At 36.1% G+C, this 121,961-nt stretch overlaps 1 protein-coding gene across 1 annotated transcript; it reads right to left on the bottom strand.

The window, feature by feature from the left end:
• Window positions 1-278: 278 nt before the first annotated feature.
• Window positions 279-66,746, bottom strand: LOC131032407 (pantothenate kinase CAB1). The gene is made up of 13 exons (XM_057963372.2): window positions 66,442-66,746; window positions 64,816-65,584; window positions 55,959-56,040; window positions 55,770-55,847; window positions 33,369-33,433; window positions 30,896-31,167; window positions 30,666-30,751; window positions 19,014-19,055; window positions 17,988-18,061; window positions 17,723-17,781; window positions 2,706-2,873; window positions 2,551-2,607; window positions 279-793 (listed from the first exon to the last, which is right to left on the bottom strand). The coding sequence occupies exons 2-13, from the start codon at window positions 65,423-65,425 to the stop codon at window positions 695-697; spliced, it is 1,692 nt and encodes a 563-aa protein (XP_057819355.1). The 5' UTR covers window positions 65,426-65,584; window positions 66,442-66,746; the 3' UTR covers window positions 279-694.
• Window positions 66,747-121,961: the final 55,215 nt, after the last annotated feature.

Genomic DNA, 121,961 nt, shown 5'->3' with positions numbered 1-121,961 from the left:
TTGTATTAGTCAATGAAGACCATATATATAGAGGTCCTTTTGAGGTTAGGGTACAACGAATTTAAAGACATTTCTATTGATTCATACAGAACAAATAACACTTCTTCATGGCCAACAAACATGAAAGTTATAGTCAGTTGTATGCATGATTTCCATTTCATAAGCCAAAAGATGTCTTACCTTTATCCTCTTAATAAACAACAAATGCAACACTACAGAATTTAAGAAAAAAAAAATCAGCACTTGGAACGTTTTATTCTAAAACCCAAACGAAGCAGTTGTTCCCATGTGTTGCTTATGGGGTAATTATTTCTATTATATCAGATATAATTTCAGCGACAATTATACTTCAAGGAATTTCCCTGTTTGATTAAAAGCCTCTTCCAGCTTGGGCATGGGCATCCCAAAGTCGTTTATTTACACACCATTAATATGTACTGCTAAGTGTCCACCTCTAGAGGCTGGAGATAATGGAGAGATTATATACACAAATTACCAAGTAATTACTGCCACTCTTGTCCATCTCTAGAAACTGGAGATAAAGAAATAAATATATACAGAAGTACCTAGGGTTGACATCAACGCATAAGAAGAATTATGCTGTCCTATTAAGCAATTCCTTTTTAATCATTAGTAATTTGGTTTGCCATTCCCGTAACAATATATCAATACATTATTGCCAGAACTAAAATAATTATGCTAGTAAGATAGCATCTTCCTTTGAAGTTGGGTCCAAGGCATATAGCATTGCCCCAACTGCTCCAGCATGCCCTTCATGCCTCAAGAATATTGCCTGAATTGAACGTATCTGTCAGTTGCTTCCAATTTAACTTAGAGGTTTCTCAATGAACTAAACAGAAAAAGAAATAAATAATCCTTGCACATGAGATATGTTGAAATAGGATATAGAAAATGAGGCTTCTGTGATGAATATTAAAATGAAAAAATTGTATCAAGAAAAAAAAAAGACCAAAAAATGGAGCATCTATTGGAAACTAAGGCATAGAACATTATGATTTGAAACATTGAAAGACATCCTATCAGATCATAAATTTTCTTCTTGCCCCACAAATGATTTTTGAATCTGCTAATTATGAAATCATGAAGATCTAAAATGGCCTTAAGGAATAAAGATTGCCCATAAAATATGGTTTGGTCACTAGATGAAAATTTTTCTAGTATGTCTTTTGCTTAATTATTTCTCTTCAAAACATAGAATATAAAAAATGACCAATCAAATTGTCCAACATGCTACGTCTTTGCTCCTTATGACTTCACTCTTTGGACTCAATTAAATTGTTCTTCTTTTCTGTATTAAACCCCTAACCCTAAGGTTCTTGCCAAGATGCAAATAAGGTGATCAGTTTATCAAAGAGTAAGGGTTAAATGATGCAACCTAAGATAAAACTTGGTTACAATCCTTTAATATATATTTTGTGTGTTGCTTACAATACCATTAACCCAGTAACATATATTATGTAATAGTCCTTTAGTAGGGGTTTTAGCTGTTACAGGATCACAATAGACTTAATAGAAATTTATAACAATGGACTGTGCACAATACTAAAAATAATAAGGCTTAAAATAATTTTTTCTTGATTTATAATGAATGTGGGTGGTTGGCCTTCTATTCTAAACTGATGCCTAATCTTGCAATGTAGAGTCTAACCTAAAGGAAATGATCCACACAACTCCACACTCCAAATATTTAGTAGACTTTGAAGGAAGCATGATGAGCATACAGGGAGCAATGCAGGTCAGACTTAAATTTTTGACAAAGTAAAAACCCACTTAAATTATCTCAGATCGCTTACAAAAAATGTAGGTTTACACAAAATCACTGTAACATATGGGCAAACAGTACTAAATCTGCAAATTGTTAGCATACATGGCTGGGCTCTAATAGGTTCCTTGGGTTACTGTTTTCAGTTCACATTATTTTGGGCCGACCATAACACCCATTGCATTGTCCACCATTTTGACTATACCTATGGGATCGTCCATTACCAAAACAAGTTTTCACAATAGATTTATTAGTCTTTGGATGTGTGGGTTAACGTTTAAGCCCTTATCCTAACCAACTCAAAATAAATCTTTTTGATGATTAAAGTGGAACTAAACCTCTTTGGACTGAATTTTCAAGAATATTAGACTTGGATACAGACCATAGAATGGGACATAAGACACTTCATAAATTTAAACAATTTTGACTCAGGTTAAGACAAACAGAACGATAATTTCAAATGACTGAATAAATGATTTATTCTGCAAGGACAATTCTTGGATAACTAAAAAATGAAGCTCTAGATAAAAATACAATTATAGAAATTATAGGATCATGGATTACCTTCTTGCAAATAGACAGACCTTTGAACATTACAATATAATGCTTACTTTCATAGGATTCGAAAATATGCTTTAAGTATTTAGTTATATGTGTCCCTGATGTACTATATATCTCATTCTATTCCAAGAAAAGAACACAGTTTCTAGGACAGCAATAAAAAAATCTAAATTTAATCTTTTCTAAATTAGATTCTTTTATCTCACCTTAATCAGGCCTTTGGACCAAAATTGCATGGCAACTGATAATAGCTTTGTTGCTACCTGCCAATAAATATGCATTAAGTTCATTGGCAAGAGAGATGCTTTAAAAATCAGAGATTCTTAAAAAATTTGAACTCAAAGATGAAAGGATATCTTACTTTATTGCCACGTAAAAAACTGCCTGTAAACAAAACATGGTCAACACCTGATGCACGAGCATGCAACATTGCAATTGAGCCAATGTTATTTGTTATCATTAGTAAAACTGCTTTTGCCAGATGCTCAGGTGTCTTCACTGCTGCATCCCTTTTAGCTGGCTCAACGAGCTGTATTACAGAAAAAAAATGAGCAGATTAAAACATAAATTGTAAGGTTCACTATCTGAAATTGCCAGTTAATGATCATCACAAGAATCTAAAACTTGCCTGCCATAATATTGTAACATCCTTGATTAATTTATTAAATTATATTATAATTACACTTTTTTAATTCTTGTTGTTAGGTTGTAAAAATGTATTTAGTTATTATTTTTATATTTTTTTTGTAGCCATGTACCCAAACTTAGTTTTATTTGCTTATAATATCTTTATACTATGGAAATGCCCTTAAATACAAAAAAAAGTAGTTTTTGATTATTTTTCTTCAATTTTTTTACATTTTTTGTAGATCCGATTTTTTGCCGATTTTTTCCCAATTTTTTCAAAAAATCTTATACTTTTGGTTTGTGGATTAATTCCCCAAACGATTAATGCTTCTTTGATTTAAAGTATAACTAATTAGGGGGCATTACACTGAGTCTGATGATGCCCTATGGGAAAGGGATTCTTAAAAAATCTGTTAAAAAGCAGTGTGAAATTTAAGTATTTTAGAATGACTCATAGTTATAGAGACAGCAGATTCCAGTTCAGCTAGGCCATATGTAATTTTGTGCCCTAGATTAGTAATCAGATTTATGTCCTTTAATTATGCCCTAGTTTGTTAATCAGATTTGTAACATTTTAGTAAATCATAATTCTGTAAACTCAGAAATGAAGGAAGTAAACAAGAGACAAACACAAATACCCTGGGAAAACCTCCAAGGAGGAAAAACCCAGCATTAAAGACCCACAGGTCAGATTATATATTCTCCCTTAATATCACAAGTACAATACTTAGCTTCCTTGTCAGATCTGATCCCTTCTTGTATGACAGATCTGCACTTCTAAGCTCTTCAAGTCTGCACCAAAGATTGCCTTTGTCCTCTTGGACAAGTTCACATGAGTCTAGACAAGTTCGCAAAAGTTCGCACTCTCCTAGTGTAACTTCGCACTTTTCATGCAGAGCTGATTCGCTGAATGCTTGATTTAATTGTCTTTGCAAGATATCTTTATTTATATGTGTCTTAGCCTTTATTGATGCAAGTTGGCCTCCTTTCCTTTTGGCGCCAATATAGTTATTGTGGCGTGGGGTTTTACGATGGCGTGCAAGCATAGGGCTGGGCTTAATCTTGGGGGCACGTTACCCTTTAGGATAGGGCCCAGTCCTAAATGGGTTCGGATGTTGCCTTAAGGCAATCTGAACCCATATATTGACCTAGTTACAAACAACACTCCCTCTTAACTAGGTAAGAAGAGAATACATAATCTGAACCTTTAGAGTTCCATCTAGCACACAAGCATAGAATTACATCTTCCACCTAGCACACAAGCATAGGATGGTTCTAGCACACAAGCATAGAAAGTGTAATACACAAGTGGGTCTTTACATAATTACAATTATCCATCTAACACACAAGCATAGATTGGACACAATTCATTCTTGCACACAAGCAAAGAATGATTCAAAGTGCTGCAAATAGAGTCACTGAAATTGGAGCTCCCTCTCAATCAGGGTTCCGTTTTCCACAATACCAAGTCTGTCTGTAAAGTATTCGAGCTTCACTCTGGATAAAGGTTTGGTAAGGATGTCCGCAATCTGTTCATCCGTGCTAATGTACTTTAGATGAATGGCGCCTCTTTGCACCATGTCCCAAATCAACACTCCCTCTTAACTAGGGAGAAAAATAATCTTACAACCAAGTTACGTGATTAGTGCCCAACCCTAAGTAATACATTCAATGTTCAATTTGTAATCCGAACTTAGCTATCAACTTCAATACTCCTTAGAGAGGATCACAATAAGTAGCTTGTAATAACATCACATAATAATAGCCCATAGTATCCATCTTGCATTCCTTGTAGAGGATGAATCCAAACTTTAACATGCACGCCTGCAAGTCATGAATTCATACATAAGTATATTCATGCACATCATGGACTCTTTCCATGATATCCATCATTCATTGCCTGCTAAGGATGAAGGAGAACTTTCAATTTTAATCTTCTCTCAGAGAAGATTGCAACACCATTTTTATTTCCATTTTGCACATAAGTATCCTCCTTAATCTTCTCCCAGAGAAGAATGCAATACCTTTACCTCAATCTTCTCCTAGAGAAGAATGTAACATCATAATCTTCCATCTTGCACACATGCATACAATGGAACTACATAATATAATCTTCCATCTCGCACACAAGCATAGACTGGATCCACCTTACATTGCCTGCAGAGGGTGGAGAGGATCTTTTCTACCATCTTACATTGCCCGCAGAGGATGGTTAACAATTACTCTTCTCCCTGAGAAGATTACAATACCATCTTACATTGCCCGTAGAGGGGGGTTTGATAGAACACAATGTATCACTGAGGTTGAGACTCCCTCTCAACCAAGGCGGTGTTCTTCACAGCTCCAAGTCTATCTCAAACTTCAAGAGACTTGGTGAGAACATTTGCAACACAGGATTGACCTGCCATAAAACACTGAATTGTCAGATATTTATATACAATTTTGATAATAAATCAAAACAACTTTAACAAGAATCTTGAGAAGCCACACTGCTTCTCTTGAGGCAACACTTGCAACAATGAATTAGCTTCAGCAATATTCAATGCAACTGAGGACCATTCACTGTAGGCCCAATGGATCATAGAGTATCCAAGTTGAAGGAAATGCTTGAACTGTCTTATCTGTAGCATTTCTTGTTCAATCAGAACCTGAGATAATCTTCTAAGGTGATTACAACTTCAACTCACAATCATCTGTGCTTTGAAAAGTATTTCGGGGCATGCTTAGCAACAATCATGCTTAGCCTTGTTCATGAAGCACTCGCCAATCAACTGCCTGTCTTCAGATGAATCTGCAAAATCAGATTTAGCTATAGACATCCTCAACTTCTTCAAGTTAGTTTCCATATAAGTTTACGATCTATCATTCTAAGTCTCAAGATATCAAGAGTATAATTGACTTAGAATAATTTCGTTCGATCCTCGACATAATTCTAACTTATATCCAATGTTTAGACTGTTGACATCAGTTAGAGTACACTCATCCATATATGAAATCAGAATTATCATTTCAAATACTTTAGAGAAAAATGTTAGACCTTTACAAAACCCTAGGCTTGTCAAATGATTGTCAATTCTTTCATACCAAGTAATCATTATAGGACTCCCTCTTAATCCTTAACATTTGACAATCAAATATAAGAATCAATAAAGAAAGCACTCATCATATAAATCTGAAGATACTAAATTTTCATTTCCCTTATTTTCACTTTCTGTGAAAGGTCCCTATGACGTACCTTTAGTCATCTTTTCAGTAAGGAGATGAGCTGAAGGTTTGTATAGGATTTCATACCTATTTCAAGCTCCCTCTGAAACTTGAATCAAATATTAACTTGAAGAGAACAATCAAATTAAAATCAAATATAATTAATCATAAAAGAAAGCTTATCTCTTTCATTGGCTGGTAATCCTCCAGCATCCTTAAGCTATTCAAGCCCAAGAATCTTTGAAGGCTGAGAGGCCAACCTTACCCTTCACCTTTGACCCTGAGAGTTAAATGAGAGGCTGATGTACAAAGTAGTCAACATCTGAATAGCCATGCCTGAAAGGAACCTTATATACTGATTAGAAGAACAAATGTCAGTTTCAAGCAAACGATGTACATAACCAAGTTATTTGAACAAGTGAAATTGATAAACCTTAGTGACTCAATCACAATATATAGTTGACCACATACATATGATTGATAAATATCAAATGGAACGGAATCTTCATACTTAGCTGAACAAGATCCTAATTATATTCAGCTTTGATGGAAGTAGAATAAACTAACAAGTGAAGTGCTTACCTCAACCTGTAGTAACCTCAATGCTAATCACACGAGGAAACCACTGTCTTATTGAATCATTCATCTTTCACTCTTCCTACATATGCTATTTACTGCAGCACATACTAACCTCTACTATGTAGGACAGAGCATCAAAGCATCATCATAACCAATTAACAATGATATGTTGTTCTTATAAGTGTATAAACGAATTGATATATCATTGTCTAGAGAAGCCCTATGTATACATAGATCCAATCATCCAGCAAAGAGACATACCTTGCCAGGGTGATGGAATGATCACAGCCAATCGGAAGAGGTACTTTTTGTGCCATCAAGTAACACAAAACAACAACAATGGGACAAGGGAAGATTGGCATTTCATGCCTAGCAACAACACCTAGGTCCAATAATAGAGTGTTGCATGACTAGTAGCAAAATAAATCTACCATTCAATAAAAAAAACTTCAAACATCATTAATATTGGATCAGATCACATCAAGGGTTAAGAATCATGAAATATATATCAATCTAGGGTTTAGACCAAAATACTTGACACAAAGAAATTTAAGTAATTACAAAACCTAGAAAATATGCAAACCCTCGATAATACTCTTGATGTGATAGAAAATAAGTTATAACATCCTTAGCTTTTAGATAAGACCCCAACTAGGGTTATAACAGCAAGGCACACCGATGCAAATGCTCAAGAGAAGTGAACCCTTCTTGAGAGCAGGGGAATGAAGACACTTATTTGATTGAATCCTTCATACCTTTGATGTGGACCCGTCAATGTCCTTATTCTTCAATCTGATTCCCAAACATTTAGTATGTCATTCCCCTCAAAGGGTACAAACTTTCCAAGAGGCAAAATTGAGTGCCCCATCAAGTCTATCCTCTATCTTCAACCCTGCCATTATCTTAATCTGAAAAATGAACAACAACCAAAAGTGAAAGCTTACTGAAATCTGAATGTTAGTATAACCTTAGCTCTGATACCATGTAATTTTGTGCCCTAGATTAGTAATCAGATTTATGTCCTTTAATTATGCCCTAGTTTGTTAATCAGATTTGTAACAGTTTAGTAAATCATAATTCAGTAAACTCAGAAACGAAGGAAGTAAACAAGAGACAAACACAAATACCCTGGGAAAACCTCCAAGGAGGAAAAACCCAGCATTAAAGACCCACAGGTCAGATTATATAGTCTCCCTTAATATCACAAGTACAATACTTAGCTTCCTTGTCAGATCTGATCCCTTTTTGTATGACAGATCTGCACTTCTAAGCTCTTCAAGTCTGCACCAAAGATTGCCTTTGTCCTCTTGGACAAGTTCGCACAAGTTCGCACCCTCCTAGTGTAACTTCGCACTTTTCATGCAGAGCTGATTCGCTGAATGCTTGATTTAATTGTCTTTGCAAGATATCTTTATTTATATGTGTCTTAGCCTTTATTGATGCAAGTCGGCCTCCTTTCCTTTTGGCGCCAATATAGTTATTGTGGCGTGGGGTTTTAGGATGGCGTGCAAGCATAGGGCTGGGCTTAATCTTGGGGGCACGTTACCCTTTAGGATAGGGCCTAGTCCTAAATGGGTTCGGATGTTGCCTTAAGGCAACATCCGAACCCATATATTGACCTTGTTACAAACAACACCATATAAGGCAACATCCAAACCCATATATTGACCTTGTTACAAACAACACCATAAGCCTTCAAAGTTCAAATTATTGTTTGAAAGCAGATTTATTCCTGCTCATTTCAAAGGCTGCAGGGTCATTGCTGACTTACAAGCTTTTTGAATCAAATATAGTGAAAGCCAATACTTCTCAAGAGTTGGTCAAAATCTGGTAGCCAAGGTTCAAAAGCCATGATCCATTTGCAAATCAGGAATTTTGGAAATAAAAGAACTATATGTAGAATATGAAGGCATTACAAAAATCTAGTAAAAGAATAATTTGCTAATGAAAATACCAAGAGAGAATAGTAGAGATATGACAAAAATTATTCAGAACTTTAATTCAGGATTGATTTTAGATTAGAAATAATGGCAACTATTAGAAAAAGAAAAAAATTATCCACCTCTGTTAGCCTCGGATTTGTCATTGATGTATACAGTATTCATCTGTCACAAAGAAGCATACACAGATTTCTTTTTTAGACACATTTGATGATAATAACAGTTACAAGTATATCAAGAAATGATGGCGATTTTACCTTTATTCTGATTACATTCTGAATATGATCATCTCAGCACAATACTGGGTTGAATACATTCTGAATATGTTTGTCTCTGTAAAGAACTGGGTTGGATGCTCACGTCAAACTGTCTCTATCAGATTGGACATATGTTTTTGTTTATTTTGGTGATTGAAATTGGTTCAAATTACAGCAATATGATCTTTTATGGAGCTTCAAGTTGATCTCCAGATTAATATTTGTTTTCATCATCCACATATATCGAATTATATAGATATAACTTCTAGTGGAATAGTTAGAACCAGTGGTAACTGTCATTGGTTACATTGTTTTAATAACAAACATTAAAAATAATCAATTTCTAGTTGGTTCGATGGTTTCTAAGTTGTTTTAATTGTTAGTTTGTTAACTAAAACAGTTACAAACCAATTCTTAACCATACAACGGAAGCATGGTCCTTTTTAAGTTCGAGTTTAGCAAATGAAGAGTGTTGAGTTTTTGAAAGAATATTGTTCAAAAGGATTCGCAGAAATCTAAAGGAATGTGACTGTGTTAGTAGTGCGAATGGGATATACAGTCATCAAGGTCATGGACTGCCAATGTTTTCTGTGTTTATACAAAACACAGTGAGTACCATACAAAGGCTGTGATCAGAGTCGTGGATTGTCAGATTACACAGTAAATAACCATTCTAAACTGCAACAAGGTATCATTTTCTCATGTAATAAAGATATTATCCAGATGTTCAGGTTACTATATCTTTGAACAGTTTTATCTAAAGAGTAATATACAGATTTGTATTCAGATGTTTGTGTTTCTCTTCTGGAAGTGCAGATATTGCTCTCTCATTCACACATGAAAATGCAGTTTGTCTAATGTCTGTTCCAAGTTGAATTACAGGCAGAGAAACATCTGAAGTTAAGCACTGTGACAAACAGATCTGTACAAATATATTGATCACAGAATGCTATTCATGCTTGAAGCCTTCTAAACAATCAGAAAGTCAGAAGTTAAGAAGTTTGATAGAATGTTCATATTATTACGAAGTAATTGATAAATATTTGGTTAATATTAACAGAGATCAATAGATCTTTATATACAAGAAGAAAGACGATGTTTCCTTAGGAAACGATCGTGAAGAATAGAAACATTCTAGTCCAGCTAACAGCTAAGTAAGTATTTACAAAATATAACAGTAGATAACCATTAACAATAAATAGAAACTATCTATTATCGTAATACCCTCCCTTAATGGTTAATCTATCCACTACACCAAGCTGTCCTCTGAATTTGACAAACTTATCTGGACCAAGTGGCTTGGTGAGAATGTCAGCAGTCTGATCCGCTGTAGGAACATACTGCAAGTCTATGATCCTGTCTTCAACCAGCTGCCATATGTAATGAGAATGAACATCTACATGCTTGGTTCGTTCATGGAAGACTGGATTCTGTGCTAATTTGATAACGCCATCGTTATCGACAAACAAGGTGGTCGGTCCTGCTGGTGACATCTGCATATCCCCAAGCATCCGACAAAGCCAGATAGCTTCACAACCTGCCTTAACTGCCCCTCTGTATTCGGCCTCTGTAGAGGAGAGAGAAACAACTTGCTGCTTCTTACTGGTCCATGTGACGACACCGGATCCTAAACTAAACACATATCCACAAGTTGACTTTTTATCGTCAACAGAGCCGGCCCAATCTGAATCTGTGAATCCATGGAGTCTAGGATCAGAACTCTGAGAGTAGAGAATTCCATAATCAGTAGTGCCCTTCACATAACGAAGCACACACTTTGCGGCTATCCAATGATCAGCCTTGGGAGCTGTCATAAAGCGTGAAATGTAGCTGACTGCGAAGCTAATATTAGGTCTAGTAGCAGAGAGGTAGATGAGACTACCTACTAGTTGCCTGTATGTAGTATCATCAACGGGAGGAGAATCAAACTGGGCTGATAACTTCAGACCTTTCTCCATAGGTGTAGATGCAGTCTTGCAATCTTGCATACAAAACTTGTCTAACAGAGCCCTAGCATATTTAGATTGAGAAATGAATATACCAGAAGGCTGCTGCCAAACCTCAACACCTAGGCAATAATGCATGAGCCCAAGGTTAATCATGTGAAAAGACTAGCATAAACTCTGTTTGATTCCCTGAATCAAAGATGTCGAACTGCTGGTGATGATCAAATCATCCACATAAATGACCAAAAGGATGATATCACTGTCAGTAGTTTTGATGTACAAGTTTGAGTCTGAAGAACTCCTCTTAAAGCTTTGATCACTGAGGTACTTATCAATTTTCATGTACCATGCCCTAGGGGCCTGCTTCAAACCATAGAGAGCTTTCACCAGTTTGAGAACCCGGTGTTCTTTACCTGCAACCTTGAAACATGGAGGTTGCGTCATGTAGACCTCTTCTTATAGGTCACCATTCAGGAAATCACTCTTGACGTCCATCTGATGGACCTTCCAGTCAAACTGTGCTGCCATGGCTAGGACTAATCTAATAGTGCTCATCTTGGTTGTAGGAGCAAAGGTCTCCTCATAATCAATGCCTTGACGTTGAGAAAAGCCCTTTGCAACTAAGCGAGCTTTGTACTTATCCAAAGTACCATCAGACTTGTATTTGATTTTGTAGACCCATTTGCAGCCAATGGGTTTCTTCCCTAGTGGAAGATCAGAAAGTTCCCAGGTGTGATTCTTCAACAGGCTTTGGTGTTCAGATTGCATAGCCTGTTCCCACTCTGGAATACCTTTGGCCTTGGAGTATGTCTGAGGTTCAAACACACTGTGAATGTTGGCCATGAGAGCAAAATTAACTGTCCCTGCAGGTTTGCTCATTTTCCGAGCAGTTCTCCCATCGATGAGTTCATCATCCCGAAGATCAGCAAGTGTCTTGGCCCACCATTTAGGCCGGAGAGGAGAAGGACCAACATTAGCATCAGGAGATGCTCTATGATCAGGTTCCTCATCAGAAGAATCCGGATCAAAATCAGGTGAAGCATCTGCAAATCTGGGTGATCCTACAGGAGAAGCCGGAGGTGTATGTACAGGAATCACCGAGATAACTGGAGCTACTGGAGGTGCAGGAGCCCTCCCATTAGGTGGACCTAATGGAAGTCTAACTCCCAAATCATGAGCCTTCATAGGCTGGTCTGCTGAATCAGGAACAGGAGAGACAGGCATGAAGGGTCCTCACTGCTCATCAAAGACTACATCATGACTATACAGGGGACGAGATGTCTCAATGTCGATCAAGCGGTAGGCTTTGTGAAGACTACTGTATCCAGTAAGCATAAGTTTCTGGCTCTTGGCATCCAACTTGGTGCGTGAAGCATCAAGGATCCAAACATAAGCAAGGGAACCGACCTTCAGATGACTGATTTTGGGCTTGCACCTTGACCAGACTTCTTTCGGAGTCTTGCCTTTGACCGCCACAGTGGGTGACCGGTTCAAAAGGTAGACTGCAGTGTTAACTGCTTCTGCCCAAAACTGCTTCAAAACATGTCTGTGGTTGAGCATGGATCTAGCCATCTCAGTGATTGTTCTGTTCCGACATTCAACTACACTGTTCTGTTGGGGTGTGGTTGATTGGCGCTTAATGCCCATGAATATCACAGAAGCTAGAGAATTCATTAGAACAAAATTCCCCCCCATTATTTGATCTAAGAGCAATAATAGATTTCCCATACTCTTTTTCAAATAGAGGTTTAAACTTCTGAAATACAGTAAACGCTTCTGATTTCTTTGCAAGAAAATAGACCCACACTTTTCTACTGAAATCATAAACAAACAACAGAAAATACTTGGACCCAAGAACAAAAGGAGTAGCCATAGGGCTGCAGATATCAACATGAACAAGCTGAAGTACCTGAGAAGCTCGCCATGAATTGCCACTTTTGAAGGGTGTGTGATGTTGCTTCCCAGCCTGGCATGCATCACAAACTCCAAGCTGCTGAGTTTGAATCTCTGGCAATCCGAGGACAAGCGCGTCCCAAGCAAGCTAAGCAAGATAGCGCACATTTAAGTGCCCATATCGCTAATGCCAAAGTGTACTGAGAGAAGACTGTCGAGCAGCCATAGCGAGGTCTTGAGAAACACCAGAATCTGCAAGTCTAAAAAGACCATGATCCTCAAGACCAACTACAACAACTGACTGAGTCTCGCGATCAGTGATGGTGCACTGATGTGAACTGAAGGTGACATCCAACTATGGAGAGTGTCGTAGCATCTGACTGACTGAGAGTAGATTGAGTTCCATGCCGATGTGGAAGACATCGAGGAAAATGAGATTCCTCCCAGCAGACTGAATCTGAATGTTGCCTTTGCCGACAACCGTGTATTCTTCCCCGCCACCAAATATAACAGAATCTGAATAAGGCTAGGCTAGTAGTCAGTGAACCAGTCTCGACGGTGGGTGAAATGACGAGAGGCACCTGAATCAATATACCAGGCAGACGTTTGACATGATCTGCGGGTCTTTTAGCCATGAAGGCGTAAAAGGCAGATTCTGTCTTCTGAGTGTACTCTGCACTGTTCGCTTTAGGCTGCGAACTAGATTGCTTAGCTTGGGCAGCTAAGTGCTTCCGACATTCAACCTTCATGTGACCATACTTGTGGCAGTAGTTGCATTGAATGTTCTTTTTCTTGGAGCCTTCTGATGCATGAGTAGAGGGTTTCTGCTGAGAAGACTGCTGAGAATGAGACTTGCCCTTTTCCTTGTGAAAAGAATTAGCAGCAAAGGCTTGTTCTGTGGAGGTGGAGCTGGAACTGCTACCGAACTGCTGTGTCCACCGATCTTGCTGAAGCAGAAGTGTGCAGAGATTTGTGAACTTCAGATCAACACCAGTAGAAGTGATGTTGAGAGTTTCGATAAAATGCGCGTAGGACTTGGGTAAACTTTTAAGGGTAATTACCACAATGTCCTCTTCCTCCATCTTGCGTCCAATGGCAAGCGACTGATCACGGATTTCCTGAATCCTATTCAGGTGATCCTGGAGCGATTTCCGCCCATCCAGGACAATAGAAAACAGAGTGTTCTTGAGAAAGAAGGCCTTGCTTTTATCAGAAGTCTCATGTAGGGAAATGAGATGTGCCCATATCTCAGCAGCTGTTTTGCCGGATGGAATCTGAGGGAGCTGATCATCAACTACGGATAATTTGAGAAGCATCACTGCCTCCCGATTATGTTGGTCATATGCAACTTGATCAGGACCAGCTGTAGTCGGACGCTGAGTAGTACCCAGAACCACCTGATCGCTGCCGCGATATTCGAAGATGGTTAGCATCCGCTGCTTCCACGTGCTATAGTTCAAACCATTGAACTTCTGATTTCCCTCGAGCAGAATATTCGTCAGAGATGCCATGGCACGAATTTCTGTGAAAAACTGAGAAGGCACGTACTTTGAGGCAAAATGTCGGAGGACCTAGAAAAAATGAAGAGGCACCCAAATGAGAGCTTGAAAAACCCAGAAAGAATATGTTGTCGGAATCTAGGTCCGCTGGCTCGAAAATCAAGGCACCCAAAAAAACGGATGATAGCCCAGTTGAGCTCTTGAAAAACCCACCACGAATCTGTGCTTAGAAAAAAATTTCGACTGAATCTAGAGGGTCAAAACCCTAGCCGAAAGTCAGAAAACACAGGTTTGACCAAGTTGCAGGTTGCAGAAAAAATGGCAGGTCTGTACTGCGCCGAAAAACCTCGCCAGACAGACGCAAACAGGAAGAATCCTGTTACATGGGATGAACACAGTCCTTAACAACCTCGAAAAATAGAAGATTTTTTCAAAACCAAGAGGCCCGAAAAATCTCAGAAAAGAATTCACAAATTCTTTATTCAGGCTCTGATACCATATTACGAAGTAATTGGTAAATATTTGCTTAATATTAACAGAGATCAATAGATCTTTATATACAAGAAGAAAGACGATGTTTCCTTAGGAAACGATCGTGAAATATAGAAACATTCTATTCTAGCTAACAGCTAACTAAGTATTTACAGAATATAACAGTAGATAACCATTAAGAATAAATAGAAACTATCTATTATCGTAATACATATAACATCTATACTGTTGAAAATTTCAGAGATTATCATTTTGTAATCTGCAATTATGTTGAAGTAGATTTTCTGTTTTGTATTGGGTGGTTGATGCCACAAAAATTTGAAATTGTTGCTCTTATTCTGAAAGATTTGGTGGGTTGGTGCCCTCAAAGAATTGTAATCAGTTTACTTGTGAAGGCCGGATTGGGACAGTAGATCCTAGCGGCATTTCTCACCGTGCTTTTCCCACATTGGGTTTCCACATAAAATCTTGTGTGTTGTGCTCTTGATGTTGCATTTTTTTCAGTTTCTGCTATTGCATCGTTCAAATCTTTCATTTTCAGATTAACGTTTGGTAAAATCTTAAAGGAGTTAGAAGTATTAAGTTTTATTTTGTACTACGTACTACTGATTCACCCCTCCCCCCCCCCTCTCAGTAATACTTCTGTGTTCTACACTCATGGTGCTGAAGATATATAATCTTTTCCCATTAAATCTTTCAGCAACTAAAGTAATTTTGAAATAGGTGCAAATTGCAATCAAGTATTACCAAGGTCAAGCTAGACAGTAATGAGTAAAGTATATAGGTGAAAAAGGTAAAGATAACGTTTTTGGTCATCACTAAGAAAACACCAATCTGGTATACGTGACCCTCTTGTCAAAGCTCATGAGGGGATTGTTTTTTTGTTTACCTTTTATATTGTTTAACAAGACGTACGTACCCAACCCTCATCCAAATACAAAAATGTGCCTCCTCTATGGTGTATACAGGTCTTCACCATAAAGCTCACCTAGTTTGTACACCTAATAAAGCATGGACATGAAATACAACTACAAAATACACATTTACCATTCTTCTAAGATTGTATGTCTTTCAAAGCCTTCATAATCTATGGACTATATTTCAACAATGCTGTTTACTAGATGGTACATATTATGATAGGATTCGGAGTCTAGGCACTCTTTTTGGAGGTCATATAGATTACTTTAGCACTATAAACTACATCTTACCAACATTCTTCAAATATGATAAACTGTATAGTGAATAATTTTAATTACAAAATCATTCACATTTGCTTTTGGAGGGGCCTGGTTATGAAAATATTGGAGAAAGGCCTTATGTAGGTTGCCAGTATCAAATACCAGGATTCACAATACAGGCAAGCTTGCTTCTTATAACTATCACCACATCTATATGGATCAAAACGTTTCCAGATTTACTCTTGTTTTCTCTTCTATATAAAAAGAGAATTGGAGCTGCATTTGTGCAAAGTTGACCTATGAATGGATATCATGCTCTGTCCAAGAAGTCGAAAATATTTGTGTTGTTATGCCATAAGAAATTAAAAGTCTATTTAGTTGTAGGCTTGTAGAACATTCTCTATTTCATTTAGCTTCTGGTCTCGGATCAACAGGGTCTGCTTAGGTAAGCCACGGGAACTGGAATTGCTTTAAAAAGATCCACTGGTGCTGGTTCACTAGCGTCATCAGCTAGCTCTGCAACGGATATCATGCTCTGTCCAAGAAGTCGAAAATATTTGTGTTGTTATGCCATAAGAAATTAAAAGTCTATTTAGTTGTAGGCTTGTAGAACATTCTCTATTTCCATTTTTTCATTTAATTGTAGGGCTGCCAAATTAAATGTTAGAATCAGAATCAAAATCAATGTTTGTTCTTTGGTTACAAGAAAGAATTCATTTTAGTGTGATCCGAAATGTTGATGCAAAAACTAACACAATCAAATCCAGAAGCTATCTTCATCTATCTTAATATTGTTTGAAGTTGAACTATAGTTCAAAAACTTGGACTTGGTTTAAAGTTAAAACCTAGAAGCCCAAAATTTGACTAAAACTTGAAGAAAATAAAAAACTTGGCACATAAAATAAATTACGTAAAGACATAAAATAAAATTAAATAACACATGAGAAGCGTGAGGAATCAATTTAGAGATCGCTTAAGTTTATTTTTATCATATCAGTATTACATGGAATCCGGATTGATCTTGGTATTTAATAAGGAAGAAAATGTTGTTCTTGTTATTTCAAGCCAGATTTAGGGAAATACATGCTGCTTTTGCTTCTGGTGTATGTCATTTTTCAAGACTTTATCACTGTTAACTAACCATTGATAAATCTTTCCAATCATCTGACAATGAATTCATGCTGTTGAGATCTGAATTGTTGAAGACAAAATTGATAAAAAAAAATAAGCGTTTTATAGAGGGTTTTTGGTTTTTTCTGCAGTGCCTTAGTTCTATCGGACTTGTTGGACCCAAGCAAATCTTGGCAGAGACTTGCTGAATAACTCACAAAATACTCGAGTTTCTGCAGCAGTCTCATCTTGTGAGTTACTTGTCTGCTGTGAGAATTTGTGAGTATTCACTGAGTTTTAAAACAATGATTTTTAGATGGTTCAGATTTAAGCTCATTGAATCATTATTAATAATGTGGTACTTGTTAGAATTGATGAAAAACGCTCGAATCATTTTCCTTATCCCATTTAATGTTATTTGTTCCAATCCTTGTGAAGAAAACACAGATACAAGTAAATGCAGACCACTGATTATACATGCATGAGTGGGAAAGGGAGAAAAGCATGAGGAGGCAGAGGGAAAGAAAAGTAGAGAACCGAAGAGAGAGAGGGAGACAATGGTTGAGAGAGAGAAAGAGAGAAGATTGTTCCCAAATGAGCTTGCCATTTTCATTGCTTCTAAAGAGGGAGAGGAAGAGAGAAGAGAGACAAACCTTCCCAAATGAGCTTGCCACTGTTGTTGCTGCTAGACCCATCTCCATATAGTCACCACCTAGATATTTATACCACATACATTTCTAATCATCAACAAATATACACTTTACAATCAGATTTATTCATTATCCCCATATATAAATCTAATTACATACCGTAGGACACCTTGCAAATCACTAATATCTAAGAGGGCACACATGGAGTAAATAAAATATATTATTATACTAATCCTTGACAAGAAGCATACAGGAATATCCAACCAACCGTATATATCTCCCACAAGCATATCAATTTGTGTTGAGTCTCCTCTCACAGCTAGATTAACAGCTTCTTCAAAGCTGTAAACCAAGGAAAATTTCAATTTATTAAAAGAATTCCCAGATTTCTAATTATGATAATTTAAGAAAAAATATTATAATAAAAATTAACATTCCAAACTCATTTCTTCAACTGTATAGAAATGAGAAAGGGATGCAAAAGACAGCGTTTGGGCCTATAAGCCAATTACCAGAAACCTTAGAAATCATATGTTGAAAAGTTCAATTCCATCTGACTAGTGCCAATGTTGTTATGCTTAAACCAAAAAATAAAGAATCTTAATAAGACTGACATTGAGATGAAGTTAAACTGCATTGGACAATATGCATGAAGCAGATTGCAATTCCTTTAATTTCTTGATGGCAAGTTTATTCAGGAAAATCTAGTGATTCAAAACCTTCAGCAAAAGTTCATGGTCAAAGGTCAAGCCTCAACGATCTTGATGTGCTTTTGCAGAGGATTTAGCACTATTTGAAATACACAATCGTGCAACATTATTGACACTTAGTTTCAACTAGCTGGCATTGCTGGTAAGTTTAGAAGTACACCAGTAGCTATAGTTTCAAATTTTCAATTATTTAAAACAAATCACTCACTCACTCATGTGCATGCACATCCTATCCAATTTATGCTGTGGATAAAATGCCTTGACAAATTTTTGGTATACTAACTATTTGTAATTTATGAAGCATGCAAAATTAGATCCTAAAACAACCTTCTGAAAGTATTTTTCAATGCAAGTGTTCTTACCTAGACAAATCCATATGCTATCTGTAATGAGCTGAGAAAAAATCATACATGATAATCTACTATTGATGACCAACACAACATTCACCACCGATCTTTAATTTCAAACTTTAAATTGCTAATTATTCACACAACCATCTTAGTCTCTTGTGAGTGCTTGGTTGCAATTTTCCTTTATAAGAAATTAAATAGAAGCCAAACATTGCATTACATGAAAGAACTAACCTGTTGCAACCTGTTAATGCTGATGTAAGCCCCAAAAATGTGCTGCATAAAAAACAAATGAGAGGACATATACTGAGTAAAACCTCACCAATATACCGAATTTAAGATATACAAGTGTGCTGTATAGAAAACAAAAGAAACTAATAAAAATGTATTACAGCCTTCATATGTATGAAAAGTGACCTTAGGTATATCTTCATCCTTAATTTGGATTTGAGGGTAGGTATAACATAGACTCAACTTACTAATGAAAACAACTCTATGTCATTCAGCCAATAGATCATTTGTACCAAGTGAAATAAACATATCTTTGACAGTAATATTGTTTAACTTCAGATAGCAGGGACACATGGTGCAGATGAGGATTGGGTACCCAATGAAGGGCAGCCAATCCTGCAGCCTCCTAACACAACAGCAACTCCTTAATGTATAACGGAAACAATGACAGCAAATAGCAACTTTATGTATCAACCCAGCATTGACATTACAATTCATTATAGGCAACAACCCAAGAAACTCGTCATTGCAAAATCTCAGAAAATTATAACTATCAAGTTATCAACCCCACAGGTGCGTACCCATGTTAGAACAAGAAAGTACAAAGCATTAACTTGGAAATTATTCCAACCTCCTCTCCTTTTGACTATTCAGAAAAGATTGACCATTTCATTCTAGACTTCAGTTTCTGTTTTCATTCTCTCTTTCTAACAGCCCCTTTCTCCTCTTACTGTCTCCTGATTTTATGTCACACTAATAGAGGCATACAATCTAAGCCAGGATCACATAACATTATCTTATCGCCCCTTTTGTATCAACCATCCTGACTATATATCTGCTGCTACTTAGATATTCCATATAATTTAGTGATGATGGATCTTCGTTGGGAGGCAATGCTAACGGTGGTGCTTCTACCTTTCACAATGGCCATAAATCTATTTGGAGGAGGATGAAATGGCAGGATGCTCACAAAAAATGAGTGAATGAGGAAAAAAGGGTTTTTTGGGCGTGGGGGACTGTTGGAGAGGGGGTTTCAAAGGTGCAGATTCACCCTCTTCTTAGGGTAATGCTGTGGTTACAGGCCAATAGTGAGTTTTGATGCTGAGACCTCTAATGAAGTGAAGGAGAACGAACTATATTTTGCTGAGATGGGTTTGATTGGGGAGGCTTCAAGGTTTTTGGCCAAGTCTGCTAGAGTTACATAAATGGATTACTGAGTGTTGGAGCCCCATTTTAGAGGGGGATGTCCAGATTGTGGTTTCTTTGTGGTGGTGTTTGATAACGAGAAGGACAGGAAGAGAATCCTTTGTGAGTATCTTTGGAGCTGGGAGAAGCACATACTCTTCTTGAAACCTTGGCACCCAGTATTCAACCCTGCCACAGAGTCATTCGATAAAATCCCTGTATAGATAGGTAAGACTACCAAACTTGCTGTTACAATTCTAGTTTGAATCTTGTTTTAAAGCTATAGGTAAATACTTTAGGGAAATTTTGGGAGTAGATGAGGATTCTCTAGAGTATTTGCATACTACCTATACATGCATCTTAGTAGAGATGGATATGTCAAAAGCTCCTCCTGTGGATTTATCTTTGAATTTAGTGAAGGGGATTTGTGTGCAGTTGGTGGATTACGAAAGTATCCCCTTTATATGCAGAAGATGCTATCAAACTGTGCATTTGGCTACTAAATGTGTCAAGCAGAAACAAAATGGAAAGGCTACCTGGTGGAGGGAGGTTTCCCCCCATCATTATTCGGCGGACAAGGAAGAAACTATCATTCTGAAGGAGGGCAACGGTAAGAGAACTGATAAAGTTTTCAAGGAAAAGATGGGCATGGAGGTTGCTAGCAAGGAAGCTGATATAAAAGCGAAGGGTATGCAGAGTTCAGTCTCCTCAACTTCAAAAGTTTTAGAGGAGTTGGTGACAAAGAACAAGGACAATACACAAGCGGATTGTAGCTCTACGATCAGTATAGATAGTAGCCATGTTGGTTCACAGTGTGTGGTGGAGGGTAATGGGGTTCCATCTGGTGATACCGTCACAGTGACTCAGGAAGTTATAGAGCAGGGAGAAGGGTGGATTGAGGTGCAAGGGAAGAGGAACAAAAGAGCATTGAAGGAGTGTCTGCTTAATTGTTTGATTTGCTATCAGGACATGAATGGAATTAAACGGAAGACTTGATTTATTGACCTATTGATGGGTTTTTGCACTTTGGTGCCTTGTTGTTTGGGGAGGAGGCTCCTTGGTTGTAGCCCCACTTGGTTTGGGCCAAGCTTAAAACCCGTTCTCAATAAATTAAAAACTACTTTACTGATAAAAAAACCAAAAAAAACCTACATGCTAGATTTTAGCAATTAAAATGAATTAAAATCTTGGAAAAAATGAAAAAATGAAAAAATACTAACCTGCCCTTGAAATTCTTCGAATCTGCCCTTCAAATTTGCTTTCAAAATCCTTGCCAAATGTATGCAAGAATGCTGTGTAAGGAAGTGAGAGGGTTATGTTGGTTTTTATAGGCGAAAAAACTACAAATTTTGTGTTTATTTGCACTTCCCATGTCTCTGCCGTTCCAACGTGTTTCTTTCCATGGACTCGACAAGTTTTTTGGAAAAACTTACCAAAAACTTGGCAAAAAAAAAAAACTGAGTTTTTTGGTGAGTTCCTTGCCAAGAAAAAGAAAAGTGGTGAGTATTCACCACTTTGCCTTGCTAGAGGGTATGTGGGTCCCACGACATCCACTTCAAGGACATTAATCTTCTTGATCCAAAAAGGGAAATAGAGTGCATGGGCCCCAACAAAAGAGCCAATCGGTAAGCCAATATAATACTAAAAGTGAGGAATATTGCCCAGACAACAAAGAAACAAAGGGGCGTAGACACCAACAGATGAAATGAAATGCCCAAGCAAGAAGAATACATAATTTGTCCTTATGTCCGGCCCATTTTTTGTGGACTCCATTTATCAGCAAGGTCTAAGCAAGAGACAACTGCTTCAAAGGAGGGTGTAAGTCCCAACAACCATATTGTAATGTGAAGTTTGAATTTCCATAGGAACTGAAACAAACAAGTCAATATGTGGACCCCATAAGGTCTCCAACAGAAAAACAAAAATACAATTGCAATAAACAATCCAATAAGACTTGCAATACACATAGCAAGATCATACAAAACACCAGAATTGGGACAGCCATGTTTTTGGGTGAGCAGGATTGCATGAGTCCTAGAAGCTTTTGCATCAAATGTGCCAAATGTGCTTTTTGTGCACCATGATCACAAGTGAGGATCAAGCATTTTAATTGCTCAAATGATCCCAACACCAAGCATCTCATTAACCATGTGTTCAACCTCACACTTTTGCTCATATGGCTAGTGTAGGGTCAAATCCTAGGTGGTTGGATTCCTAGAATCAATTGAATGGCATGATTGGGAATGCCTTGAAAAATCCTAAATGTTTGTTTATAACTCCATGCAGATTTGAAATATGAGATGTTGATTAAAGTTATGCATCTGCGAAGAATAATTGCGCAACAACTAGGAAAACTAATCATGTGAAATCACTATTCTTGAAGTCCCTCAAGCTTTTATTCTGTCTTTTTAATTGAAATCACATGAGAAGCTCAAAAAAGTTAATTTCCATAGTGCCTAGTGTTTTCAACAAATAAACACCTAACATGACACCATCTCCATACATAGGAATATTAAATGTATTGCTAATCAACAAATAATTTTCCATCATGAGCAGCTGAGACATTTCACTGACTCGTGGTTGATAAATTTGAGTGCTGCCTTCTACATCTTTGTATATTATTAACCTTTGAGTTTGCCCCTAACAAGGCATGGCAAAATTCAAAAGGTGAGTGGGTTGTCCATGCCTTGTTCTGCTATGGTGTTTGTAAAGCCAAATCGTTCGTGATGATTGTGGTCTAAACCTTCCTGTAAGTTTCCCTCCTAAAATTGTTTCAAAGACCACAAAGATCTTCTTGTGACTATGGAGACCCTCTTCTGGCTCCATTGTGACCCTTTTTTTTAACAGCCATGGTATCACCTAACTTTCCTAAAAATTTGCCGCACCACGGTCTGATGCCATGTGGGGCTGTAGCAAAGTACTACTTTACAACAGATTGAATGAGCAATTATATTTGTTAATGCATGATAGCTTCGGTAAGATAAATGATTGAATGAGAGATAAATGAAGTCTCTCATTCAATCATTTATCCTATCGATAAACTATTAGGAAAAACTTCAAGCTATTTCATTTGATGATCATTCTTCATTTGTATATGTTCAATCTACTTAGTTCGATCAATGTTCAAACTATCGATAATCATATCATAGCATAGTATGCCAATTAATATCGGTTTGCATTATAATTGTGATCACCGATTATTATCGGGCTAACCAAGTATCCCAATTTATATCGGTTGATTTATTGACAGTAAACTAATGATGGTTATCGGGATTAACCGATTGCTTTCGGGTGGCAAAGCATACACCGCTTGGTATCACTTAAGCGATCACCAATTAGTATTGGTTAACAAGTTACGTAGACACCGATTGGTGTTAAATAACAAGTTACGTAGACACCGATTGGTGTCAAATGATAAGTTACGTAGACCCCGATTTGTATCGGGCTGTTGATTAATTTATACACCAATTGGTAATTATAAGTCAAAGGGTGCGATCAAGTAATGTCTTGATTGGTCATGTCTAAAAGACATGACCGGTCAAGGCATTGCTTGATCCTCCCCTCTTGCATATATATGTATCAATCGATATTTGTGAGAAGGACATCGAAATCAATAAATGCTCCTCTCACCTGCCATAGAAAAGAAGATAATCAGATTTATCATATAAATAGATAATACATAGATCAAGAAAATATAAACTAGAATATATCTTGCATATTGAATTGAGAATTGAACATCATTTACATGGTATTAGAGCTATAGTTAAATCGAACCTGAGGCTGTTCAATTTTGTGGAAAATTCAAAACAAGCATATATTCAACATCACAATTCTTCTAGTGGCTAGCGCTATCAGATTTGAAGATAGACTCGGAGGAGTTGATGACTTCTCAGCATGGAAGTTCAGAATTCAGATGATTCTAAAAGAAAATAAAGTCGAATCATTTGTAAAAACTGAAACTATAGAACCTGAGACTGAACCTGACAAAACAACTTGGAGAGAGGGAAATGAAAAGGCCATCAAAATCATAGTTGATGGGGTGAGAAATAATATTATGCCCATCATAAGGAAACATGAAACAGCCTACAACATGTTCAAAGCACTTGAAGATGCATTTGAGATATCTAATGGCAGTAGAACCTTGGCTTTAAAAAGAGAAATAAATCACATAGCCATGATCAAAGGAGAATCAGTCAATGCCCACTTCATGCGAATATCAGCCCTAGGGGATGAACTAGCAACCCTTGGATATGAGATCCAAAGCAAAGAATTAACACTCATTGCTCTAGATGGGTTGCCTAGCATATGGGAAACATTCGTCCAAGGCATCAGTGCAAGGGATGAATTTCCAAAATTCGATAAGCTAAAGGCTGACTATCTCCAAGAGGAATCAAGGCAAAATAAGAAAGGGATCAAGCAAAAGAATATAGATGAAGATCTCCAAGTTCTAAATACAAACTCAAACAAGAAAAGCAAGCAGAAACAATTTAGAAAGAGAAAGGGTCGTCACGGCAAGAACACCTTCAAGAAGGACCTTTCTCAGATTCAATGTTACAGATGTGACAAATTTGGGCACTATGTTGCCAAATGTCCAGAAAGAGCTAAGCAACAAGCCACATTTGCCAAAATAGGAAAATCTAAAAGGGAAGAGGACCTCGAGAAGTATGTACTCTATTCAACACTCACAAACCAAGCATCAAACAAAGTTAACTCCTAGGTGATCGACAGTGGCTCATCCAGACACATTACAGGATTCAGAGAAGTGCTAGACTCCATGAAAGAGGCGAATGATGAGGAAGTAACTATCGGAGATGACTCTACACATCCAGTCAAAGGAGTTGGAACCTGCACCATCAAACTAAAGTCAGGTGTATCATTACAACTTAAAGGAGTACTATATGTTCCAGGCATCAAGAGAAACCTAGTCTCAATATCAGCACTGGAGGACAATGGATACAGAGTGACCTTCATGGACAACAAAGTGTTGGCTTGGCCAAAGAATTCATCCATCAAGAAAGCTAAAACTATTGGTCAAAGACAAGGCTACTTGTATGAGCTATGCACAGAGCCCAACTTAGTCCTAATCCATGAAACTACAGATGCTAATGAAGTCTGGCATAGAAGACTAGGCCACCTGAATTTTAGAGCTTTATCATCAATGGGAGACCTTGTCACAGGTCTACCTAAGTTAAAGCAATATCATTCAGGGGCATGCAAAGGATGTGCCCTAGGTAAAAATACTAAGGGTGCTTTTCAAAATAGTACTAGGAAAACAAGTAAAATTTTAGAGTTAGTTCATTCTGATGTATGTGGACCCATGTCCGTACCTTCTTTGGGGGGATTTTTGTATTATGTAATATTTGTTGATGACTACTCTAGGAAAACTTGGATCTACTTTCTAAAATGTAAAGAATCAGAAGAGATCCTTAATAGGTTTAAAGAATTCAAATCACTAACAAAGAACTACTCAGGAAATAAAATTAAAACCCTAAGAACTGATAATGGGGGGGAATACACATCATAATTATTTAAAGAGTTTTGTAAAAATTCAGGGATTAAGAGGAAGTTAACAATACTTTATAATCCTCAACAAAATGGGGTAGCTGAGAGGAAAAATAGGACAATCGTTGAAGCTGCCAAAGCTATGATTCTTGATCAGAATCTAAATGTCAATCTTTGGGCAGAAGCAACTAGCACTGCTGTATATATTCAAAACAGATGTCCTCACTCCCATCTTGAAGATAAGACCCTTGAGGAAGTCTTTACTAAATCAAAACCAGATATCAGCCACCTTAGGATATTTGGATGCCCTGTCTATATTCATTTACCTAGGGAGAAAAGATTAAAATTAGAGCCTTCTGGAAAAAGGGGAATCCTTGTAGGATATAGTGAAACCTCCAAAGCCTACAAGATCTATATACCTGGTCAAAAGAATATTGAACTAAGTAGGGATGTGATTTTTGAAGAAGACTTAGCCTTCAAAAGAGCCCAAAGCTCACTAGAGCCTGAAGTCTATATCCCTACCCCTAGCATAGATGAAGATCCTATTCCTGAGCTTTAGAGGGAGAATCCTGAGGAAACTATAGGTGAAACTCAAAATCCACCCAGAGAAAACCTCAAGAAAAGACCACTATGGGCCACCAAGACTGTAGCAAAAGCTTAGAAGTTTGTTGCTCCTTCAGGAACCTTCAAGGAAAGCAAAAGGCCTAATAAATTCACTAGCTATGTTGCCCTTATGAATGATCTCTCTAAAGCCGAACCAAACAATGTATCAGATGCACTTGAACATCAAGTATGGAAGGATGCCATGTCTGAAGAGTATCAGTCCATTATGAAAAATGATGTTTGGGAGATTGTTCCTAGGCCAACTAAGAAATCTGTTGTTTCATTTAAATGGCTTTTCAAGATCAAACATGCTGTAGACGACAGTATTGAAAAACACAAGGCCAGATTTGTAGCTAGAGGGTTCTCACAAAGGGAAGGAATCGATTATGAAGAAACTTTTGCACCTGTTGCCAGGTATACATCAGTAGGAGTTGTATTAGCCATTGCAGCAGCAAAAGGGTGGAAGGTACACCAGATGGATGTTAAGACAACATTTCTAAATGGTGAGATCTCAGAAGAAGTCTACTTAGAGCAACCTGAAGGGTTTGAAATTCATGATGCAGAGTCTCATGTGTGTAGTCTCAAGAAAGCTCTCTATGGGCTTAAACAGGCTCCCAGGGCTTGGTATGAAAGAATTGACACCTATCTCTCAGGACTAGGCTTCTCCAAGAATGATGCAGATCTTAATCTCTACTACAAAAGGAATAAAGGTGATATGCTAATATTGATTTTATATGTTGATGACTTATTAATCACAGGAAATGATCACCTTATAGATCAATGCAAAAAAGATCCATCCAAAGAATTTGATATGAAGGACTTGGGACTCCTTCATTACTTCCTAGGATTGGAAGTATGGCAAAATTCTGACAACATTATACTAAACCAAGGAAAGTATACCTTGGAAATTTTGAAGAGATTCGGAATGCTAAACTGTAGGCCCATGACCTCTCCTATGGAAACCAATTTACATAAACTTAAAGAAGCAGCAGCAGAGTCACAACCCACTGACCCTACTCAATACAGACAGATGATTGGGTCCCTGATGTACCTGGTAAATACAAGGCCAGATATCTATTATGCAGTTAATGCTCTAAGTTAGTTTATGTGTGAACCTAAGGAGATACACCTGGTTGCAGTAAAACACATTATGAGATACCTACAAGGTACCCTAAACCTTGGTCTCAAATATGAGAAAGTTGATATAGACCTACATGGATTTACAGATTCAGATTGGGCTGGAAGTGTGACTGACAAAAAAAGCACTTCAGGGTGTTGCTTTAGCCTAGGTTTAGCTATGATATCTTGGATCAGCAGGAAGTAGTCTTTTGTAGCTCAAAGCTCCACAGAGGCCGAATACATTGCAGCTTCTATGGCTGCCCGAAAGGCAGTATGGCTTAGGAAGTTGCTTGTGGGGTTGTTTGGAGAGCCTATGAAACCCACTATTATACATTGTGACAATCAGAGCTGCATAAAACTTTCAGTAAATCCAGCGTTCCATGACAGATCCAAGCATATTGAGATTCCATACCACTATGTGCGAGATATGGTAGACAGGAATGTGATCCAATTAGAATATGTTTGTACAGGAGATCAAACTGCAGATATTCTGACCAAACCTCTTTCCAGAGTGAAGGTTGATCACTTCAGAAAAGGTTTAGGTATGATAGAAAGGTAATTTGCTTTGTAATCTGTGTTTGCATATCAATAAGATGTTTAATGTGTAAACTTCTTTGTCATGATAGGACATTTTGGATTTTATCCCCTGGGTTCATATCTAAGAGGTGACGATCTCTCAAGATAATTAACACTTGTATGTAGACATTATAAGGTGACGATCTTATGATGTCCAAACTAGTTATCATGTTGGATCTCTGGTGTGTCATGGATGTGCCATGATTGTGTTGTGGTAAAACATTTGTATAAGGTGTTAGTGCACATACCAAAACTTGGATAAGATGAGAATTTAATCTTTCTCATATGATTATCCTGAAGTATTGCGTGTTTAGGCAATACTGATATCACATGCTTAGGTGATATCCTGTCATCACAAGATTGACGTGATGGACATTTGTATCACATGTTTAGGTGATACTTCATATCATGTGATTAGGTGATATGATTTTCTAGAGAGTCAGATTGTGTAAAGAATACTAACCATCATTTGAATTGTGATGCTTGATATATTGTTTGCATTTATCTTACCTAGCTAAGAGGGAGTGTTAATGCATAATAGCTTTGGTAAGATAAATGATTGAATGAGAGATGAATGAAGTCTCTCATTCAATCATTTATCCTATCGATAAACTATTAGGAAAAACTTCAAGCTATTTCATTTGATGATCATTCTTCATTTGTATATGTTCAATCTACTTAGTTCGATCAATGTTCAAACTATCGATAATCATATCATAGTATAGTATACCGATTAATATCGGTTTGCATTATAACTGTGATCACCGATTATTATTGGGCTAACCAAGTATCCCAATTTATATCGGTTGGTTTATTGACAGTAAACTAATGATGGTTATCGGGATTAACCGATTGCTTTCGGGTGGCAAAGCATACACCGCTTGGTATCACTTAAGCGATCACCAATTAGTATTGGTTAACAAGTTACGTAGACACCGATTGGTGTCAAATGATAAGTTACATAGACACCGATTGGTGTCAAATGATAAGTTACGTAGACCCCGATTTGTATTGGGTTGTTGATTAATGTATACACCAATTGGTAATTATAAGTCAAAGGGTGCAATCAAGTAATGTCTTGATCGGTCATGTCTAAAAGACATGACTGGTCAAGGCATTGCTTGATCCTCCCCTCTTGCATATATATATCAATCGATATTTGTGAGAAGGACATCGAAATCAATAAATGCTCCTCTCACCTGCCATACAAAAGAAGATAATCAGATTTATTGTATAAATAGATAATACATAGATCAAGAAAATATAAACTAGAATATATCTTGCATATTGAATTGAGAATTGAACATCGTTTACAATATTTTGATGGGGCAACCATGGCATCACCTAAGTTTCCAAAAAATGCATGGTACCATTATGTAATGCCCTGTAGGGCTGTAGCAAAATATTGCTTTACAATAGATTAACACTATTTTGAGGGGTCAATTTCAAATCCTAAAGCCAAATATAAATTAATGTCCAAATAAATATCAAACCCCTAATTATAGCTCTATTAGGTTAAACAATCCGATAACCTTTAATCAGACTGACTACTAACCTTTAATGAGGCTGACTACTAGAAACATGAACTTCTAAACTATGCCAAATAGTTATATGCATGCACCACATAGGTTCCCCCATCTCATCTATAAATATGACATGTGCACAAATAGGATCATAACAAATGCCTTCATCTCCCTTGTTGAAGCTGATTATGCAACATGATTTTCCTTAAGAAAGAGTCTCCAGAACAGTAGTAAGACACCTAATTTTTAGCTAGTGCTTATCACTATGAATACCAACACATTATTTTTTGTTGGATATCAACCTGTGGGTTTTATCCTCTGAATTTGCACTAGCTAGAGGACTATAGGAAGACCTGCTATGCCTAGCAAAGTCATCTAGAGCAACCCAAAGACCCATGTGAAGCTCCTCAAGACCATGCTCCTCATTTTGAGCTCAGGGCACAATCACGATATAATTTGCTATAATCTCTTTGAACTTTGACTTACCTAGCATGAGGGCTAAGGAAGGATGGCCTATAAAAATCTATCTGATGAAGTAACAAATGGTTTCCTTAATCCATATAATTATGTTCCATCCCATTTTCTCAAAGCATCTCAATAGCTTTTCATAAAAGTAACTTTACCATGTGGACTGAATTGAAAAAAAAAAACTATTACAATAATTATCTGTTCTAGAGTACTGGTAGAATGAAAAGTGGAAATATTAGTTTAACATAAGCCTTTTGAATTTCCTGGAGCTTGAAATATTAGATATTTAAGAATGAAACTAAATTAGAACATGTGGAAAATGGACATGCATATCATTTTCATTGTTGACAAACTTGAGGAATTAACAAAAGCTTCTTGTCCGCCACAACCTTTTGAATAGAAAATGGAACTACAACAATTTAAGATTGATAGGAATTGAACTTGGTGGATATATTCCAGAGAAAATTAAATTTATTGATGGAGTCTATCTTGGTTAACCTTGAACGAGCTCTTAAGTATTTTTATTTTTGGTGGTCAGACATGCTTTACTGGCTAGGATTATGATGTCATACTAGACTTTTGATTATTGATAAAGCTTTTCTCAGTCCCTAAGAAATGACAGAAAAGACGTAAATTTAAATGCTGTTCATTTAGAATTCAATTATGAAGAGAAAACCACCTTCCACCAAGGCTTGTGCCACCAACACGCTGAAACTTGTCTGGAGAATCCACTCTCAAAATGCTAACACCAGACCCAATATTTACCTGCCATTTCAATTAAATTAAGAACAAGGTTGGTAACAAATTGATAGATACGTACAAAGATATGATGTGAAATACAAAATAAACAGTTCTCAAAGATTTTCCAGTTCATCTACATAACTATTCCAGCAAGAAAATTTTGTCTACCACAAGATAGGGGTACAAGTTCTGGCTCCCATCTAACAATACACTGTTGCCATCTCTTTCAGGATGAGGGCTTTCTGAGACTGCTGTAGTCCTTAGCTTCTCTCCATCATCACTCTTTTCAATGGCATCCTCATTGGAATGAAGTTTCATACTATTCTCGTCCCCACCATGTTGTCTTCCTTTCTCCCTAAGACGACAATCATTGTCATCATCATCACTGCTATTTTCATGTGACTTCCAAGGACGTTGTATATGCCCTGCTTTATATGAACCTGCAGCACATTTTGACTATTATATTTCTTGTTAAATATTATGCCCAAACTTTAAATATTTCCTGGTTTTACCAGGGTAACTCAGGTTAATGGAGAAATTTTGGAAACAAAAGCAATTTGAAGAATTTGTCACAATAATATTGAAGTCAGCTTCAATGTGTAAAATTGATATGTTATTTTAGGGAAATGTTATGCTTGATCCTATGTCTTTTCATCACATTGACATATCATTCAGATTACTCGAAATGCAGTTCCTCTAACCCATGAGAATCTAATCTTATATCACTGTTAAGAAACCATTTGAATTCCTCATTATCTAATTAATGCTTTGGTCTGAAGTGTTCATGAGCACTGGTAGTTTAGTGCAGTCTTTGTTGCAATGGTTACATTTTATGTGTTATAACATATGGTGTGCAATAATTTAAGTACTAAATAAAGGTTTATAGGATATTTTTTATTACAAACCCTTATCATGCATAAATACACTAAGGATAGTAAGGGGTATTAGCTGGGTTTGTGTGAATTCTAACTTGTCATTTAGCAGTTCATTGCGGAGGCCACCAATAGTCATGTATTTGTACTTGTTATAAGTGATATAATAGACCAAAGTGCTCATGGGAATCGCTAGTTTAGTGCAGCCTTGGTTATACAATAATATAACAGGTACATCCAATATATTCTGTTCCTCAGGTCATGAATGTATATAATTGTAAATACACATCCTTAATGCATATAAATTCTTGAAATATCACGAGGGTCATTAGCCTTAGTTTTTGTACATAGTAATATGTGCTTTGGCATGCCTCACAGAAGCTTCCAGTCATCATAGATTTGTATTCAGTATATGTGATAGAGTTGCCACCATCTATCAGTTTCTATAATGCCTTCTCTCTACTAAGTGGATGCAATGCACTTCAATATTCATTTCCCTACCATACTATTCTTTGAAGGCAATCTTTGCTCTTAGATTATTACATGTTTTCACATACTTCTTATTTCCTATTGCATAAATTTCACATCTATTTCTGGCAACAAAAGATTTGTGGTTATTTAGGATGATGTCTATCCAAAGCACATTTGAGTATCATTTCTTCTCTTAGGCCAATTTAGCCCCATCTAGCTTTCCATTCTGAGTTCCTTCCTTACATATTGAATGGTACCATCATTCTCTTGGATACCTTTGATATTGGGGTCCACATAGCTCTGATTCTCCACTGGTAGATCAGAGATTGTTCTAGGTAGCTTTGGATAAAGGTAAATTCTGGATAGGATCCGAGGAATACCAATACTTGATGCATGGTCAATAATGAGGCTAGAGGAAGGAGGGTAATCACTCCTTAACTCAGGTATGAAGAATAAGCGTGTGTAGTTTAACTGAGTTTGGGTTCACATGAGTAGCCTATGCCAGAGGATAGAAATAGGGCATCCAAATTAAATTAAATAACTTATTTCAAACATTTATGCTAATTAATGAATCATAGTATTCAGACTTTGACGTGGGAAAAAATTGACAAGCTGCTTTTTGATTTAGACTCGTAGAAAAACTTAGTCAAAAGTTGTAAATTTAAAAATAACTTTAATGTGTTTTGAAAAAAATAAAGTTGATTTTCTAATTTTTTCAGACTTGGCAAAGTCGATGAATTGAGGCTGCAGACTTGCTGAGCCTGAATCAAACGAGGGTTTGCAAGTCCTCACAAAGACTTTCCAAGTCTCAACACACTTAAACTTTTCCACAAGGGAAAGTAGGCTGTAACATTGTAGAATCAACTTCACTATACCTTTTCTCTTAGATTATTAATAAAGTTGAAACTAAATGCTACGCTGTAAACTCTCTTGCAAGAGCTCCAAGATGTAACATTAGTTTAAATGCTTATCATTTTCATTCAATCCACTATAAATAAATTTGTTTTGTTACTTCTATTCTTGCGCAAATTTCCATTGATTTTCATTGTCATTGATGGAAAAAAACAGAAGTCTCTTTCTATTGCCATTCCACTTGAAACAAGCATATGCAAACTTAAAACATATCCGTTGATGAACAATTGACTATGCACAATGATTTTTCAACTATAATTAAGCACTACATAGAGTATCCTTCCCAAGACTATGCATACTTGTGTGTACATTCTTTTTACCATGACATTGAGAAAAAGGTTACATGCTTGCCAAAAGCTAGGTGATCAAAATACGGAACAAAATACCTATAGGATGCTCAAAGCTTTCATGTTGAGCATTCCTGACCAAAAAGTCGATACCTCGCACCAAGCTGCCAAGTAAATAAGAAAATTGGAGTTAGAAAAAAAAATAGAAACCAGTGAAATAGCTTATAGCAATAACCAGAACTAGTAAACACTTTATACCAATCTTCAAATCACAATACAAGAAATTAATCATTGCTGATGGGCCTTTGAGTCGTGTTCCAACATTCTATGTTCAAAAATGAAAAAAGTTTCAAGAATCTGGCAACTACAAATGATCATCCTACTCTTATTTCACTTACAAGCCACATAAAGCTGCCACAACAAAAGTGAAACATTTCAGAAGTTTTTGTCACAGCCAAAAAATATATTATAATTAAATTAAAAATGTATCGTCATAAGGGATATTAACTTACAAAACTTCAAAGCATGGCATAAAGTAAGAAGCGATTAGTTGAAGGTGCAAGCAAAGTACAATGCCTGTTGAAAAGATTGATTCTAAGACTTTAAACAACACAATTAAAATAAGAACTACATAAAATTGGAACAACAGCCATACAAAAGTCTATTAGGAGATCCATCATTCTTTCACAAAATCTTGTATGCATAATTTACAGAGTGCGTCCCCGGGTTTTTTTTCAGGCGTCCTGTAATGTCCCTCTTTGGTCAACTAGGAAAGCCGGAACAATTACCCAATTCCTACTTCTTACTTTGTCGAATAGTTGACAAGAAAACCAAGAAAAGTTGTTTCACCAAATATCAGTTGCTATTTCTGCTATAAATATATGTACCTATGCAATATTGATATGGAATGTTTAGCAATGCCTGATATATATATATATACTTATTAAATATGCTATGAATGCTTGTGCAATCGATAGGTATTGGTTTTAGCAATTTGATTGCTTTGTCTAATTAATCAATCTGAAATATGCAGTGTATTGATATCACTTATCAATACAAATATCAATATCTTGCAACTAGAATAATGACTGCTATATCTGATTAATACTTTAAGAGTCTGCAATGCCTTCAATTATCACTTATAGCGATAGTATTGCTGTGTCGATCTGATCTTGATGAATGTGCAATATGCTGGCTGTCTGATTTACAATCTTGATAATTCTGCCACTGTTGCCGAGAGGCAATGTGCTCAAAGAGCGGATCTAATACTGGATATGTATAAAAGAAGAAATGTTCGATGATCCCATTTTGATCTTCCTCTTATACCCTGCTAGATAGTAGGGATGCACCTCTTGAATTATTAAAGGACATATCCCTTCCCAATTACATCTCTTTAGAAGTACCACAACACAAACAAATTGCATCTCTTCTTACATTTGGTCAAACTTAACTAATCACACCTTTCCATATTGCTAACGTAATCATCTCAAAACCATCGATTAGTCTTCTCACTAATCAGTGTCCTCATGAATTGATCACCGTCATTGACTATCGTTACCACTGATATTCTTCTCATAACAAGCGCTGACTATAGTATTATTCATCCTTAGTAGTCATTGATATTTATTTATTAATGCTGGCATTGATAACGTTTGATGAGAAATCAACATAATGATGTCAATCATTCTTGTATATGTCATCTTCAAGTATGCTTGCTCACTTCAAACTTAATTTGCTTCCGATTATCATTGATGTATAATTGATCAGGCCTGAGTAGTATCACACCAATCCTCAAACATAATAAATCTGGTCTTAGCGACAAGCCTCTTGTCATGGAGTATCGATTAGTTGATCGGAAGCATCCTTTATTGATTATGTAATTGATAGTGTTAAGTGACTGGTATTGATATCTTTCCATGCTTTTGCCGTTCATCCTTCATTCAATGTCTTACAATAAAGATCTCTTGATTCATTTTGCAACTTTGTCTCTTTTAGAGACTTCACAAAATTGAAGAAGTACTAATGATGTAAGGTCAAAGTTGGGGATAACTTTGTCTATAAGCAATTTGACTTTGACTCTCAATTTAACACAAATTTGGCATAAGAATTCTGCTAGTTCTTATATGTTAAGGTTATATAATGTATATGTGCATGCTTTATCGATGTTTTCATATGAATATTTTAAATTCCCCAATATATTTTAATTTACCCTATGTTCATGTAGCCATCCCCTGCCGCCCTCGTCTCAAAAATTCAGGGTAACATAGATAATTTATTATGGCCTCAAAAGGGTCAACTCAACCCATTAAGAACTTATATGCAGCATTCCTTGAGTAAACAACTCTCTTTGCAACCCAGGACTTCAATAATGCCTGCCTTCCAACCTCAAAAGAAAAATCAATTGGATAGACCTTGGACAACTCCTCCTTTTGGGAATAGTAAGTTGAACATGGATGGTGTCTTAAGGGGCAATCTGGGACAGGTTAGTATAAGGCATTGGTAAATATTCAAATAAATATTTAGCCTTCTTCTTTGCTGAAAAATTGGGACATACAACCAATAATCTAACAGAGATCAAAGCTGTTTATGAAGGAATATAAGAGCCTTTCAAAATTGGGTGGCAAAAACTACAAATCAGAGTAGCTGGATACTCCTTTGCTGGGTGTGCGTATCTCTGTATCCATATCGGATACGAATACGATAAGAGCATGGATACACATCAGATACCATACCCACACGTGTCCAAAGATCCTTGATTTTTCAACCATGTCGGATATTGTGCGATATGAAATTTTCTATTAAAAAAATTGACGTAAATCTTCCTAAACTCAAGTTAAAAAAACTTCAATCATACAAAAAAATTTTGGCACAAACAAAACCTACACTAAATGAGGAAGACAAATGAAATATTTTTCTATTTCAGCGACCCATTTTTTGGGTTATCTTCCAATGCAACTCTACTATTTTTTGCAAATTGTAAATTGTTAAATCAACTTATAATTATGTATGTAGCAATTATCTGTCTATATTGCTTTTAAAGCAATAAAATCTGCTCTAATAACTTAGAAAAAATTGTGTTAAAAATATGTGCATGTGTTTTTTATGAATGTCATTTCAACCATATCCATATTGGGGGTCTTCAAAAATGGCCATATCTGTATCCAATACCGTATCGGTATCTATTTCCATGCAACTTTGCTACAAATTAAATCTGACCCAAAGGTAATCATTAGCCTTTTATCTGATCCTAAGGGATTCCATAGCAAAACTTGGCAAATAGAAAGAGAGTTGGGGAAGATTCAAAGCTTGCAAGACAAGTTCCAGGAGTTTCAATTCAGCCATGGTCCCAGAACTCAATAAAGTAGAGGATAGGCTAGCAAATTGGGCTCTTGACAACTCTAGCCTTCTTTGTTATGGATTGCTCCCTCAGTGGTGGTTGACTAAGCCTTAAAAGGACCTGCAAAAGTTTCTAGGTTCTGATTTATCCCAATGAATTCTACTATGTATCATGCTCTCTATGTTGCCCAGGCTTGAAATATTAAATTTAGGCTTGATATAGTCATGTATGATAGTTTGATTTCCATCTAAGATGACGAGGCTCTTTTTTTCTATTAAAAAAAATGATGAGTGACACTTCTTTTATATAGGTGATTTATATTTTGCATATTAGCAAGTCGTCCTAGGATTCATCCATAGCCAATAATTTGAATTTATAGACATTAAGCAATTTGGGCCCTCTAAAACTCACACTTGGAAAAAATTGCAACTTCTAAGGTAGGTTGGCCTAAGAAATAATTTGCAATAGATATATATTTTTGATGTTAGGGAAAGTATAATGCACTCTAGATTAGAATCAGAATCAAGCAACCCCATTGTTAGCATCAACAGTATCTTCAATAATAAGTCTGATCCAATAACACAAGAAATCCATTGGTAATTCTAATTAACTTGTCTTGTAATGAAATCCAATATCCCAACAGATTCCATTAGACATCATTATATTCAAGCATCTAAAAACAGTCATTTTGGAATTTTAACAAGCAGCCCAAGGAGTATCAAAGTTCATAGATTGAGGATGCCTTCCAACAAGTACTTTGAGGTAGGGAAGTTTGACGTGCTAATAGAATATGCTAGTACATTGAAGCATGTTATGGTTGGATTCCAAAAGGAATGCTAACCAAGTGAAAAAACTACAAAATTCTGATCCTAAAAAGATATTCACTATTGGATTTTTGTTGGGAATTGACTTCAGGAAGGACCATAACTCGATATTAGAGTAAGAAGACTTCAAAACTTTGACTCCATAAAATATTATATTGAAGTATGTCAAGGTTTTTAACTTCAAAAGGAACGCCAACCAAGCATTGGTGAAAAGGTAACTCTTGGGAGATCACATTGATTCCTTCTATCCTTCTCTTACTAGTGTAGTTATTTCATTTTCTCTCCTTTGGAGAGGAGTTTTTAAATTTTTCCCATGTGGTTTTCTCCTTTTCTTCGGTTATAAGAGATTTCATTTGTTGGTGCATGGGTACCTGTTGATGTGTTTTTCATGCACATGCGAACACAGAATAAAATACCAAGGTATCTTATCCTCTCTTGAACAAAGCTTCCCCGACTGCTGAAGATCTCGCTGAAGGATCAATCGGAGCAACTCCAAGGTTCTGATATGTAGGGTCTCTACGTGTGGATAAGCTTCTTGCGATATGATGTGATTTTGCTGGAATCACAAGGGGACTTACATTCGATGACCTGAGTGTTTGATTTGCTTTGGATATCACTGGAATGTGGAATTTCACTGGTCCTTGATTTTAAAAAGAAAAAAAGGATAAGGGTTGGAGAAGGATCTAATTCTAACACTAAGAATGTAGGAGCAATGGATGACCTTTGATGAAATTCTAACTAAGTCTTGCTTTGACATGCTAGGATCATCTCCACAAGGTTAGTGCGATCTTCTAAGGATGACTTTATGATGTTCAGATCACCGCTACAAGCATAGACACCGTCAGGTTGATGCATATCAATGAAGAAGCGATAATTGAAGTTAAGCTTAAGCTGAATGATTCCAGTTGACTACGCAAGGCAAGTCTGCAATCAACAAACCGCTAGTAGTATGGATATACAAATTTCACTGTTGACCATACAAATTTCTTCCATTCATCTAATAATGTTGGTTGAAAATTTTGTACACTTGGGGAAATATACAAAATTGTGGTTTCAACCACAGCACACGAGTAAAACTCTCCTAATTAAGGGAAGGCTCCCCCTATCTAACTACAATTTTAACAATAAAATAGGATGGGACAGCAATCTTTCTTCTTTTTTTCAAGAAAGACAATACCCTTTTCTCTTCACAGAAAAGGATAGCGATTGAATATAAACAGCAGTAACCAATTTCAGATGAAACAAGAGAAAGGAAATGAAGTTTCCTGAAAGCTCAAAGATTTCCATCACTTCCTTCGGGACGAGATAGCAATATCAAGCTCAAAGACTTGATTATATGAAGTCCTATCTACCCTTTTCTACACTAATGATATAAGGGACAAGTTATGACAGCTCAAAGACTGAAAATATCTTGTTCTTTTCTTCTTTAAAACAATAAGAAGTAGTGTAAGCTCAAAGACACAACTATTTCCCACAAAATCTACTCCTAAATTCTCTTAAGAACAAGTAAAAGCACAAAGACTTGCAGCTTCTCTCAACAAAATATTTATTCTAATCTATATTAAACTCAACTACTTGCAGCACAAAGGCTGCAAATCAGATGTGATTAAGCTCTCAAAGAAACACTTGCAAAGAAGGAAATATGGAACACCAACTCAAGGATGTAGCACAAAGACTCAAAGCTTGAGTAATTTTCTTCTATTCCTTCAATCTTTCAGTTTACACATAAAAGCTCAAAGACTTCTTGGCTGCAAATTTGACAGAGTTTTAGCTTGCTTTCAAAAAGATATCCATTACAATAGACCCCCTCAAGTATTTATAGGAGAGGAGTCATGAGAAAAAGGTGGGAGGATCCCAACTAACTTGATAAATTCTCTCAACCACCTAGACTTATTCAATAACTAAGTTTGACTTATTCCAACTACAGTCCTAATTGAACACAACTTGTAGTTGCTTTACATGTAATTACAAAAGTGCAAGTAATGTGTTAACTTGCATTTTACAAAAAACACTTTTACATGTAACTTGTCAAAACAAAATTACAAATGCATAACCAAAACTATTCCATGTGTCTAAAGACACGACTCTAACTGCATCATCCTTTGTCTGTGATGATCTTCATGTCGCTTCAGGATGCTAGAACTTGAAGTATTTTGGATTGGTAAAGACATCTTGAACCGGAACGGGAACTTGCATCCTCATCTTCTTGCTTGGGGTAGTACAAGAGGGAAAGGACTGCCTTCCTCTTTTCATGTCATGACCATCTTTGTCTTGAAAGCATTTTATGCTCTCAACCATAAATTGTTTTTGTATCTCTTCTTTGTATCATCCTCCAATCTTGAAATCTTCTTGCAAAATAAGGCCCATGCCTTAATCCATTGATTTGGTAGATCGTGTGTGCAAACCGGACTGACAAGGGAAGAGATAAATTGATGCAAAAATGGGCTCACAAGTGAAGTTCGGGTTTTGGAAGTCGCATTACATGTGTGGGAAAAACAAGAGAATTAACTTGTAAGTGTGGGAACAAACATGCAACTTCATATGTGTAATGGGTAACTACAAGTTTGCACTTGTAATTGGACCTTTAAAACTCATTTACAAGTGTTTTTTGAGTGCATTTTGGACCAATTTCGGGTTCTGGATGGCTGACCGCAGGTAGACTTTAAATGGGGAAAATGAATGAAGGTGTGATATGAGTGGATGAAATGTACGGATGATGGAAATGAATATGAAAAGATTTTGGGAAGATCATCTTCAAGAAAATGGGAAGAACTTTCAACATGCAACCCGGTTCTAAAAACCTGATTTTGAAAGAATGGGTATTTTTCATCTTTGCAACTTCATATTTAAACAAAAGATGGTTAAATCTTTTATCCGTAAGGGAAGAACAATGATTTTCATCCAACTTGTAATCAGGATTTAAAATCTCGAATAGAAGTAAAGAGGGAAAATGGGGAAGAACGACGCAATTCACAAATTGCTATCAAAGGGGAAAATCTCTCTCACAAAAACCGATTTTTGGGGAAGAACCAACCATTTACAAATTTACAACTAGAAAGGAGAAACAAGAAAACAAGAAAACAAGAAAAATGAAACAAGAAGAAAATAAATCTTACCTTGCTCCAATCTGAAAATGCCTCCAAAAGATGATCAATCTTTGAAATAAAGAAGAATATCTCTTAAAAAGAAATTAACTGTATTCCAAACCCTAGCCACGTTTTTGAAAAAATGCCCAAAACTGAAAAACGTGGCAGCAAATGCATGAGAAATGGCATGGAAAATGGTCAAGACTCTTTCTAACCTCAACGCCTTAGCATACCAAGCCAAAACGATTCATAACATTGCTGATTCGTGGCATTCCAAATGGCAAAAAAACATGGCTGCTGTTATAAAGCTAAAAACCAGCAATCTTAACCTCCATGTGGCGTGAAAGGTGTTTGAAAATGCATGGAAATAGGAAGGAATCCAAAACGCCTTCTATCTCCCAAAAAATCTCCACAAAAATTTGCTAAAAATCCTCAAAAAAAACGTTTTTCCTTGCAATTCAGGTTTTTTGGAACAAATAGCAAGTTTAAAACACATGAAACAATGAAAATCAGGTTTTTTGGAGAATATAACAAGTTTAAAATTTCACTTTTTCAACATGTTAGGCAAAATCGGGATTTTTTGACCAAATAGCAAGTTTAAAATGTCAAAAATGCACTTTATAAGCAAAATCGGGTTTTTGGAAACAAAGTGCAAGTTTTAAATTGTCACTTTTTCACTTACTAGGCAAATTCGGGTTTTAAAAATGCAATTACAAGTTTAAAATCCTCAAAAATCACTTGTAAAGGGGAAATAAAACCCCTACAACAAGTTTTAAATCACTTGCACATATGTAATAGGGGTTCAAAATCCCCTTTACATGTAAAAACCATTAAAGTAGGGGTTTTTGGAAAGAATTACAAGTTTACTTGTAACTTAACCAAAAAATCCCTATTTTAACTAAAAAAGACCAAAAAACAATAAAAACAATAAAAGGGAAATTTAAAACAAATTACAAGTAACATCTTTTAATAAAGTGCACATGTAATAAGCTAAAAATTCCCCCACAAAGACCAAAACAATGAATATCATTAAAACTTGCAGTTCAAGAAAAATTCTCCACCTGCAGTTGGGATTTTAAAATCCGATTGAAGGAAAGACATAGCAAACGAACCCAGAATTTGACGAAATTCGAAACGTAGTTCGTGGATGGACTAAGGATTAAGCCAGTCCAAGGATTAGTCGAAACTCTGCCTCGAGAAGCGTGTCATAGAGTAAATTTTTAAAAAAAATTTCACAAAAATTTCAAGTAATGGTCCCTTCATTTTTGAAAACAAAAATGAGGACAACAAATAACATGAAATCAAATTTGAGAAGTATAGAGACCATGCAAATTGTCGAATTGACACATAGAATTCACCATTCCTTCAATGAAGTTTACATGTCTTTTGCAACAATCTCTTGGCAACAATCTTTGCCTTCTCTTTCTACTCTACTCTAAAATGCTATCTACTATTGAGCTACTAATTATTGACTATCTCTCTTTTGCTAACTCCTAACTATTCTCTGACTATTAACTATTAACCTTTACAAATGAGGAGCCAAGGCTTTATATGGAGAGCCCTTTATAAACAGACGGCTCTGATTGACTTAGAATAAATGGCTAGGATTAAAGGATAGAAACCCTAATTAGGGTTTGTTATAACAAACTTCTTTAGCCAATGAGAAAATTACATTCCAGGAGTGAGGATCAATAGGAAGCAGGGGTAGGTACACCAAAGTTTGTGCCGCCTCCGATGAGTCAGGTACATTGAATCTGGACATGCTGAGGTGGACCAATCCGACTGGAGGAGCTGTGGTTGGGATGCCACCTTGTCTGATGTCTGTGTCTTGGTTGATACTCCTCTGTCCTTGATGTGATGAATGATGTACCTCCTTTACTCCCATGTGCTTGGTGAGGCTTCCTTACTGTCAAGTCTTCTTTCTCTGGTAGCATACCTCGCCTTGAAGTGTTGGTAAGGTCATTCTTCTATGTCATCATTTGGGTTCTTAGTGTGTCGAAGTGAAGGTTTTGGAGATAGCTTGCAATTCCTTGAACACTTGAAATCTCCCAATGCTTTCTCGAACACTTGAAGTCTTCTTCCATGCATTTGGAATGTCCTTGATGATGATGGGCTTAGAATAGGTCGTCCTTGTCTTGGCCTGATTTTCTTTCACTTGCAACACAAACCAAAAGATGATCAAGTACACATGATATATTTATCCCGTTCATAGCATTTCTTACCTTAAATTATTAACAAGGCATCGAGATAGAATTTGCCTTAGAATCCTTCCCAGGGACAGGCCCTATAAGAATTTCGCTCAGGACCCTTTGGAAGGGTCGGGAGCGAATTTTGACAAAGTTGCTCAATCAAACCTCATTCTCAACATTACCTCACCAAGATCAAGTCATTAACCTCCAAAATTGCCATGGAATAGGTTTTGCTCAAGGACCTAGGCAAAATATTAGACCACTTAGGAATTTCGCTCTGGACCCTTTGGAAGGGTCAGGAGCGAAATTTGCATTCTTGGCTCAAATTCTTCTCACTTTGTGACCATACTCGCTCAGAGGCATGTCTAAGGATGCCCTCAATCTCAACCAATACCAAGCTTGATGCAAAATTGGAGCAAAATGGAGTTTTTAAGGATTTCGCTCTGGACCCTGGAAGGGTCAGGAGCGAAATTCCTGAATTAGGCTCAAATTCTATCATTTCTTCACTCTTTCAACTCCAAACCACCTCAAAAGGCAAGGACATGTCACTCCACACCTATCTATGCCATAAAAACCAAGGCTTTGACCATCTCCAAGGGAAAATAGGTGTCCTTCAAGAATTTCGCTCTGGACCCTTGGGAAGGGTCAGGAGCAAAATTCTAGTCTTAGCTCAATTCCTTCACGTTTGGTGATCATAAGCAACTCAAAGCCATGCCTAAGGACATCTTCAATCTTGATCCACACTTGGCTAGACATAAAATTGAGAGGAAAAGGTAGATTTTAGGAATTTCGTTCTGGACCCTTTGGAAGGGTCAGGAGCGAAATTCAAGATTAAGGCTTGATTCTTCATTCCCTTCGCACTCATTCACTTCCTAAGGCAAAACATGTTGATTTACTTCCAAATACTCCCAAGGAACTAAGATCTTGGTCCAAACAAGGAAGAAATGGGTGTGTTCTTGGAATTTCGCTCTGGACTCTTTGGAAGGATCAGGAGCGAACTTCTTGACTAAGGTTGATTTCACACTCCATTACTTCTCTTTGCCTTCAAGCTTGATCAAACTCACTTCTCACAATAATCAAATCCATCTGCCATCCTTTTAGCTCAAAACAAGGTCATTTTCATCATTTTAGGCAAGGTAGGGGGTCAAACTGAGGATTTCGCTCTAGACCTAGGCCAAGGATAGGACCTATAGGGAATTTCGCTCTGGACCCTTTGGAAGGGTCAGGAGTGAAATTCTCCTTTTGGGTTGATTTCTACCACTTCATCACCTCAAACCTCTTCTCAAAGGCAAATATGCATCAAAGCCTCCTCAACCATGCCTCAAAAATCCAAAACTTGGCCATATCAAAGAGCAAAATAGAGGAAAAGTGAATTTCGCTCTGGACCCTTTGGAAGGGTCAGGAGCAAAATTCTCATTTTAGGCTCATTTCCACACTTTTCCTCCCTTCTTTGGCTTGGATATAACTTATTAGGCTTCTCCTGATCATCCTCCAGTCCAAGTTAGCATTCACTTCAAGGTTTCGTGAAGAAAAAAGGGTCTCATATGAATTTCGCTCTGGACCCTTTGGAAGGGTCAAGAGCGAAATTCCTCCTTATGCTCAAATCCTGACTTCATTTTCATATTTCTTCACTCCAAATAAGTATTTTGCCCTCAATAATGCCTGGGAATGAGTTAGTTCTAAGTTTGGATCAAAGTAGAATGTCCTATAGAGGAATTTGCTCTGGACCCTTTGGAAAGGTCAGGAGCGAAATAGAAATTCGCTTTGGACCCTTTGGAAGGGTCGGGAGCGAAATTTGATATTTTGGTCTCTCTGTCAGGATTCGTATATGGAATATAACATTTAAGTATAAGATCTTATACTTTAAGTTATATTCCATATATACTCTCAGGATGTTTGAGAGTGGTTTCGGACCTCCAGGAGTTATAATGCAAAATCTAGTTTTTGGAGGATTCTTCAATTTTCCAGACTTAGTCAAATTTCAGGATCAGGATGACATTCCAGACTTAGCCAAATTTCAAGACATTTGAAGATCAGGATGACATTCCAGACTTCATCACTCACCAATTTGACCTAACTCAGACCTTCAAAGATGATATTCACTGACCAAGCTTCATTGACCTCCTGAAACTCAAACAAGACACTATTAGCAACAAGAGCAAAACTAGGCCTAAGGGAGACTTTCAAAGAAACCCTAACCTGGAGCACCTGCTAACTCCCCCTGGCTCAAGCAGAGCCTGCCATCCTAGTGATCCCCCTGGCGCACTCAAAATGCAAAGGTTAACAGACAAAACCCTAAAAACCTAGAAAGCAAACCCCAGAAAGCAAAAAAAGTAGGGGTCCCCATTTGCAATGGGGCGATGTGTGAATACGTCACAACAGTACCTCATCAAGCCTTGTAGTCGGGACCCATCCATGCATCCATCATTAGGTTTTTAGCTTTTCCCTAAGTTAATCTCAAGGGGGGTTGACAAGGCATAAATTTGTCTAAGTACAGAAACATTTCATGCCTAAATACCTCTTAAGAAAGGACCAATGTTAGGGTCTTGGGGATGCAAATGAAGGCAAGCCAAAAAGACAAACCCCAAAAGCTTGATAGATTGATCACATCAACATAACCTCACCAGGATTGATAACATCAACATGACGTCACAAGAGAAAACCACCAAGGAGAACTCCGACACCTTGAAAAATACAAGATATAGGATAAGGTTTATCAAGAATTAGAGGTCAAATGGCTTGACAAGCCGATAGACATCTAGGTACATGGAGTTTTTGGGATGCAAATGAAAGCATACCAAGATAATGAACCTCGAAAATTTGATGAACCGATGATAACATGATGATGCCATCAGAGAAAAACAATTCCTAGCTCCAACAAGGGCATAGATGAAAAACCCGGGATGAAGAAACACAAATGCAAACACAAAGGAAATAGTAAAAAACACACGTGAATGAAAAAAAAATACAACAAAGTGAAATAAAAATGCACCAAAACGAGACAAAACAAATAGATAGGAAAACGAAAAGCAAAACCAAAGAAAGAAAACCAAGGAAAGGGAAAACTCTACCTAGTTAAAATGAAGGGCACGACACATGAGTCCAGAACTTTGCGAAATACACCAAACAAACAAATGCATGCAAGCATTCACGAACTCACAAAACTTTGACCTAGATCACAAACACTTGCTAAGGGGGTTTCTAAATCACCAAAGCACATGAGCATATATCAAAAGAAAAAGATAAAATGAAAGAAAATAAAACAGAAATAAAAAGGGGAAAGATGTGGAGCTAGAGGGATAGGTCAAGATCACGTCACAAATTGACATCAGAGTTTCAAAGATATGAATGCAAGCATGCAGGGATGAACAACTATGAAAGTCTGACAAGGCATATCGAGGTTTTGAGGGTACCTTAGAAGATATGCCTGAACAACCAACACTAAAAGTTTGACAAAAGACAACATACTCAACATGCCAAGGAAAAAACAAAAAAAAAGGAAGGTAAAAAACAAGAAAGGAAGAAACAAGCAAGTGTGATAACTACCCTAGATTTTTTTTGAAAGTATTGCAACTAGAAATGAAATTATGATGCAATATCAATTTCACATTTTGATCACCCAATTCCCCAAATAGGCAAGGTGAGAGCACGCAATGAAAGGATCTACAAATCAAATTAAGTTGCAGCAGCTCAAAGTAAAACTCTAGGTGGCAAGCCAGCCAATACCACTTATTCAGTGGAGTGCATATGCACTACTGAAAGAAATAAACATCCACTTATTCAGTGAAGTGCATATGCACTACTGAAATAAATAAACATCCACTTATTCAGTGTGAATTACAGGGGCACTTTCACTTATTCACTGGGAAAACTTAATACAAAGAACCACTTACTTAGTGGGGTGACTAACAACCAAATCATCCACTTATTCAGTGGGACAATCAAAGGAAAAAACTCTTCCACTTAATCAATGGTGAGTGATTAAACTATTGCCACTTGTTTAGTGGGTAAGTACATCAGCAATAAACTACAACAAACTCACTGGTGGTACTAACATCCAGTTTTATGATTTACAATGCATAGAGAACGTAAATCTCTAGCTATATAACCGTCTGAAGAATTACAAAGTTAGATTCATTGCAATATAAACACTGAATAACTGCTGATTAAAGTGCTGGTATAAAAAGTCTGCTATAACTCATCCCAATAGTGCCAATAACAAAAACAAAGTCACCCAACTTTGAAACAACAATAGTATACCGTAATGAATGATGAGGTACACTGGTGCAGGTCTATTGACACTTGTTTGCTGCTGTACTAGTGATAAATCAGACTGGAATCATTGCTGATGAAGTTCTGGAAACTCTGGAAATATGAACACTCATACACCCAACACTCCAACAATGACATAAACTGATATACCTTCACCAAACAGCTCCAAACCACTATTTTCAGTCATGTCCGGGTTTGTCAAGTCACTGGATTAGCAAGTACAAGAAGCCCAAAAAGCTATACGGACCCCTTGAGAACAAGCCATCTTCAAAAGTTCAACCAATATCATATGCAACTAACTTCCAGAGGTCTAGGCACTCCCATCTAGCAAGGAAATCACCCAAAAAGGGCAGCACTTGAATAAAATAACTCTCATGCCCCATTACAAGAATTATCAGCATATGGTACAACCATGTCTTCCTCCGATCTTTCAACACTATCAATTGTATGGCCTGAAATGATAGAAAATGGCAACCCAATCAGCAAACTAAGAGGAATCAAACTTAAATAATATACCTCACAAACAACCAGCAAAGAATGGTACAGCCTGGCATAAAAACGTCTTCAAATCGCCAAAAACATCTTCAGCAATCACAACTCAAACCAAATCAGAAATCTGCAACATCAAAACATTCCAAAGTCTTCATATCTGCTACCCAAAATTGGAACTTTGATTTGAAGCACAATGGTGATCTCTGTATGAAATGATGTAGCTTGCTAGGGGGGCTTTTGACCTTGAAACTAGCAACTCCAAGAGGGTTTTCATTCTCAAGAAGTTTTTGAAGAACTCAGGTTCATTCTAGCAGCATAACGATATCATTCACCAATCTAACTCACAAAAGACCCCACGTCCTCCTTATATAGCTTTTCGGAAGAAAATGTTCAGTTTTAAAATATAATAATTTCTTTTTTCCCTCATAAGACCTTTTAGAAGAATTAATATTATTTTTCATGTGCAAAGTCCCCCAAGCCTAGGCACCCAACTTAAAACACTTCTTAATACTTTTTCAACAAGCTATTACACTAAGTTGTCCTTTTAATATTTTCAAAATTTGACATCTTAGGTGAATTAATTAAATAATAACTCAATAGCTAACCCAAGTTGTAGAAAGCACTGAAACAACATAGAAACCAAACTCTAATCATACAAAAATGATATTGAAGAATTGGGATAATGATTAGAGGTAACTAGGTGACTTACTAAAAATAGACTACTCGTCCAAGCAGCTTGGAGAGCTCCCAAAAGGTCGAAAAATCACTTCTGAAAGTGTCATGATGATCCACATTACCAACTTAGCTCATTGTTGGATATAACAACTCTAAAATACTAAATCTGTGCTCTCCAATAACTTTGGAGTTCTCCCAATCACACCAATTAGCCCCAAAAGAACTTGGAAACTAGGCTAATTGTTCGCAAATCATTTTAGCTAAAAATGGGGACATTACAATAAGAGGACATAAAGGAGACATAGAAGAAGAAGAACAAAAAAGGGGGGCAATCACCTTTGCCTTGAGCAAAAATGGGTCATGTTGTGTATAAGGCACAACAAATGACAACCAAACAAAGAAAATGCTCTTGAGCATTTTATCACCATGAAACGCCAAAGGATTGAGTCTCCAAGGAATACCCAGTCACAACCACTACCAAGGGACCAAGCTTACCAAAAGATGAAGGCATTATGAAGCATAAGTCATATAGAGTATGGAAATCCCATGGTGTGTGCAATTGATTCATTCCCTCAAAGTTAAAATTAGATCAAAATCTGGTGAGATCCACAATTAGATACATAATTTAGCTACATTCTTCCAACCATCAGGGGTTTGTGTAATAAAACCCCTAATTTTTTTGAAAATTTGACAATTGAAATGAAATGCAATGAAATGTCCTTATCACTTTTTGATCACCCGATTCCCAAGATGGGCAAGGTGTGTGCATATAGTGTATAGAACCACACAAAGTTACAAACCATCTAGAATGCAAAAACTTGAACCTTTCAACCTTTCAAAACACTTTTGTATTATTGGGTTGGTGCCCATCTGTTTGAGATTAATAAGAGCTTTTTAATGCCATGGTTTTTTTACTTCAACCTTTCAAAACACTTTTAATTCTAGCTGATTGAAACTGCTCAGAAGTATATTATCGAACACTCTTCTACAACCTGAAACAAAATTTCTTCAATGACCGAGATGACAATGCTCAGAAGAATATCATTGTCTTGTCCATTATTTCTCAGAAACTATTCAGAAAGATCACTCCACACACTACATCGTAGAACTGCACATATCCGTTCAGCACCCCCAAAAAAATTCCAGAATCACACTCGTAGTTAATTCTTCTTGCATATGCCCCTTCTCTTTATTTAAAAAAAACATCCAAAAAATATTTTCACGACTACTATCTTTTTTCGATAAGGAAAATTCCTCCCATCTAGCATACCCAGCATACACAAGAAAAATTATAATAGCTCCTCTACGCACAAGCACTACTCTCCTCTTGCCGTTACGTATCAAAAAGGAAAAAATGACCAAAACGATATTATTGGAAGCCCCTTGTGAATTAGAAAAAAAACACTCTCGAAAAGAAGACGGAAATCTTTTGAAACGGCACCAAACACCACTACCTCTTTCTTCAAAAAGAATGTAGCAAAAATAGCACAATACACAGCAAGATAAAATCAATTCATAAAAAACTTTCATCGGTTTTGAATATGCCAAAAATAATATCCACTCAAAGTCATATGCTCTCCTATTTAAAAAAAAAAAAAACTCCTCCACTTTTTACGCCATACACATCCCCTGTTGAGTATTCACCGCCAGCCATAATTCATAGCTTGAAAATAAAAACTTGTGCCTTAAACTTCTGACCACGTCTGAAAAAGACGTTACCAGGATAGCACGACTTTCTTCCATCGCAGCACTTCATAAAGTAAATACGCATCAGTTTTAAAGAACACAAAAAAACGGCAGCTCAAAACTTTATATGTCATGCTCCCCCAAAATATCATGGTATTTGTATCCCTTTTAAAAATAAGACAAAAAATACGGCGCCATATCACTTGGCATCCACTCAAGCACGATTTTAGCTTTGTACACCCACATTCAAACAAGATTCCAATTCTGACTTCAAAGGTCGTGAAAATTAATAGCAGCGACATCCTTCTCATTAAAAAAAAATTCAACACAAGCCGTTACCAAAAAGAAGGAAGGCAATTGATCAAAAGATAGCCACTATCAAAAGTATACGTATCAATAGTCCCTTTGACAATTCAAAGCTGACATGGCAAGAAGTCTAACTTAGCAGCTAACAGATAGACAAGTAGGCACACACACTGCTGATGCAGATACACACCCTGCTCAACCAGACACCCAGGCAGCTCTAGCAAGCATACAAGCACATCAAGCAGGTATCCAAGCAGCTCAAGCTGCTCAACCAAGTAGACAAGTAGATAGCTCAACCAAGAAGGCAAGCAGCTCAATTAAACCTCAAATAAACCTTGACATCAATAACAAAAATTCCAACACTATGTTCTACCAAAAAACTTGTTTTTCAAGAGTGCTGGTGGCGACAGTCAGAGTGGGAGATTGATGATCAGATCACAGAACAATCAAACTAGAGATTCCAAAGTCAAAAGGAGGAACTGCCAAAACAATGACAAGATCAACCTTGTAGGTCTTGACTACAAACTAGTGGTTGCCTTTGTGGCAGTGCCAATTGATCAACAAACTTGTATTTATAAGTAATCAAACATATGAAATTGATTCACACATTTGACATTGTCAGTCTAGCCCAAAAGGGTGGTGGTTCTGCCCTATGCATCAGCATCTTTGTTCCATGGTGTTCCCAAAACAAAGATTGTAGGGGATGACAACATTAAAATTATATCTAAGTTGCCAATTTGGGTATGAGAACTAGAACCCGGTACGATGATATGACAAACTTTTTTCCCTTGGGTATATATATATATAGTCAATAAATAGAATGTTTAAATACCTCGTAGTATCACATTCATAATTTGCAAAAATGATGATACTCAAGTCTCAAAATGTCATTAAAATTTCAAATTACAATGGCTATTTAATATTCATATTTTTTTCATCAAAAGCATCAAGGTGAACATTTGGTTCAACTTCATTTGAACTATAATGCATTGGATTGTCATTCCCACTAGTTGTGTCAAGAAGTTTTTTCATCTATAGAGACCTAGGCAAGCTGTGCAACTGTAGCATCTAAATCAGCACACTGAGGGGTTAGATCCCAATTCTTTGTCACACCTTCATTGTATTCAAATTTCTTATGTGAAAAGAAACAAATGTTGGAGTGTATATTGACCAAATATTCTACTTTTTTTGCACCCAAACGGTTGCGTTTGACCGAGTGGATGGAGTATGTACTCCAATTATGCTCAGCTGAAGAAGAACTTGCAACCTGTTGAGTTTGCATACAACATTGAGTATTTAATCTTATAATTCAAGAATCAAAACTTAAAAGTTAAAACATAAATTATAAAATAAAAGTATTTTAATAAAATATATAGCATGCTAGCATCAAATGAAAAATGAAAAGGATAAAAAATACAAAAATACATGCTTGGGAGAGGATTTTAATTGCAAGAGGCTTCAAGAAAATGGAGCCTTGACCATGTATATATCACCACTCATTAGCACTTTTTCTATATTTGTCTAGAAGAGAAAAAACAAAATGAATTTTTTAAGCTATGGATTGGCGAAACTTGCTCAAGACAATACTTTGGAGTTCTTCATGTTGTTTGTAACTAGGTAAGATGGGTTCGGATTGCCTTAAGGCAACATCCGAACCCATATAGGACTGGGTCCTATCCTAAAGGGGTAACGTGCCCCCAAGTTAAGGTTAGGCCCTATAACCTTCACGCAACCCTAAAATGCACCACGCCTCAATAAATAAATTGGCGCCAAAAGGAGGAAGGCCGATTTGGATTTAACAAAGGTTAAAGACTCATATAAATAAAGTCAACTTGCAAATACAATCAATAACTTCACATCATAAGCATTTAGCGAATCAGCTCTGCATGAAAAGTGCGAATTTACACTAGGAGGGTGCGAACTTGTGCGAACTTGTCCAAGAGGACAAAGGCAATCTTTGGTGCAGACTTGAAGAGCTTAGAAGTGCAGATCTGTCATACAAGAAGGGATCAGATCTGACAAGGAAGCTAAGTATTGTACTTGTGATATTAAGGGAGAATATATAATCTGACCTGTGGGTCTTTAATGTTGGGTTTTTCCTCCTTGGAGGTTTTCCCATGGTATTTGTGTTTGTCTCTTGTTTACTTCCTTCATTTCTGAGTTTACTGAATTATGATTTACTAAAATGTTACAAATCTGATTAACAAACTAGGGCATAATTGAAGGACATAAATCTGATTACTAATCTAGGGCACAAAATTACACTTCATCTATATATATCTTTCTAAATGCAACCTTATAGCCAGCAGCAATCTCCCCATCTCTCTATGGTACCACCCTCCTCAGCAGTGAAAGTACTTCATTGCTATAATCTTTGGTGACAAAGCAAATACTAAGAGATGTAAGGGGGTGGTCATGTTGTTCCAACAGCCAACAATAATTTTTTGCACAATTTTGAAAAAATGTTTTGTTGGGTCATGTTTCTTGGCCTCTATTATTGCTCTTATTTTCTCCACTATGATGTCCATGCCATCATAAATTTCACCCAAACATGGGTGATCAGTATCAGCATACCTAATCATGCTCATGATGGGCTCATTCCACCACTCATCATCTAGGATCAATGCTTTTACTTTTTGGTCTCTTTTTGTGCTTGACTGTCTCCATACACTCCACAAGTTGTTCATGACCATAGAACTCAAGGCTTCTCGCACCTTCACAAGTTGTCTTAAGATGATTTTGTGAGATGTAAATTGCATTTCAGCAACCCAACAAGGTATAAAAAAATACACCTCACATATCAATAATGAAAAAAATAAAATAAAAAATATTAAAAAATAAAATTTAAATTACCTTCAACAACTCCAGCTTGGAGAAGGTCCCAAATATGGCTTGTGACATATGATGATTAGTCGCAAACATTTGAATCTCCTTGACCTTTGTGTAGACTTGTTTCACCCATTCAATTGTATGCCAATCTTTTGCAATATTAAATTGAATGAGTGGACTGCACATGCTGTCACAAAAATGTGACTATATGTAGCCTCCACTATAGATCCAACTTCCCTACAATTTGTAACATTGTCCGTTATGACTTAGACAACATTTTCAAGCCCCACCATTTCAATGGATTCTACGAGGATATTGGCAATGAAACTTGCATTTTTTACTTGCCCCTCACAATCCACTGCCTTCAAAAACATCACCCCTTTAGGAGACATTGCTATAACATTGATCAATGGTCTATTTTAGCAATCTTTTCATCCATTAGAAATGATGGACACACTTGTTTGGGGCCATGTATCCTTGGTCACTCTCAATGATGTCTTTAGTGAAGCTTTCTCCTTCACCAATAAGGTGGTTTGCATCGAAGGCCATTGCCATAAATGCGAGCCATGCTCTGATCCGCAACCTCTCTAATTTCATGAAGGCCTTGTCCAATGGGCCTCTTTTCTTTGAAATTGAAACATTCTCTTCTTCAAAAGATGGTGGGATTGACATGAATGGATGTGGGCCAACTAGTTGTGTGAAGCCACTAGGGGGTTTCTACGAGCTTTTATTGGCAAGAGGATGTGAAAGACCCTTTGATCTATTACATCTCATGTTGACATCCTCTTGTTCTTTAATATAAGCCAATATTAGATCCTTTGGCAACCCTTTTTTTTAGCCCTAGACAAGCTTTTATTCCTTGTAAAGAGATGGCGCAAAAGTGAGCTTTCACTTGAAAATATGAGCTCATATACTCTTTTTGACAATGGTTACACCGCCAAATAGAACTCCCCCCATCAAGAATTTGTCGAATCATTGTTGTATGTCGCCAAAGAGGCGACATTGCATCAAATTTAAAAGGACTCTTCATTTTGGGCAACCAAACTAGAAGTTCAAGCCATTTCGTATTAACCTAAAATGAAAAACACTACAAATTTACACTACAATTGAAATTTTAAAAAGAAAACAGCATTATAACCACTTATTATGCATAAAAAGTTCAAAACTTGAAAAAAAGAAAGATTCACTCACCTTTGATGGCAAAATCTTCATTTTCCAACGATTCCTAAGCTTTTGGTGTGCAACTTACTCCTCCGTAGCTTTCACCTTCGAAAAAAATGAACCAACCTTCAAAACCCCAACAATGGCAACTTGGAGGAAAAAAAATGGGTTTCTCGATGCTTTGTGTTTGTGAAATGGCTTCCCAACACCAAATAGATGAATTTAGGGCATCTTGCTTCTTTGGGGGGTATGTAGGAATTCATTTTTTTTGTTTAAAAAGACACTTTACTAGCATCCCAAGTCGTGGCTACACTTAGGTTCACCTAGGTATGCCTTGAGTACCCCACAATGAACTTGGGCACCTGGGCAGTACCTTGGAGTAACTCATGGCCGTACCAATATTGGACCGGTACCCTTGGCAATCCAAGACCAGCACCGGATCCTCAAGCAAGGAACCTAGTAACCATGTGGATATTCAAATTTTACAAGTTTAGTTCTACATGACATCAGGATTTAAGTGTAGACATTCAAATAATGCATCAAATTTGAGATTCAATGTCCATGTTCATTAATTCAATTATAGCAGCAATACAAATAAAAATGTCATTGTTTTCGTTACAACAAAAGGGCCCAAGGCTACTAAATAACAAAATGTACCAAAAAAAAAAAATTGTGGGTCCCCATGTGCTCTTCATTTCATTGTTTTTAAAACCTAGAAAATTTTGTGGGTGTTAGACATCTCCAACATGATTGAGGGATGCCACAAAGTTCCCCCAAGACATAAGTCCTCCAAAATGGAACATGCCCCCAAAAATCTTGGGACCCTGCTGTCCCTATGTACATGAACACCTTAAGGGACATGGATGCAAGATTTGGGGTACAACCGTACAAGTCCCCATGTAAAGAAATTCTTATTTAATTTCAGCAACAATCCACATTGTATTGCCTCTAATCTACATTTTAATTCACTAACATTTGAAGTACAAGTAGTGAAAGCAGTTTACCTTGCAGAATTATATTAAATTTCAAACAAGAAACTTGGGAAATTACAGATTAGTGGGATATGGAAACGTGTAAAAGGGGTGCCTACAAGTAACCCCAAAATCCTAGGAAAGATTATTGAAAAGGAAAATAGCATAGGAATAGGAATGGACAAGGAAAGGAGAACAAGGGTAATAACAGAAAAGTGGAACATGGATAATGGAAGAAACATTGTTTCAAGGAAAACGTATATAGAAGAAAGTGCCATTAAAATTTAAAACTAATACACAGTGCCAAATTTTGTCCAAATAGCAAATGTGTACTTGTTGGATGTACTAATAATACAGATCTTACCGCCAAGATGGCATCTATTTAGAGTGTTAAGAGCATCAGCTAACTACAACGTCACATAGCTGACATTATGGTAATAGGTTTTTTCTTCAAATGCTCAACCTTTACTTGCAACATAGACATTACGTCAAGCATGGTAACACGAATATCAAGCATGTTGTAAACTAGTAGCTTTGATTGTTTTGTTATGAGTTGTGCATTTTTTTGTCAGAATATAATTTTGCAAAAGGTCAATTACAAACACTAGTAATGCTGTTAATGATTTGCTGTGTATCTTCCTTAAACTGAAACCAGAAGGTGCTTTAAAATACCTCTTTAACTCATCATAATGCTGAAGGCACAAACCAGCAATGTCAAAAAATCTGTCAAAGAATTTTCGAGCTCCACCCCTAGAAATAAAGTCATACATTAACAATTAATAAATGCTATTGCTCCACAGAACAACCACTAAAAAGATCAAGATCATTGGAACACGGTTTTTATATAGAATAGCAAATTACCCAGTTGCTCCAATAGCTCGGCCTTGACCAACAAGAGAGTGTTCTTGTGTAAGTCTCAAAAATTCCTCTATTCTCCAGGTCTCTGACAAGAACAATATCAAGAAATTGTCAATAAGCACTGTATACAAGATATCTAAAATTCTTTACCCTCATTTACACCCTCCACAACTGCAGTAAACTATTCTCCTAAAGAATTCTGGCACCAATTAAGATGGTGCAAATGTGCTTCTTTGACATATAAATAGAAAAGGAAAAATCATGCATATTGCGTCAATCTATTCAACAGCCATTTTTGTTAGTTTATCTTTAAGAATATTAGTTTTTAATCCCTCAAGAGCAAAATTCTTCCAAAAAATCTTGCTCGTGTAACAATTTATATTGAGTTGTCTACACTAGAACCAAATAGATTATGCCTCAGAGGCTTTATGTGATTTACATGATCCATAAACAGAGAGGTATCCCTCATATGCTATTGTCAACTATGGATATTGCTAGAGCAAACCTTGGAACAACCTCCAAAACACTGTTCTACCACTAACAAATGGTTAATCAAACAATGTTTCTTGTTCAATCAGACTTGCAACATAGAAATGACAGCATAACATAGTAAACAAGATGCCATGAAAACCCATACACAGTAAAACACAAGGCCTTATAGGTGGAGAAACCCTCAAACAAGAAGAAAACTCTAGTGCGATTGAGTTAAACTATTCATGTCACTATGTCTCAGTTTTTACAAGTGATACAATGCGTCGAAGGTATACACAAAGCTCAACAATGGTTTAAACCAGTTCCGAACACCTGTATTCAGTGTCAATAGTTCCAAAACCTTGCTCCTCTATATCATAGCCATGGAAAAATGAACAAAATGAAGGTTATAATGAGGTTTGCACACACTCTCATGCTTCCCACAAAGAACAACAATTACAAAAAGACTATATCTTTCCAATAACTTCCCACACTCGAAGAATATAAGAACAAATGCCAAGAAGAGGATTTGAAACACTTAAATCCTTCATATACCATGCACTGCCTGCATTTTTGTGAAATCGCTGCTTCCGCCAGACTAGCGATTACACACTTGTTATGGTAGATGGCATTTTGCTGCCTATACAAACTGGCAAATTTACTAAAATAAGATTTCTAGGTCATTTTGAGGTTTGCACTTTGTTTCAATGACTACTAGGAACATTTCATGCCATCCCAAATAGTCTCCTGACTTCATTCTAGTTTATACTTCAACAACTTGACTTGATGTTTCAAATCGCACCTCCTATATTAGGAGGCTTTTGTCCAAAAAATCTATAGGAATTCAACGAATAAGGATTGATGAACCCTTCATCTTGCAAAGATGACATCTTGTTTGCACTGCAAGACAAACATCATCCAAAACTTGATAAATTTTTGTCTCCATCTAACCTAGTGCACCTGCTGTCCTCCTTCCCATTGCTCTTTTTGAGAGTGTACCCACTTTATATCTCCAACCTCAGCATTTTTTCAAAGAACAACCCTTCCATTTGAACACATCCGCCTGAAGGACTTGCAAATGTGACCTTGGACTTTCCAACAAAAGGATGCAAAATAAACAGCTTCCCATTCAAGCTAAAGCCTATATCGATTCCTCATCCTATAATAGACATCTCTCATAGAAATATGACCTCCCAAAGATGATGTCACAAATATCCAATGAAATGAAATCTACACACACTACTTCCCTAAGGCAATCGTCCCTTATGGGAAGGTGGCAAGAGTTGTGACTCTTCACCCTCTCTTTGAGGGTTATATATATAGCAGCACCTCATTAGGAGAAAGGCATCGAAGGAGATCAGTTCTTGGATAAGCAATCTGTATTTCAGAATACAGAAAACTTGTGTTCTAGCTAGTGTTGCAGTATCCATTGTGAAGACAATCTCTTATGTATTTTGGTATAGTTAATGATGAGAAATGCTAATCAATCTAGATTCTAAATTTATTTATTAAATCTACTTATTCTCCTACAAACAATCATGTACAGGTTAGTAAGGAAACACAAGTAGGGAGGTGTTGATGTGTTTTTCATGCACATACGAACACAGAATAAAATACCAAGGTATCTTATCCTCTCTTGAACAAAGTTTCCCCGAATGCTGAAGATTTCGCCTAAGGATCATTCGAGAAGACTCCAAGGTTCTTATATGTAGGGTCTTTACGTGTGGATAAGCTCTTGTGGTATGATGTGATTTTGCTGGAATCACAAGGGGACTTACATTCGACTACCTGAGCATTTAATCTGCTGGAACTTGGATCCTATCTACTGGCTGGAAGATAAAGAAATATCAAAAGATACAGGGTTTCGAGAATCTAATCTAAGGCCTAGAATGCAAGAAGATGGATGAACGACTAGATGGAGTCCTACTGGGCTGGGTCTCACCATCAGATTGAACAATCCAACACCAACTCAGTGCAATCTTCTAAGGGAATTTTGAAGATGTTCAAATTGTTACACCATCAGACACTAATCACCATTCAAGTTAATGCATGAGCAATAGACGTGTAATGACTCGAGTTTAAGCTTATTTTATGCCAGTTGACCACACAGGGCGCCCTTACAATCAACAAGAGGCTAGTGGTTTAGACTAGGCGGATTCCACGTGAGTGCATTCAGTAACTTCCTTCATTCAATCTAATTAACCATCATCTAAAATGAAGATTCAACAAGAGACCATGCATATTGCAAAGAAACGACACATTTCACCATAACTTCAATGAAAATGGAGTTCATTTACAATCAAGGCAACAATTTCTTGCCTTCTCTTCCTAATCTAGTCTAACTTCTATTCTATTCACTATTAATCATTAGCTATTCTAACCTCTATGAACTAACTATTAACCTTTACAAATGAAGAGCCAGAGATACAAAGAGTTCTTTACATTTCAATGGCTCAGATTGATTTACAATCAATGGCTAGGATTACATGATGAAAACCCTAATTAGGGTTTGTTACAACAAACTGCCTTAGCCAATGAGAAAATTACATTTCATGAGTATGGACCAATAGGAAACCAGGGTAGGTGCCTCGAAGTTTGCGCCATCACTAGTGAGTGGGGTTCATTGAATCTGAACATGTTGATGTGGACCTTTCTGACTGGAGGAACAATGACTGGGATGCCACCTTGTCTGGCACTTGCTTAATCAAGGAATGTCATATCTCTTGATATTCAATATGATGATGATGAGAAGCTAACTTTGATTAACTCTTCTGAAACTATCTGCTTCTTCAACGTACCCTTGCACTGGATGAATGGTGTTTCTTTTCCTTGACTTTCTTGTGTTTGATGAAGCCTCCTTCTTGATTTCGCATTATAGTGATAGGAAGTCATGGTCAAGTCACCTTCTCTAGTAGCTCACTTCGCCTTGAAGTGCTTGTAAGATCCTTCCTTTTGACATCCTGTGGTTTCTCCATGTGGTAGAATGAGATCCTTGAGGATAGCTTGGTCTATTACATGCAACTCTTTGAACACTTGGAGTCCTCCAACTTGGAAGCACTTTGATTCCTCCTCCATGCATTCGAAGTGTCTTTAATGATCATGAAACTTGAATAGGTCCTCCTTGTCTGTTCTTCCTTCTAGCCCGGTCTTCTTGATCTACAAAGAAAACAAAAGATGATTAAGTATACATAATATATTCCTTCTAACATAGCATTTCTTACCTTAAATCATCAACAAGAAGGCATTAGGATTAATTTCGCTTTAGACCCTCTGGAAGGATAGGCCCTATACTGAAATTCGCTCTGGATCCTCTCCAAGGACAGGCCCTATAATGAGATTTTCGCTCTGGATCCTCTCCAAGGACAGGACCTATAAAACTTCATTTCTCATCCTTTTCTCATCAAAAACAAGTCTTTTGCCTCCAAAAATGCTTAAGAATAGGTTTCGCTCAAGGGCTAGGCAAACCAAAAGACCTCCTAAGAATTTCACTCAGGAGCGAAATTGGCATTTTTGGACAAATTCTTCACACTTTGAGACCACAATTCACTCAAATGCATGCCTAGGGATGCCTCTAAGTTCAATCAACCTCCATCAACGTTAGGCTTGATACAAAATTGAGAGCAAAAGGATGTTTCAAGAGAATTCGCTTTGGACCTTTTGGAAGGGTCAGGAGCTTAAGTGAAATTCGCTCTGGACCCTTTGGAAGGGTCAGGAGCGAAATTTGCCATTTAGTCTTAATTCCATCATTTCCTTTGCTCCAATCCACCTTGCAAGGCAAGTATACATCAATCTTCCCCCTCAACTACGCCATAGGGATAACGTTCTTGGTCTCAAACAAGGAACAAATAGAGGTTTTAGGAAATTTCGCTCTCGACCCTTTCGAAGGGTCAGGAATGAAATTCTTCCTTAGGCTCAATTCACACTTCTTTTCTCCTTTCTTTGCCTTGAATTTAACTTGTCAAACCTCCTTCTATCACCATCAAGTCAACTTGCCATCAATTTAGCTTAAAATAAGGTTCTTTTAGTGCATTAGGTGAAATTGGGGAGTCCTTCTAGGAATTTCGCTTTGGACCCTTTGGAAGGGTCAGGAGCGAAATTTGCATTGTAGGCTCAAATCACATTCAATTTGCCTTGGATTTGATTTTTCCACCCTTACCTTATCATACTCAAGCCAAGTTACTCTCAAAGTGGTGTCTACTCAATGTTTTTGGTGAGGAAATAAGCTATCCTAAGGATTCGCTCTAGACCCTTTGGAAGGGTCAGGAGCTTAGAAATTTTTTGCTTTGGACACTTTGGAAGGGTCAGGAGAGAAATTAATGTTTTAGGCTCAAATTTATCATTATTGACTTCATTTTCAACCTTTCCTCATCAAAAACAAGTGTTTTGCCTTCAAAAATGCTTGGGAATGAGTTAGTTCAAAGGCTTGAGCAAGATATAATGCTTCATGGAGAAATTCGCTTTGGACCCTTTGGAAGGGTCAGGAGCGAAATTGCTCTTTTTGGCTCAATTCTCATCCTTTTTCACTTAGCTTTCCTTTAGACTTGATCTTTGATCCTTTTCTCAGCCATGCAGACCACCATTCAATGTTTCTAGTGAGGAATTAGGTCATTTAGGGAATTTCGCTCAAGACCCTTTGGAAGGGTCAGGAGCTTGGATAAAATTCGCTCAAATTGGCCTAATTGCTCAAATTCTTAACGTTTAGTGACCATGACCTACTCAAATGCATGTCTAAGGGCACCTCTAAGTTGAATCAACCTCAATTAATGCTATGGAACCTAAGCTTGATGCAAATTAGGGAGATCCAAGGAAATTCGCTCTGGACCCTTTGGAAGGGTCAGGAGCGAAATTGGGGAATTATCCTTAAATATCACTCAAACATTCATACTTTACCCTTACTCACATTGTCTTGGCTTTAGATCATGCTAACAAATCACCCTAAAGAAGTGCCTAGCTCAAAATGTTGAATGAAAAGTGCATCTTAACAATTTCGCTTAAGTACCTTTGGAAGGACGGGACCTATCTAGGAATTTCGCTCTAGACCCTTTGGAAGGGTCAAGAGCGAAATTTGCTTTTTTGCACAAATTCTTCACTTTTCCTCATTTCACTTGGTTTAGCTCATTTCCAAAGGCATGTATAAGTCCATTTTTCATTCACTCAAGGCGTGGAATCAAGGATTTTAACCTATGCTAGAAGCAGGAGAGGTTTTTAGAGAAATTTGCTCTCGACCCTTTGGAAGGGTTAGGAGCGAAATTCATGTTTTAAGCCCAATTTCTTCATTTTCCCCTCAACTTTGCTCTTAGACTTGGCTTTTGGGTCCTTCCTTCATCTTAATCAAGTCCATTTTCCTTCAAGGTGATGTCAACTCAATTCTTTTGATGACAAATTAGGCCTTTCTAAGGATTTCGCTTTGGACCCTTTGGAAGGGTTAGGAGCGAAATTTCCTAAAATGCTTAAATTCTTGACCTTTCTCCAAATTTTCAAGTCTAGACTTGATCATTAGGCATTTTCCAAGGATAAATAGGTCAGTTTCACATCAATCAAATGCCTAGAACTTCATCATTCATCAACTGGACCAATCTCAAACCCTCAAAGGGAAAATCCTTGATGATACTCACTCACAAACCTTCATTCACTTCCTTAACTCAAAGACATAGGTCTCAAAAGGCAAGACTCCTAGCAGGATATAAGGACTTCCTCAAACTCAATCAAGACTTAACCTAGAAACAAGAGCAAAGCCTGACCTAGAGAAGGCTTTCAAAGAGACCCTGACCTGGACCACCTACTGACCCACCTCAACTCAAGCAGACCCCCCTATCCCAATGATCTCTCTAGCAACTCTCTAATGCAAAGGCTAAAAGCCAAGACCAGACAACTAAGCAAAGAAAACTAACCCCAGAAAGCAAAAAGTAGGGGTCCCCATTTGCAATAGGGCGATGTGTGAATACGTCACAACATGAGGGAAGAGACAGGTTCCCCTTCTAAGTAGGCCACCCCATATTGGATTGACAAAAAACTTGTGGGCCAAGGGATGTTATATCACGTCCTTAGGCTTAGTTGCGGCGAATGTTCTGGGCATCCTATTGTGCTTTCCTCTCCAATCTCTACAATGGTTGGTTGCTAGAAGTGAACTAAAGAATAGAAGCAATCATCTATTGGTTAGTAAGGAGACACGAGTAAGGAGGGCAGAGACAGGCTCCCCTTCTAAGCAGGCCACCCCATGTTGGATGGATGAGAGCTCCTGCCACTTGTGGGCCAAGGGGTGTTATATCACATCCTTGGGCTTAGTTGTAGCGAATGTTCTAGGCACCCTATTGTGCTCTCCTCTTCAACCCCTACTATGGTTGATTATTGGAAATAAACCTATAAATTAGATCCACATATGAGACGTTACTTAATTTAATTGCTTATTTACTTTAAAGGTTCAATAGCTATCATATGTTTTCATTATAGAATACTATTTGTAAACAAATTCTGTTGCGGCCTTGTTACTTCGGGCAAAAATCAGGTATACCCCAATTAGGGGACATTACAATTCAAGAGTCGGAAATTGATAGAGATAGAACTTAATTTCTCTATATATGATAATAAAATGTTGGTATTCATGCATGCACTAGCTAAATTCAGATAATATCTAGTTTGTGAACAATTTGCAGTTCAAACTTCATACAAATCAAGCAAATTGAGATTTTTCTTATCACGGTGTACATTCAATGACAACAACAAAAATGCTTGAGCAAATTGCAGGCCTGTGATTTTGACATTGAATATGTCAAGAGAAAGAACAACAGGGTCACAGATGCACTCACCAAGAGACCTGAACTATTAACCAATTCTTTAGTGAAATTTGATTGTAAGGAAGAGTTGTTGGTTGAGTACACCAAATATCCACTAGCTATAGAGCTGATTGAGGGTACTATTGCTGCTTCAGATAGGAATGAGAGGTATGAGGTAAAGCATGGTATTGTCTTGTACAAGGACAAAAAAATTGTGCTGCCAAGATCCAAGCTGAAACAAAAATTTATACCAACGTTTCCATAATTCTCCACTTGTTGGTCACACTGGACTTTTCAAAACTTATAAGCATGTTTGGAGTAGTTATGCTTGGAAGGGCCTAAAGAGGGGCATATTGCAACATGCACAAGAGTGTGAAATGGGTCAAAAGATGAAACATGGAATCACATACCGGGCAGATTTGCTTCAGCCCCTTCCCATTGCCCCAAAAAATGGGAATCCATGTCAATGGACTTCATTAGAAGCTTCTTTCAAGTGTCTGGGGGGGATTGTATCTTTGTAGTTGATCGTTTGACAAAGTTTGCACACTTCATCTCCATTGCCAGTGAGTTCACAGCTCCATAGGTAGCAGAAATCTTCATCAAGGAGATCTTTTGTTTTCATGGACTAGCCCATACTCTAGTCAACCATAAGGATGCACATTTCATTAGTGTCTTTTGGCAAGAGTTATTCAAACTGATAGGGATATAGTTGACACTTAGCACCAATTATCATCTCCAAACCAACAACCAGACAGAGATAATGAACAAATGGGTTGAGTGATGCGGTGGTTGTATTGAGTTATCCCCTTTTAAGGAATTGTAGGGATATGATGCTCCAACTTTCACTAAACTAATACTTCCAAAGACACAAGCACCTGCAGCAGGAGACTTCATTGATCAAAGTAGAGAGGTTTGATAGGTCCATGCGATCCGCTTCAGCATGCCCAAAATCAGCAAAAATTTATGCTGTTAGGCATCAAACAGAAAGACATTGTGAAGTAGAAGACATGGTTTTGCTTCAAATGCAATTGTATGGGAAGTCTTCTTTTAAAAAGGGTGGAACTAAAAAACTCAAAGACCCCTTCTACAGTCCTTACAAAATAGTTCAACATATTTGTGCAGTGGCTCATGAGTTGGAGCTTCCTCCTAACAGCCAGATCCACCATATTTTTTGTTTCCTTTTTGAAAAAGAGTAGTGGGACAGGTAAATAATACCTTTAAAGGATCCTCCACAGATAATCTGGACCTTCATTAGCTTGCAATCACATATTCTTACAAGCACATGTTATTATATCTTGAAGGTTGGCTTCCTCGCTAGTTTTCTATGTTTCTTCGGAATCTAGAGATACAGATCAGCATAATTTTCAATAATAAATCTTGAAGAGTGTTGAAAACACACGTATTTCATTTAAGCATCAAATTATGAGTAATTAAACTCATCTTTCATGTCATTTCTATGAAAAATAATAGTAAGTTATACAATTTAATATGGTAACCATTAAACAAGAGACAAAAATATGTTGATTCTACTCTTCAGAAATTATCTGGACTCATAATAGACAACAAAGCTTGGTAAGACAGAAAAGAAATCATTAGCAGGCAACACGAAAACTCACCAAAACATTTGAAATGAAGAGTTCCACGAGCTGGCAAATCAACAGGCACATGGCTGGATAGCCATATCTTGCGAACATTACTTTCTGGATGGCTAATGGAACGTTCCCCTTCCTTTGGAAATTCTCCATTCGCTGTAGCTAAAGAAGTCCTAATACCATCAATATTGATACATCCTTGCATTCCACCCTCAGAGTTACTATGTTGATCTGAATTTCTCAGCTGGTCCGGTAATTTGCCTGAACCAGACATCATTTCAAAATGCACACTATTCTGTATATCAGTTTCTGCAATAGGTTCAGCACCAGAAACAACAATTTTCTTGTGGATCCCCGCACCTTTACATGATACTGGCTCTAAATGTTCGTCTTCAGATGGTCTAGCAGGCTCAAAATAGACAACTTTGCATAGTGTCCCACCTATATCCATACCAAAGCGTGCCATAGATGATGCACCCACCAATATATCAAACTCTATGGAACTTTCAGGGTTCAAAGGATTTGTTTCAACAGAAACAGGAGATTTGAATCCATTCTTTAGCGTGTTACAAGGCATAGAATCAGGTCTAGGCACTGACAGTACCTGGGGCTGCCTTACTCTTGTATTGCTCATCTTCACAATGTATTCAGCAATAGAAGAGCAAGCCTTTCTATAAATTATGTTCTCAAATTAGCTGATGGGTTGTCTAAATCAATTATTATCTTCACAAAATCAGTGTAGATGATGAAATGTCATATCAAATCCAGGACAAATGGGTTTAAGACTCCAAGGCTGTGCAAGACAAATATCCACAAACAAGTGCATCAGTTTTTTAAATGATCGATGGTAACCTGAATATCATATAATTCATGGAAAATGAGCACGTCACAATCTCTGAGCACAGAGGATGTAGCAAATTATTGAACACCATACAAAATTTTGTATCTGACCAAATATGCAACACTTATTCATAACTAACCCAACCCAATTCGATGATTGACTTATACCAAATTCCCGAACTAACACTGTGAATGTCAGGACTCGATACACCATTTGACTAGAATTTTAATTTTTAATTTCTCTTGTTTGATCAAGAAATCCATCAGAGAAGTGTCATGCTATCAACTAGAAAACTACACAACGGAGAGTGTGACCAGAAAATTGTTCTCAGGCCTGGGCAACAATTGCAGGCTGACCAAAATGAAAATGCCTGTGATGCCTACAACCCAAATGGGCGCTTGGCCGCACAAAGCTTATAATAACTCTACACGTACGGAAAGTATTCAGAAGACTAAATGGGCATTTTTAAAACGAAAAATTAAGGAAGAAAAATGACCAGAAAACTATGATGGAAAAATTGAGCTCTTCTAAGGGAAATAACAAATTGGGTACTCAATAAAATCAGCCACAGAGAGGTATACAACAATTCAAAATAGCAATTGTACTTGGCTGTCAAAAAAATCTCAAACACAATAGCTATCAAAAAAATCTCAAACACACTAGATATAAAGAAATCTCAAACTCATACATATACCTCAAAAATCACACACAATTTGAATGTAAAGCCAAGCTGAAAGTAATACAATATAAACAAGGCCAGACTTGATCAAATGAAATTAGCCATTGATTCTTAGATATAAACCAGTTACCTTGATGCGATCAGGAGGCATGGAGCACAGCGCAGCCGATGCAGCTCCTGTTGCATAATTGTCCAAGTGAATGTATTTCTCATGTGGGCATTTCATAATTTTGGTTCAAGTCAACGATGGTGTGTCTGTGTACTGCCTATTATTTTTTTCGCATTGATTCAATTAAAAAAAGACTAATTGTTCGTCGTGTTTAATGTTAGGTCAAGGTCAGATTTAGATTCGACTCCATGGGAGTCATTTGTTGAGCGATTTTGTAGCTGTGTGGATAATTCTGCCAAAATAACGTACCGAGACTTCACCTACCACTATTATCATAACTACGTGCGGTCACAGTTAGGGGCCACGTTTTGCTTATTTTTATTTGCGCTAAAGTGGGCCTCCACTAAAATATCGTTTGTGTTTTCGCCCTTTTCAGTTGGTAGTTAGTTGATAAAGCAAAACAATAAGTCATCTTGGTTTTCCTTCAACCAAAATTGTGAATGAAATTTGTATACTAATCCAGCCCTTTGATTTATAATTTTTGTACTAAGCAAGCACTTTGATTTATAATTTGTGTATAAATCCAGTCCTTTGATTTAAAGGTATAACAGAGATTTTATTTTAATGTTTTGGATTTTGTATTAATGTTTAAATGTAATATTTAATTTACTTGTGTTATATTTGTATGTATAATTGATTTATAGTATTTATATATTTTGATTGTATTATTTGTTTTTCAATTTGTGTTCATTCATATCATCTTACATTAAATTTGAAAGTGGGGACTTGAATTAAGTCACTTCTAGAATCACATATGTGATATCTTCAGTTTTAAAATTTAAAATTTGAATTTCTACTTTGTCAACTATTTCACTAACTCTTGCAAGAAGACTTTGCATGTGTTAGCTAAATTTGTGTATTTGGTTATTGTATTTAAATGTATGCAACCACTCATTTGAAGTATGTAGGAATATGAGAAGAATATCCTAAAAAAAGAGATCAAAAGTAAAAATATGTTTTTACATTGTCTATTTGTGACATTATTCTACATCCATTCCATGATTCTATGATGTCCTTTTTCCTTTTACTCAAAATCATAAAGTTGTTTCTTCTATAAGAGTTTAGAATCTAAGAGAGCATAAACTTTGCAATCTACCAAATTGATGTATACATAGATGTCATCACTATATGTATATGTATATATATGACAAATATTTTCATATATAAATTGACATGTGTGAATATGTATTAAACACCTTTTAATTTTTAATGTTTTAAATTTTTTTATTAATGTTTAAATGTAATAATTTAAGCCTGGAGGGGCAATGTAGTTGGTTAAGGGCTTTGGGTTCTTCCCATATTGGTCATGAGATCGATTCTCTCTACTTTGGGTTAAATGGTGCCTAGTTCATTCAGGGCAGGTCGCCACTTCCAGTGGACTAGTCTTGCCTCCTCCTCCTCGAAAACTTGGCAAAAAAGTAAGACTAGGGCAATGGTAGTTGAGATCGCTACGCTGAGTTGCAAATCTAAGTGGCATACCAATGGGTTGGGGATACCACTGGGTAATAAAAAAAAAACTATAATAATTAATTTATATATGTTATACTTATATGTAAAATTAGTTTTTAGTATTGTATATTTTAATTGCATATCATTATTTTTTACTTGAAAACATGTTTTATCATCTTTAATTGAATTCACAAGTGAAGACTTTTGATCTCAGTCACTTCTAGAATCACATATTTGATACCTTCACTTTCAAAACTCAAAATTCAAATTCATACATCGTCAACTACACTTGTTGTGAGATGACTTAACATGTTTTAGGTTAATTCATGTACTTGGTTGATGACTTAGCATGTGCTAGGTTAATTTGTGTACTTTGTTATTGTATTTAGAGATACTCAATCACTCATTTAAGATATGTTGGAATATGAGAAGAACATCTAAATCAAAGAGATTAAAAGTAAAATCTACTTTTGCATTGTCTATTTGTAACATCATTGTAGGTCCATTGCATGATTACATGATGTCTTTGATCCTTTTACTCAAAGCTATCAAGTTGTTTCTTCTAAGAGTTTAGAACCTAAGAGAGCATAAACCTTGCAATCTAACAAATTATTCAAAGGTACTTATAAGCATTACATGTTTTTACCCTAGATATTGTGTATACACTACATATTGTTGTAGCTATAGATACACATTTTTATATGAGAAATATTTGTACATACATTTTGTGATATCAATTGATATAACATCATCCATAAATAAAATCTCATCAGACACCAATGTATATGGTGCAGGAGCACCTGGGGTCCCTATGTTGCCTCAATGAAGGCTTTTGTTTGGTTTTCTTGTTTTAGTGTGGATTCAAGTTGTAATGAGGCCCATTGGCCATTTTGAGTTATTTCCAAGTATTTGTAATCAATTTGTACCTCTTTGTAAGGCCTTTAGGGTCATAGGAGTTATTTGACTTAGAGGTCCTAGGTGGGTCAAAGTTGGTCAACACCTCCCAATGTGTGGTAAGGGAGTGGAAATGATGTATTTGGTGATTTTATGTCTTATTTGACATGTTTGCAAGGTTTTTGGGGGATATTTGAGTCATTTGTACAAGTTGAGGAAAAAATGTAAAAGTTGCTGACAAGTTTTTAAAGCTCACAAGCAAAATAAACACCAAAGGGTAGTTAAACAGTTAACCAATTCAAAATATGGTTAGAGCCATTGGGTTTGAGTTTAAATAGACCCATCAAGTGTTAAGGATGGAGATCTCATCAAATGAATGAATTTTTAAGACTTTTTCTCTACAAATTCATGCTATAGTGTTGCACTTTCCTTCATAACTCCCTTGTTTTGACGTTCTGGCAAATGAGAGTGGATTCATTGGAAATGTATCTAAGTCACCTTTCATTTGAGACTATTTTTTCTTGATTTCATTAAGTTTTGACCACTTTACAAATGTTTTTGTGAAAACTGGTCTGAAACCCTATTATTTGGGGTTTTGAGAAAGAATAATGTATATCTAACCATTCCATCAACGACTTGACTGAAGACTTGGTGAAATGGTAGGTGTAATAGTGCTCCAGAAGGTTTTTTATCAGTTTTTGTAGAGGAGGAGTTCGGAGGGTGATTTGAAGGCTCGAGGGCTTAACATCCCTATGTGTTAAGCCGGTTGGACAAGGTTGGAACAAGAATTTGGGGTTTTGGTGCCAAAACAAGTGAAGAGAACCTAAAACCTATTGAATCCATCCATGTTGGACATTTCCTTGCATTTCATGTTGGTTTTGCAAGTTAGTAAGGTGTCCTTGATATGCCTATAGTGCAACCGGAGACCTAATTATGCACCTAGAGGACTATTGCAGTCAAGTTTTGGTCACTTAGATACAAAACAACATCATGTGATTTTGATATATGTTGGGTGCCATCCAAAAGGGTATCTGCAAATGGTTCTAGTTTTTGTCCAAGATCAATATTTTAAAATTTATGGTCAAAATTCTCTTTGAGTAGGGCTACAAGGACCTAGTCTCCTCTAGGAAGCCAATGGTGTAGAATGGCCTAAAAGGGTTTGTGTCAATGATAATTTGGGTTGGTTCGAGGGCATTTGGGTTTGTGAACACCCTCAGATTCCTGCCCTTACCCTTGCTATGGACTATTGCATTGTTGTCTCAAATTGTCATGTTGGAAGACACAGCCTTGAGTAGAGAACGTTGGGATGAATACTCTCATGTGTAGGTTTGTGTTTAAGTTTGAAACCAAAGTCTTGGTAAGTTGATACACCTCCATACCCCTTTACATCAATATAATATATAAATATTTATGTCATATTATATATGTCACTTTATATATACAAGGTATACAAAGCGATGACATATTTGTATATGTTATGACATGTATACAAATATTTATGTCATTTTACCATAAAATTACATAACTATTTGTAACACATACAAATATTTATGTCATTTTACCATAAAATTACATAACTATTTGTAACACATACAAATATTTATGTCATTTTATCATAAAATGAAATCAATATTTGTATGTGTATGACATAAATATTTGTATTTGTGTCATAATAAATATAAATTGACATATACAAACATGCCATCACTTTGTATGTCTTGTATAGATAATGTGACATATATAATATTACATAAAATTTATATACACAAAGTGACATACATATAGTGACATGTATACATACAAAAAATGTTTTATATAAAATAATATAACTTTTTATGTCTAAATATATAATGAGATATGTGTCATTGTGTGTGCAAATATGTATGTGTGTATTTATGTATGTATATGCATATACACATATGTATGTATGCATGCATGTATGTATGTATGTATGTATGTATGTATGTATGTATGTATGTATGTATGTATGTATGTGTTACACGAAGGTGTATCAAGTTTTTATAAAAGAAACTCCAAAAATAAATAAAAATAGTTAAATGAAGAGGGTTAAGAATATTGGAAATAAAAGATCATATTAAAAAGTTAAGAAAAAACAAAAAAAACATAGCAGGGTTAATGATATTTGAAGTAGAAGATCATGTATTTAAAGGAAAATTCAAATAAAAGAACATATTGAGGAGGTAGTGAAGTAAAAAAGTTGAAGATATAAAAAATTTGATTAATGAAGATTGTGAAAAGAGAATGTAAATGATTTGTGATGATAACACTGGGTGATATGATATGCTAATAATAAGAAACTTCTTCATTCATGGGAAACTAAGGTTATCTCTACATGTGATCATAAGGTAGAGATAAGGTAGATCACTTTGAAGAAGGAATGGTACAAGATGAATTGTTATTTTTTTTTGTATTGTAGAAGATTTGAACTCAACAACATTTAGATGTCTACCATGCCATTAAACCAAATGTCTTTTGTAAGGTAGAGAGAAGGTAGATCACCCAAAAGAAGAAATGACATAAGACGAATTATTTTTTTCGTATTGTAGAAGATTTGAACTAAATGTCATTTAGAAACTAAATCTCTTTGAACCACGAAATAAACTTTGATAATGTGATAAAAGACAATCTAGGTCCTTTTAAGATTGGATGTATTATAAGATACGACAAAAAGATAGCGATTTCAACAATTGATAATCAGCAAACAATAGAGCAGATTTCCAATATGGAGAAATTTGAAAGTTAAGAAATTGCATATTGAAAATCGCTCATAACCATAAATTATCTCCGAAGTCAGCAGGCTTTGGACACTACTGAAAACTTGAACGTGGGACACGTTTATTGCAATGCTAAATGAGGCAATTGAAATTGAATAAAAATCAAATTATTGTCTAGTTATTAACTAATGTGTGGTAAGGTATATATATATATAATATAGCTCTCGATCTCCTATCCTTTTGCTCTCTTCGTTGGTTTAAAATATTCTATTATTTCATACTTTGATTCGAATTCCATCATCCATGAGATGATTTCACTTGTTTTTAATAGTTTAGAAAATTTTGAGTTGCACCCTTAACTACCAATCAAGGTATAAAGTTATACCCTGGGGGTTTTGATCATATTCCATATCGACATGGATGCAACAATTTGCCTTTAGGCACAGAAAAGCCATATGTATCACTTTCATGGTGATAGTGTCAAAGCTAGACTAAACAAGGTGTTTTAGGTGTTTAGGACTAATTCAATAGTGGTGTTGCATGATGTGAAGCTAGTGCTAGGTCACACTTTTCTCTCCACCTCACATTGGTATCAAGTAAACATAAACATGGATATATATTTTATGTTAGTAATGGTGCTCTTATATGTAGGGTAATCAAAAGAGGTAAATGTTTATGCAAGTTAAGTGGTGTGGTGGTAAAAAGATATGTAGAGGAGGGCTATAAAATTGGTCACAAACCAATTTACATTTTTATGGGTCATGGGTATTCTTTATAATTTGAGTATTGGGAGAAGATGAGACTATCTATTATTAGGATATCATTTTTTTGAAAATTGTAGTTGGTGTCTAAAATAGTACGGTCTTTTACTCTGATGTCTAAGAGTGTGGATTGTGAAGATGGTGGGGTAGAGAAAGTTAAAGAAACTCTTCAATTTTAAGAATAGAACTAGAATGTAATATGGTAGTTATGTCTTATTTTGTATACTATTAGTAGTCCAATACTTTAACTATTAGTTTTGGTAATAAAACGACCCTCTTGTGGAGCAACCAAATCATAGAAACTTTGAAATTTGAAATCAATATATAAGGGTATGGCTCCTTAAAGCTAGTTTCATTGATTAACCCCAAAAAAAAAAGTGGCAAGAAATTTATAAGTTGCAATTATAAAATAAAATACCTATTGTACATATATAATTATTTGTTAAAAGAATAATTATGATTTAAAATTTAAAATAATACATATAAATGAAATGTATAGTTATTAAATAATAAAATTGTAATAGTTGTAAACAATGAAATGTAATCCAAATTACTAATTATTGTTAAAAAATAGAATATTATGTTATTAATCAACATAAACAAGGACATAATTTACAAGGATTTGTTTAAGTTTCTTACTGAGGACTAGGGTGGCATCTTTACTTAGCCCATGGTTGTTGTTTTTTGAGTCTTTTGGTCATTCAGTTTCACAAACTTAAAAAATTTATTGTTGTTGGTTTATTATTATATAGATTGTTTATGATATTGGTGACTGATTTACTGTTAAAATATTGTTAATGTGCTGTCAATAGCTTGCTTAAGCTGCCTTCTGATTGTTTTGTTGAAAGGGTCAACACCTTTGCTTTGTTGTTTCTTGTAGTGTCATTAATTGTACACCTTTGATTAGGGTGTCCAATTTCACACTCTCTTAGTACTCATTTTAGTGTGCCTCATCCTTCTATGCATCATAGGACCTTTCTATGCATTTAATTAATGATTCATTCAAGAACATTATTCCTTTCTTAATTTAAGTCTCATCACACTCTTATTTAGGCCCTTGATTTTGGGTGTGCCCTTTAGCTTTTACCATTTTAATTCATTATGTCTTATCATATTTAAAACTTCAAAACAACTTTTCCCCATCTTAGATATTATAACTTTTCATATACATTATAGTTTTGGAATCAAGATCCTATTATCTCACAACCCTAAAAATTTAGGCCTATTTTGTCCAAACATTGACAATCGGCGAACAATGTCCAATGCCTTTTGGTCAAAATTTTGAGACGATAATATGCTAGTCTTGCCATTTTTGAAACTATCTTCAATGTGAAAAAATAATTTAATTCTAAGTCAATTTTATCAATTTAAAGTTAGGATTTCATATATAAGCAAGTTGATTTCCTCATTTGTGGTATCAATCGAAGGTGCAACTTTATAATATCATTATGATGTGAAAGCCCTACCTTATGCGAAGTTCCAGATCTGCAAATTTAAGGATAAATCAACAAAGATCAAGCTTTGATAAACACTTATTCACCATGATGGAAGCTTCAAGAGATGTTGGAGGATGATAGGGAATCACCAAATAATGATTGGCTTGTACCTCTCCCTAAGGGGTTGGGTATAATTTCATGTCGTTCTCATACTTCTAATATAAATATTTTTTGCATATATGTGTCATATACACACACAAAGTGACATATATATAATATGACATAAATATTTTTATATATGTCATAATATATACAAAATGAAATATACATATATGTCATCATTTTATATGCCCTATATATATAAAGTGACATATATAATATGACATAAATATTTATATATACAAAGTGACATATATATAATGACATGTATATATATACAAAGTGTTATATAAAATATACATTTTTATATCTATAATATATAATGACATATATGTCATTTTGTGTGTGTGTGTGTGTGTGTGTGTGTGTGTGTGTGTGTGTGTGTGTACACATGTATGTATGTATTACATGAAGGTGTATAAATATTGACAAAAGAAACTCCAAAAATAAATATAAATAATGAAAAATGAAGGAGGCTAAGAATATTAGAAATTAAAGATCATGTTAAAAAAGTTAATAAAAAAATAAAGGAGGGTAAATGATATTTGAAATAGAAGATCATATATTTAAAGAAAATTTCAAATGAAAGAACATATTGAGGAAATAAAAGGGGTTTCAATGAAGTATAAAAGATGATCATATACTTAAAGGAAATTTCAAATAAAAGAGCATATAATGAAATTAAAGGGATAACGAAGTAAAAAATTTGATTAATGAAGATTATGAAAAGAGAAAGTAAATCATGTGTGATGATAATAATAGGTGATATGATATATTAATAATAAGAAATTTATTCATTCATGGGAAGCTAAGGTTATCTCTACTTGTGATCATAAGGTAGAGATAAGGTAGATCCATTCGAAGAAGGAATGACACAAGATAAATTTTTATTTGTTCTCATATTGTAGAAGATTTTAACTCAACACCATTTAGATGCCTACTATATAGACGTTTTCATTAAACCAAATGTCCTTCAACTACAAGATGAACTTTGATGGTGTAATAAACGGCAATCTAGGTCCTTTAAGAGTTGGGTGTATTAATGATTTGGATTATATTTAAGATTTAATAGAAAAAGAATAAAATAAATGCAAGAAAATTGAAAATATTAATTTCTTCAAAGAAAGGAATAATTAAATAAATTTTGCAATGACAGTTAGAAAAAAAGCCAATAGGAAAAGAAGTAAGTGTTTTTTTAAAATCATTAAAATATGTCCAAATTTTAGAACTATAGATTTGCACATCACCTTTTTTAATTCTATCATACTATTAGTCTATTGAAAAACTAAATTGTATTCAATGGATGCATAGTAACCAATACTGATAAACTAATGTTATTCAAGCATTTAATATTGTTGACATTTGAGTCAAGAAACTAAATGCATGAAAAGTAATTAAAAAATCACGAAACATATATGATTTTAATATCACTTCAATCATACTCATATTTAATAGAATATCTAGCAATATCTTTCAAATTTGTTGACATTATATATGCTTTTAGTAGAGTATACGATACACATACAATAAGGTCAAAATATATGACTTATATTGTGTATTGAATGTGATTAGTTTTGTCTACATTTGTCAACATTGTTAAACATATGTGTGAATTCGATTGGGTCTATCTACATGTGTACTTGCTTGCATTGAATAAAATGAGATTTTTCTAGATTAGTGTTTTTGTTGTATCCAAGAAGATAAGATTTATGCATATCTTCTTATATTTTTTATTGCACACCACCTTTTTTTAATTCTTTTATGCTATTAGTCAACTAAAAACATAAGTTTCTTTTCTAAAAATTTTGTAATAACCGTTAGGAAAACAAGGCAATAGGAAAATAAAGAAGTTTGTTTTTAAATCATTAAAATATGTACAAATATTAGAACTATAGAACTGCACATAACCTTTTTTTAATTCTCTTGTGCTATTGGTCAACTAAAAAACTAAATTGCATCTAATGGATGCATAATTAATCCTGCCTTTGGGAGGAACTAATAATGTATTTAATAAGTGTGGGCAAGCTTTGGACACTATTGAAAACCTCAATGTGGGGCACATTTATTGCAATGATAATGGTGTGGCTAACAAGACAATCAAAATAGATAGAGACCTAATTATTGCAAAGTCAACTAATGTGTGGTAGGATATATAGCCCTTGATCTCCCACCATTGCTCTATTCGTTGGTTTAAATTTTATTATTTCATACTTTGACTTGAATTTCATCATACATTAGATTTTTTATCTTGTACTTAATAGTCAAGAAAATTATGAGTCTACACCCTTATTTGGTAATGAGAGGCATAAAGTTGTAGAATAAGGGTTTTTACCTTATTCTATAGTAGTCGACATGGATACAAAATTTTTCCTTTAGACAAAGAAAAGTCATATCACTTTCATGGGAGAGTATCAAAGCTCAAACTAAACAAGGCGTTTAGGACTAGATTCAATGGCATTCTTGCATGTTGTCGTTCTTGTATGTTGTGTATTTAATAGTCATGAAAATTATGAGTTTGCACCACTATCTAGTAATGAGAGGAGTAAAGTTATAGATTGGGGGTTTGGACCTTATTTCATAGTAGTCAACATGGATACAACAATTTGTCTTTAGGCAAAGAAAAGCCATATCACTTTCATGGGGAGAGTGTAGAATCTCAAACCAAACAAGGTGTTTAGGACTGATTCAATGGTGGTGTTGCATGTTGTGAAGATAATGCTAGGTGATACTTTTATATCTCCACCTAACATTGGTATTATTGGAAACATGTGTTGTCATTGATGTCAACTTGATGTCTGATAATGCATGTTGTCCTTGATTGTTGAGATCATCGATGATATGATGATTGGTTGAGTAGAGTACAGTTGGTAGAAGTTTTGTGTTTGACATGAATATATGTATGTATAGTTGAGTAGATCATTGAGGAAGAGACGATGAGAGGAACAAATGGATATCGGTTGTAGTTGGTTTGTGGATGTCCACCTCCTAGGTGTCTAATGTTTGCACTGAGTTGGTTGTATTAACACTGTTGATAATGTTGATGGCAATGATGATATGTTGATGTTCAAATAGATTAAGATATTAAGATGAATATAGATGCCTAAAAATATAATGAAGATGATGTATTGAATGAGAAGGTGTTGTTTCTGGTACAATTTGGTCCTTGGAAGCCTGATGGAGCAAGTTGGTATAAGAATTATATTGTATTGATGTGTGCCCAAAAGAATTCTCCACATTCCTCTGCATTTGTAGATATGGTCAGTGTGGACTTGGATATAATGTTTATGCTTTGTGGACATTGCACTCCTATCTTTTTAGGTCCTTGGTGTTACAGCTAATATAGTTAGTAATTGTTGTTGGTTGATAGTCATGTTCTCTGTCAGAAGTGATCCAAAAAATGCTCTACATTTCTTTGCATTAATGTTTCCAGTGTTGCAACTTGGATGACATGTTTACAATGTATGTGTTGTGTCTCATTTCAATTATCAAATGGTGTTGCAGTCTGCAAGTAATGATATTATGTGTAGACACTAAAAATTGTCGTCTTCAACGACACTTTTCACTAACCTTTTTCATCTAAATTGATTAAATAATTTTCATTTTTTAATTAGTACTAATATTCTTCTTCTAGTTTTCTATTAATTGTTTATTATTGTTCTTCTAAACCATTAATTAAATAATCTTCATTATTTAATTAATATTAATCATTATCTCTTTTTAATCAATTAATCTTGATCTTAATCGACTAATCCTAAATATTCCTCTTTGATTAAATAATTCATTTAATTATTTAATCCTTTTATTCTAAGCTAATTATTCTTCCATGATTAATTATTTAATCCCCTTTCTCTAAATTATTCTAATTAAATAAATTTTTAATTGATTTAATTACTATGTGTGGGTGAAATAAATAAACTTTATTTATATATTTATGACCCCACTTATCTTTTCCACTTTCTAATTTCTATATCCCTTATCTCTTCAACTTGCTAATTATCCACTAGCCTTTTCCCTCTATTTCATTTTGGCATATTTTGAGGAAAATGAACCAATATTCATTTTCACTTATCTCTTTTCATTTCTATTTCTTCCTCAACATTGGAAATGCAATTTCCTTTTTATCCTCACTTAACAAGTCATCTCATTTAATCTCGTCCATTGATTACTTTCAATCTCAAATCAATATTAACCATCCAATCAATCTCATTTTTTCTATAAATTGAGCCCTTTTCTCATTGATTTTCAACCACATCTTGAATATCCTTACGCTATCATTTTTGCTTTGCAATCTTGCTTCCATCACACTTGCAACCTTGTAGGTGATAGTCGCAACACATTTGAAGGAGAAAGAGAAACGATGGAGAAATGTAGAGGATATATCTATATTTTGTAATAGTTTGCATTTAGTTCGATTATCTTGTCTGCATAGCTCTATTGATTGTATTAGGATCAATTTCATAGCTTCTTGTGTTTCGTGGTTGCATAACTCTAGGCTTTGATGTGTTTTCCCATTTTCCTAGTTACATTTCTTGGTGAACTCGACGTGAACATGCAAAAGCTAATAATTCTATGAATCTATTTCAATGCAGGTTTTATGTGTTAATCCATTGTTGCATGCAGGTTTTTGGTGCTAAATGTAATACCCTAAAAATGGTCACCTAAACCATGGGCCCCTAATCTCGACAACATCACCAAGGTCCTAACCAAAGGCAATTAAATCAACTTTGAGCACACAATTAATTAATTCTTCAATCATTAAATGTCACATGGCAAGTGAATTATTTTATATTAATTAAATATTTATTTAATTAATTAAATCATTATAAGAAAATCATTTTGATCAATTATCCTATTTAATTTATTAAATATCCTAGCATAATTAATTAATTAATAAATTTGCCATTAATCATAAAAAAGGAATTAATTTATTACAAAAGAGGAATCAATATGCAAAGCAAGAGTTAAATTGAAAATAAAATAAAAGAATTGAATTGAAGAGAAATCAAACTTGAGATATTATTTCTTCTTCTAAATTGAGATAACTTGAAATCATAAAAACAATTAAAATGAATTATTAATCATTCTCTAAAATTGGAACTCAAAGCTTTTGAGAAAAGAAATTCAGTTGCATTGAAAAGACTTTTTTCTTGAATAAATCAAAGAATATGCATGGAATCACCTATTTTTATCTCAAGTGCGTGGAATTAATTGAATTTTATCTCCAATGCAAACTCGAACTTATAATCTGAGTACATTTCAATCAAACTATAATTGGAATCTATCTCAAGGTTAACTTAATCTAATCTCTCAATTATTTCAATTATCCTAAATTGTGCTTTTTCTTGAATAATCTCAACCGCTCGTTGCTAATCGATCTTGATCGTTGGTCTCTCTTGTGATTCTCTATAAATTCAGCCTTCATCTCTCATTCAAAACACCCCGGAGATTTATTGTTATTATATAGTTTTTGCTCTGGAGTCATTGAAGATATTGTGCTTGCGTTTTGAGATTATTGCATCTTAGTTTAGTTTTTTGCATATTTAGTTCAATTATGAATGCTTGAATTCATATAGCTTACTATTCATCCATCTAGCATAATCTTGCACCCATTTAGCTTAATATCATGCTCATATAGATTAAATCCTTCGTCTTGGTGTAGTCCAGTCACTGGTATTGCTTATACAAATATGAGAGCAAGTCTATACTCGCATCTTTTAGAAGGCAATTGGTCGATTTGCGATGGTTTTATTATTCATGCTTATATCTGTCTAACCATACATGAAATGACTTAATTGAATGTTGTATCTTACAGCTTGCAGATACTTATTCCACTTTTCACACACACATTTCTAGTGCCCACCGTGGGACAGAAGACTACATCTTTCGGCCTCAAAGACTAACTTTTTTCTTTTTCTTATTTTTCAGTTTTTTATTTTTTTTGGATTTTGGTCCATACAGTTACCTGTGAAATATCATACGAGATTTCCCACATGCCCGAACAACAAACTGCAGATATTATGCGGTCTCGTACGGATTATCGTGTGACTCGGTGAGAATTGTCGTACGGTATTATGTATTTTTGGGTTAAAAACAGACTTCATTCTTCAGGTTCTTTATTCAATTTTGATCATACTAACGCTGACCCTAGCTTGTTGTTTATCTATCTGGGGAATTTTCACAGCCTAATCATTTTTTGCAGAACGCTTGTCGAAGAATATGCTTGTCGCACAAAGACAATATGACTACTGATTCGTTGTCTTTGCAGGTTGCCTGAGGAGAATCAAGTAAACATTGTGTATTCTTTAAATTCATTTTTTTTAGGTACCTAAATTGCTATCTGGTTAATGAACAAATCCGTCTTTCATGTTTTAAGAAAATTCTAATAGGTAGGAGAGTATGCTTTTGTTTGCGTAGACAATCATAAATCTAGACCCTTGAGGCTTTTTCTAGATTTGAGATTCGTGTACCTTTAGCAGGCCTATCACAGAGGGAAAAAGTAATCACCCTGTGAGAACGACCCAAGTGAGTATAGTTGGACCTGAGCATTCTAACTCACTATAATAAATAGGCCTCTGGTTGATTAAAGTCTCAGAGGACGGGATTATTTGAGTTTTCTCTTTGAGATCTCTCATATCAAGCATTTTGTAGGGCCTCGCGGTCTCAATCACATTTACGTGACTATAGCTTGTTTCGGTACCTTGTCGGGCTATAGGCCTCAATCATGCTTGCGTTACTTCAAGGGGTAATTTCGAACGAAATTCCTGACTAACTATAAGATAGAGGCTACATGGTTCACCTCCGAAAGGGGGGATAATCTTTGTGCAAGAGAGATAGTAACTCTCCCAAGATACTTGCCATTTCATGCCCCCATTAGCATTTGGAGTCGGCTAATATGATGTTGAGAATCAATTGCGTGAGACTCAGCGATCGTATTTTGATTAGCTATTGGGTGTGTACCTGAGTCTGCAAGCAAAGGTTTTCTTCTCTCACCAATTTCCATAGGGTTAGCGTGTTGTGATTGAAGTTATTATACATATTGCATGTTTACTGTGTTTTCATCCCTGAAACTGAAACTAGAATACCAAAACTAGAGAATAAAATAAACAACTCAGTGGTCAAAACTCTGTTCGTATCAAAAACCAGTCTATCTTAGTCATCAAAATTGTCCGTATCACAAACTAGTCTATCTCAGCCATAAAAAACTCAGTCCATCTCAAAATTGGTCGTTGTCAATCATTGAAAACTTTGTCTGTCAGAATTTTGTCTTTGTCCAGTAAACTGTCGTACGAGTCTTCTGATTTATCATCCTGCTACATACCTATTTTTCGTATGAAATTTCATCAAGCCTTATAGTTTGTCGTCTGACCTTGCATTAGTTGTCGTACGAGATCTGATAAACTGTCGTCCTGCTTAGGGAAGTATCATCTGATCCCTTGTCCTATGTCGTACAAGAAAGCATCACATTCATCAGTTTGTCATCTGAGGTATACCCACCCGTCGTACGAACCTAGGCAACAACTCGTACGAAATACTGTTTTCATAGTCCTGAAGCTATCAAACTGTCGTCTGGTCTTGTAAACCGTATCATACGAATCTCTGATTTTATCAGTCCAGAACAGTCAAAATTTCCTAAAAACAATCTATAGCAAGCATAAAACTGGTTATCATCATCCTGAGCATAAAAAAATCTAAACAGTGTACTTCTGTCGTGGTGTTGCATGATTTTGTCAATCATCTTTCAGCTAGTTCAATCAACCATTTATCAAACTTAAGTTACTTAGATAACATCTTACACAGGATAGTTCGTTCCTGAAACCAGACTGAGTCTTAGTCACTTCTCTTAAATAAAACTACATAACTTAGATCACGTCTTACACATGATAGATCTTTCCTGAAACTAGACTAAATCTTAGTCTCTTCTCTCAATCAATACGTAAAACGAACAACTAGCTCCAAATTTGATCTTGACTTTTGCATCACAAACAGCTCTAGGTCACATCAGTCAATAAAAATGCCTACTCAAACCAAAAGTTCTCGTAAGAAAGCTGACAGAGGCAAAGGACCATCCTTTTCATATCAGGATAATCTATTTTACATAGAGGACCCTGTCACTAATAAACCTCCATCATTAGATATACCAGTTTATGATCAACCCTTGTCTTCCACCATATATGGAACAAAACAAGAAAGATGAGCTTCTAAACACAATGCTTATGATGATCCCAGTATCCACGCTACTGATAGTGATTCCTCATTAGGCGAATCTGAAGCCTTTGAACCTACCGAAACTGATATTCATAAATGTCAAAAGGATAAAGATTTTTGAAAAATGATGAAGGTTATCATGGCTAGAGAAAAAGAAGACTATTTTCTAGAACTAGCAAATCAAGGTGCTAAACTTCCTACTGGTTATAACATTGAGGTCCTCATCACTAAAGAGGAAGAGACACCCTTAGCAATGGTAAACAAACGATTACAAGCATTACAGACTAAGATCACAAAACTGAAAAACAAGGATAAATCATCAAAACAATATTCTCTGGACATGATATGCCCATTTCCATTTGATAAAAACCTTTACATGCTTCCATTTCCTTCACGAGTGGAGATTCTAAAGTTTGACAAATACGATGGCAACTCAGATCCTCAAGACCATGTCAAAGAATTTTGTGCTTTATGTATGGAGTTCATGCACGAACAAACCTATCTCATGTGCCTTTTCTCGATAAGTTTAGGAGGGCAAGCTATGGAATGGTTCTCAAGCCTACCTATGGGAATCAAAAATTTTGAAGAATTAATCCAATTGTTTCTACAACAATACTCCTCTAACATTCATCATCCAGTCACTATGATTGAGCTTTGCAATACCAAATAGAAAACAGGAGAGCCCTTTCTCACTTTCCTCCAATGTTGGAGAAAGATGTTCTCTAGATATTCATGGCCTATTTCAGATTCTGATAAGATGGATATCTTCGTCAACAACTTGATCCCTGAATTGAAATACAATATCCAAATGCAAGTATACCCTTCATTCAACAAAATGGTAGACAGTTCCCTCATAATGGAAGATGTTCTTGTAAAGAAAGGAGATATCTCACTTTGGAAAGAAACACAACAAGGTTCTAGTTCCAAAGAAAAGAACAAATATTAGAAATATGGCCAAGACAACAACAGAAACATTGTTAATGATGGAGTGGTAGATAATGTTAAAGAAAAATCAAAATCCATGACATTTAACCTGGGTAGTGGCACACAAGCACTCAAAGCAGCTGAACTGCAACAGAAAATCCTCTGAAGAAAGTAAAAGAGTGGTTTAAAGAGAAACCTTGGCTTTCAAAACCTAAACGCGACTTCATTCCTCTAGAAGAATCATATGAATCCACTTTCAAAACCTTATTAGCAAATGATCTAATAACCTTACGAGACAATTCTAGGCCATATGATCCTGAAGTCAAACCAAAATGGTGGAGAGAGAACGAATACTGTGAATACCATCAAAACAAAGGTCATAACACAAACAACTGCATGAAGCTCAAGCATGAGATTCATGATCTCATCGATGCTAGCAAAATTATTGTTGGAAATCACACAACTAATATTGATCACAAAGCTTTTAAAGATCCCTTACTTGTTTATGAACAAGGTGATTCCTCAAAGTCAAAAGGAGGTGCCAAAGTTAATTACACCTATACCAACAATGACAATGTGATCAACATGATTGAGTCTTCCCAACCTAAATATTGCAATGTGATCATAATCAAAGATAAACAAAATGAATCACAAAATGCAAATGTTGTGACCTGCGCTCAAAAGAAAGTCACTCTCCAAGGAGCTAGTTCTTCAACTCTTGCTCAAACAACATCAAACCTACCAAATTCTTCAAATACACAAACATATACAACCATGGATAAATCCAAATAGATGGCTTCATCATTCTCTCCTGGTTATAGCATTGTCGAACAATTGAAAAAAATGAACACTCAAATCTCCATCTTTGAATTCCTCAAAATCTCTTATGCTCATAAAGAGATCCTGGACAAAGCGTTGCTCACTACTAATGTCCCAAAAGATTTAGATATCGATCGGTTTCAATCTATGGTGGGTCACCTGACTTCACCTCATTATCTTACCTTCTCTGAAGAAGATGACAACTCATTGAATCACCCACATAACCAGCCATTGTACATTGAAGTTATGATCCATAAACACCGAGTTAAACGTGTTTTGATAGATGGAGGTGCTAGGTTGAATATTTGTACCTATAATCTACTTACACAGCTGGGCTTTTCTAAAAATGTCATTGATCTGGCCAAGAAAATAACAATCAAATCTTATGATGAAGAAGAAAGAACCTCCAGAGGTCTGGTACTATTACCAATTAGGGTAGGACCTGTAGAAAGAGATGTTATTTTTTCAGGTGCTTGATCTCCCTCTTTCATACAACATCTTACTGGGCAAGTCGTGGATTAACAAAATGAAGGAAGTTCCATCTACATAGCATCAGTTCTTAAAATTTCCTTATAACAGAGTTGAAGTCAATATTCCTGCTGATACAAACTCCCCTGTAATGCATTGACAAATACGGCTGATACCTTTATGCCTCACAATAGAGCAGCCTCTATAGCTGAAAGTTCAAAAATCTTGATGAAGGACTTAGAAAAGAAATTGAAAATCACAAATATTGGCATGGATGGATACAAGATAGAACCAATACTTTCACTAATCTCTCTCCCTCCATCACCAAGACAGTCAGAAAAACCATCAGAGGTCATGAAGCCACAGACTTCAACTCCAAATGTCATATATGATGGTCTCTTTGTACAATCCTCTAGTTCCCTTGTAGATGAAATAGAAGAGGATGTTGTTCTAAAATGGCTTTTCAAGGAAGATAGTGAAAACAAGGAAGTACAACATTGTGAGATTTCCCTGACACAATATGGTCTAGGATATAAAATGATTCAATGCATGGGATATTCAGGTACTGATCCTCTAGGAAAACATCAAGAAGGTATTATTGAACCTATTCAGCTACAAACTAAGTCTACAAGTGATAAAGTTGGATTGGGATACAATCCAGGAAAGACATCTGACGAGAAACATACTTCCCATCATCAGTGTAAGTGGAGGAAAAAGATACTGCCTTCAACTACATAGGAAGTAAACACTCAACAGACTCAAGAAGACTATGAAAAAGAACAAGAAGAACTAGCAATCAAGAGAGAGGAAACAACCAGTGATCAAGTTCCAATGGTATCAACTACAACACTACAAGGAGTAGAAGTCCCAAAGGATATGAGAGAATTGGTAGAAAGAATCAGAGAATTGTTTGCACCACTGAAAATTCCAGTCACATATATTGGTAGACAATAATTAGATGATTCAGAAACTGACTTGAACGAGTATGAATGGGGTCTAGATCATCTCTCAGATACATCTACCATGGAAACCTTAGAAGAATCTAATGCTATCATAGATGCCGCACAAGAGATGACGCACTTAAAGCTGCAAAAGGAGATAGAAGAAATCAGACTAAAAAGACAAGAAGACTATGAACAAAAGCTGAAAGAAGGAAGAACACAAGAAAATTATCCACCTACTATATCTCCCTCTAATAGGACAGAACAAATCAGGTATGGAACTACACAAGAAGAATTGGAAGCTACAGAAGCAGAACCAATCATTAGTCCAGAGGAAGCTGAATGGAGTAGATGACAGAGAGTCACATAACCATCAAAGTTATGTCAACATGTATGTCAGATACAAGTGATAAATGAACCAAATCATGAAGGAACTTGCAACATCAAATATGTAGGTGTTGACACTATACATACATTCACTCAATCACTTGAACAAGAGTCAGAAAATTCCTCTTATGACTCAGATGACTCTGACAACAGTCGTATTTATGACAATACTTATTCAACATCAAACTCTGACTCCTTTGTCACAGATGTCAGGAATCTGTCTATTGATCTTGTTACTATCGAACCACGATATATAGTCCAATCTAGCGTAGAGAATGGTTCTAGAAGTAGGTCTATTGGATTTGGTCAACTAAATATTAACATACACTTCAATGATCATGTCGTAACTCTTCCTAGTCTTGAGACATTTACGCAAGGTAGTCTTCTAGAACTTGACTTGTCGGTCCGAAGTTATGATGATAATATCGTGAACTCCCTCGAACCTGTTCAAACTTTATCCTTGGTTCATCCTAAACTAAATGACTGTAGTCTCCAAAACCAACCTATGAATGTACCTATCTTTGCTAATGACTACACGTTAGCCTACTACCTGAATGCAGTTGAACCAATGGACTCTTACACCAACAAACAAAGTGAGAACATGACTGAAACATATATCAAGTATCTTAGTCGCAAAAATAAAAAAAAAGAAAAATAAAAGATTTGATGGCAAAAACCACATTGTGGCGGTGTCAGAATCAAAAATAGAGAAAATAAAGGATGTACCTAAGGGTGAAAACCTCTCTGAGGCACCTGAAGGTGAGATACTTGATATATTGCCAAGTCACTTCCAGGAAAGATCTTCTATATTGATTGAACCAACTCAGCCAGTAAATATTGGGAGTCAAGAGACACCACATATCATCCATTTAGCTCAATCACTATCAGCAAAAGAGTTAAAGGATTTCAGCAATCTCTTTTCAGAAAAGAAGATCAACTTTGTATGGACATACTCTGATATTTCGGGACTAGATCCCGATCTTATCATGCACCATCTCTCTATTACACCAGGAGTTAGACCAGTCAAGAAAAAACTCCGTAAGATTCACCCTCATGTGGCGCTGCTAGTTAAGGCTGAGCTAGAAAAATTGCTAAAAGCTAGATTTATCAAAGCTATAGACTATGCCGAATGGATTTCAAACATAGTACCTGTATCAAAGGTAGACAAATCTATTAGGGTTTGCACAGACTTCAGAGATCTCAACAAAGCTTGTCCGAAGGATGATTCCTGGATATGAGATGTACTCATTAATGGATGGATTCTCCAGTTATAATCAGATCAAAATAGCTCCTAGAGATCAAGAAAAGACAACTTTCACCTATGCATGGGGAACCTTTTGTTGGAACGTCATGCCATTTGGGCTAAAGAATGCAGGAGCAACTTACCAAAGAGCAGTAATAACTATCTTTCATGATATGATGCATAAAAACATGGAAGATTATGTTGATGACACCTTAGTAAAGACCATGAAGAGAGCCACACTTATTCAAGAGCTAGGCCTCATACTAGATAGAATGGAAAAATTCAAGCTCTGGCTAAATCCTAAAAAGTGTGCATTTAGAGTAACATCAGGGAGATTACTTGGTTACATTATTTCAAAGAAAGGAATTGAGGTTGATCCTAAGAAGGTCCAAGCTATAATGGAAATGCCACCTCCAAAGAATATTAGTCAAATGAGAAGTTTACAAGGACGTCTCCAATCAATTAGACGCTTTATTTCTCAACTAGCAGATAAAGCTCAACCCTTCACAAAGGTATTAAGGAAAGGAGTAACATACAACTGGGACCAAGAATGTGAACAACACCTTCAACGAATCAAATAATACTTGTCTAATCCACCAATACTGATGCCACCAATTCAAGGTAAACCATTGATTCTATACATATCAGCTACTCATTCATCACTAGGGGCACTTCTAACACAACAGGATGAAAATAAAAAGGAAAGAGCTATATATTATATCAGTAGAACCTTGGTGTCTTATGAAATGAACTATACTATAATAGAAAAAGCCTATTTGGCATTAGTCTTTGTATCACAAAAATTGAGACAATACATGTTAGCACATTCAATCAAGCTAGTAGCTAAGATTGATCCGCTCAAATATCTTCTCAGCAAAGCAACACTTACCGAAAGATTGGCTAAATGGGTCATGGTTCTTACAGAGTTTGATATTGAATATGTAGAATGCAAAGCCATCAAAGGATAGGTCATTGCAGATCAACTTGTTGATGCTCCACTTGAAGACACTCAACCTTTGCATATAGAATTTTTGGATGAATCCATCATGCACCTTACTCAACAATCATGGAAGATGTTCTTTGATGGGTCTTTCAATCAACATGGTTCTGGTGCTAGAATACTTTTTATTACTCAAAAACATTCAATTCTGAAGGCTTACAAGATTCTCTTCCCTTGCACAAACAACATTGCAGAGTATGAAGCTTTGGTAAATGGGATCAAGTTGGCTATCAAATGGAAGGTTGTGGAATTACACATCTATGGAGATTCTCAGCTAATCATCAACCAAATCAATGATACATATCAGACTCGAGATGAGAAAATGATGCCTTATAAGAGAATGGTTGATGATCTCAAGAAATATTTTACTTTTGTATTATTTCAATAGATCCCCAGATCAACAAACACAGTAGCAAATGCTATGGCCACCTTGACATCTATACCAAAGTTACAAGAATCTAATTTTTGCTTTGAATTGTTGGTGGAAGAGTTACATTACCCTACCTATGATTCTCCTGAGTCCCAGATGGTCTGTTCTATTATTGGACATGACTCATCTCGCTACAGCCATATTTACTCTTATCTACGAGACCAAATTATCCCTGAGAATCTTACCCATAATGAGAAAAGGAACCTAACCCTAAATGCTTCACAGTACGTCATCATCGCTAACGATCTATTTAGGTGAGGTTTGGATAGTACTTTTCTTAGGTGTCTAGAAACTGAAGAGTCCCAATGCGCATTATCTAAAGTCCATGAAGGTATTTATGGATCTCATTCAAATGGTCTAACTTTAGCTCGGAAATTACTAAGGGCTGGCTACTACTGGCCAGACATGGAGAAAGACGCTATAAAGTTTTCTAAAACTTGTGAGAAGTGTCAGCTACATGGGAATCTCATACATGCTCCAGCAAGGGATTTCATACCCTTCATTACACATTGGCCTTCTCAACAATGGGTGTTTGATCTCATTGGCCAAATAAATCCTGCATCATCTAACAGACACAAGTTTATTATAATTGCCACTGAGTACTTCACTAAGTGGGTAGAAGTGGTTCTGCTCATCAAAGCAACCGGTAAACAAGCAGCTCTATTCATCCTTAACTATATCATCTGCAGGTATGGGATACCTTCATCCATTTTGATTGACAATGGAGGACAATTCAAGAACAAAGACCTAGACGAGCTCTGTGAAAAATTCAAAATCAAATAGCATTGGTCATCCATATATTACCCTCAAGGTAATGGACAAGCTAAAGCATCTAACAAAAATTTGTTGACTATCTTACACAAAACAGTAAGCAAATCTGGGAGGGATTGGCATCTGCAACTCAATCTTGCATTATGGGCTTATAGAACAAGTGTTAGAACACCTACTGGGGCTACACCTTTTTCTTTGGTGTATGGATCGGAAGCAGTCTTACCTATTGAGGTGGAAATACCATCTCTAAGAGTTTCTTTGCAAGGTCTCGTTACTGATGAAGACTACAGAATATCTAAATTGCAAGAACTCGAGTTGCTGGATGAATGTCGACAAGTGGCTTTTGATCATTTGAGTGTGTATCAAAAGAGAATGTCAAAAGGATATAACAAGAAGGTTCGACAATGAGAGTTTCAGGTTGGTGACCTTGTTTTGAGAGAAAGTCCTAAAAATCAATAGTTTCAAGACAACAAAGGGAAGTTTGAACCCAACTGGTTGGGTCCCTACATCGTTACTGCAGTCTTTGGCTCCATGAATCGATCAAGACCATCCACTTGAAGAAATTTTTCACTTAGTATTCTCTGGAACATCAGAAGGAGAGCAGCTCCATGAACCGATCAACATCATCCACTTGAAGAAATTTTTCACTTAGTATTCTCTTCTTCACCAGTCTTATCAACTCTCAACATCAGAAGGAGAACAGCTTCGTGAACCGATCAACACCATCCACTTGAATAAAATTTTCACTCAGTATTCTCTGCTCTACCAACCTGTAGAACTAAAAACTCTTGAAAAAAAATCCTAAAAATCATAAAATGTCCTGAAAAAAATAAAATAAAATAAAATAAAAAATCTTTGCCAAGCAGGTGAAAACCTGGCAAACAGGTGCCTCTTGTACTCAAGCGCTCCATCTATCAACACAATGTTGGCATTTCCCTCTTTCCTGCATCTTTGATTTTGCTTGTACATATCTTTTAGTCACTTTTTGTGACATCATGGTTCTTAAAAAACCCTCATGGTTTGAAACTGATCAATGTCCCAGTCTTAGGCTAATCGACTGAGAAATTTATGTGTCCTAAGTAGTATCAACCAAGTCATCATTTTGTCAATGATACCTAGTCATCCACTCTGAGTAAGTCAACTGTCTCCAAACTACTAAAGAGTTTTATCACTAACATTATTTCTCAGCTAAGTGGTCTCTTTTTCATTATTTCTCCAATCGAGTACTTGTGTATTGAGATGTTAGCTGCATACATAAGCATCTTATATAGATCCATACATTTCATTATATACTTGTTTGCATTCATATTATTACATAGAAAAATATTTTTTTTGTGTTACTAGTTACTCATTTTCATCATTTATTTGCATATGAAAAGAAACAAAAATGAACATCCATATTCATCTGCATTACATACATCCATACTGAAGAAATATGCATATATATAGAATAAAGCATATAGAAAAACATCTCATAATCAATCAACACAAGTACGATGAAATCAAATCAAGATCTCGTATATATCATCATAAATATCTCAGAATACAAATAAAAGTTTCAGGGTACAAATGATATCAATTGTCATCTACAATCTCCCATCGGAGTAAGAATCGTATGGGCTACAAAAAAATCGGGTATATAATAAAATCTAAGAGCTATAAAAATATAGCTCTCTGCCTCTCCCTCATCACCAGGTGGTGGAGGAGGTGGAGCCTACTGACCAATATCTTGCCTAGGTGCTCGAGCTCCCTCAGATCGTGCCATATACTAAGAATATGGGACAAGTTGCTGTGCTAGAGGAACTGCTACACTATAAGCTGCAACATAATATGATGCCCGACTCATCTGATACAACACCTCCTGCTGAAGAGTATCTCACTCTGCCCTAATCTCAGTGAGCTAGCGATCGCGCTTAGCTCTGACCTCTACCAGCTTTCGGTCTTGCTCTGCAAGTTGTGTCTGAGCCACTGTCAACTGTGACTGCAGACTTGCTAATCTCGTTCTCATGGACCATACTGGATCAGCTGCCCCTGCTCCCTCATAGGCTCTCCACCTCCATATCCACCCTCCCCTCTTTGTCTCTGTCTCCCCCCAGTTGGTACTCTACTACTGCTAGCACCAGGATCACCACCTGCCCACCTAAGACCCTCCACTCTTCGTCCCTGTGCCTGTCCCTATACCTGTGTCTGTGTAGGGGCCTCATCCTCAACCTCCTTTATGAGAGGTGCATGCTCAACTGGATCCATAAATATAGGGAAGGAATGACGTTGGAACCAATCCCTGTATTGGGGCAATACCCCCACATCTGCAATATCCTCTAGATAGTCCCATCGAAGTCATTGCAATCCAATAAGCTCCTGCATGTTCAATGCATATGACAACCTAGGGGCCCATCCTTGTCTCTCTTCGTCCCCATAATGGGTGTAGGCGGTGAACTCCTATGAAATCCCCTGAGGCTTGCCATACTGCCTCATAACCCAAGATACAACAAATCTCTCAATAACGGTAACAGATCTCTCAATAAGAGGACAAGTCATGAACATATCTCTCTGATGAGCTCTCCAATCGTCCCATAGCTCTAGGCCCCTGTATGGTGTCCATACAACAACAATCAGATCATCAAGCCGTCATCTCCAATACTTTGTCTTTCCCAGATGGGGCTAAGTAACATATCCAAAATATCTATAAATGATTGGCTGGTGTGGATCTCTGGCATCATCAACAATAGGTCTACAAACTGGGATATGCTCCCAAGCCCCAATCTGCAGAACCAACACTCATATTGCCATGCTCTTCCCGTCCCTATATGCAATCTCATATAGGGAAGCAAAAATGAGCAAGGCTCTTAAAACATAAATATCTAGATTCCCTAGAGCCTAAAAGGATTCTGACTATCAACAACCCTCCTAGAGGTTCAGCTATCTAGAATTTTATTGTGGACAGTAGGGAAATCATAAGTGATTAGGTTACCTAAGATGTCAGGAATGGTAGGGATGCCTCCTTTTGGTTTGATTCTTGGTCTGGTGAAGTTTTCCTATGTCACAACCCCTGTCTGCAACTTGTTATGGAGGAAACCTGTCGCCTCTGGGGGCACAATATCTATAATTATGGTTACCCGATCCAAGAAAATGGTATTGCTAAATGGAAATGGAACTCCTTGGATCAGCTGGATCTGGATCAGCTTCAGAAGGACTTATTTACTGACATTCTTAATAAAAGTATTATTTTCCCTTCACCTGATAAGGATATTATTAGGTGGTGCGGCTCCTCTGATGGAAAATACAAGGTATGCTTTGGTTATAAGCTGAAAGAAGCGGAAATAGACAAAAAATAATGGCCTATTAATCTTTTTTGGCATCAACACCTCCTTCCCAAAGCGGGCTCCTTTGCCTGGTTGGCTTGTCAGAGAAAAATCTTAACTCAAGAAAGACTCCATTCAATGGGTATCAATGGACCCAACAGATGTCCTTTATGTCTAGATTAGGAAGAGACTGCAGATCATCTTCTCCTCCACTGCAAATTCTCTAGTCATTATTGGTGGCATTTCATGGGAAAACTGAGAATCTTTGGCCCCTTCCCAGCAGGGTTGGATAAGTGGTTTTTGCAATGGCCTAAATTGGTAGGAAGGACGATTTTTTTTTATTTGCTTTTTATCCTCCCATCACTTTTGATTTGGGAAATTTGGAAAGAAAGTAACCGCAGAATCTTTCAGGGTAAAGAAATGAGCCTTCTGTCTCTTTGTGGAAAAATTGAGAACCACCTGACTGAGCTCCTGAATGTGGCGGCCCAATCCAAAACACTTAAGAAAAATTTGTTCACGGACTGGGATTGTAAGATTAAGTTGGCTCTTCCAAACCTACTCATCCCTCCGATTTTCGGACTGGGCACTCCGGTGGATCAGACCAATCCAAGAGTGGGGGTGAATTGGGATGCGCTAAAGGTTGGGTGGTGCAAGGTAAACTTTGATGGTGCTTCTGTAGGAAATTCAGGACAAAGTGGTATTGGTTGCATTCTAAGGGACTCTGATGGTCTCTGTATTAAAGAAATCTCTGAAAAGATTGGAGCGGAATTCAAAGCGGCATTAAGAGGTCTTCAGCTAGGGAAGGAACTAGGGGTGCAAAAAATTTATTTGGAGGGAGACTCATTAAATGTCATTAATGCGATCCACTGCAATAGCATCCCTAGTTGGCGCCCTAACCAGTGGCTTCAACCGATCCTGGCACTGCTAGCTACCTTTGATGAATTTCAGGTTAGCCACGTCTATAGAGAAGGTAATGGTGAAGCAGACAAACTTTCTAAATTGGCTATAACTGTTAGTGACCTCCTAAATATCCATTGATGATGATTTTCTATTGGGTCAGTTGACATGCTCTCCCCACTCTTTGGTTGGGTCTACTGAAAGCTAACGCTCTCCGGTTGGGTCTACTGATAATTGCACGCTCTCCGTTTCTTTCTGTATCTTCCAATTGTGGAGCAAACCAGTGCTCTGCTGCCCAGTAGCTGCGGTTCCCCCTCTCCACTCTATGGTCATGGTTTCTACTGGAGAGATCGACCGTCTGCCCTGTTAACCTTTTAAGGTCTCTTCTTATCAACATGATGTGACGCATTGCCGACACCATTGATTAGTGCCAGTTTTTGGCTCATGGATATTAAATACAAGTGTACTTTATGAATATCTAGTTACGACTAGATCCTCTCAAGATTTGTTTATGATCACTTGATGCTTAATGTCGGTTGACACCAAGTTGAGGAGCATGGAGCAGATGGTTAGTTGGATACCGGTAGCTCACGCGTGTGGGCTTTTAATGGATATGGATTGTTTGCAGGGTGTCATATTCTCTAGTTTGATGCCTCGCTATTTAATAATGGAATACCCTTTCTTTCCACTAAAATTTTCTTTCTTTTCTTGGCAACTCGCTGTGGAGACCCCAATCCTCCTTGAAGCTACTTGTCGCCAAATGGCTTTTCTGAGCGAAATCACAGACAGACGCCTGCAAGAGGTCCTATTCTCTTTTCATCCTCTTATTCTCCACAACCTAAAGAGGATTCTAGGAAAGTAATTTTTGATGGCCTACCACAGGTATAGAGCCAATGCTGATATTCCAACCTTTTTTCTTGCAATGATAATCTACATGGGGACTAGTAAGCAGAAAGAAAAACTATTAACTCAAATGATGTTTAAGCACCGCCTATTGGGGGAAACTAGTGCTGTGTTGGACAATATTGATACCAATCTTAGAATCTCGCTTCCCAAAAATTACTATATGACATTCAACAACGGAGCAGAGGTGAAGAAGCTTGTGATTGTTAATTCCCTTGATTTAGAGTCACTCCAAGCAACTTGACTTGTTATCTCTAGGAATATTGATTTCCTTCCGAAAGCGGTTGATATACAAAGCAGTTTCACATCGGATTGGAGGGCAAAATTTCTCTGTGATGAAGATTTAGCAGGGACTGATGACTTCGGAATCTTGGAGAATGGAGATCTAGTGGATAGAAATGACTGGGGTTTTGGGTTGGGTGAAGAGTGGTTTCCAAATGATTACCAACTCCCTAAGGAGAAGGCTGAATCGACAGCTCATTTGAATTGTGGCACCGAATGTACCATTGTCCTAGATGCAGCTAATGCGCTTATGGATGATTCTTCTGAAGACACTCTTTGATTCTGGTTGTCACTAGGCCCTTTGGTCTCACTATTTTTTGAGATTGTTTTTTGTCTTATAACCTCTGCATCTTCAAGAGGTTGGTATATAGTTGTACTTATCCAGCCTTCAGGGCTGGTTTCTCTTGTCTAGGGACTAGAGCTATGTTAGGGGGTTTTCTTCTTGATTCTTTCCCCCTACTGCTCTTATTGAATCAGGCCTTGTATTCTTCCTTTTTTAATACAAGGGTGCTACCCCTCTGCAGCTATTTACTTATTAAAAAAAAAAAAAAAACATTACTGAAAACAATCACTAAATAGTTTGAGATATGATTGAAATTTTTTTTGTGTGCTATCTTTTATTTTGGTATTTGATTATTATTCCCTCTGAGTAACTCGAGGAAGTCTATATTGACTAAGAGGAGCAAGGATTGGGGAATGATTTTGATGATCTAGAAACATCTAATCAGCTGGCTGTCTGTGATAAGTGCCTTCACATCAAGGTGAAATCACCACACATACCTTGACTCCGCTTATTTGTATGCTACAGGGAGGTTGGCATCATTGCTTTGTCTATTTTGAGGGGATTTCTTTAAATGTGCAATCCAGATGCATGCATAATCTGTCCAAGGATATGAATGAAAAAGGGTCATTGCAGACAAAATAATTAATATTGCACATGAAAAGAAAGGAACTCTATTTTTCCTGATATGTTTCTAAACACTCAGTGATGAAAATTAAGCATTCCAAATCCAGTGAATAGGTTTTAGGTTGCATTCATTCTACATTTTATGCATTTCGAGTGATTTCGGTATGATAACAATGATCTCTTAATCTTCTGAATGAGAGTTTGAAGTATCATTATTTCTCAGCTAAGTGGTCTCTTTTTCATCATTTCTCTGATCGAGTACTTGTGTATTGAGATGTTAGTTGCATACATAAGCATCTTATATAGATCCATACATTTCATTATATACTTGTTTGCATTCATATTATTACATAGAAACATAATTTTTTTGTATTACTAGTTACTCATTTTCATCATTTATTTGCATATGAAAAGAAACAAAAATAAACATCCATATTCATCTGCATTACATACATCCATACTAAATAAATATGCATACATATATAATAAAGCATATAGAAAAACATCTCATAATCAATCAACACAAGTACGATGAAATCAAATCAAGATCTCGTATATATCATCATAAATATCTCGGAGTACAAATAAAAGTTTCAGGGTACAAATGATATCAATTATCATCTACAATCTCCCATCAGAGTAAGAATCGTATGGGCTACAAAAAAATCGGGTATATAATAAAATCTAAGAGCTATAAAAATCTAGCTCTCTGCCTCTCCCTCATCACTAGGTGGTGGAGGAGGTGGAGCCTACTGACCAACATCCTGCCTAGGTACTCGAACTCCCTCAAATCGTGCCATATACTAAGAATATGGGACAAGATGCTGCGCTAGAGGAACTGCTACACTATAAGCTGCAACATAATATGATGCTCGACTCATTTGATGCAACACCTTCTGCTAAAGAGTATCTTGCTCTACCCTCATCTCAGTGAGCTGGTGATCGCTATCAGCTCTGACGTCTGCCAGCTATCGGTCCTGCTTTGCAAGCTGTGTCTGAGCCATTGTCAACTATGACTGTAGACTTGCTAATCTCGTTCTTATGGACCATACTGGATCAACTGCCCTTGCTCCCTCATAGGCTCTCCGCCTCCATATCCACCCTCCCCTCTTTGTCTCTGTCTCCCCCTAGCTAGTACTCTACTGCTACTAGCACCATGATCACCACCTACCCACCTAGGACCCTCCACTATCTGTCCTTGTGCTTGTCCCTATCCTTGTGCCTGTGTAGGGGCCTCATCCTCAACCTCCTCTATGAGATGCGCATGCTCAACCGGATCCGTAAATATAGGGAAGGAATGATGTTGGAACCAATCCCTGTATTGGGGCAATACCCCCGCATCTGCAATATCCTCCAGATAGTCCCATCAAAGTCACTGCAATTCGGCAAGCTCCTACATGCTCAATGCGTATGACAACCTAGGGGCCCATCGTCATCTCTCCTCATCCCCATAATGGGCGTAGGCTATGAAATCCTATGAAATCCCCTGAGGCCTGCCATACTGCCTCATAACCCGAGATACAACAAATCTCTCAATAACAGTAACAGATCTCTTAATAAGAGGACATGTCATGAACATATCTCTCTGCTGAGCTCTCGAGTCTTCCTATAGCTCTAGACCCTTGTATGGTCTCCATACAACAATGATCAGATCATCAAGCTGTCGTCGCCAATACTTTGTCTTTCCTAGATGGGGCTGAGTAATGTATGCAGAATATCTATAAACGATTGGCTGGTGTGGATCTCTGGCATCATCAATAATAGGTCTACAAATTAGGATATGCTCCCAAGCCCAAATCTACAGAACCAACACTCCTGTTGCCATGCTCTTCCCATCCCTATATGCAATCTCATGCATCTCATGATACATGTGGGATAAAAAATAAGATCCCCACCCTAATCTCTCAGGATGATTCAGTAGTCTCTCGAGCATCCTAGCCCAGCCATATAAGAAGCCTTGTTGTCCCTTGTCCGGCATAACGAAATAACCAATGAACCCTGCTAATATAAATGCCAACAGAAACTGCTCACTGTATCTAGCCATCATATCATCCCAACTGATAGCCCACTCAAGGATGTCCTCATCATGAAATATGCATCTCAAGGCTAAGATACCGAGACGCTAAGCATAATCATAGTCAACCTTATCCCCAGCAAACAGAATCCTCAAAATCCTGTACACATCCTCTGGAGTAATAGTCATCTCTCCCACTGGTAGATGAAAGATGTTATGCTTTGAATGGAATCGCTCAACTAGTGTAGTAAGCATCCCGTGATTCACACGGATATCAGGGATCTGTAAAAGGTGAGTAAAGTCGCACAAATCAATATGTGCTCTATCTATATCTAATAGCTCGTAGACTAGCCTCGTCGTAGGAGGATAAACACACTGAAACAAGATATGTGGTAGTCGAACCTGAAAGAATCAAACAACAGAGCATCAACAAGTCATTCAAATTACGTTATACATGTTAAACATCACGCAAATCCAAATACACGAAATGCCAAATAAAAATTTCATGTTTTGACCCTTAAAAATGCTCATTGTTTTCCATATGACATTTCAGAGAGTAAGCATAAACTCGTACGAGTCAGGAATTCATGTAGCACGATAAAAGAGTCCCATATGACAAAAGACATGCACTCGCACGATAAAATGGGCTCTCAAGAAAACTCTCGTACGATACATGGGATGACCCCAGATGACAAAACATATAGCCTAATACGACAAACCACACAAGGACAATTTGTCGTACAAGAGACAGGATCATCTCACATGACAAAATGATAATGACCAATTTTGAATGATATTAAAAAGCAAAAAATTCAACCAAAATTCAAAATTGATGAAATGTGAAGGCATAACATTGATTACTTATTGTTGGCTCGTAGTTCTGTGGTTGATTATGACATCTTTGGCATTCGAATCAATGCTCCTGTATTGGAATGGTCATTTTTCTTCGTAGAGGGCTTTTCAAATTTGAAACTTAGAGAGGTTAAAATGAATTGAAAATGACACTTGGACCCGTTATATAGCCAAAACCCTAATTTTTCAACTTGCTTTGATGGACATCAAAATTGTACCCTTAGCTAATTTGCTTGTCCTGATTCCATTTTTGGGATCGAAATCAAAATTCGAGATCATTCTTCTAGTCAATTTCGGACAATTGAGACTACTTAGCGCTTTCAACATTCTCATTCTTTTCCTCAATTTGGGCTCAATTTCACATCAATCATCGCTAAATCTTCAAATGATCCTCTGACTCAATCTTTGTGCTCAAATAATTATCATCGCTAAAAAATGCCTAAAATCATGTATCCTCGCTATCTTTCGATTTCGCTCCCAAGGGGGCATACTCATGACCTCATGACCTCGCATCTTACTTATGACCTCATGACCTCACATCTTCAATGTCGAGAAAAATTTCAAATCTTCATCAAAAGTCAAGCAAAAATATTTTCAACTAAAGAAAATCAAACAAATTATTATCACTAAGGGCATCTCAGCTTCATCGCTTCATATCAAGTTGAGATTTCTCGATCATCTGAATCAAATCAATCTCTAGGGGCATATCAGTTTCATCGCTTCAATTCAAGATGATATTGTCTTCATTTGAATCAGTTTCTTAACGTTAATTAGTTTCATTGCTTTTCATCAAGTTGATTATTCGTTTAAACTCAATAAAAAGTTTAAAGAGTACCTTTGATCACACGCTCAATCTAATCAGGTGTTCAGTTTCATCGCATCAAATCAAGTTGGACAATTTACCTTGGCTTATCGTGTCTTGATCCATCAAGTTTAAGATTGGTTTTATCTTTGCTCGCTGTGTCTAGTTCAATCAATTTCTAAATCAGTAAGATCTGCTTCTTGATCAATCAAGTTCAAGTTCGATATCTTTGCTCTTCATCGATCCTAGTTCAATCAAGTTCGAGATCGGTATCGCTTTAATCAACTCTGATCACTTTCATCGCTTCAAAATAAGCTAAACACCTCGCTCTTCATCTGATTTATGATCAATCAACTTCAAAACTGATATCTCTTAGACATCAACTATTCTTTGAACCAACACGCTGCTCGCACATTAATTCAAAGAGGGGCAAATGTAATACCCTAAAAATGGTCACCTAAACCATGGGCCCCTAATCTCGACAACATCACCAAGGTCCTAACCAAAGGCAATTAAATCAACTTTGAGCACACAATTAATTAATTCTTCAATCATTAAATGTCACATGACAAGTGAATTATTCTATATTAATTAAATATTTATTTAATTAATTAAATCATTCTAAGAAAATCATTTTGATCAATTATCCTATTTAATTTATTAAATATCCTAGCATATTAAATTAATTAATAAATTTGCCATTAATCATAAAAAATGAATTAATTTATTACAAAAGAGGAATCAATATGCAAAGCAAGAGTTAAATTGAAAATAAAATAAAAGGATTGAATTGAAGAGAAATCAAACTTGAGATATTATTTCTTCTTCTAAATTGAGATAACTTGAAATCAGAAAAACAATTAAAATGAATTATTAATCATTCTCTAAAATTGGAACTCAAAGCTTTTGAGAAAATAAATTCAGTTGCATTGAAAAGACTTTTTTCTTGAATAAATCAAAGAATATGGATGGAATCACCTATTTTTATCTCAACTGCATGGAATTAATTGAATTTTATCTCCAATGCAAACTCGAACTTATAATTTGAATACATTTCAATCAAACTGTAATTGGAATCTATCTCAAGGTTAACTTAATTTGATCTCTCAATTATTTCAATTATCCTAAATTGTGCTTTTTCTTGAATAATCACAACCACTTGTTGCTAATTGATCTTGATCGTTGGTCTCTCTTGTGATTCTCTATAAATTCAACCTTCATCTCTCATTCAAAACACCCTCGAGATTTATTGTTATTATACAGTTTTTGCTCTGGAGTCGTTGAAGATATTGTGCTTGCGTTTTTAGATTATTGCATCTTAGTTTAGCTTTTTGCATATTTAATTCAATTATGATTTCTTGAATTCATATAGCTTACTATTCATCCATCTAGCATAATCTTGCACCCATTTAGTTTAATATCATGCTCATATAGATTAAATCCTTCGTCTTGGTGTAGTCTAGTCACTGGTATTTCTTATACAAATTTGAGAGCAAGTCTATACTCGCATCTTTTAGAAGGTAGTTGGTCGATTTGTGATGGTTTTAATATTCATGCTTATATCTGTCTAACTATACATGCAATGACTTAATTGAAGTGTTGTGTCTTACAACTTGTAGATACTTATTCCACTTTTCACACACACACACTAATATGTTGTTGCATGTAGGTTTTGGATGCTAATTTGTTGTCGCGTGCATGTTTTGTGTGGATTTGTTTGTGCATGCATCTTTTTTGAACTAATTTGTTGTTGCATGCAGGTTTTATCAGAGGATCTATTATTGCATGTGGGTTTTATGGAGTGTAAACAATGATTCATGCAAGATTTCTTAACATGCAATGAACAATAATTTTTCACATAGTTTAATTAGAGGGTTTGAATGAACAACAATTTTTCACATAGCTTAATTAGGAGGTTTGAATGAACAACAACTCTTCACATAGTTTAACTAGGAGGTTTGAATGAATCCTACAATTCCCACATAGTCTTAATTAGGATTTGGATCAAAGAACAACAACAAAAATCACATTTCATGCATGCAAAGGGTTTTAAATGAACAACAAATTGCATTTAATCATGGTTTAAATTGATCAAATCCTTTTCAAATTAAGGTGGAATTAACCTCATCTAGTCTTAACTAGAATGCAAATGGATCAATGAACTCATATCTGTTAGAATATTTAATATTTAACCTCATATAATCTTGCTCTTGTATTTTCTTTCATGGTATCAGAGCAAGTTATTAATCCTTGTTTAAGTGGAAGTTGATGAAGGTTGCCATTGTTCATTTTGGAGCTCAACTTTCTTGGAGACACTCTTTGAGAGAAGAGAAGAAGGTTGTTCTTTAACATTTTGTTGTGCAGGTTTTGATTTAAGTCTATATTTTTTTTTTCAAACTTGTTAACAAGTTGGCATGCAGGTCTAATCCATTTTGATTCTAGTTCAAAGGTTTTTTTAAGCTTTGGAAGGCTTGCCACGAAAGTCTTCTTTTTGGTTTTGGAAGGCTTGCCACCAAACCCATTTTGTATAACTTGTTTTGGAAGGTCTGCCGTCAAAACATTCTTTAATTTGCTTGCAAGATCTAACATCTTGTGTTTGCAGGATTTTGTTTAAAAGAAGTTTCATATTGATCTTTGTGCAATAAATATCTTTGATTTTCATATTATATTCGCCAAGATTTTGTTACTTAAAGTTTAATATTGTGACGTAATTTAATCTCCTTGTTATATCAATATTTGGGTTTTCCCTACCTATGTTCACCCCTTATTTTGATATATCTCTGTATTTTTTATCTCTCTATGGTCTGGTTTTTTTCAATTTCATAATTGTCTTTGCAATTTAGTTTCATTTCTGCACATATCACCTATGTTTTAGCAATATCATCTAGTAACATTTCTGCCTCAAATACAATTATTTAAAAATTTTTTTTATCACTGCCTCTATGTCTATAGTGTAACGTCTTTGGACAAATGTATTCTTTATTGTCCCACCCTTTGCATTTCACGTCTTATAACGTCTCTGTTAATAACATCTCTATTAACTCATTTTGTTAATAACATCTCTATTAACTCATTTTGTATGCATTTTGTTTTGTCCTCTGTATAATGTCTCTGCTCATTTTCAGATCTACTTGTCTTCCTTGTAGCTTTTTCTGTGTTGGTTCAGCTATATTTGTTTGTATTATACTAAACTTTTCATATCATGCTTGTTCCTTTTTTTTTCACATGCAATAAATAAAGTTTTTTCTTCCTCTCATTTTGACGGTCTCTTCATTTGCTATATTCAAGTTTAAAAAGTTTTACAGATTTAAAACATTCACGTATAAAGTAAGTTTATTTTAATTTTTAGTTTCCTAAAATTCTTATTAAAGTTTAGTAAAGTTTATAAAGCTTTTTAATGAAGTTTAAAAAGTCTACATTTAAAAGTTTAAAAACTTAATAATTTTTTTTTATATATATATAAAGTTTTAAGAGATTAAATAGAATAAAGTTTTATTTTATTAAGTTTTTAATCATATAACTTTGTTTATAATTAAAGTTTAAAAAAAAAAATTTAAATAAAAGTTTTTTTTAAGAGTTTTTAAATCAAAGTGTTTTTAAAATTTAAATTTGTTATTTTTTGATTAAAAAAATTTAAACAAATTATTGAAATTTGATTCAATCAAGGAGGTTAATTTTCGTTTTTTAATCTAAGGGGTAATTTTTTTTTTCAATTCTAATTCTAATTTGTTTATCTTTATTTTGTTATCATGTTTACTTTAATTTCCGAAATTAAATTAAATAGTTCAAATTATCATTCATGGAAAACACATATTTCCTTTATTTTTTCGTTTCAAGCACCTTTTGGATATTGCTACTAATAAAACCTCTAAGCCTGCTACAATTGTTCCTCAAGTTGACCAAGACAGGTGTAAGGCTCAAAATGAGGAAGCACTTGGTTTAAATTGTATTTCGATGGTTCCTGAATTGTATGTTCTTATTGGAAATTGTACAAAAGCGTATGAAGCATGAGAAATTTCAAAAACAACTTATGATAGCTCAAATGAATCCCGAAAAATTCAGCTTCAAGATCAACTCGAAGATGTCAGGTATACAGATTTTAAATCCATGGATGAATTCTTATTAAAGTTTGATTCTATTAATAGTCAATTAACTGGTTTAGGAGTTACACTAGCTGATATACGTTTAATTTATCTTATTCTTAAAAAATGTCTTCCTCGTCAATTTCAACAATTTACTACTAATATTCATGCTCAGCTTGCCATTCCTAGTTCAGCTACTTAATTAACTTATGATATTTCTCATAATTTATTACATCAAGAGGAAGCTAAATTAATTTTGGTACTCTTAAAAGTAGTGAACATGCTTTTATGTCTAAAAATCAAAATCATAATAATCATTTTAAATCCAATAATAATAATCATAATAATCATTATTCTAATAATAAATTTCATTCTAAATCCTATAATAACAAATTTAATAATAATCAAAAGAATAATTATTCTAAGAGGTCCCATTGTACGTATTGTGGTAAGGATGGTCATGTGACTAATAATTGTTTTAAGAAACAAAATGGTAAAAAGCCCATGAACCAAAATAATCAAAATAATCAACAACCTAAACCTCATTATAAGAAAGGTAATAATAATGGTAATTCATCTCATCATGCATTTACTTGTAGTTACAATGTTTCAAAGCCTCTTGAATGGATTATTGATTCTAGTGCATTTCAACATGTTACTTTTCATAAAGAAATTTGTGATTCTATGCATCCTGATACTTTGAATATTCTTGTTCAACTTGCTAACAATTATACTTGTAAGGTAGAAGCTATTGGTGATGTCAATGTTCCTAATGGTAAATTACATGATGTTCTTTATGTTCTTGATTTAAAATCAAATTTGCTTTCTGTTGCTAAGCTTTGCCAAGATTATAAGATTGATTTCTATAAGGATATGTGTTAAATCATTGATCCAAAGCATAACCAAGTTATTGCTAATGCTAAAATGGACAATGATATAACTTATTCAAATTTTATGAGTTTGCTTGTTCAAAGTATTCTTTGTTTACTACCATTGATTTTAATGTTTGGTATGAAAGACTTGGCCACATAAATTCTAATAATATTGTCTTGATGCAAAAAAACAAATATGGTAGATGGATTTCCTAGCATTGTTCCTTCTAAGATTGTATGCACATGATGCATGAGTGGTAAGATGCATAGGGAGCCCTTTCCTCATGGTCAATCATGGAGGGCGAATCATAAATTGCACCTCATTCATAGTGAACTTTTGGGACCCACGGAGAATACCTCCATCCAAGGACCAAGGTATGCACTTACATTTGTTGATGAATTTTCTAGGAGAACTTGGATCTATTCCTTCATAGTAAGGATCTAGTTCTTGATGTTTTTACTGAATTTCATATGTTTGTTGAAAGACAATCTGGTTTTAAGATTAAAATCCTTAGAACTAATAATGGTAAGGAATATGTTAATCATGCATTTAATGGTTATTTGAAATATTTTGGTATTAAACATGAGCTTACTATTCCCTATACACCTCAACAAAATGGTGTAGCGGAAAGGAAGCATATAACCATTGTTGAAATGGCTAGATGTTTATTGCATGCTGAGAATATGCATTATAAATTTTGGGTTGAAGCTATGACTTGTGCTACTTATCTTATTAATAGAACACCTACCAAAGCTTTAAAGGATATAACTCCTTAAGAAGCTTGGTGTGGTAAAAAGCCCAATTTAAAGCATTTAAGGATTTTTGGTTCCATTGCTTATGTTCATAAACCTAAACAAAAAAGGCACAAATTAGATTCTAAATCTCCTCCTTATATATTTGTTGGTTATGATGAACATTCTAAAGCTTATAGAGTTTACAATCCTATCACTAACAAAGTTAAAGTTGCTAGAGATGTTTGTATTGCTGAAAATGGTATTCATGATTGTTCTAATGTGCAGGATAATGCATTTGTTGAAAGTAAGGTTGTGGTTGTGGAGGACAAACCTCCTTCTCTAAACCCTACTTCTCTCAACCCTACTCCTAATGCATCTATTTCTAAAATTTATAGTGATGTTGATCATGATAATTCTACTCCTAATTATTCTTCTTCTAGTGATGATTCTATTACTTCTAAAAGGAAGCCTAAATGGTTTAAGACTTTGATTCAAGAAAGTGATGATTATTTAGCTAGAATGGATAAACTTAAGGCTAGAAGAATAAATTATGGTAATTATGCTTTGATGTCTACTATTATGAATTTAAATGATCCTAATTCTTTTGAGCAAGCTAAAAATCAACCTCATTGGCAAAAAGCTATGCAAGAAGAATATGATACTTTGCTTGCTAATCAAACTTGGGATTTAGTTCCTTTACCTCAAGGTAAAAATCTTGTTTCTTGTAAGTGGTTATATAAAACTAAATTGAATGAAAATAATGAAGTGACTTAGTTTAAAGAAAGATTAGTTGCTAGAGGTTTTTCTCAGATTGAAGGCTTGGATTATAATGAAACTTTTGCTCCCGTTGCTAAAATGCCTACAATTAAACTTGTTCTTGCTTTACCTTCTAATATGAATTGGCCTATTCATCAAATGGATGTTAAAAGTGCTTTTCTAAATGGTGATTTACATGAGGAAATTTATATGTCTCAACCTCCTGGTTTTGTTAAGGAAGGTAATGAACATTTAGTTTGCAAGTTGAAGAAATCAATTTATGGTTTGAAACAATCTCCTAGGGAATGGCATTCTAAGATTAAGGCATTCTTTCTTTCTCAAGGTTTTATTAGAAGTAAAAATGATCCAAATTTATATATGAAACATAGTGAAGATGACATTGTGATTATTATTTTATATGTAGATGATTTAATTCTGATGTAGGAGCATCCCTGGTTCACAACAATCTTGCATCAACCAAAACCATTTTGTTTTCTGTTTGCAGTTTCAGTTTTCCTTTCTGTGTGTCCTAGTTTTGGCTCATGGGATCTTGTGGAGTTGGATTCTACTTGAAGACTTGATCATCTTTCTTTCTTTCAAACCGTATCTCATTTGGATCACTTTCTGACAAGATATCACTATTGGTTTCCATGAAAATTTCTTGTTATCAGTTGTTCCTTTGTTACCGGTTGCCTAAGACCTATTATGGCGATCTAATGGAACCCATTTTGAAGCTTGTAGAGCCTTGGATGTTGATCTCGATGTTTCTTGGTGTGTGGCCGGCCTTCTACATTTCATCCTTTCAATTTTCTGGAGGAATCTCTTAGTGGAGGCCGACCTTGTTCATTTTGCATGTTAGATCTTGTTCTTCAGGTTTTGATCCTTTTTGGGCCGACTGGATCCTTTGGATCGATATATATATATAAAATGGAAAAATCGAACCCTAGTTGCTCTCCCCTCTTCCAACTCCAAGGAGAGAGAAGGGAGGTCACTAGGGTTGACGGTTTTCACTTAGGAGAGACTTTACATTCAAAAGAGGGGTTAAAACCCACAAGATCCAATCCCACACAATGCAAGATTGGATTCTAAATGAGTTTCAAGGGTTAAGACAGCAAGGCTACCCTCTTTTGTAAAGAATGTGGATAGAATGATTAAGCTAGGAATGCATAGAAAGTGAGAAAGATTCACTTATAAACTGAGACAGGGATATAGGATGAAGCTGCGGACCTGGAATTAGCAGTAAAATGTCGAGACGGCGTTGTCCTGCAAATTTGAGCAAAAGTTGACGGGACGATGGCGCCCGGCGTGCACACGGTCCTCCGAAAAATCCGCGAAACGAAGGGGGATCTGTTCATCTCTGCACAAGGACTCCAGATCTTCAATTTCAGCCGCGTACCTGCAACCTACACATAGAAAAGCGAAGACGATTGGGGGGTTAGGGATTAGGGGTTTGCCCTTAGGTCAAACCCCGATTTTGGAATTAACCAAGAAATGAGAAATGCTGTAAATGTAAATGTTTGTAATGTAAAACAAGTACTAGTACCTTGTTGTAAGGATGTTTGTATCCTTATATGCGAAGGTATAGATGTTGTTGTATGTTGTATGTTGTATGTAGTATGTAGTATGTGATCTCCTCTTCAATGGTTGAATCCTTGTCTTGAATGCAACACTTAGCCTTGAATGGAGACTTAGAATGATCAATTGCTTGAAGGAATGCTTGAATGCTTGAATGTTTGAGTATCGTTTCCACCTTTTTTTCCGTCTCTTATCACAAAATGGGAGAGGAAATGTAGTTTATATACTTGTCAATTAGGGTTGATAGACTGATTTTCCCGACCTTAGGCCGACCAGGAAATGTTATTTTCCAATTTGCAAACTTAAAGACCCGAAGCCCCATAGGAGATCGGGCCCAAAATAGGGCCAGGGACCAGGGCGCTGGGCGCCCTAGTCCTGAAGGACCAGGGTGCTGGGCGCTCTGGTCCCACCTCCCGGGACAGCAGGGTGCAAGGAGGGATCAGGCAGGGTGCTGGAAAAATGCAGTTTTTGGTGTCGTGGACAAGTTTCGGGGTCTCCATTTAGGTTCCGTGTTGCATCGCCATCGTGAAGACCCAAATGCGGTCGAAATTGCAAGTGTCACAATTTTAGGACGCTACAATATATATATATATATATATATATATATATATATATATTTGTGATCATGCTTTAGAATGTAATCAATGGGGAATCAATAGAAGATCAATTAAAATCAATCAGAGTTAGATTGTGTGTCGAAGATAGATCTTTCGATTCAAGGTCCCAGTGTGACCTATTCTACTAGGCTTGTGTGCCGGTATGTTGTAACCCAATTGTTACCAGTTGGATGTAATCAAATTTCATGCAATAAAATTATCTTTTTTGCATTGCCTCCATCATATATGAGTGTTCTTGTTGTGTTTACTCTTGTTGACCGGTTTGGACTGATCTCCTTGAGGTCCCTCCTCACCGGTGATTGCTTCAAGTGGTATCAGAGCGAAGTTTTGTTCCAGAGGTTGCATGTCCTGAAATTTTGTTGTAGGGTGGCAGATTGTGGATCCGATTTGCAATTGCAAAGGACTAACGTGAATCGATGGCATGAAGAGGAACTAGGAATGGTGGAGCGCATGGGAATGTAGACCCTGTTGTAATGGAGATGTTGTGAGGAATAACAGCCCAATTTTAAGCCATGGAGATAACCCAGAGAGGAGGATGACATATTGAGGATGTAAGAGAAGATGAAGGAGAAGAAGCCCTGACAGAACAAGTGAACCTATAGGTAGTTGATCCAGATGAAGAAATATTTTTAAGGGTTTTGAGTAGGGTGAACACTAAACCTCATTTTACCCCACCAGAATATGATGGGAAGTTAGGTTTAGATGAATTGATGGATCAGATCTCGGATATGGAGAATTATTTTGATTTTGAAAACATTGCAGAAGAGAGGAAGGTGAAATATGCTTGTACCCGGTTGAAAGGGCATGCATCTCTTTGGTGGGAGAATTTGCAAGTTGATAAACAAAGAAGAGGTAAAGAAAAGATTAAGACATGGGATAGGATAATTGCTAAGTTAAAATCAAAGTTTGTCCCAACAAATTATCAAGTGGATTTGTTCCAGAAATTGCAAAATCTGAGACAGAAAGAATCTAGTGTGAAGGAGTACACCGAAGCATTTTACAAGCTGAACATCAGATCTAGAAATGTTGATGATGAAGTTGAACATATTACAAGATATTTGAACAAATTGTGGATGTCTATACAAGATGAACTTAGCATGATCAAGTTAGAGAATGTTGAAGAGACTTACCAGAACGCAATAAAGGTTGAAGAGAAATTGAACAAAAGACATGATCAGAGATAGAGAGGTAGAGGTGGAAGGTTTATCAGAGGAAGATTTCAAGGAGGAAGAGGATATACCGGAGGAAGAGGAACCAATATAGATCAGAACAAGGACAAGGAAGTGAGCAAAGAAGGTAATTCATACCAGAAGCATGATAGAAATTTCTATCGGAGGAGAGAACCAGATGGTTACCAGAATGAGAACTTTGGAAGACAAGACAAGAGGACATTTAGAGGAACCTTCTTTAAATGTGGAGGAGAAGGACACCATGCATTTTAATGCAAGAAGATAGAGGCTACCAAAAGAGCAGTAGTGGTGGAAGAAAACCCCATCAGATCAGACAATAAACCGGAAGATGATGAACTATTTATGATGAAGAGAGCTTTGTGTCATACGGGAGGAGATGAAGAACCCTTGTAGAGGAAGAACCTCTTCAAGACCAGATGTAAGGTATCTGGTAAGTGTTGTAAAGTTGTTATTGATAGTGGTAGTTCAGATAACCTTGTTTTAGAAGAGATGGTGACTAAGTTGAAATTGGAGAGGTTGAAACACCCTAAGCCTTATCAGATAGCATGGATTTAGGATGAACATAAGTTGTTAGTAAGTGAAAGGTGTTTAGTAAAATTGAAAATTGGGAATTATCATGATGATGTTTTGTGTGATATTATGCCTATGGATATTTGTCATCTTTTGTTGGGAAGACCTTGGTAGTTTGATATACAGACAATACATGATGGGAGGGAGAATACATACACTATTGTGGCCAATGAGATGAAGAAAACCTTGTTACCTTTGGAGGAACCTTTGAAGAATGAATTCTGTACGAATACCACAATCTGTTTAGTAGATGGAAGTAAATTCATGGATGGACTGAGACATGAGAATGTGTGTTTTGCCTTAATTCGTAAGAAGACTGAGAGACTGGAACTAGAAGGAGAACACCCGATAGAGATAAAAGACTTGCTGACAGAATATGAGGACATTATTTTAGATAATGTACCTAATGGATTGCCACCTGTTAGAAGTATTAGTCATTGCATGGACTTAGTTCTCAGAGCTAGTTTGCCTAACAAAGTTGCACACCAGTTGACATCGACAGAGAATGAAGAACTGAATAGACAAGTGCAGGAGCTATTGAAGAAAGGTTTGACCAAGGAAAGTCTGAGCCCTTGTGCAGTACCGACAGTATTAGCATCTAAGAAGAGTGGAGAATGGAGGATGTGTACCGATTCAAGAGCAATAAACAAGATCACAGTGAAATACTGATTTCCTTTCCCTAGGATGGATGACATAATGGACTGTTTGAGTGGAGCAAAATACTTTACAAAGATAGATTTGAAGAGTTGATATCATCAAATCATGATCAGAGAAGGTGATGAGTGGAAGACAACATTTAAGACAAATGAAGGACTATATGAATGGTTGGTGATGCCTTTTGGATTGACTAATGCATAGAGTAATTTCATGAGGCTGATGAATGAAGTATTAAAGAAATTATTGGGTAAGTTTGTTATTGTGTATTTGGATCACATTCTAATTTTCAGTATAACAAAAGAGGAGCATTTGTTGCAGTTAAGACAAGTTTTGCAGAGGTTGAGAGAAGAAAAGTTGTTGATCAATATCAAGAAGTGTACTTTCATGAAGGATGAGTTAGTCTATTTGGGCTTTGTGATATTTGAGAATGGTTTGAAGATAAACCTTGAGAAAGTGAAAGCCATTGTTGAGTGGCGTACACCGAAAAGCATTGGAGAGGTAAGATCATTTTATGGATTGGTTAGTTTTTACCAAAAGTTTATCATAAATTTCAGTTCAATTTGTAACCCTATGTCTGAGACCATGAGGGGAGATCAGAAGGAATTCAAGTGGACCACCGGAGCAAACAAAAGTTTTGAATTGTTGAAATAAAAAGTGACTAAGAAGCCTGTGTTGGCTTTACTAGATTTCAATAAGGTATTTCAAGTGGATTGTGATGCAAGTGGAACAACAATAGGAGCATTTTTTAGTCAAGAAGGGAGAGAAGTAGCATATTTTAGTGAGAAATTGAATGATACCCAAAAGAGATATTCATTGTATGATTAGGAATTCTATGCCATAGTTCAAGCCTTGAAGAAATGGGGACACTACTTGTTGCCCAAGGAGTTTGTGTTGTATACAGATCATCAAGCTTTGTAGTATTTGAACAGTCAGAGTAAGTTGAATCAAAGACATATGAGATGGGTAGAATTCTTGTAGAGTTACACCTTTGTGTTGAAGCATAGAAGTGGGAAATCTAACACATTTGTTGATGCATTGAGTAGGAGAAGGAATTTGGTGACAGGGATAAGAGTGACAGTATTAGGTTTTGAAGATTTGAAGACCTTGTATGATGAAGACCTGGATTTTGCAGAACCTTGGAAAGCATGTAGAGAACCATTTATGGTTGATAGAAGCAAATGGTTGGATTATTTCATTCAGGATGGGATGTTATTTAAGGGAGTTCAGTTATGCATACCTAAGAGTTCCATGAGAGAGAACCTAATCAAAGAGAAACATAGTGGAGGTTTAGTTGGACATTTTGGCATTGATAAAATAGTTGCATTGGTGAGTGAGTGGTACTTTTGGCCCCAGATTCATAAGGATGTTAGGAGACATGTGTAGAGTTGTAGAGTTTGTCAAGTTGTAAAAGGTAGTAGTCAGAATGTGGGATTGTATAAACCTTTGACAGTACCATTAAGACCTTGGGAGGTTATAAGCATGGATTTTGTACTTGGATTGCTAAGACACCGAGAGGGAATGATTTTATATTCGTGGTAGTGGATAGATTTTCAAAGATGTCTCATTTCATACCTTGTAAGAAACCATCAGATGCATTGCATGTAGCAGACCTATTTTTCAAGGAAGTGGTGAGATTGCATGGATTACCTAAGAGCATAGTTTCAGACAGAGACACTAAGTTTGTTGGCTATTTTTGGAGAACACTTTGGAAGAAGATGAAGACAGATTTGAAGTTCAGTTCTACTTTTCATCCATAGATTGATGGACAACTAGAAGTAGTTAATTGGAGTTTGGGAAACTTGTTGAGATGTTTAGTGGGAGACAAAACCGGAAGTTAGGATTTGATCTTTGCACAAGAAGAGTTTTCCTATAGCAATTCAGTGAATAGAAGTACCAGAAAAACACCTTTTGAGATTGTTACCGAAGTACATCCTAGAGGAATAGTAGAATTGAGAGACATTAGCAATGAAGACCAAAAGAGTTTAGAAGAAGAAGATTTTGGAGATCAGATGGTAGCATTGCATATTCAGGTTAAACAACATTTGGAGGACATGAATAACAAATATAAGGAGAAGACATGTGAGAAGAGGAGACATAAGGAATTTGAAGTTGGAGATGAGGTGATGGTATACTTGAGAAAAAAGAGATTCTCAGTTGGAACTTATAATAAGTTGCAGATGGAGAAGTTTGGACCCTGTAAGATTTTGAGGAAGTTCAGTTTTGGAAATGCATATGAAGTAGGGCTACCACATAGTCTAAGTATTTCACCTATATTCAAGATTATAAATCTTCATGAGCACCATGAACCAGAATTCAGTGAGGACAGTGTGGCAGACTTGGAGAAACAATTTCCCCAGAAGGAACCATATTAGATCGAAGAGATTTTGGACAATAGGATTGGGCGTAGTACCTAGAATAGTCAATACAAAGAATATCTTGTGAAGTGGAAGAGCAAACCAATTAAAGATTCATCTCTAATTTCTCTGACAGAGGTAGACCGCCTTGGTTTCCCTCTGACCCCAGCAAAGTGAGAGGCTCACTTTTTCATTAACCCCAGATGTCTGATGCAGGAGCATCCTCGGTTCACAACAATCTTGCATCAACCAAAAACATTTTGTTTTATGTTTTGTTTTTGTTTTTTGTTTGCAGTTTTTGTTTCTATGTGTCCCATTTTTGACTCATTGGATTCTATGGAGTTGGAATCTACTTGAAGACTTGATCATATTTCTTGCTTTCAAACCGCATCTCATTTGGATCACTTTCCGACAAGATATCGCTACCGGTTTCCATGATAGTTTCTTGTTACCGGTTGCTTGAGACCTATTATAGTGATCTGCCAGAACCCATTCTGAAGCTTGTGGAGCCTTGGACATTGATCTTGATGTTTCTTGGCGTGTGGTCAACCTTCTATATTTCATCCTTTGGATTTTCTAGAGGAATCTCTTGGCAGAGGCCGACCTTATTCATTTTGCATGTTAGGTCTTGTTCTTCGGGTTGTGATCTTTTTTGGGTCGACTGGATCCTTTGGATCGATAGAAATATTTGCAATCATGCTTTAGAATGTAATCAATGGGGAATCAATAGAAGATAAATTAGAATCAATCAGAGTTAGACTGTGCCTAGAAGATAGATCTTTCAATTCAAGGTCCCGGTGTGACCTATTCTACTAGGCTTGTGTGTCGGTATGTTGTAACCCAGTTGTTACTAGTTGGATGTAATCAATCTGTTCTACATTACCTCCATCATATATGTGTGTTTCCGTTGTGTTTACTCTTGCTGACCAGTTTGGACTGATCTCCTTGAGGTCCCTCCTCACCAGTGACAACTTCAAATTCTAACTTCAAGTTCCAATAATTTGATTTCTGAAATTAAGTTTCAACTCAATCAAAAATTTCAAATGACTAATTTAGGACTTTTACATTTTTTTTTGGGAATGCAAATTTGGCAAACAAGTAATGGTATTTTTCTATCTCAAAGTAAATATGCCCAAGATCTTTTAGACAAGTTTAACATGAATGATGCTAATCACGTTTCTACTCCATGTGAATTAGGCACAAAATTAATACTTGATATGAATACTCCTTTAGTTGATGCTACTTTATATAGACAATTAGTTGGAAGTTTAAATTATTTAACTCTTACTAGACCAAATATTGCTTATAGTGTGGGTTTAGTTTCTAGATTTATGTCTAAACCTCAACAAACTCACTTTAAAGTTGTAAAAAGAATTTTGAGATATACTAAAGGAACTCTTAATGTTGGTTTATTTTATGATGCAAATTATGATTTTACTTTAAAATGATTTACTGATTCAGATCTAGGGGGAGATCCCAATGATGGGAAATCTACTTGTAGATATTGTTTCTTTGTTGGTTCACGTGCCATTTCTTGGAATAGTAAGAAACAACATTCTACTTCACTTGGTTCCATCGAAGCTGAATAAAAAGGATGCATTAATGCCGCCAAAGAAGCTTTATGGCTTAGAAGATTGCTTGAAGATTTGGGGCTACCTCAACAAGATCCGACACCTTTGTTTTGTGACAATCAAAGTGCCATTGCTTTGGCTAAGAATCCTATCTTGCATGCTAGGACCAAACATATTGCTCTCCAACACCACTTTATTAGGGAACAAATTGAAGACAAGCAAATTTCACTTATATATTGCAAGGGCGAAGATCAAGTTGCAAATATTCTAACAAAGCCACTTTGTAAAGAGAAGTTGCAATTTCATTGTAAAAATCTTGGTTTGCAACCCATTGAAGGGTTTGATGTAAAATACCCAAGTAAAGCTTAAGGGGGGGTGTTGGAATATTTAATCTTTACTTGGCTTAGGTTTATCTGTATTTAGTTTGGGATATTCCTTTGGAATCCTTACGTGTAATTTGTCCTCTAGTACATGTGTGAGGACAAGTTATTTCTTTTATTTTCCTTTATTAAGGTGTAGCCACATAAATTTGTCCATTTTAATTAAATGAATATTTGCTATTTATTTGATTAAAAACCCACTAGCCAACTATTAATTAAATTAACATTTAATTAATTCATCTTCAAACATTCTCCTATTAATTAAATAAATTATTCAATTTATTTTAATTAATTCATTAAACCAAATTCACAATCAATTAAATGAATAAATCCTATCTATTTAATTTAATCCCCTTTCCTCTTTTAAATGAATAATTAAAACATTTATTTAAAATTATTAAATCCCCCCCACTTGCATTCTCCTAAAAATGCAAGTTGCAACCACAAGTTGAAATAAATGAATTTTATTTTAATAAAAATCCTATTTTCCCTCACTCACCAAACCCACTTGCAATCCTAAATCCCCTTCTAGATTCTTCTAAACCCTTCCTAATTATCCTAATCCATCCCCTAATTATTGTCACATTCCTAAGTAACTTGGAGTCACTTCTCAAAAACTTCAAAGTCTTTGAAAAGCATTTAAGGCTTGATGTGTTCAACAAGCTAACCTCTAAAGTCTTCTAAACCACTAATGGCTCTTACATGACCATTTATGGTTAAATCCACTTGCACCCATGGTTAGGGACTTTGAACCCTAACTCAACCTTCATGTAACCCATGTGTCTCCTCAAGCATTTATTGCTTTGACCATGGTTATCCTCACTAACTCTTGCACAAGAGTTTACCCATTGGATAAAAACATTATTCCTTGAATAATGAATTTATCTATTCAACTCAACATTAACCTTACCTCCCAAGTTAACCCTCAGGTCATGTCAAGTATTTAATGCTTCTTCCCTCTCCTCTCAACCCATCTCATGTTGACACTTGTCATCCTAGGATTGGGTTGAAAGCTCTCACATGGATCTTAAACCTTTCAATCCTGACCCTTGTTGAGATTACTCAATCTCAACCATCCATTGCTCCATTTTTCCTATAAATAGAGCCCATTTCTTCATAATCTAGATCCTGAAAACTTGTATGTATTTACATTATAGTCATTTTTAGAGAGCATTTAGTATAAATCAATCATATTCACTCTTTTGGTTTAAAATCAACACTATCTAATTAGATAATCTCTTATTTTAGCTTTTGTTCACACTTGCATAGCATTAGATTAATCATTTTTCAATCTTGAATCTCCATAAGGCATCCATAGTGCAAAAAGCTACTGAGAGCTACACTAATTTGGAACTTGGAGAGGAGAGGAACAAGGGAGGAGGAGCTACAAGCATGGTGGAAGGCATTTGGAGATGCCTTATTGTATTTGCTTTCATTGTCAAATGCTTAATTATGTTTTTAGTGTCTCTCTTGGTATGCCTTCTTAGACTAGTCTTTGGTTGATTAACACTAACAATTCTTTGTTTCTTTTTGTTTCTTTTATGTGTTATACCACCATAGGTTTTGTCTAAACATCTCCCATTTTGCAGAGCATCATTTGGTGAACCCGGTGTGAATTCAAAGAGCAACTTTTTTTTGAAAAAACTACTAATTTTTGAATGTTTTAATTGGCACATAGGTCGCACTCTTGCACTTTTGTTCACGCTTTAGCACTATCGCAATTTGGTATTTTAGTGCTATTGTTCCCCCAATAGTGCTATTGTCCCCAAATTACTCTTTTGTTTATAGTCTAGCACCATTGACCCTAAAGTAGCGCTATTGTTCTAGTATTAATGTTGTTGACTCTCTGTAACATAATTTATTTTAGCACTTTTGTACTTACTGCCGTGCTTTCATGTTAAATAATGCTTCTGTTCTCACATAGAGTAGCACTATTGTAACAGAGAGTTGTAAAAAATACCCTGTAACCGACAAATCAAATTTTTTTAGGCTTGTAGAGGCCCACCATGTATGCAGATTTTACTAACTTTTTGCTTTTTGTGCAGGTTTGAACTAACCCCATTTTCTTCGGATTTTAGAAATTCACTTCCTTTTTATTGCAAGTTAAAAAATCAACCTCAAACTTTATTTTGGTGTTTAAAACTCAACAAAACAAACTTTGATTTTCTTGCAAGTTAGGGAACTCAAACTTTATTTTGGTGTTTAAAACTCAACAAAACAAACTTTGATTTTCTTGCAAGTTAGGGAACTCAAACTTTATTTTGGTGTTTAAAACTTAACAAGACAAATTTTGATTTTCTTGCATCAACTCAAACTAAAATTCACAATCCACACTTTGTTTTTGGGCAAAATAAAAAGAACAAGCCACTTTTCTTTCAAACTCAAAGCGATTTACTTCAAGCAAACGTGTTTTTCATTTAGTTGACCAGGATTTCAATTTCCTAGTTTACTCAGCATATTGCCTTTGAAGGATAAAAAGAACACCATGACTGTTGGAGCAACATCTCCAAATAGTTAGATTATATTGTGATGATGAGTTAAAAAGAACAGTTGTCTTTTGTGTTTGACACACTTGTGCAAAAGTTATCGAGTGGTCCTACTTCTAACACACACTATCCTCTCCCTTGGCTTTCGTGGTCCTAGGTGGGAGATAAAAGTGTTAGTAACACAAATTTTATCTTTTTAAGAGAGGCCTGCCAAGAGACACATCACTCTTGGGAACAACCTCGCGCGGTAAATCCTTCAAGCCACTCTAGAAATCAGGTGTGAGCGAAAGCTGTAGCCTTGGGTATAGCTGTTCCTACAATGTAACTTGCCGAAAGGACAAATGGGCCCCATCACAAGTTACAAGGCTCTTAAGTGAGTCACTGCAGAATAAACTTATGTCCAAAGACATAAAAAATTACTAAACACCTTTATATAGTAGCTCACCCGTTCTATTGATTGAGAATATTTGTGATAAATTCAGTGCAAGAGCATAGAAGGTTTTGCTCCCAAGATACTCACCATACATATTTCCTTGAGTAGAAACATAGCTTTTTGAAAGGTTACTTTTAGCCTGATAAAAGTGGTGACTCCCCCATCATAGGGATCATCTATTTGTTATGCTCATGTAAGACTTAGTATATCACATCCTTACCTGCCACGACGGGATTCATAAATAAAGAGTTAGTACCAAAGTTGAAGAAATATCAAGATGTGGGCTGAAATTATCTCAACTAGCCATTTGACCTTAGGAATAAAGAGTGTTTGAAGTGTCTTCATTTGGTGTCAAGACTAGTGATAAACTGAGCCAACTTCAGGATTTTTGGAAAAAAATACTCAAAAAACATTTGGAAGGAAAGGGTCATAAAAGTCCAAAGATTGGGTTGATCTAGACCTACACTTGCTTGTAACTTTTGAGGCAACATTCTTGTGTTTGTGTGCTTGCTTTGTTTTCTTGTCAAAGAAAAATAAAAAATCCAATTCCAAAACAAGTATTCATCCAACACAAAAATTTTACAAACATTTTCAAATACCAAACAAAGATAAAAAAAAAGTGCAAAAATAAAGTATCAAACTATATGACCATTCTTCACATTTTGAGAAAGAAGAATCTTCATCAACATATCAACTTGAAGAAAAGACCATTGAGCTCAAAGGCTTTCATCAAAAGAAGGAAATTATTCTATCTTAATAGACAAATCTTTGTCTCACATAGAACCTTCTTCCGTCACATGCATCTATATCTTCAAGGAAAATCAAATGAGTTTGATCAAGAGTCTTTAAACTGCAAAGCTTTTACTCAATATAGAGCTTTGAGTTATCATAAAAAAAAGGGAGGCAAAATCAATCCCACCTTCTTTCCAGACATTTGTATCACATATAACTCAGCTAGGGAAGAACTACCAACCCCTAAAAGAGAAGAGGAAGAGTTTGTTCCTTTTGTAACACAAAGTTTTTGTTGAAGTTAACATTTCATCCATGATCACATTCACACATCATCAATCCATTCCAACTCTCAAAACATCAAGAGGTTTTTGTCCTAAGTTCTCTTTCGATATTGCTTGAATCAAATACAACATATCACTTTTTAGAGTGTCTCTACATCTAGGATAAACTCATCCTAAAAGGCATTTCTACCCAGGTTAAAACTAGTCTATGAGTGAATCCTCTCATTACTAGGTAGTTGAGTCTATAACACGTCTCAGATCTCTCTAAACCTTATCATATAACAAATTGCCAACCAAACACAACAAGCAAATCACAAAAAAACTTTGGTAACTTCTACCCTTGGTGCTAGAGATCCATATGAAAAACACTCCATCAAACATTAATTTCTCATTTCATCACCAACTCATGATCATTTTCACCAAACTTCAACAAAAACTTGTAAACAAAATGGCTCAAACTAGATCAAGGTCTAGACAACTAGAAATTGAAGAGGAAGAGGAGGAAAATCTCAATGAATTCCAAGAAGCTCTTGGAGGAAACACAAATGATGAAAATCCAAGTACTCCTACTCCTATAGCAATAGAAAGGGCACAACACAACCCTCTCTTTAATCAACTTTTTGACGAAATACTCAGGAGCAATGCTGATGCTCACTTTTTAAGACTTGCCCAAGAGGGAGCCAAACTACCCTCTGATTTTGATATTGCACAACTAAGGCAAGCATCATAACGCCAAATTCGTAATGAGGATGAAAGAGGTTGAGATCATATTAGATACAACCTTCATCAAGAAAATCCCCTGCCTCCTCCTCCTCCAAATGACATAGACATGTTGAGGCAACAAGTCGAGAATCTCGCCCAACAACTCCACAGTGGTGAGAAAACAAACCAGTTTTCACTTAATGATATTTGTCCCTATCCCTTTGATAGGAATCCACATATGCCACCTTTTCCACGAGGGTTTGAAACACCTAAGTTTGAAAAGTATCGAGGAAAAGGAGACCCTCACGATCATGTTAGAGAATTTCATTCAGCATGCCTAGAAGTGGCATACGAGGACACACACATAATGTGGCTCTTTCCCCAAAGTTTGGGAGGGACAACTACATCATGGTTTTCCCGACTAGTAGGTGGTATTAGGACATTTGAAGAACTGGTCTAGAAATTCCTTGCACATTAGTCACATAAAATTGAATGTGATATCACCATGGCTGATCTATGGAACACCAAGCAAAAACCAGGGGAGCTATTTTTAGCTTTCCTGCAACGATGGCGACAAATGTCTAGTAGGAGTTCCCTTCAGCTACCTGAAAGAGAGCTAGTGGAAATATTTATTTCCAATTTAAATGAAGAAATGGAATTTCATTTATACATGAAGGGCATAGAGTCCTTTAATGAAATGATCACCCAGGGTTTAAAATATGAACGAGCCCTCATAAAAAAGGGACTTATCAAAATATACAATGAACCCAAAGACGCGCCTCGCTTGCGATTCAACAGTGAAAAACCTAACTTTTGGAATAAAAACAAAAACATCGTCAATGATGGGGTTGTAGATGCAAGAACTATCAAAAGTGCACAACCTGTGGTCCACTTTGCAGGGCAAAACCCCCCTCCTAAGACCAACACGGTTTCTCAGCCACCAAATCAAGGATGCAATGTACCGCAAGAAGAACCAAGACAATGCCAACAAAATTATAAACAAAAATGAATGTACACTCCCTTAGGGGAACCTATTGATACGGTGTTACGTCAGTTGGTCTCTTCAAATCTGGTGACTTTACCAAAAACATCCAATTACGAACCGCAGGTCAAACCTTCATGGTGGAGGGATAATGAACACTGCGAATTCCATCAAGGGAAAGGGCATAAAACAAACAATTATCACAGATTGAAAGATCTTATTTAGGATCTTATTGACTGAGGCGAGATTGAAATTGAAGGACATGATCCAAAAACTACAAATAATGATCATATTATGTTTAAAAATCCACTTCCATCACAAGATCAAAGGGGTCCTTCCACTTCAGGGTGAAACACAGATACAACTGATTACACACGAGCCACCTATAATTACACTGTGAATCACCTATATGATGCCAATGAACAAATTGCAACCATTACCATCAAAAATCCAAACTCTACCTGCATGTTGTTACACGTCACAACAAGATCACTATTAAAGCAGCTCCACAAGGCACCCCCTCCATCCCAAAGCAGTATAACCTTGTGGAACAGTTAGATAAGATGCCCACACTTATCTCCATATTAGAGCTTTTGAGCCTATCCCCATCTCATAAAACAATCTTGGATCAAGCTCTCTAAGAGGCGTTAGTCCCTGCAAATCTAAATACAGATCAATTCCAAGCTATGGTTGGAAATCTGAGGTCATCACCATGTCTCACTTTCTCTGAAAGTGACAATACATCCTTCCAGCAACCTCATAACGCCTTACTCCATATTGAAGGATTTGTCAACCAACATAGGATCAAGCGAGTCTTGATCGACAATGGAGCAGGCCTAAATATATGTACACTAAAATTGGTCACAACATTGGGGTGTGTAGTTGAATCAGTGGATCCCCGCAAAAAGATAACCATAAAAGCTTATGATGATGCAGAGTGTTCATCCAAAGGAGCAGTTGTGTTAGCAATTTGAGTGGGCCCAGTGGTGAAGCACATCATATGTCAAGTTCTGGACCTTCCTCTGTCATATAATTTTTTGTTAGGAAGACCTTGGATACACGCTATGTAGGCCATTCCATCCACCTACCACCAGTGTATCGAGTTTTCTCCTAACGATGTAGAAATTACAATCCTGGGTGATGCAAATCCATTTGCATATTGTAACAATATCAACCATCAACTAGAGATTACTATTCCCAACAATAGAGAAGCTATCCCATCCACATCATATGTAAGTCTAGCCTCTCTTTCTAGTTCAAACACCACTATACCCAAACAAGAGAAGCTAAAGATGAAAATGGCAGAGGAAGGTCTCGGGGAGTACAATCTCAGCCAACTCTTTTGTGTTGGGAAACTACCCACTTCTCCTATAACTCATGGTAAACCTCAAAGGTTACTTCAAATGCCACTGGTCAAGCCAACATGCACTTTGACGTCTTTCATCCTTGGAAAGAGTCAAGAAGAAGAGACCAGAGATGAAGACTTAGCAGAATGGATCTATAAAGACCCTATCACCATGGACATCCCACAAGCTAAGCTTCCCATAGATCAATATGGAAAAGGCCTTCTCATTATGCAAATAATGGGTTATGATGGTCAAAGTGCTTTGGGACCTTTCAAGCAAGGATGACATGAGCCACTGCAACCAAAATTAAAGCCTAAAGATAACACTGGATTAGGCTTTCAAAAGGAGATTCTTCCTAAACTTGGATTCAAAGGGAAACCCAACAAACCTCTATATCAGCCTACTACAAACATAAAGAGGTCACCTTTGATTATATCAGCAACACCCAGAACCACACCAATTACTCCAATACGGTTGAACATCCCAGTAATAACATCCACAACACCAATCATCCCACCCATCAAACCAACAACTCCAGCAATAGAAACAACTGCATCAACAACACCATTAGCAGTATCA

The sequence above is a fragment of the Cryptomeria japonica genome, chromosome 8, assembly GCF_030272615.1.
Source record: "Cryptomeria japonica chromosome 8, Sugi_1.0, whole genome shotgun sequence".
Classification (NCBI taxonomy): Eukaryota; Viridiplantae; Streptophyta; class Pinopsida; order Cupressales; family Cupressaceae; genus Cryptomeria; species Cryptomeria japonica.
The sequence above is the reverse complement of the archived record's forward strand: the minus strand, read 5'-3'. Positions and strand labels throughout refer to the sequence as shown.

Coding starts and splice junctions, on each gene's coding strand:
- LOC131032407 (XM_057963372.2), bottom strand. CDS start 65,425: ATGAGCAATACAAGAGTAAGGCAGCCCCAGGTACTGTCAGTGCCTAGA. Junction 17,782..17,987: donor GCTTGTGGGAGATATATACG/GTTGGTTGGATA, acceptor ATAAATATCTAG/GTGGTGACTATATGGAGATG. Junction 2,874..17,722: donor TGGCAAGCTCATTTGGGAAG/GTTTGTCTCTCT, acceptor TCTGTAATACAG/CTCGTTGAGCCAGCTAAAAG.